The sequence below is a fragment of the Leguminivora glycinivorella genome, chromosome 23 (assembly GCF_023078275.1).
Source record: "Leguminivora glycinivorella isolate SPB_JAAS2020 chromosome 23, LegGlyc_1.1, whole genome shotgun sequence".
NCBI classification, from domain to species: domain Eukaryota; kingdom Metazoa; phylum Arthropoda; class Insecta; order Lepidoptera; family Tortricidae; genus Leguminivora; species Leguminivora glycinivorella.
In genome coordinates, this window is record NC_062993.1 from 10,930,328 (window position 1) to 11,074,506 (window position 144,179).

The 144,179-nt window shown below is 36.8% G+C and overlaps 2 protein-coding genes across 2 annotated transcripts; one reads left to right on the forward strand and one right to left on the reverse strand.

Annotated features, from left to right (window-relative positions):
* The first annotated feature begins 12,666 nt into the window (after window positions 1-12,666).
* LOC125238217 lies at window positions 12,667-68,171 on the forward strand. The gene is made up of 5 exons (XM_048145492.1): window positions 12,667-12,726; window positions 31,371-31,531; window positions 51,859-52,058; window positions 54,595-54,809; window positions 68,052-68,171. The coding sequence occupies exons 1-5, from the start codon at window positions 12,667-12,669 to the stop codon at window positions 68,169-68,171; spliced, it is 756 nt and encodes a 251-aa protein (XP_048001449.1).
* A 22,458-nt stretch (window positions 68,172-90,629) lies between these two features.
* LOC125238218 lies at window positions 90,630-141,733 on the reverse strand. Its single transcript, XM_048145493.1, has 4 exons — window positions 140,996-141,733; window positions 109,109-109,189; window positions 91,458-91,650; window positions 90,630-90,666 (listed from the first exon to the last, which is right to left on the reverse strand). The coding sequence occupies exons 1-4, from the start codon at window positions 141,339-141,341 to the stop codon at window positions 90,630-90,632; spliced, it is 657 nt and encodes a 218-aa protein (XP_048001450.1). The 5' UTR covers window positions 141,342-141,733.
* Window positions 141,734-144,179: the final 2,446 nt, after the last annotated feature.

Consider the following 144,179-nt stretch of genomic DNA (forward strand, 5'->3'; position numbering starts at 1 on the left):
AAATCGTGATTTTTTACTTAGCTCAGTATACTTAGGAGGTATCGAATACATGTATAATTACTTAGAGCCATTTTCTTCGCGTGACAATACGCGCGTGCTTACTTTCCAGCGTTACCAGAGTCGAGACGGTTTTGAAAGTATTTTTTTATAGTCATTTTCCCCTCTGTTATGTTGAGTTTAATTATGCATTCTGACCGATGTTTAAACCTCACTCGTTTTCATTAATAAAGATGTTTAGTGAAATGTGGCGGCAACGAACTTTGGAATACGATTTGAATCGTATGTACATAAATATATATAAAAACGTCGTACGATACACGTGCAAAAAGGAAATTCGTAACTCGTGTCAATTTAAAACACTCCCTTCGGTCGTGTTTTAATTTATCGCCACTCGTTTCGAACTTCCTTTTTTACGCACTTGTATCGTAATGTACTATTTCAATACAGATGGTGGTATTTTTACGCACTAGTGCGAGATATGGTTCATTTTCATTGGATGTTTTCTATGTATTTAAGTATGTATTTATCTATTTAAGCATGTATATCGTTGCTTAGTACCCATAGTACAAGCTTTGATTAGTTTGAGGCTAAGTAAGGTGTAAGGTGTCCCCCATATTTATTTATTTATTATTTTTTGTCAGGTTGAACCTTTGGAGGGCCATCTGTACTGAAAAACGTCGTACGATACACGTGCGAAAACTCGTGTCGATTTCAAACACTCCCTTCAGTCATGTTTTATTTTATTGCCACTCGTTTCTCACTTCCTCTTTTCCGCACTTGTATAGTAATGTATTATTTTTCTCATACCTACATAATTACGTACCTGTATTAATTAAGTGATTTATTTTTACATCCATTTTTTATTTATTTTTAAAACCGCTTTTCTTGTAGACTTTATACATACCTAATAAAAGGAATACATAAAAGAAATCACAAGATATATGTTAGATATCTACAATTGAACACACAGCAATAACTCTACTAAGTCCGTTTTGTTCAGTAACCATAGGTCCAAAATGAATCAGTAACCTTCGTTTTAACAATAATAATAATCTCAAATACATGGATCGTACAGTTGCTTATCCCAGTACATTATTAAACAAATATCACCTTACTGAATCGGGGGATTAATTTGTCCCGATCTTAATAAGAACCAACACCATCCCTTGTGGTTTTAGATGAATGGAGTCCGTTTTATTTCAGAGTAATTATTGAAAAAGAGCGTAAGTCCCATTTGGGATAATAATGACTTGGTATCTTTTCGAACTGAGTCAATTTATAGAATAATTGCCGAAAACCTCAAAATGCTTTTCATAGAAAGGGGAAATTTTGAGCAATTTACTAAATGTTTAACACCTGATAACAAAAGTGAAAAGGATAATCAGTATTTTCAGTTTAATAAATTATTTTATTAATTGGCTCAAATTATAATCGCGTTTTGGATATCTTCATTTTTTTGTGCAACAAAGAAAAAATAGGTACGATAAATAAAATATAAGTAACCGATACTACTAATATTTTATTTATTGTATTTTCTTTTTGTTGCTCCAATGTAATACTGCTACATAAAAAAGGAGACAAGGCTGAAATTGACAATTACCGCCCTATCAGCCTTGTATCTCACCTATATAAAACTTTTATTAAAATTATAGAAGACCGCATCTCAGGACAGCTTGATCGCCACCAACCGCCCGAGCAGGCTGGATTCCGGCCTGGCTTGTCAACCACGGACCATCTGCATGCACTAAATCAAGTGATCGAGAAATGCACAGAGCACAAACTCCCCCTTTACCTCGCCTTCGTCGATTACTCAAAGGCTTTCGATAGTATATCGCACCATTCCATTTTTGAAGCCCTAGGACACCAACAAATAGCCACAAATTATATAAATCTTCTAAAAACCATTTATTTAAATAGTACCGCCGCCATAAAACTCCAGTCTTCTGGCCTACCTTTCAATGTACAAAGAGGAGTTAAACAGGGAGATCCGCTGTCGCCGAAGCTTTTTACCAGCACTTTAGAGCACGTGTTCCAAACACTTACGCAGCGTTGGAAGGGGAAGGGCTTAGTTGTCGGTGAGAGGAGGCTGACCAACCTCCGGTTCGCCGACGATATAGTCTTGTTTTCCTCTACTTCATCCGAGCTACGTCACATGCTAGAAGACCTTAGCAACGCAAGCCTCGAAGTTGGACTGAAGATGAATATGTCAAAGACTAAGGTCATGACGAACAGCACAGAACGTAGGATTGAGATAAACGGAGAACACATCGCATATGTCCAGGAGTACCTTTACCTAGGCCAAATAGTCTCTTTCCAGGCGCGACAAGACAAAGAAGTCCAAAGACGCACTGAAAACGCCTGGAAGAGTTATTGGTCAATGAAACACCTAATGAAGGGAGACCTACCTATGTCACTCAAACGTAGGCTCATGGACATGTGCGTACTTCCAGTTCTCACCTACGGTGCTCAGACCTGGTCTTTGACGAAAGCTCAGAAGTCCAAACTCGGGGTTTGCCAGAGAGCTATGGAGCGCAGCATATTAGGTGTAAAATTAAGGGATCGGATCCGGAACATCACGCTGCGCTCTAAGACTCAAATAATGGACGTAGCTCGGAAAGCTGCTAAGTTGAAATGGGACTGGGCTGGTCATGTCTGCCGAATGCCGGACGACTTGTGGGCTAAGATAACCACGAAGTGGGAGCCCCACGAGTCAAACCGGGGATCCGGCAGACCACATCGGCGATGGCGAGATAACCTCGACTCATTTTTGAGTGGTTGGTCAGACATAGCACTCAAGAGAGACGAATGGAAAAAGAGGGGGGAGGCCTTTGCCCAGCAGTGGGACACAGCAGGCTCCTAATAATAATAATTTTGTTGCACAACAAAATAAGGTGCAATAGGCGGATTTAACGTCTACAATTTGTCATTTTAGCTAGGCCGGCTCAACGCCGATCTATTTTTGGTCGAAATTAATGTAATTTTCTGTGTCATTTACTTTTAAGGGTCTCCCCAAATCTATCAACGCAAAATTGGCTTTCGCTGACCAAAAATCGCTCGAAACGCCGTGGCTTGCGTGGGCGACGGTCGCGCGATGGTCGCGCGACGGCGATGCGACGCATACGAAATCAAACCTTATCGATATGGAAATATGAGACGCGACGGCGACGGTCGCGCGACCGTCGCCCACGCAAGACACGGCGTTAGTATGAACATGCGTTTAGTGACGACGATGCGGCGACTTTTATTCTAACGAGAGATTTTTGTTTTGATTGGCTAGAGGCGATTGCGTGTCAATAGGTTTGGGGAAACCTGAATGCAGAAGTGCGTTTTCACATTATCCAATGAAATGAAATGAAATGAAATATTTATTTCCGACAACAATACATCCATATTATGTTAGTAATAACTTAAAAACTAAGCTAAATATACGTTAGTATATAGAAAGTATAATTACAATTGGACTGTAGATGCAAGGACATCCAGTGCGTGAGGCTATCCTCAGGCCCTAATATGGCTGTCCACTCTCTCAGCAATCACCTTTAGGAGAGTGTTGGTACTGCCTCGCACGCGCTCGCACAGAGACGCCACCCGCTTCCGCATCACGGCGTGGAAACCGTCCGTCCTCTAAGCGCCGAACATTTCTGACGCACTGCAGCGCCAGGGCAGGCCCAACATCCCCCTTAAGGCGTTATTGTACTGAACGTGCAGAGCACTGTGGTCTTTTTTAGTGTAATCACTCCACAGGTTGCACGTGTATAAAGTTTGGCAGTATGTTTTAAACAAAGTTATTTTTACCTGTGTAAAACAACGTGCAAACCTGCGAGAGAGCATATTACACCATTTACACCTTACCGACAGTGCTCTGCGCTCCCTTTCTATGTCTGCGTCATCTCTTACAGTATCTGTGACCCAATGTCGCAGGTATTTAAATTTAGTTACTGTTTGAAGAGGAGAACTACTTAGCATTATTTAATATCGGATGAATGAAACCTAAATAACCTATACGACATTAAAGGCGCTAAAACATTGTAGACTAGGCTCATATTTCTAGTAAGACTACATGATGTAATGCAAAAAGCTTTTGCTTCGTTTTTTTTTTAATAGAAACGTACGAACATGTCATGCTATTGTAGGTAGTCAGTGTCAGTACAAAACGTATAGGTACAGTGGGGCAAATCTCGATTGGGGGCAAATGTAACTGGTCCATTTTTCATGTTTTACAATGTTTGCATTATTAAATAGAGTGTCCAGCGGTTATATATGGTAGGCGTGTTCAGTGGATAAATGTACAACTCAACATCATAGTGTAATAATAGATCGGTTACAATTGCCCCCCAGTCGAGATTTGCCCCGCTGTAACCTTACGCAAGCGTAAACGTATACAAATGTTTCCAAAATAATAGGAAGGAATACCTTTCGCACTACATTTTGTAAACCATACATTCTATTCTGTGTAATAATGTTTATGACTACCCACAGATAAAATTTTACGATGACATACACAGTTCCTCCATTTCAGTATTAGGCTCGTAATGGACTATTTCTATACATTCTATTGTGATTCATAAAAGGTGTGGTCTTTATGGGTAAATTTCATTTATCATCATAATTATCTAATACCGGTGTATTCCATCTAGATGCGAAGTTATTAATATTCCCTTATTGATTTTCTGTTTAAGTTATTTATAATAATTATGAATATAAAATTAAAATACGAAACCACTTACAAAACAGTATAAAAAAAAATATATTTTAAATAACTAAATTTACAAAAAAATAAAAATGCACGTGAGGAGTCAATTTCTGGTTGTCGGTTACACAGGGAACGTGTTAAGTATTAAGACATAAAAAAAACCTAACCTATGGTGCCGCCAGCAGCGAGGCAGGGCCCAAGCCGGGGTAATTAGGGCTACAGAGAGAGGAACCTTGATCTGATCCTTGATCCAACCACCTAGCGAGAGCTTCTCAACACGTTTATAAATATAATTATTATAATAGTAAACCCCAAAACCTTATTTGACGATAAAAATCGCACACCTTTACATTGAAGGAACTAACAGTAAATTTTTTTTTTCGTATAATCTGATGCCTACTAAAACGTCTATAATAGGGAAAGTGAATATAAACGAATAATTCCGCTCCCGAATACTGAATTCTGATTAACGAATATTGAGCTCCCTACACGTGATATATTATTTACCGAATGATGTTAGCCAATTCTGTTGTATTATTTGGATAATTTTGGATATGGTTATTTATCATCAGTTCTTGGAAAGGGTAAGTAATGTATTTCCCATAAGGAAAATAGCTCACGTTACTTTGTACGCGTAAGAATGTCCTATATTTGTTTAGTGTAGGTATACTGTATAGAAAGAAACTAAATAAAAACTCATGGTATTAGGATCTAGGTGTCTAGACAAGATGATAATTGTTAATTGAAAACGTATTCTGTAGAAATAATCACTGGGCAGGGTCGCCATATAAGGCGGGAAGTAGGACAAGTAAACTCGAGTTCGGCGTAAAGACTGACATTTATTCATAACTGATACCTATTTAATTATTTTTAAAATCAGGACTTAATCGCGTATGACTACATATTAAACTGACCTCCAACGTTTCAGGGACAGAGTTGTCCCCGTGGTCTCGGAGAAGGGTGTGTAATGATTGGTATAACTTTTTTTGGTATAGAAACATTTGATATAACAACATTTGGTATATATTTAAAGGATATAATCACTCATTTGACATAATTAACATTTGGTATAACCACAAAATATCTACTTTTATTTTGTATAATCATTATTTCGTATAACATTTATTTATAATAACCGTTATATGGTATAACTATCTATTGATATACGACTAGTATAATATAACTAACAAACAGTAAAATATTTCATGAATTAATTTTATTCTTTTTTGAAGGGATCACAGTTCTAAACTAACCTAACCTACTTTTTTGATAGCAGTACATATGTTTAAGGGTCACAGTTCAAACCTAACCTAACCTATTTTTCTGGTAGCAGCGCGTTGTGTGTAGGGGGTCACAGTTTTTACCCAATCTACTTTTCGTCTAAATGATGAATCTAATTCATTGTACATTTTTTTTATTCTAACTGTGCTTTAGAAAGAGTTTGTGTTATACCATTTATTTATTATAGAAAATAAGCATTATACTCAAAGTATGTTAGAATAAATGTTATTCGAAAAAGTGATTATTATATCAAATAAGAATTATACAATTTGTTAGTATATTATTTGTTGTTATATGATTCAACAATTATATCAAATGATCGTTATAACGACTAAAAATATATCAAAAAAAGTTATATCGATCGATACGCACCCCTCGGAGAAGACTGCCTTGAGACCACGAGGACAATGCTGTCCCTGAAACGTTGGAGGTCAGTTTAATATGTAGTCATACGCGATTAAGTCCAGATTTTAAGAATAATTATGTGTAATAATCGTGAAAGTTTAAATCAGTATGATACCTTTTTATACTTAATATACTATTTAGCAGCATGCACAAACTTAACTCCTTAAACAGTGATGTCTTTGTGACACAATCATATAAAAATATCATAGGAAACTATACCAAAATATATTTTTAGAATCGGGTTTGTATTTCGCTTAAATAAAAAGGTACCGAGAGCGAAACTTGTTGCTCATAAAATTCTCAGCTCAGATAATTATATCATATTAAAACTTATATTAAATATAAAAATAGAAATCTGGAAAAATCTGTACTTAACATAGTTTTATTTGCGTCCGTAAAAATTTCAAATTAGTTTTTCACAGTAACGATATATTTATAAGAATCATGTATGCAATGTGTATAAAAAATCGCCCATAAAAATAAAAGAAGCAGATTCACACCATGACAAAATGGAATAACTGAGGGCATAAACAGGATCCTAATAGTGAAAAATTAAAAAATCGGTCTAAAACATGTAGGTATAGCTAAGAATTTTCTAGATCTTTAAGCAGACTAATAGGTTACTAAAACATCCTTTATTGGCACTAAATAAAATAAGTAAGTAAGTAAACACACACACGCACAAGAAAAGAATACAGCACATAATATTATAACATATAAAAACACAGCATATAAAATTTTAACTTTAAACAATTACAAATAAAATAACACATCGTGATATTGATAATATTTAAACCACAAATTTCTGACAGTAAATATAAACAAATCTTCATCTTAGTTTGTCCTCAGCACGCCAGCCGATTAACGAAGTGTGACAGGCCCATTCCATTATGCAGTTGTATAAATGATTTATGTGCGAAAAAAGGAATTTTTCTTTTCGCCCGTGTACCGTACGACGAAAAAAACACCATCGGTACTGAAAAAAAATATCTTCCCCTCACTAGCTCGAAAACACGTGTTTTATCCTTTTGATGTATAATACGACATTTTTCACTAGTGACAGTAATTTGACCTTGAATATAGTAAAATTTTCTGACTCTAAAATTGATAAAAGTATTGAACCAAGATGATTTAACACTATGGAAAAACTAGAAGCATTATAAATGCTGTACTCGCTATAGAAATAAAAATGTTGTGTCACATGCAAATGTATTTTACTTCTCATGTCGATTTAAAAACTCGCCAAGTTCAAAATTCTATTCTCGAACCATCGCCAAGTCGTGGTTCAACTTTACTTTACGCAATCCTATCGTACGACGTTTTTCAGTTCAGATGAGCTCGAAGTTTCGACGGCATATAATGAACCACTTCTCGAACTAGTGCGTAATAAACGACCATCTGTAGTGAAAAAAATATTTTTCCCTCACTAGCTCTTTCTCTCTAAATATTTTTTTATAATTATTTTCAGTTTGAACACGTAACAATGCTAGATGACCACGCTAAAACCTAGTATATTATATCTTATTAGGGTTTAATAAACAGTGTGTGATATGCTTAGTTTTACAGAAAACAATGGAGAGGCATAATATTATAATTTCACGGTAAATTTGGTAGTACACAGTAAATAAATAAATAATAAATATCGGGGACACATTACACAGATCAACTTAGCCCCAAACTAAGCAAAGCTTGTACTATGGGTGCTAAGCGACGATATACATACTTAAATAGATAAATACATACTTATATACATAGAAAACATCCATGACTCAGGAAAAAATATCAGTGCTCATCACACAAATAAATGCCCTTACCGGGATTCGAACCCAGGACCGCGGCTTAGCAGGCAGGGTCACTACCGACTGAGCCAGACCGGTCGTCAAGGACACAGACATTTATAATGTTATGTCTATGTTTACAGTAACGACTAAGTAATATTACTGAAATTTTCAGATATCAAAATTATACCTATACAATACAATTATTCCGAACTGCCCTGTCATTTACAATCTCTAAAACATATTTCTTACGATATATTTTTAAAGATTCATTAAGTTTCACTTTCTCATATGATTTAGTTACAGATCTCGTGCGATATAGAAGTATTTAAAATGAGAAATTTATATCGCGTTATCTCGTATTTGCTTTAATAGGAGTTTTACTAGACTTTTTTCTGTCACTAGAGAACAAATGTTTAACCAAAAAGTTAGTCATACAAAGATACTACATTGTCCTTATCAGTCCTCGTGTACATTTTTTGTAGATATTCCAAAATCTATTTTGAACTTTTACTGAGTAAGGACTCAGGAGGCTTGAGTGAGTAACCTGTGAATGATGCGTATAAGTGCGTATTGGTATAGTTTTATAAATCACAAGTTTACATAGTTCACTTTGTCTCTAAAAAACTAATTGGTATTTTCCTCTCTTTGGGATACAAAAATAAAACGCCAGCACTACAGTCTACTGAAGACCTGAATATGACTTATTTTATTACTTAATCTATTTCAATCTTTTATGGTACTTTTAGTAGTTTTTAGTGTGAAGAATTTTATATGTCGTAAATAGTTTGTAGTAAATATTTTAGTTTTAATATGTTTCTTTAATATCATTCTGTTTTAGGTTTAGTTATAATGAAACGTCTGTCAGTTCATTTATTTTTCGACTGATGCACATTTCTTGCCGTATATCACTACATAGTATAAAACAAAGTCGCTCTGTCCCTATGTCCCTATGTATGCTTAAATTTTTAAAACTACGCAACGGATTTTGATGCGGTTTTTTTTAATAGATAGAGTGATTGTAGAGGAAGGTTTACATGTAGGTATAGTACCCGTGGCGGGTCGCTAGTACAGTAATAAATCAACTTATTGTAAAAAAACTTGATTAAGTTCAGAACAATGAAAATTGTAAAAATACTTGAGTAGGTTCACAAAACTCAATAACGTAGTAACATCTGTGACAACGAGTTATATTAGGAGATATTATTTTTGGAATTCCTTTGAAAATAAAGGCTTCGGTAAAAAATCCTAGAAATAATTTCAGTAGAATTTATTTCTAGTAGAACAGTTATTAAATAAGATAGTAACTCAAATATATTACCAGCTTTCGCTCAAATAATTTGAAACAAATTTTAATTTATTCTTGCTGTGAGGAGTGTGAGGACCTAATTCTTAGTAAGATTCATAAAATTCACTATTGGAAGTGAAATGTAAATGAAGTTTTCCAATAAGAAGAAACCACTGAGTTTATGTAAAACCATCAGCAATAAAAAAACATTAGATATATGGATGTGATACAAATAAATATAATTAAAATCGAATAAGCCTTTATTCATATCATTGCAGTGCTGTTGTGTGAATTTTTCCATTTTTATGCCATCTGTTTATCTAGACACCCTCCTATTTACTTAAGAATTATGAAAAAAAAATGTAAATAACGTAGTAATATATAATCCATGTAAGTATTTTACATATGATATCGTGATTTTTTGAAACAAATAAGGTTACAAACCCTTAAAAACAATAGAAAACTTTTTGCAGCAAAAAAAAAAACGAAAGTATAACGATTCTACCCCTCCCCCCACTGCTGACTGTTGCAAAATAATATTTATATTCTTCGTATAATATAGAATTTAAATTTAAAGCAAAAATAAACTTTACGACTGCGTTTAATAATCTATAAATAAAAAATATAAAATTAATATTTTTTTCGCTCAAAATAAATAATTAAAAAATCGTTTAGCAAGCGAACCCCACTGCACCGCGCCTTCGTTTATGTAGTTATAATTTCTTTATCTATTTTTATATGTTTTATTATTTTATTTGATGACGTGTCTTTTTAATATCGATACCTCTGGGTTCAATTGGCGTAAAGGACATTTTGGCGAAAATGAGTTATATATACAGTTTTGTTCAGAATTTCAAGCGCTATCGATCTGTGTAGTTAAAATTTCGATATCTCTTAAAAAGTTGCCTTTACGACCAAGATTTTCTACTATGGACTTGCAAAAATAGCTTTTCTGAAGGGGCGTAAATATCAAGTCATTAATTATAAATTATTATTTGTGTCGTAAAGGAAATCTACAAATAAAAATATAGTCGCAAGTCACCTTGTTATATATTGTTGACCTTTAAGCCCTTACTTTTTAAGGATCACTTTCTATAGTAGTGTGATAAAGTTGGGCGTAAAGGACAAGTTTTTTTGTTCTTCGTCCTTTACGACCAGCACTAAAAATATTTTATCCGCAACTGTAATCGATATCTTTGGGTTCAATTGTCGTAAAGGACATGTAATGCAGGTTTCAAGAGAAAGATAAACCCACTTTTTTGTTTTTTGACCTATATTTGTGACGTGTATAAGAAAAATATGCAGATTACGAGTATCTTTAACCTAGTGTAGCAACCGTAGTGATAAACTAAACGATTTAGAAGATAGATGGTTGTAAAGGACACGTCAAAATGTTATAACGTCCTTTACACCCATGATTTGATACGGTCGTAAATGACGGTCTTAGATGATTTTTATACAAAGTCGGGGCGTAATTGTAACCGAAATGGTACAAATGTTGTTCTAAGTTTACAATTAAAAACTGGAAAAATGTATCAAAACGTACTTAATATGGCATAGAATAGCTCTACATCAGTTTAATGCAGTGTATTATTTATCTAAGCTATCTTAGCAACAAAAAAGAACAAGACTAATATTTTATATCCAGTTTTGTCATAAAGAAACAATATTTGCTTAAAAACTATCTAATACTTTGGCAACAAATTCAAAGTTATTTTTTAGTATTCGCCGCTGTCTGAATAGTCAGTAGGTTACGCATTCAGTCTTTAATTCTAGCAGGGAAACGCTTTCGTAGTATTATTATACTGCGGCGAGATGTAGGTAATTAAAAAAAACATTATGGTAATCAGGGTACGTACCCAAATGCACAAACGCTCACGATAATATCTATTTCGTAGCTATATATCTTTATCGCTCTTGCGTATTGCACCAGACTGCATTTTTGTCGACGATTGCCATTCAGCTACGCCGGCAGTAAACTTTAACAGTAGACTATACTAACATTAAGTGCGACTGCGACAATAACAGGTGCGTTTCGCTAGCGAAAGAGCGTTAGCGTTTGGTGACTTGGCTATGTACCCAGGTACTTAAAGCATTGACTATAATATTTCTAGGATTGAACTCATAATTAAAATTATTCTTATTTAACAGGTTTAAGACTAAATAACAATCTTCTATTTTAAAATTATCAAAAATATGAATCAACATAGTAGGTAGTCTTGACTATATATACAGTTTGTATACGCGTCCTAACTTGCGTTTATAAATAAGTACTTAACTCTTAGTTATTCTTAAAACTTCTTTCTACTTTAGACTTAAAATTACTGTCGTATTAATATAGTCTACTATTCACAGTTGCTGATTAAAGTTTACGTGATTACAATTAGTGTTTTACTTAAACTACGAAATCGTTTCCCTGCTAGAATTAAATACTGAATGCGTAACTTATTGAGACAGCCGAGCGGCGAGTACTAAAATAATAACTTTCCAAAATATTAGATAGTTTTTAAGCAAATGTTGTTTCTTTATTGCAAAACTGGATATAAAATAGTCTTGTTCTTTGTCACTGTTAAATATTTAGATAAATATACACTGTAACACTAATGTGGCTATTCTATGCCATATTAACTACGTTTTGATACATTTTTCAAGTTTCTCAATTGTAAACTAAGCTAAAAACAGTTGCCATTTGTACCATTCCGGTTACATTTACGCCCCGAATTTGTATAAAAATCATCTAAGACCGTCATTTACGACCCTATCAACTCTAATTGTTCAAAAAAATCGTGGGTGTAAAGGACGTCCATAGCATTTTGACGTGTCCTTTACAACCATCTAACTTCTAAACCGTTTAGTTTATCACTACGGTTGCTACACTAGGTGAAGGATACTAAAAATCTACATATTTTTCTATATACGTCACAAATATAGGTCAAAAAACAAAAAAGATATAAACATTTTTCTAAAAAAAAAAGTTGTTTTTTGCTTCTCCTGAAAACCTGCATTTTGTCCTTTACGCCAATTGAACCCAAAGGTATCGATATGCGCTAATTAGCATAGATGAAAAAATATTAAAACTTTAATTTAACAACAAAATTAAAAAAGTCCAGCGAGCCAGCCCCACTGCACCGCACCTACATATATAAGTGCATACGCATGCACGCCTGCATTTGCGTCGCTCCGTGCCTAGCTACCGTGCGTGCGTGTTGTGTAGTGAAAATATGAAGGCGTTTCTGTTGACCATCCTCCTGGTTGGGGTCGTGAGGAGTGAGAAACATGAGGTGAGGATCTGTGCATTTTGGGTTTTCAGTGAACAGTGGGATGAAATTCTAGTGTAGGTCATCTCAGAGTGAGAAATTACGGTGAGACTTTTTAAGGGTTTTCAGTGAAAAGTGATGAAATTCTAGTGTAGGTCATCTCAGAGTGAGAAGGGCTCCCCAATGTGACTTTTTGAGGGTTTTCAGTGAACTGGGTGAAATTCTAGTGTAGGTTATCTCAGTGTGAGAAGTGGGATGAAATCTAGTGTAGGTCATCTCAGAGTGAGAAGGGCATCCCAATGTGACTTTTTGACAGTGAACTGGGTGAAATTCTAGTGTAGGTTATCTCAGTGTGAGAAGTGATAAGTGGGTCATCTCAGAATTGTGACTTTTGAGTTTTCAGTGAATCGGGTGAAATTTTAGTGTAGGTTATCTCAGTGTGAGAAGTGGGATAAAATTTTAGTGTCGAACATCTCAGTGTGACAACTGGGATGAATGGTGTAGGCCATTTTAGTGTGAAAAGTGGATGAGCTTCTAAAGGACACTTACACCACCGAAAATGAAAGATTAACCCGAGGTTAACCCACCATTTTATATGGAATTTGGCAGTTGACAGCCCACTAACCTTGAGTTAAGCGGGTGGTCCAAGCTAATGGCCCTAATGTCAACTTAGACATCTCAGTGTGAGAAGTGGGATGAAATTCTTGTGGGAAATGGGATCAAATTCTAGAGGTGTGTCAAATGGGATGAAAGCTCTAGTGTACGTGATTTGTGATAATTATTGTAACTTATAAACGGTAAAATGATCTCAATTTTTGTTTTTACAGGATACTATTTTTTTATCCTGTTTATTTAGCCTGTGTGGTGACGGGTTAAGAATTTCACCACCCCTTTCTTCCCGTGGGTGTCGTAGAAGGCGACTGTGGGATATGGGTTAAATTGTGGCGTAGGCTGGCAACCTGTCACTGCAATGTCACAGTTTCGTTTTCGTTCAACCCCTTATTTGCCAAGAGTGGCACTGAAGCTTTAGTAGTTTCATGTGCTCTGCTTACCCCTTTATGGGATACAGGCGTGATTGTATGTATGTGTATTTTTTTTATATACTTACGTTACAGTGTAAGTGTTAATGATAGTTGGAAACGAAATACCTTTTGTGTTGATTAAAATAAAAAATAATTGCTAAAAAGTGTTTGGTAAAAAAAATGATTGATGTTGCCTTTACTGTCAAGAATTGAGATCATCTGTGAAAATATGAACAGATAAACCTAAAACTTTGGTAGCATTTAAAAAAAATGTGCATTGTGCATTTACCGTTCTTTGTCAAGTGTTACTATTATTTGCTGCTATGGAAACCTACCTAGGAGTTGCCTTTTGCCTAGTTAAGTACTACGTTGTACAAGGTAATAATACCTAGGATGTCTATTTTTAAACTGATTTAATATTAAATACTCCTAACGTTTTTAATTACAATCTAATTTGATTCGTTTAGAATATACTCGTTTATTAAAATACGCATTATAAATTATTTCGTAAAACGTTGCGATTTTTTATTCATACTACAAAAAAAAAGCTCTTCGCACGAAAAATATAAATTAAAAGAAAATAAAAATATCTCACAACAAACAAATTTAATATTTCCTCATTTTTTAATATCACGTCAAAAAACAACGTGAAAAGAATGCAATCATTAGTATGCCATTTTGCAAACGAATAGGCTATTGTGATTTCGCTGTTCTATGAAAAATTACGTAAATATTTTTTTATTACAATTATTCTTTATATGTACGTATTTTTATATCCTGATTTCCCTATTTATTTTGTGTTATTGTCTTACTTATTTTTCTGTTACTTAGGTGCTAACATTTATTGCTTTTTATATTATTTTCTGTTCACCTAAAATAAATCGACTTCAGAAAATATATCGGGCTGAATGAATCGAAAATTTACTCTAAATACGATATTGGTCGGAAAGGGTAAAAGATGCCAATGATGTCAAAAATAACTTTTTTAATGAATCATTTTTGACATGACCGAATATATTTTTCAACATACATACAATCACGCCGGTATCCCATAAAGGGATAGGCAGAACACATGAAACTACTAAAGCTTCAGTGCCACTCTTGGCAAAATAAGGGGTTGAAAGAAAACGAAACTGTGACATTGCAATGACAGATTTCCAGCCTCTCGCCTACGCCACAATTTAACCCATATCCCATAGTCGCCTTCTACGACACCCACGGGAAGAAAGGGGGTGGTGAAATTCTTAACCCGTCACCACACAGGCAAATATATATATTCAAATGAGGCCATAAGGCTGGTTTTAGTGTCACGCGGACCGACCGCGCGGAGCGGATCCTTGCCGAACTAAATATGTATTCAAGTAAGTTCAGGGAGTGTTTAAGAGACAAACGAACGACAACATCAGTAATAATGTGGAATGATTTGCCAATCGATATAAGACGTGCTCAGTCACTGACGATTTTCAAAAAAAAACGTTTAAAGGAACACTTTTTATCTCTTCCTTAGTCTTTTTCCCATTTTTTGTTTGCGCTACCTGGTCGTTACTCTCTTTTGCTTGGATGTTCAATATGTATCTATGTAGTTTGTGTAGGTTTATGTAGTTTATTTTTATCGCTTCACGAATGTATGTAGTTTATTTTATTGAAAATCTTATATTTATTTTTTATTTTCTTGCTTATAGTTTATATTGAGTTAGGTATTTACATTTATTTTATTTTATTTGCACTGCCCTTAACCCTTTTCTATCCACTACATATCTCGCTGTCTGAAGGTTGTCTGGTAGAGATCGCTCTTTAGCGATAAGACCGCCTGTTGTTACCTACTATTTAAGTTCTTTATTTGTTTGTTTAGCTGTTGTCGTTGTAGTAGTGCAATAAAGTATTTTATTATTATTATTAACATCAACTTCATATAAATTAGTAGTTCAGATCGCTCCCCGCGGTCGATCTACGTGACACTAACGCCGTGTCTTGCGTGGGCGACGCGACGGTCGCGCGACCGTCGCCGTCGCGTCTCATCGCATCGTCTACTTCCAAATCGATAAGGTTTGATTTCGTATGCGTCGCATCGCCGTCGCGCGACCATCGCGCGACCGTCGCTCACGCAAGCCACGGCGTAAAACCAGCCTAACAAGTTAACCCGATCTAACAATGTCCGATTCATATCCCGCTAATTGGCACAATAACTAACACTCACAAGATTCATTTCAACAATTATAGCGAAAATTGCATTTCCACTAATTTTCTAAAAACACGATATCATGAATCCCGTCATTTCACGAAATCGTTTAAATCACGGTTAAAAAGTATCTTAATCAGATCATTAAAGAATACCGCAATGTAATACATTCTATGCATGGATTGAGATAACTGTAACGTCAAAAACATGTATGCAATTGCTCCTTATCAAGAATGCATTAAGGTAGAAAACTGATATCTTCAACATTGATTATACGGATACTACTTAGTAGGTGTTAGAAGTAAGAACAGATAAAGATTCTGTGAGAATTCGTGATCTTAGTACGTTTTGTTGTGAGCATCTGTGGTTTTCATCTTAGCTAGATTATATTGTAACCAGAGACAAGTTAAAAGTCTAGACTTATCATAAAATCCCATAATACTGTTTTGACATCAGATTTATAAAGCTATTTTTATAAAATGAAAACAGTACTGTATAGTGAAACTAAACAGTAAAAATCGTGTTAGTTTTTTTACCCACATAAAACGATGCAAATATCACATTATTTACTCGTATCAGATAAAAAAGAAACCGTCTATTAAATAGCGGAAAATCTTAAATCCAAATGTTAAATAATAACAACAATTGAAAGACATCAAATCACAAATGCCTAAGAGAGTCAAATACTAAGGCGAGGTAAAAAGGTCCACATGTAACAATCTAAAAAAAATGTTTCTGTGACATAATTATCAAGAAATTTAATATTATTAAGATAATCTCGTAGAACTAGTGATACAATATAAAGTTCCAACTAGCTGATACTAACATTATTATTATTTTATTTATCGTAATTCGTTCTTATAAGTAGGAAAATAACATCTATTGGGGAAACATTATTAAAGACTTCAAAATGTCACTTCTTCGATCTGCCTACGCTGCGAAGACTATCAAAATTTTAACTTTTTATGTTGCGTTCAGAAAAATCCCGGGTTTCGCCACCATTTTATGTTGATAGGTAGTTAAAAAAATATATTTTTGTCACATAAACTTCATATTATCATTAAAAAATATTGAATTAGTATGGAGTTAATTATATGTACCATCATTGTGAAAGATGTCGTGAAAAAACACTCAGTGGATCATTTAATGGACTCAGGAATAATATAAAATCATTTTGTCAAAATAGTTGCGTTCAGAAACAATGTTTTGAAAGTCCTTATTATTTATTAGTCTCCAATCTTAACGAAGGAATTATACGGAGCGAGCCATCGAGTTTTTTCAATAACTGACCGATCATTTTTCCTTCTACTAGGAGCGATTTTTCATGTTTAGAACGTGATTCGCATAAATTTAATGTACTTGTAAGTGATTGAGATATAATATATTAAGTAGATTTAGTCGTCTTTACTTCATATTAAATTTACAAATAAATATGTGTCATTTTAAGTTATCGTTATCGCGCTTTGTACACATATTTAAAGTCACATACAGGTCGAACGCAATTAATTAACATTATTTTACCTTTTTCCCAACGTTTCGGCCAGGTTGCACTGGCCGTGGTCGCGAAAGACTGACCACGACCACGCCAGTGTAACCTGGGCGAAACGTTGGGAAAAAAAGGTAAAATAATGTTACTTAATCGCGTTCGACCCGTATGTGACTTTAAATATGTCATTGTAACTAATTTTAGCAATTATTTCAATAAAAATACAATTTTTGTAAAATAAAAATACATTTTACAAGACAAATATAAACGGGAAGAAAGGGGGTGGTGAAATTCTTAACCCGTCACCACACAGGCAACCCCCCCCCACCAACCCCCAAACATCCCCTTTCTTCCCGTGGGTGTCGTAGAAGGCGACTATGGGATATGGGTTAAATTGTGGTGTAGGCGAGAGGCTGGCAACCTGTCACTGCAATACCACAGTTTCGTTTTCTTTTAACCCCTTATTTGCCAAGAGTGGCCCTGAAGCTTTAGTAGTTTCATGTGCTCTGCCTACCCTTTTATGGGATACAGGCGTGATTGTATGTATGGTGTATGTATGTATGTAAATATAAACGATTTTGTGTTAATTAATAATACAGGTTGTACCTAAGTGTAAGAATATATTAAATTTTAGACGGGGAATTTTTTGACCTATTTTATGGGGAAAGTGCTTAGCCGTTTCCTGACCTGACTGCTTAATATTTTTTTCTTAACATCTGTACTTCATCACAGTGTAAATATTAATATGAGATCTTTTGCGGCTTTGATCATAAAATTACCTGTCAGATTAATAAGATGGGAAATAATACATTATAACAATTTTCCTATTAATAGACTCTTTTATTAAGTGTAAAGGCATATCTGGGTGTAAAGGCAGCCAAGTTCAAGTGGGATTGGGCAGGACATATCTGTCGGATGCATCCAGACAGATGTGCCAAAAATAGCGACCGAATGGGCACCACAAATTACCCGAGGCCGAGGTAGGCCAAAAATGAGATGGCGGAAAGACCTGGACTCATTTTGTGGCGATTGGCGGGAGCATGCAAAGAGCCGTGACGAGTGGCGGAAAACAGGGGAGGCCTTTGCCCAGCAGTGGGAAACAATATAGGCTATAAAAAAAAAGATTCTTTTATTAATACGCGATCGATATTCAAGCGAGGTTTCTTGTTCCATATCGAACATTCTGGCACATATTTGATGTCAGAACAAAGAGGCTTGACTGACGGCAGAATTAACGTAGAACGTATTGTTACGTTTACGTTAATAAGAACTTTAGAATTTGCAGCTGGGACGATGTCGGTGGTTGTTTTAACATAAATATATATACCAGATGCAAAATCTACGAAATTTATTAACCCCTAACGCAAAAACAACGGAGTATTATAACTACATATTATAAGTTTGACGTGTCTGTTTGTGAATGTGTCTGTCTTTGGTATCGTAGCTCCCGAACGGATAAACCTATTTAGACTTTTTTTTTAATCTGAATTAGTCGGGAGTGTACTTAGCCATGTTTGATGGAAGTCGGTCTACTATGTCGGTTTTTTTTTTTTTCAAATTTTTAATTTTATATCGTGGTTATTTTAAAACAATCGGAGACTCGAATTCTCGTGGCACTTGGAACTGTCTCAGCCTCACTTGCACCACCGCAAATGGAGGGTTACCCCGAGGTTAACCCACTACCCACCTTTTTTTCGATCAGGATCGAAAGACCTCGCCATTATGAGTATGAATCGCGTAAAAATACCCATGTTACAAAAAAGTGGGGTGGGACAACTTTGAAAAAATTGCCCATTTATCTCTTTATTTTCCTGAGCAAAGTAAACAACCTAACGTTTAGTTAAAAATTACAAAATTAGAGAAAAAAACCGGCCAAGTGCGTGTCGGGCCACGCTCAGTGTAGGGTTCCGTAGTTTTCCGTATTTTTCTCAAATACTACTGAACCTATCAAGTTCAAAACAATTTTCCTAGAAAGTCTTTATAAAGTTCTACTTTCGTGATTTTTTTCACATTTTTTAAACATATGGTTCAAAAGTTAGAGGGGGGGGACGCACTTTTTTTCCTTTAGGAGCGATTATTTCCGAAAATATTAATATTATCAAAAAACGATCTTAGTAAACCCTTATTCATTTTTAAATACCTATCCAACAATATATCACATGTTGGGGTTGGAATGAAAAAAAATATCAGCCCCCACTTTACATGTAGGGGGGGTACCCTAATAAAACATTTTTTTCCATTTTTTATTTTTGCACTTTGTTGGTGTGATTGATATACATATTGGTACCAAATTTCAGCTTTCTAGTGCTAACGGTTACTGAGATTATCCGCGGACGGACGGACGGACGGACGGACAGACATGGCGAAACTATAAGGGTTCCTAGTTGACTACGGAACCCTAAAAAGAAGAAAACGCGAAACTAGACATCTGAAGAGAAAGAAAATTAAATTCTCGAGATATCAAGTGTGAAGTAACGTAGTGAAAAAATAAAAGTTGATCTTTGTTCAAAAATTACACAACCGTCAATTTTAATTGTATCTGAAAGTTTACTTGAAAATTATTGTATTGAAAACGGTAATTCTCAATCGTCTAGTCCATATTCTAATTGCTGCGACGCTTCTATTTTCAGCGGAATTTGAATTTTGAGAAATTAAAATTAGAACTGAAATTCCACTGAAAACGAATGATAATTAGAATCCCTTTTACGTCTTAAAAATTAAACATTAAAAATATAAAACTACGTTACTGAAAAGATTCATTCATCTTTTTTGAAAATTAATAGAAATAATTATACCTAAACGTTAGGAATAAAACAAAAAAATGTATTTTTAATTATAATAAATATAATGCCGTACAATTGATTTGCAGGAAAACTTTTACTCTGCTGATGTTAGTGACTTTTCTACATTATAATAAATACAAAAAAATTGTGAATAAAATGTGACTAAAAGAATGTGAATTAATAATTGTCTTGTCATTTTAATACTCTTCTGTCAATGTCAAAAATGACGTTTTTCAAACGAAAACGATCAGATTCATATCGTATCTACAGCACATTGGTGACGTAGTTGAAATTCTGAATCTGGCCATTCGTATATTTCATAATAATTATATTATATTTACGTAGTATTATTACATTTATAAACAGAAGAATAAATCATTTCGATACGTTTTGCCTTACTATTCTTTTTCACTACGACCATATTATATTTACAATATGGGAAAATTGAACCAATGTAGATCCAATATTACGTAATCTCGGTGGTGTAAATAGATACATAGATTTTATTAGTTTTTTGGAGGAGAAGCAAAAAAATGTAATAATTCGATACATTTAATATCTCAATACTTTTCTACTTATATACGGATAAATCCCTTCAGTCATGTCAATTTATCGTCATTCTTTTCCGACTTCCTTTTCGCCCGTGTATCGTACGAAGCTTGTCAGTACAGATGGCCCTCCAAAGTTTCGACTTGACAAGAAGTGAACCACTTTGACGAAGGAAGAACGCACTAGTGCAGACAAAACACATCATCTGTAGGTACTGAAAACAGTTTTATATACATACATACAATCACGCCTGTATCCCATGAAGGGGTAGGCAGAGCACATGAAACTACTCAAGTTTCAGTGCCACTCTTGGCAAATAAAGGGTTGAAAGAAAACGAAACTGTGACATTGCAGTGACAGGTTGCCTACGCCACAATTTACCCCTAATCCCACAGTCGCCTTCTACGTCACCCACGGGAAGAAAGGGGGTGGTGAAATTATTAACCCGTCACCACACGGTAAACGGCACACGTTTTATATACAGAATTTACATAAGTTTATTATGACTACTTCGATACCAACGTCCACTTTTCATCATCGTACCGCTCGCCATCGACAGGGCGCTCATCCACACACCTTGCAACCTAAATGGTCGCATACCGTGCGGTTTCACAGGAATTTCCTCCCGCGGACGCCCCGGCTGTGGAATGAGCTCCCTGCCGATGTATTCTCAATGAACTAACAGTATGGGGTTCTTCAAAAAAGTGAGTGTACAAATTTCTAATGGGTCGGCAACGCGCATGTTGAGTTGCAAGCGTCCATAGGTTACGGTGACCGGTTCCCATCAGGCGGACCGTATACCTGTTTACCACCGACGTGGTATTAAAAAAATACCTAGTACCGCTCTAGTTCGATAGTAAGCTAAGATTGAAGAAATGTTATGTGAGCCAATATTTCGAATAAGTACTAATTTCGAATAAGATTCGTCTTACATTAAGTTGAATTTAGTCAAGTTGCACTATTTATGTTGAAAATAATAAAGGGGTTTAAAGAACATTGTATGATACATGTGCGAACATTTTCCGCACTGGAATCTGAGCTTTTATTTCACTTTTACTTGGAAGTCGTTTTTGCTCGTCTATTATACATTCGATTTTACATAATTTCTCGTATGCATATTATGGGAATAGAAAAACGAAAGTGCTTTATTGTATCTTGTTTTGAATAGCTATTTTAGTTTAAAGGGTAAAAAATGCAGATTGTTAACGACAGTGTCAATTTTAAAGCCTTGCGTAGCCGAATGGCACAAACACTCACGAAACGAAACGCTCGAAGATTTCTATCTCTAATAGAGCCGAATGACATTTCTGCGGCACGAAACGAAAACGAAAAGCCGCGAAAAATAATCTGGCTCAGTCACGCTAATACGCACGAGCGATAGAGATAGATATCTACGAGCGTTTCGTTTCGTGAGCGTTTGTGCCATTCGGCTGCGCACCCTTAAAAAGCACTACTAGAATTTGTTTTAGCTCAAACAAAACAACACCTGTCGATCTAGAACATCCGGCCAAGCAGAAGTGACAATTGTTGCCACCTGCGTAGCCGAATGGAACAAACGCTCACGACACGAAACGCTCGTAGATATCTTTCTCCATCGCTCTTGCGTATTGGCGCGACAGGGCCAGACTACCTTTCGCGGCGTTTCGTTTTCGCTGCGCGTCGCAGAAATGCCATTTGGCTACGGCACCTGGCGACAGAAATGCAGTCTGGCTCTATCGCACCACTACAAAAGAGCGATAGATGAATAGAGACGCGATTGTGACGTTGGCTTAAGTACCAGTCGAGACCGTGTCTACGGATATAGTAAAAAATCCATTCATTGCTAATCTAATCTCTAAATTGTGATATCTCTGGACATAGAACTAAAACTTTTGACCGAACCTCAGTTTTGACAATTTGGTTTATAAGAATTAACCAAAGGTTTTGAGTCATCTGTGCGTACATTTTTCTTGATGGTTCCGAGGTGCTTACGTTTTTTCTTAGACTTTATCTGTCTTGAAGGAGTTATATTACACTGTTTTTTTTTTCGTTAAATTCGACAAGCACCCGGTGTACCTATCGTTTTTTGTTAAATTCGAAAAGTGTCAAGTATCTGATCTGACGGCACAAGTCAAAACAAATAACATTAAAAGGATGTCACACACGTGTTTAATTTTTTTTATTTTAATAATTGGATAATCGTAAGAGTCAAGACGATAGTTTCTTAGATAAATTAATTATAATTCACCTGAAGAACCTTCTAAAAGTTAGCGGAATCAATAAAAACATGGTGTATATGTCTTTTTCTCAGTAACCTTGTAACAATCGACTCACTCTCACATTTCTCCGACCTAATAAGTCTTGTAATTAGCGCTTTCGTGTAAGTGTCGGGTTAGAAGAAAGTCGGGTCACGCCTCACTGGGAGCGCTGGGAAAACGGTCAAGAGCTGGTTATTATTGTTACACTTGTACTCACATTATACATTTTGGATTTTTCAACTGAAAAATCCAAAATGTATGTAATAGTATATTGTGCAACAAGGGAGGTAAGGGGAATTTTGTCGACGAGTGGTAATAACTCGCGACAGCCGCAGGCTGGAGAGAGTTATACAGTGCGTAAACGTAATAAGGACGATAAATGAAATCAGGCATATAATTCAATATTGTTATCATTAATTAAGAGGTGTTTTTGAGTTACTCTTAATTTTCAGCCCATAATTAATTTTTGAAAAATTTCCCAGCAGCAATGTACCTACTGTAAACGTGGTTGCGATGACAATCAATGACAACTGTCAACGAGCGTTTAACGCGAGTGTGTTTGCATTACGTTGCGGGCCGAATTAATTTGTATGGATAAAAAAAATATTTCAATTTTAAGTAAAAGTTATCTAATTCCATTTTTTATGTCCATGGAGTGTGCCTCCTCATTGTACCGACAGTAACTTACTTATTTAAGTATTACCGAATGAAAAACCCGAGTTATTTATAACGCAGATCATTAATCAAGCATCTTTGTTTTAGAAAAGTGTAACATCACCAATTTCAACATGACCGGGCTTTTTATTGGGTCAAGCTGCGCCACAGTTCACAAATCATTATCCAAAATTAAATGGAAACATGTTCCTACATAAATACTGTACTTTATTTCATCGGTATATTATGTAGTTCCAGCCAGCCAGCGTATCATGGTTCCAATTTTATCACTTATCCACGTGGATAAGACATCTGTCACTCTCACACTGGCATACTTGCCAAAGCGTGACGGATAGTTTATCCACGTGGATAAGTGATAAAATTGGAAGCATAATACGCCGGCAGGTGGGGTAAATATAAGTAGCTTATTGAACTATATAGGTACTGACAGCTGCAAAAGTGCATGGCGAATTTATCAATGAATTCATTCATAATTTCTCCATTATTTTTGCAGCAGATAGTACAGTTTTTTTATATATTATAAATGGACTTACTCTTGACCACAGCCTAGCCAAAGGCAAAGACGTGGCCTACGATGGAGTGAGCTCGCCCAGAAAAGATGCCTGTTCACTCTTGATTTGAAGGTTGCCGGGACAGTGACATTGATACTAGAAGCTGACAATTCTGTGCCTATTTCTGGGTCGATAAATAACATTGTTACCTACTCGGCGTCAATATTTCCTTGTTGAGCAAGCAATGAACGGCGGTCAATGTCGTGCGACAATTTACTGTCAAACATCTCAGCAGCATTTACATTTCGATTTTATATGAAAACTTGACATTTAAAATTACACTTGGTATTTTCAACTTCGACTATAAATTGATAAAAAAGATGCATACATAGTAGAGGAAACTTCTCAAGTTTCAGAGCCAAACTTAACAATTAAGGAGTTGAAAAAAAAAAGTTAAAATATCAATCCCAATAAAATTCTCTAACCTGCGGTGTTTGCCCATCGCCCACACTACAATGGATTCCATATCGAAAGGGGGTGGTGAAATTCTTAACACCTTCCTCACTACACGGGCAACCGACCTGTAATAGTCTGACCAAAAAGAGTAGAAATTAAAAAGTGGCAACATCGTAGTGTCGTTCATCCCTTTCAAATCAATACGTGTGAGAAAACAAGACGACACTACAATGCCAACGAACCAACAATATGCAACATCTGGAATGTAATTAGTCTGTGATAATCTGACTCAGCGTTTTAACTAATGGCCACGCTAGCTCTATCGGGCATCCCTAAATCATAACGGGCCCTTTTTCATTATATTTACTAAATCGATGATAGAATTTTATTTAAGAGGAGGAAACCAGAAAGTCAGAAGGGAACAGATAATAAAACGCGTCGCATGAAATTCGAAAGGTAGTCGATTGAAATATTTAATTCTTCATATTTCATATATCCTTGATAATTTCAATAAGAAAAATCGAAAATTATACTGTGCCATGCAGCTAATCAATCACTAAATATAAATTTCTAGTGACGAGATGTCATGGCCATATCGTCACTACTTTTAAAAAATCTCGTATCTCACGCTGTTCCTCAAAGTAAAAACGCAGTAAGTCTATATGCATTCCATACATACTTACTACAATTTTCTTTTCATTAACAGACGAAGATACAAGTTTTTTAAAAGTAGTGACGATATTCTATCTAGCAATATTCCTTCAAACCAATTTAATACTTTTAAGGTTTTTTTTATTAGAATTCACTCTTGCAAATCTTGCTTTGTTTATTATGTAGGTATTTTATGTGTGAAGAATCAATATAATAATATATTTTGCATTAATCTCCGCTTAAGGCTTGACTCAATGATGTTACAACCTGATTTCTGAGTATTATATAGCCTGACAAGTTTTTATTTGACCCTGAAAGAGTGTCGCTATAAATCGTTTTCATATGGCAATAATGTGCGGACGTCATGTATAATGGGGACAGCGTGTACTAGTTTCGCGTTAATATTTGTAGAAAATTAAAACATGGTTTTAGGTAGGTTTAAGACTTGCTACTTCTTTCGCATAGCCTAAAATCCATGAATCTTGTACCTTTATCGAAGTCGTCGATGTTTGTTTTCTTTTTACGTGGGACCTTGTTTTGTACTGGTGGCAATGATGGACGGGCTCCTTATTTCTTTAAATATTTTTCACGGCACAGCTATAGACACTATCAATAAGAACAAAAAATATATTAAGCTAAATCGAAACCAACTAATCAATACAGGAGAACCGTACTAAATATAAACCGTCAGTACCGGACATGTCAACAACCGATCTCGGAACATTGTTATCGAAATGCTGTGAAATCCTTCATCATTTTTTGTTGTACGTAATTTATCACGTTCAGTATAATTATTTTCACTTTTTTATATTATTTTGGGCATATTTGCGATGAAACCGTTAGAAATTTTAAAATATTTACTTCTAGTTTACATCACTGACATTCGATGACTTTCGATGACGGGTATCGAAAAAAGCCAGTAAAAAAATCCTTGCCAGAAATTAGTTCAGCTGAAAATCCGCAACGCGGCGAGGTTCAAATAAGAACTTGTTAGTCTTTACCTACCTTAACGATTTAAGGTCTTGTTAGGTCTACGTCGTTAGGCTAAGTCTCTGTGACCATGCATATTTTTGTCTAGTAATGGCTAAAAAATCGTTATATGCCTAAAGCACTTTAGTGAACCCGAACAACCCTTCTTGCTTGCCTCGCAAAGGTTGACCCTTAAATACTGAGCCAGAGACCTTTTTTGTTGTGATGCACACAGGATTGTTTTATATACGTAGAAGATATCAAAGCCGACCAGAAATATATGCAGACTACACGCCATCTTGCGGAATTTCATAAGAACTATTTTTAACCACCGACGCAAAAACGACGGGGTGTTATAATTTTGACGTCTCTGTCTGTGGCATCGTAGCTCTCCGAACGGATGAACCGATTTCGATTTTTTTTTGTCTGAAAGCTGAGTTAGTGGGGTGTTCTTAGCCATGTTTCATGAAAATCGGTCTACTATGTCGCAGTCGGAGGTTTTTCAAAATTTTAATTTTGTAGTTGTCTTCATACTAAACTGAACTGCCACCCCATACCCCAGAATAGTCATATATTTCTGGCCAGGCTTTAGCTTACCCGACTTCTACGATGTGATTACAATATTAATTTAAAATCCTAAGAACGTAATCCTATTTTTTACTAAATAATAATCACCTACCTACTGCTGAAAGCCGCGGTTCGGGTTTCGAATCTTCGAAAGAACATTTTATAATATTTATTGATTTGGGTATTCACACTTTAAGTTCTCACGTTTTGTACACATTTTTTAAAGAAACACACGGGTCGAACCCGATATAATAATATTGTTACCTTTTATCCAACGTTTGCACTAGCCGTGGTCACGGAAGACTACGAACGTTGGGTAAAAGGTAATAATGTTGTTTTATCGCGTTTGACCCGTGTGTGTCTTTAAAAAATTTGGTATTCAATATTTATTTAATGTTAAACAAAATTATAAATCATCTTTAAAATCACTAACAGGCCGAACGCGATAAAATATCATTATTTTACCTTTTTTCCGACGTTTCGGCCAGGTTGCACTGGCCGTTGTCACAGAAGACGTCCCAGCAAAATGTCATCGAAGATGTATACAACACAAATTAAAACTATTTTTCCCCTCACTAGCTCGGAAACACGTGTTTTGTCCTTCAATATCAGCGCGTAAAAACACATTTTATCCACTAGTGGGTAAAGTAATTTGACCTTGAATAAAGTCAAATTAACTGCTTTAAAATTGATAAAAGTAGGTGAATCTAGTAATAAAGATGACTTACCACCTGTGGAACTACTGGAAGCAGTGATAAACGCATTTTTTGCGTTGTAGTTTCCTCGCTATAATGAGGGGAAAACTTTTGTGTTACACTCGGGTGCAAATGTATTTTACTTCTCGTGTGTTAAAAAACTCGCAAGTTCAGGATTCTATTTTCGAACCACTCGCTTCGCTCGTGGTTCAACTATAGAGTCCTTTCACTTGCTCGTTTTTCAACTCCACACTCGGCGTTAAAATACAACTTTGCCCCCTTGTATAACAAATAACGATTGTTTTTACTACCATCTACATTAAGCGAGAAAAAGAAATCCAATTTGATAGCGATTCAGACCGGGCTTTGATATAGCAGTAAAGCTCTACGCGTCAATGTCATGTGCTGATGACATTATTATTTTCTTTTGCGTTACATGCAACAAAGAGATTTCATAATATTGTTGGCATTATTGTTGATGTAACGTTGGCAATCACACTTAAAATGAAGAAAAAATTACCTTATTATTTGTTGAACACATCACTTATATGTAGAAGTAGCCGATACAAGTATGTAGGTAGGTACTGAGTACGAGTATATCTACCAGCTGACTTATTGTCAGTAACATAACAGTTATCATAAAATAATAGTATTTATTTAAAGTTCGACAAAAAAGATTATTATGTATTAGACAATTACTGCGATGCTGCCAAATCAATAAATTTACAAATACGGGACATCACTGCGATGTTGCCATTTTTTAATTTTTATTAGTTTTGCCAGACTGTACAATAGTAATGATTTGATTTTATTTATTTCATAATGTAAAATAACAATTTAAATTATTTTAAATTTTAAAAAGATCGTTAAGTTTATAGTTATAATTTGACCCATCTTGTGGGGACGAGTCACCGTCTGCCGGAAATAAAATTGGATACCGTTTTATTAGGCAGGCGTCCGGTTTTTTTATCTCATAGCCCTGTATTTAGTTTATCACTTTCATCCAATAGCCCAGTTCATTTTAGATTCAAATAGACCCTGGCGGAGATAGATATTGCGCTCTGTGAGTGTGTTTCGTGAGCGATTGTGCCATTCGGCTAGCCACCCAGTTCATTTTAGCAAATAGGGCGGGCAAGGGCAACATCCGCGCGGTGTACCCCTTACATTTCATTAAAGTGTCTAAAGGGCCTCTACGCGTTGGCTTCGGTCCCGCGCACGCCTTCCAAAGTTCCGGAACACCATTATTCCGTAATGGGAAAGATATTATTATAATGTCAATAATTACAATAATATAGGTATAATTTAAAGATCAGTAAAAAGTACTAAAGTTATTTATATCTAGTTTCTTGATTTGTTTAGTTTATTAATATAGAATAAAACACAGTAAAGCAAACCGAAATTATTTAACGGTGTACATAAGGAAGGGAAAATTAATAATTTTATGTCAATATCACAAAATTAGTTCACGGTTTCTCATGTTTAGAAATATTTCCAATTTGCATTTAAATTAACTAAATCCTTTATTTAAGACACAGGATAATATTAGCTTACAATGATTGAAAATTATTTAATCCGCCTTCTCTATTAATTAGATAGATAAATATTATATTAACCTTCACAATTCCTTTCGTTATTTACATAAAATGCCCAATAACGCCGTGTCTTGCGTGGGCGACGGTCGCGCGACCGTCGCGCGACCGTCGCCGTCGCGTCTCATCGCATCGTCTACTTCCATATCGATAAGGTTTGATTTCGTATGCGTCGCATCGCCGTCGCGCGACCATCGCGCGACCGTCGCCCGCGCAAGCTACAACGAACAAACGGGCCTCTCGCTCGTTTTTGTCCAGAACGTGCAAGTTGTGGGATGAGCCAATTTCTGAGTTGATTTTCTTGAGCTAGAGGTTTTTTTTTTATGGGATAGGAGGCAAACGAGCAGACAGGTCGCCTGATGGTAAGCGATCACCGCCGCCCATGGACACCCGAAACACCAGAGGTGTTGGAGGTGCGTTGCCGGCCTTTAAGATGGTGGTGATGGTTCTTCACAAAGCAGGTACATTTAGAGTTTTCAATGGTCGGCAACGCATAGGTGGCTCTCCTGATGTTGCCTATGTCCATGGCCGGCGACGACTGCTTCCCATCAGGCGTCTCGTCTGCTCGTTTGCCGCCTATACAAGGGCGATACTGAACATAGTGGCCCTACATAGTGGACCGATTTTCTGAAACATGGCTAAGAACACTCCCGACTAGTTCAGCTTTCAAACAAAAAAAAAACAAAATCGGTTCATCCAATTGGGAGCTACGATGCCACAGACAGACACACACACAGAGACAGACAGACAGACAAACAGATAAACAGAAAGACAGACAGACACGTCAAACTTATAGCACCCCTTCATTTTTCCGACGCAAAAATGAAGGGTCAGGTAACTTATTATAAAAATGAATGCATTAATAATTTTTAATTGCAAGAAAGAAAGAAAGAAGAAAGAAAATAATTTTATTCAGGACGTTAACAAAATTCCTTATGTCTATGATACATATTAATAGGTGGACAAAAATCTACAATAGTGGACAAAAATCTACAATGGAGTCCTCATATAAAGAAACTAGCAAGCAAATTAAGTTCAGCCGCATACGCCGTTAGGAGAATCAGGCAACTGACTAATGTTGAGACAGCTCGCCTAGTGTATCATAGTTATTTTCACAGTGTAATGTCATACGGTATTCTGGTTTGGGGCAAAGCAGCTGACATACAGACTATCTTTGTATTACAAAAGAGAGCCATTCGTTCTATTTACAACTTAGGAACACGTGAATCAGTAAGAGAACTCTTCAAAGAAATTAATATCTTAACTGTAGCTTCCCAATACATTTATGATAGTATAATTTATGTTGTTAAGAATTTAGACTGTTTCACTAAGAATTCTGATATCCATAATTATAACACTAGAAACAAAAATAAGCTTGCCATAAAGAAGTTTCGTGTCCGTAAAGTACAGAAGTCATTTGTTGGGCAATGCATTCATTTTTATAATAAGTTACCTGACACTGCTTTGAGATTACCCCTCCCAGCTCTTAAGAACTACTTAAAAAAATCATTGATGTTAAAGGCTTATTACAGAGTCGAGGACTATTTGACAGACAAACATGCATGGCCCGAACCAGAAACTACAAAAAACGAATAGCAATTAAAATAATTGTATTATGTATAGAGGACACAGTTCAGATAAGAAAGCACATCAAATATTTTATATTTTATGTTGTGTAGGTAAATTACATATTTAATGATATTGAGATTCATATTATCTTTTCTTCTATGACAATTTGATATGTTTTCTCTGAAGAAGAACGACGTATTATTAAGCAATAATATAATTTATTGAAATTGATTTCCATAGAGTACCTAGTCTGTTCATATTCTTTGATGAATACTTTTGCATGTTAAATTGTATGTTGTTATTTAATGCATGTTAATTATAAGATGTAATGTTTTGAAAAGAAGTTGCCCGCCGAGTTTCTTGCCGGTCCCATAGTGGATACCCCCCTCCCAACTGAGGGGGGACTGAAATCTTCTCGAGGCTGAGGCGTAGGGTTAGAGCCGGCGTAGCTTTATTTGACGTTCATATGCGCATTGTAATATGCCTACTTGAAAAATAAATATTTCATTTTCATTTCATTTTCATTTTCATTTATTGATATTAACGTCACTGAAAAGGTCTCCCCTCAGCATTTTGTCAAGTTACCTACCAGGTAACTTGACGCTGGCCCGAAGCTACGCTTGCGAGACGCTAGATGTGGGGGGACCCTTATTCTTTTGAGTTGGAAAGTAGGAGGTCAATTGTATGTATATTTAACCTCCTCGAATGTTTCGTTTCGTCTGTTAAAAGTAACCTTTTCTTTAATTCCAGGCAGAACCTACAGAAGAATCCTTGAAACGAGGGCTGAGCCACAAATGCGGCGCGCGGGAACCTTCCTCCTGCATCGCTATAGAGCTGGTTGGCTACGTCGACCGCATGCTTCGGACGGCCTCCGTCCAGCTTAGCGATGACGTCATGATTGTTGATGAGAGGTGAGGGCACTGTCTTTTAGCCTGTGATCATCTTGCCTCGCAAGTCATCCAGCAGTTGTCATAAATGTCCATGAGAGGCCAGAATTTTTGTCTTCTAGTCTGTGTTCCGTCCGTCAGCAAATCCGTCCAGCATTTGTCTATGACAGGCAGCATAGTCTCACTTCATCTAAGCCGCCGAACATTATAGATTAAGGATCAGGTGCCAAAAGTACATTGGAGATAAAAGCCCTGACCGGATGAGCCATGATCACGATGACTTCATGATTGTTGATGACAGGTGAGGACCTTGTCTTCTGGATGATGAAACTGATTATACATGGTGAAAACAAGCTCAAAAATAGACCTGAAAGAAATCTTGCAAATCTTGCAATTCAACTGGTTTCTTTTCATAAGTCTGTTATATAATGTTTAAGAGTAGGCTGAACTTCATCTGGCTAAAATAAAAACAGTCAAGCAAAATTTTACGGCCAATGTAACGTGGCTCTTTATTTCCTTTTGCATCGTTGCTACTTCGTGACCATCTTGGAATGCCAGTCATCCAGATTTGTCCGTGATGTCCAGCGAATTGGCAGTGAGACTATCCATTTTTGAGTAATTAATAATACTTTCAGACAAGGTCCCAAGCATGTTGATGTTGCAGGTGGAATATTTTATTATATGAGTAATGTAAAGACACTATAATGAGCATTCCAAATGAAAGTCTACTTGAGTTCCACTTGTCGCTTTTCGAGCAGTATTCATCTAGATTGTTAGGCCCAGTTTTTGAAGAGGCCCCTTCGGTCTTAATCATTATACCTTGTGTGTAAGTTCTAATATAATTATGTAAATTATGCCGTACTCGGCAATAGCGGCGCCTGGCTACTACTGCTTTTGTTATTTTATTTATAGTTATTACTTGACAACCAGTCTGGCCAAGTCAGTACCTAGTGACCCTGCATACTAAGCTGCGGTCCCGGGTTCGAATCACGGTAAGGGAATTTATTTATTTGTGCGATGAGCACAGATAAATGGCGCTTAGTCAATTTATGTACGGATTTCCTATAATTAATTTATTGTTTATGTATTAAAAAGTAAATAAATAGTTAAAAAAAAAATGAAATAAATAACACACTCAAATATTTCAACTAATTCCTCAATTTTACCTAAACGCTGAGTTCCACCCAGATTAGCCTCTTTTCTATGTTTGAGTTTTGCTTCAAAATATCTTATGTTATGTAAAACTGTACTCTTAACCCTATATTTTCATAAGTAATCATAATCATAATATCGTTTATTGCACCATGGTAAAAAGTTGACACAAAACATTATAAAGCACCTCATGGACACCAGTAGGGTGTTGCAAACAAGTTCCTAGACTTACGCTAAGGATAATCAAATTGACTTACTTGCTTTATTTGAAAAAATGGTGTAATAATAATACGCTTACTTACAGTTCTCTTCAAATAAACTCTAATAAATTAGTTTATTATTTCAACAAGTTCATTATAAATTACAAGTATTACAACACACATTGTTCATGAGAACAGCCTTTCAACAACATTCTGTTTGTTCCCTGTTAATGAACCCTTACGAGACCTTTGTGTGAGAGCAATCTTGTCAGGAAAACATCATTAATATATGTACACTTACCCACCTTATTAAAGGGGGATAAAGTTCAAGATTTGGTAGATATTATTGGGGGAGACTACACAATGGGTTATCGCCGATTGAGTGGGAGTCTTTTGAAAAGCATAGCATAAACACGGTATACCCTTCTGGAATTACGTATATTACGGGTAGCAATATTGTGCCAATTTTAGACTATGCTTATATGGTTTCACATGAAAAAAATCTGATAAAAAGCTTAAGGCTGTGACACATATTAAGACTGTTAACTTACTTTTTCACTGTGCCTTGCTTTCTTTATAGAAATTACTTTTTGGTAAACTAATAATTGAAATATTTACTATGAAACTGGCTATAATATCAGTTTCTCAAAGGTTAGCTGGAAGAGATTCCTTTATAGGATAAGTTCGCTTTTATACACTCTTTTTATATACCTACTCTGTACTTTTTGTAATTTGTTTTTTATATAGTAGTGTCATATGTCATATTTATGAAGAAATCAAATAATCATGAAAACCTCAAATAAAATACTTTGGACTACTTGCACCAGACCTCCCGCTTAACTCAAGGTTAGTCGGCTGTCACCTACCAAATTCCATATAAAATGGTGGGTGGGAGAGTACTCCATTTTCGATGCTGAAAGTGGCCCTTTGCCATATCTCGGGACCATGGGGTCCCGGACTTTTGGGAGGCGTGCGTGGGGCCGAAGCCAACAGCGCAGAGCCCTTTAAGACAGTTTAATCTAAAACGTAATGTGACACCAACCGACGATTATCCCTGTATGCACTATAGTAATGCACCCAAGGAATTCCCGGTAAGTGTAGAGCTATTGCAATGAAAAGAAACAAAATAAACTGGGCTATTGGGTTGAAATGTTAATTTTTTTTTATGTGATAGGAGGCAAACGAGCAGACAGGTCGCCTGATGGTAAGCGATCACCGCCGCCCATGGACACCCGAAACACCAGAGGTGTTGGAGGTGCGTTGCCGGCCTTTAAGATAGGTGTACGCTCTTTTCTTGAAGATTTGAAGGTCGTATCGGTCCGGAAATACCGCAGGCGACAATTCATTCCACAGTTTAGCTGTGCGGGGCAGGAATGTACTGGTGACTGGAAAGAAAGTGACCCCTATTGTTACTTTTTGTTGATTATTACATAACAATATGAGGTAATACAATCTACTCATAACACGTAACATTTTCAAATTAATGTCAAATAATATTCATTTTCACGTTGTTATTTCTGTAAAAGGATTAATTACGTGGAATTATACAAACAAACTTATATCCAATATATTAAACAAAATTTAATATTTAAATATTAATACCAGAAAGTCGCATGTTCTAGGAGTAAGTAATAACGTAATCTATCAGTCCTGCACTTTGTAGCCGCAAACGGCATCTGAATTTAAATTAAAAGATTTTCAATATTCACTTTCAATTGGAACGGTTTGTACTAATGATTTAAATTTGAAACGCATTTTCAATGGTGTAATGAGCATAATTACCTTTATTTTGTTTGTAGTTATAATTATAGGTAACATTACATGTTCTAAGCCAAATATTATTTTAGAACACAAAAGTTAAAAATTCTTAGAGTCACATAGTCATGTCACTATACACCGTGTTTTTTTTTTGTTTTCCGTTAAATTTGACACGTAGCTAGGTTCATTATCAGGAACCACCCTGTATATCACTTTTAGTTAAATTCGCAAAAAAAAAATTTTCATCATTTTCATACATAATAAATTAATTTATTAGTGTGAGAGACCCTTAAGAATAACATTCAAGTTAATGTCAAGTGCTTGACGGCACATGTAAAAACAAATAACATTAGGAATTGGTAAAGGCTGTCACACACGTGTTCAGTAAATATCTTTATTTTTTTAATAACTCGATAACCGTAAGAGTTAAGACACTAGTTTCTTAGAGAAATTAATTGTATTTGATCTAAAGAACCTTCCCTTAAAGTTAACGGAATTCAATAAAAACAGGGTGTAGATTTAAGTGCCATATACGTTGTCGGCACTTTAACCCTTTATGCCAATTTTCAAAAACATAACAAAGCAGAATCGACGAAGAATTGATAAATGACAGAATTTGGTTTCATAATTTGATGAGGATCGGTTGACAATAAAATTGCGACCTGTAGAAAACATCCGGACATACAAAAAACAAATCGAGTTAAACCTACGCTTTCGCTGCTGTCAGTAATAAAATATTGAATTTGTTTTTTATCACGCAGAAACGTCTGCGAGCGATATTACATTATTAATTTGAAGGAAAAATTGAAAAATTCACACCTCCGGCAGGGGGCCGATTTTAGAGTCTCACTTTCACTAAAATACCGGTTGAAAACGGTGAACGGTGAATATTTTCAGTGACAATATTCTGAATTCGAACGCCGTGAGACTAAAAATCGGCCCCCAGGACTCGAAACTGCGACCTCTGGCTTTACCGGGGCCAGCCTCGCTCCCAACTACGCAAAGCCAGAGGTCGCAGGTTCGAGTCCTGTCGGAGGTGTGATTTTTTTAAATTTTTCCTTTAAATTAAAAATATACAAAATGTTGATTTAAGAACATAGAAAACATTCACGACTATACCTCATTATTCTTAAGCAAAACGAGTCCCGTTTTCTAAATAAAAACCGGCCAAGAGCGTGTCGGGCCACGCTCAGTGTAGTTTCCGTAGTTTTCCGTATTTTTTACAAAACTACTGAACCTATCAAGATCAAAACAATTTTCCTAGAAAGTCCTTATAAAGTTCTACTTTTGTGATTTTTTTCATATTTTTTAAACATATGGTTCAAAAGTTAGAGGGGGGGGACGCACTTTTTTTCCTTTAGGAGCGATTATTTCCGAAAATATTAATATTATCAGAAAACGATTTTAGTAAACCCTTATTCATTTTTAAATACCTATCCAACAATATATCACAAGTTGGGGTTGGAATGAAAAAAAATATCAGCCCCCACTTTACATGTAGGGGGTACTCTAATAAAACATTTTTTTCCATTGTTTATTTTTGCACTTTGTTGGCGTGATTGATATACATATTGGTACCTAGTTGACTACGGAACCCTCTGTACCTTCCTATTTCTACATAGCTTCAGAAGTGTAGATTGTGTTCAACATTATCACCGAAATTTCCGGACATATTCAAGTATGTAAATGGCTCGAAACTTCTCAATTATTCGTAGGCAAGCCTACCTGGAAACCCTTGTTCACACAACCAGACGAATAATAACGATTATGAAGACCCCATTTCTAATGAATCCCTAACTCGCTTTGTTGATTTCTACATACTATGTGATATTATCTTTCGCTTTCATCTTCGAAATTCTAAATTCTTGCTGAATAATTAATCGCTTTCAAGAACAATTTTTTTTTTCAGCGATAGTCCTTTATTATTATTAATTTATTAAGTAGATGAGTTTTTTGTCAACATCTCAGCAGTTCTCGAAAAGTTTGTACAAAAATTAAGGAAAAAGTTAAATTTGTTTTTTTTAATTCCTATTTTGTTACCAAGATTTTGTTGATGAATTGAGATTTTATTAAGTTTTATTTCGTCATTAAGGTTCTCTAGTATCTATATTTTCTTAATTATAACAATTAACCTGTATACCAGTGGCGGCGCGTGAATATATTTGGAAGGCAACACAGAGCAAAAAATAAAAACCGGCCAAGAGCGTGTCGGGTCACGCTCAGTGTAGTTTTCCGTATTTTTCTCAAAAACTACTGAACCTATCAAGTTCAAAACAATCTTCCTAGAAAGTCTTTATAAAGTTCTACTTTTATGATTTTTTTCATATTTTTTAAACATATGGTTCAAAAGTTAGACGCCTCTAACTACCTTTTTTTTCCTTTAGGAGCGATTATTTCCGAAAATATTAATATTATCAAAAAACGATCTTAGTAAACCCTTATTCATTTTTAAATACCTATCCAACAATATATCACACGTTGGGGTTGGAATGAAAAAAAATATCAGCCCCCACTTTACATGTAGGGGGGGGGGGTACCCTAACAAAACATTTTTTTTTCCATTTTTTATTTTTGCACTTTGTTGGCGTGCTTGATATACATATTGGTATCAAATTTCAGCTTTCTAGTGCCTACGGTTACTGAGATTATCCGCGGACGGACGGACGGACGGACGGACGGACAGGCAGACATGGCGAAACTATAAGGGTTCCTAGTTGACTACGGAACCCTAAAAAACGCAACCTACCTATATTAGGTACCTTAGGCGCCTATCCAAGTGCATTTATCATACAGTCCGCTATGAAAGCGCTTAAAAAAGCCATCTCTCCGCTTATAACTTATATTTAACTCCGGACGATCACGGCCTCCAGACACAACAGTCAAATGAATTAACGCTGCCATTACTAAACAAACCAAAGAAAGTCCTAACTATCTCTTAAAAATAGGTAGTATCTAACCTTGAAACTCTGGCTTGCACTGTCACTAAAACACGACACCGAAACACTCCAAATCATTTAAATTTCACTGATATATTGCACGTAATGAGCAAGTTAATAAAAAAACTGAGAGAATAACACAAAACATTTGAAAGTACACGAAGCCTCGGTAACAAGCGGGACGCAAATGTTGCAGTGATATTATTCCATTTTCACCCAATAATTTAAAAACCTTTTTATACAAACAAAGTATATCTGATGAAGAAACGTTCATTACCACATTACTAAACTTATATTAAATAAGATTCTCGGTTTTTTAATAGAAACTATCAATACCTATTTAAAGGCTTTTATTTAAAACAAATATATGTGCGATAACAAAACACAATAAAATTTTACCCATTAATACATTTATAATTGGACAGTGTTATGGAATAAGCGATCAAGCGACAGTTAGTTGAAATCGAGAAAATGAGCTAGAAAGATTTGAAATTTGAATCAGTTGTTGTAAGTTCATTTATAAAGTAAAAAAGTTAATTTTGACATTGAACCTATAAAAGTGTTCATAATTTAAATAGATAAAAAAAATAACACCATACCTATTCAAGTTTCGAAGTTATTAACGTTTTTCCGCTTGATTCTTTATTGAACTAATACTGGGATGAGGTTAATTTATTTCGTCGTAGCGTACTATGAGACATATTTTGTCGCTTGATTCTTTAATTCAAATTGTTAGAGGTAAAGTGAATACTGGAATAAAATAAAATTTCATATATTTGAGTAAATAGTGCTATTGTAAATAAATCAACAGCAATGTTTTCCTCCACAATGATTAGGACTAATCCGTCTAACAATTTAGTTTTGTTCTCCAATCAACTTTTTTTAATAAATGTCAAAAAAATCAGCATATATGGCAAAATTGGCATTGTAACTAATAATAATTCATTAGTACTAGCCAGGATTACACACATAAGATATTATGATATAACAAAACCTCTTGATACTTAGTTCTCATTAAGCGAAATATCCTGCAATTTCAAATATGTAACAACGAATTAAACGACACTATTAGGGCGGTTAAATCGATATTGCGTTTATAAATCATCAAAACTTTAAACCAAAACGAATTAATAACATTTTTATGGCTCGATTTTGCGATTTAGAATATACGCTTATTATAATTTGTAAAAGTAAATTTTGCGTTCAATTCGTTTTTACGTAACGACTTAGTACACAGGACCATACAAATTTTAACGTGTCGCTTGATTCTACCCCTTAAAATAAGGCTGTAAGCATGATTTTTCAACAAAGAAATAGTCAATACTATAGATTATCACATTTATATCCGAACTGCATTCATAACTTGTTTTTCGGATTTTGGCGCTTAGTTCGCTATTCCATAACACCGTCCAATTTTAGTATGGCAATATTTAGCATGCAATTATTACACTGTAATATCAATCTTATTTGTTTCACTCGAAGCTTTAAATTCAAATGAACAAGTGCGAGCCATCGAATGTTGTGCGCTTGCCTGTCTATGTGTTCCCAAATGGCGGTCACCCTTCTCTGTCATCTCAATCCTGCTATGAGTAGAGTAAAAGAGATAGTTGCGCCCAAATTACGTACATAGGAGTTCGCGATAGGCAATCACTCACACGCGCGGACTTTGTGAATGTGTATGTGCGTGTTTTCAAATATAAACCTTATAACGCATTGTTTACGGTTTGTATTCAAATGAATAACTCGATAAGAAGCCGAGTTGCTTTGGAGTTTAGTTGAGCGGGCTGTTTTTATCAGCGTGTGCGTGATTTTTGTATCTGTGTGGAGTGACCATGAATGAATATGAAAGCTTAGGCATAAGTGGCTTCACTTCGCGTTCGCGCGCCCGATAATTTTAGGTACATATTTGAATTTAAGCAAATGGTGTTATTATTTGTGAGGCAATACGTAATGTTTTAATTATAACTATTATAAGTATGTCGGAGCCGGTGGCTCTACGAAAGCATCAGGGGCCTGGCACCAGCTCCATGGTGGGCGGAAACGGTGGGCATATCACGCACACAAGTCCAATAAATGTTTATGCAATAAATTATGTAACTGGTAACGAATATTACTAAATCACAACGACAGTTAATTAAGTTCCAAATCACAAAGAAATCACACCAAGTCAATCAAAGCTTTAACATCACCAAGTTATCAGAAACGGAAACGAATCCGTGGGTCAAGTGGTACAAGTCGGTACTTAAAGCGCACACGTAATCTCACGGCACGGTTCTGGGATAGCGCGCGGTCGCGCGTCTATATTCAACCATGTCCCAAATCTTAATGCCCTCTTGGCTCCTCAAGGAATGCTTATAATAAACAACTAATTTCATTACGTACCACATCGGACCCACGGCTACGTTCGGCGGTGTTTATAATATCCGCCCCGTCTCAAAGAACAAAGATATCACTGTGACAATTCCGCTAATGCTGTTAATGTAAACATTGGACCAGGAATGTGGCCCACCTTCACGGGCCTCAGCCACTATAGGGTTACAGGTGCCTTGCGCCGACACGGCGATCCTGACTGTCACACGTCCCAGTGTGCCCAATAAAATCGCAGGCTTTCAAAAGAAGTACAATTTTAATCACTCAATCTGCTCGGCTATCCTGCCATCAAGTCACACTATGACAGAAAGTTAAGTTCCCATGCAAAATCCATGCCACAACTTATAATCAAGTTGTCAATAGTATCAAAACCAATATTCACATAAAACACAGATCAGAAACAGCCCAAAATCGAATTTCACAAATTCGACCCAAATCAATTGTCTCAACATCAGTTCATCACGCATATGTGATACTAGCTTTTACCCGCGGCTTCGCCCGCGTAATAAAAGTATTCTTATTGAAACGTTTACAAAAAATAAGATTTTCATTTGGATCCGTAGGTTTCTTTGTAGGTACATCTGTCCGCGATTACTTCGATTAAGGTAAAGCGGGGCAATTTTCGACTGGGGGGCCATTGCAACTGATCTATTTGCTGTACGGTCAGCCAAGAAAGTGGTTTACCACTTTTCGACTCTATTGATCGAAAAGTAATAAAAAACCACTTTTTTGGCTGATTGTACCTTACACATATTACTATTGTTTTAAAAGAAATTCTTGCAATGATTGTAGAATTGTTACACAGCGACCACAGCGTAGGTAGTAGGTACGAATATGTTTGTATTTTACCTATATAAATATTTATACTGGGGAAACTTCATACAACCCACATAGCCAGTATCTCGACGCTATGGTCGGTAGGGTAAAAAGTACTTCCTTGCATTATCGCTTACAATTTTTTCCATTTCGCTTATACTTATTGCAAACGTAAACATATAAAAGGCAAGCAAACAACGATCTTCTTACAGCACATTGAATGTAATAGTTATTACGGATGCAGGATACTCGCCGATGCCTACTTACTAATCCCTTCGTCCTGAGCCACCTGCATTTTACACTGCCTAGATATCGATTGCTGACCGATTAGTCCGACCCCAATCCCTATTCATATCCCCGTCCCTATCCCTATCCTTATCTATACCTATCCCTATCCCTATTCTTATCCTTTCCCTATCCCTATCCCTATCCCTGTCCCTGTCCCTGTCCCTGTCCCTGTCCCTGTCCCTGTCCCTGTCCCTGTCCCTGTCCCTGTCCCTGTCCCTGTCCCTGTCCCTGTCCCTGTCCCTGTCCCTGTCCCTGTCCCTGTCCTGTCCCTGTCCCTGTCCCTGTCCCTGTCCCTGTCCCTGTCCCTGTCCCTGTCCCTGTCCCTGTCCCCCTGTCCCTGTCCCTGTCCCTGTCCCTGTCCCTGTCCCTGTCCCTGTCCCTGTCCCTGTCCCTGTCCCTGTCCCTGTCCCTGTCCCTGTCCCTGTCCCTGTCCCTGTCCCTGTCCCTGTCCCTGTCCCTGTCCCTGTCCCTGTCCCTGTCCCTGTCCCTGTCCCTGTCCCTGTCCCTGTCCCTGTCCCTGTCCCTGTCCCTGTCCCTGTCCCTGTCCCTGTCCCTGTCCCTGTCCCTGTCCCTGTCCCTGTCCCTGTCCCTGTCCCTGTCCCTGTCCCTGTCCCTGTCCCTGTCCCTGTCCCTGTCCCTGTCCCTGTCCCTGTCCCTGTCCCTGTCCCTGTCCCTGTCCTGTCCCTGTCCCTGTCCCTGTCCCTGTCCCTGTCCCTGTCCCTGTCCCTGTCCCCCTGTCCCTGTCCCTGTCCCTGTCCCTGTCCCTGTCCCTGTCCCTGTCCCTGTCCCTGTCCCTGTCCCTGTCCCTGTCCCTGTCCCTGTCCCTGTCCCTGTCCCTGTCCCTGTCCCTGTCCCTGTCCCTGTCCCTATCCCTATCCCTATCCCTAACCCTAACCCTAACCCTATCCCGTTCCTGTCCCTGTACCTGTCCCTGTCCCTGTCAAATTATCATGCTAGGAGGTGAACTTTGAAAAATCCTTTCTTAGTGGTCCTCTAAGGAACTTCCGTGTCAATTTGAAATCTCTTGAACCTTCTCTTGAATTTAATTCTGTAAAGATAAAAACTAAACCTTTAATAATTTATTATTAGAAATAAATACATACTACAAATTATACTATTAAAATTATACTAAAACTAAAACTAAACCTATCTAAAAAATATAAACACCTAAAAGTCTAAACCCTGGCTTCTCGGCAAAGTGCTCTTCACGCAGGCAGCATTCCCGCGCTGTATTGCAATTGCAATTCTTTGCGCGAGAAAGCTGCCGGCGCGAGGGTCACCTGTTGCTTCCCTTAACCGCTTCCCCAACTCCCTGAGAAGCCCACGCGCTCCTTTACCCCACGGTCCTAGTGTCTCGACGCCAAATGCTACGAACTCATAGTTGGCGCCGAGGCAGCTATATTTGTTGGCCTTAAACCGCTCCCGTGCGTCAGCCGCCGCTCCGTCCTTTTTGCTGGTCAGTTGGATGTAGGACGCTGCCAACGTGTCGGCGCAGGTAGCATCCCATACCAGCGCGCGGCCCTTTCTCCAAGGGATTAACGACATCCCGTCCGGGCGCTTGCCATCGTCCCGTGCGATCTGGGGCTCCAGAGCTGCAGGGACGTTAGCGCGGCATGGCGAGAAAGGCGGCCTGCGCCCGAGGAGCAGGAAAGGCCGTGGTGGCCCAGCCGGTCTACTGGGGCCCCACAAGAAGACTAAACCTATATTTATGGCTATTTTGGATATTTTAACCCCATTGCACAACAACAGGGGAGAAAATTTCTTTTCCACCTCATTAGATTTTAAAATCGTTGTATTTATCGTGTTCAGCGACCCGATAAACCATAAAAACGATACCCATATTGTGTTTTTGACTTTACCCCCTTTTGCACCCCTTTAGGGGTCAAATTTTCAAAAAACCTGAAACACGTGTTTAGTCATATGTCTTTAGGAATCCTCCTATGAAGTTTCGAATAAAATAGTCAAACTAATCTTGTTTCCCCATACAAACTTTGAACTCGCATTTCACCCTTTTAAGAGGAGAATTTTGAAAAATTCTTTCTTAGTGCTCCTCTACGCCATATAAGGAACCTATGTGCCAAATTTGAAATCTCTAGGACCAGCGGTTTCGGCTGTGTGTTGATATATTATGTCAGTTAGTCAGTCAGCCAGTTTCTTCTTTTATATATTTGTTGACATTTAAACCCCATTGCACTACAACAGGGGAGAAGGTATTTCACTTCCGCTTCGTTAGATTTTAAAAACGTTATATTTATCGTGATCAGCGACCCAATAAACCGTAAAAATGATACCCATATTAGTTTTTTGACTTTATCACCCCCTTTTCACCCTTTTAGGGGTTAAATTTTCAAAAAACCTGAAACACGTATTCAGTCATATGTCTTAAGGAATCTTCCTGTGAAGTTTCGAATAAAATAGTCAAACTTATCTTGTTTCCCCATACAAACTTTGAACCCCCATTTGACCCCCTTAGGAGGTGAATTTTGGAAAATCCTTTCTTAGTGCTCCTCTACACTATATAAGGAACCAACGTGCCAAATTTGAAATCTCTAGGACCAGCGGTTTAGGCTGTGCGTTGATATGTCAGTCAGTCAGCTTCTTCTTTTATATATTTAGATTAATGGCCACACGCCAAAACAAACCATAAAGCAACCGTAATCCTCCTGCTTGTCACTACCACCGCGCAGTCTCCGTACCAGCTACACTGGGTTAGGAATATGACCTACGGCTACGGCCAGCAACCAAGGCAGTAGATAACGTTGCAAAACACAATGCCAACCATGTGACATCAAAACTCAGAAACTCGGCATCCATGTGTATCGTCACACCTCGCCGACACGGGCTGATCCTGACTGTTCACTAATTTCATCAACAGATGATCATTAACCATATTTCATGAGAACGTAACAATCTGACATCGTAGCGCCACATCGCACGCACCTATTAGTGCATATTTTGTTGTTATCAATGCACAAAAATCAATTTGTGTCGAAGAATCGAAGAAATCAACAAGTAGTATCAATTTGTATCGAAGGAAATTAATAAGGTATCTTAAATTGACTTTAAAACTTCAAATAGACTTAAGTTGATTTCCTTTGTGATTTCGTAAATGCATTCAATATCAATTCACAGCGTAGATTTCCTCACAATAATTGTGTACCTCACAATAACAATTATTGTTATACTCACAAATAACTATCTACGCTTCTTCATAATTTTTTTTACACTGCTACTTAAATAGCCTTCATACTGCTGTTCAAGTGCTATTCATCCACACATTTTTTTTTTTTTTTTAACTTTTAGCATGACTAGGTTATCATAATCACCAAATGTATGCCACGATGATCAGTAGTATTTTTCAATATGCTATAGTGTTTAATGTAGAAACTAACTAACATAGCTCTTAAATTTTTATTTTTATTTTTTGTACTAACATCTTATGGATCAATGATGGATCTGAAATAAACGAATTTTATTTTTATTATTATAAACAATTCACTGGGATTATTATTTTACAAAAATAACCTTAATTACTGTATTAAAAGAGCTCAACACCATACCCCATTTCTCTTCATTGCTTCCTTGCTCTTCATTGCTATCTTGAATAGAATTCTTAATTTTGAGCATTATGCGCTCAAGCATACTATGCCAGTGCTATATTATACCATATATACGGGGAAAATTTGTCTTCGTGACTCAATTTAAGTTTATTTGCTAGCCATCGGCCATAAACTAATATTGTGATAGTAAAGCTTCTAGTCTCACATGACCAATATTCAAGTAATACCTAAGTAGTAGGTAATAACATTCTTTTTTTTTGTCATCGAACACACACGATGTCACAACGAAGCTTATCCGGACTAAATTTTCTTCTTCAAGTTCAATTTAAATATATCTTCCAATTAATAATACATTATCATTGTTTATTTAGGAAACGGCAAAAACTTATTATGTCCAAGAATCATGTTTAGGTAGTACTTTATTGCTTCAGCCAAAATGTGAAGTAATCGAATGTGCTTTATCAAAAAAAATAACTAAATGAACTGAAATGAAATAGTCAACACTGTCAACAGTGTATCTAATTCATTTTTGATAAGAAACATAAGATTTCGAAGTATATTTTAGAAGATATGTACTGTACAAGTACAGTACTGTAACTTATTTTTTTATTTATTTTTTAGATTATGAATGTTCAGTTCAGGGTCTCCTAATTAATTGTTAAAAATCTCTGGCTCTTGTATTTTGCTTCAACAGAAATACTAACAGGACCCATTCGTGTACCGTTTCTATAAACAATAACATAAGTGCTCGATTATACTTTACTTGTACAGAAGCCTCATCAGCTACGAACTCTTACAACAACAACAACATTTGTAACTCGTGATAGTCGTGATGTAAAATGTCGGCATTGTAAGAAAAGCTGTAAATAACTGGCTTTTCTTATTTCATCATATTTTCTTCCTGTGGTTGTGGTCTAAAACGACGTATTTTGTTGCTTTTACAAAAACAACCATCACACTATAAAGTTACTGATCCAACCAGTACAGTAGCAATATTCTCCAGCAACATAAATGTCTAAAGGACAAGGGCTTGCTAAACCCAACAGACGTTATTTGATGACGCCATTAGAATAAATAGCTCTTTGTTCGTTAACAGATAGGTACATTATAATTTTGTCATTTTTTTTTAACTCTCCAGAAACGCATCACTGTACCTTAATATTGTTGTTTCAAGTTTATTGTCTTCTTTAACAGAACTGACAGTGAAATCAAAAGCTATAACTTTTAGGTAAACCAGGACATGTTATTAGTTTCGTAAACCTTGTTTAAAGTTTCTAAACTTTAAATTATTTATTTAGCAATTAAATAGGCCACAAGGGGCACTTTACAACGTCATACGTCAAAACTGACCACGTCTATAGATAATTCATCAAACATCAACCAGTTCATTCAAATTAGGTCTCATTTCACCAAAAATTGTTTCACTTTTCCCAACATATAATTTGTTCAGCCAACTCTGGCCTACCAGTTATTAAGGCAATAAACCAATCCAACGGATATCTTAAAAACGACGCATTAACCCAACAAAATGATTAAAGATGCATTGACAAACTATTCATTCTCAAAATTATATTCAGTTTTAATCAAAATTCAAATGCGTATACCTACTACGCTAACGCTCTGCATTCTCTGCTCAATGGTTGTACCTATTTACTCGCAATCTACCCAAGATTGCCACTTTTTTTTTAATGTTACTTGAGATTATCACGCTTGCCATCACACTACAGGCTGGCCGACTCGGTCGCCATCTCATACAGACTGGACAACTCTGTCGCCACCTGAGCCGAGACTAGCCAAGCGACTCTCTCACATATACGACTCACCAACCGGAGTCAAACACAATTAACACAACCAAATCTGGCAACAACGACACCACAAATGCCAATGCCAACACATATCATAAAGAATGCAAGCCTTCTATTTTATGTGGACTATATAATGTCCCTTTCTCTAAAAATTATCGAAACAAAGTTTGTCATTGTCTCCTTAATAAATGAATTAGTTCTTAAATCAAACCTCAGTTGATCCTGTTTCATGGTTTTAATAATTGCCACATCTTTATAAATCAAAAGATAAGAACCCATTTCTTTTCTTTGAGCATTTAGCAAATTGCATGAAACTAACCATAACCAAAATGATCTATCGATGATTCATGAATATCTTGATACTACTTAATTTTTTTTTTTTTAATGAAAATGTTATCAAAGAAGTTCAACTAAATATGTCACGTCACTTGATGACCCGATAATCAAATCAAACAAATTCTCATCACGACAGCACAGTGGGTGCTTCACTGAACATCAGGTACTATCATGTGGTAATGTCTTTTCCACCGAGATGTAGATAACACATTAGACTGCATCATTTTCGCTGTTAATTTATAACCATACAAAAGCTTGATACCTTTAATCAAGTATTCAACGAAAGCAATTATGATTTGGCTCAAGATTTCGCTATCCAGATTACTTGACAAAAAAAAAACACATTTTCTTAATAGTGGTTTCTCACCGGCTAGGCTCTTCTAATTACAACACTAAACAATGTTTAGTTCAAATACAGTAAACTTTAATTACCTCTTATAGTAATTAATACTCAGCATCTCTCTCAGAAATCTTAAAAAAAAAACTTCTCAAAATCAGGTCAACAAAATATCGTTGAAACCATTTAAATGACATGGTCAAGGTTCTGATAAAACATACATTAATCTCTATGGTATCTAAAACAAAAACAAATGAATAATCCGTTCATGTAATAAAATCTCAGTCATAAAACATTATTCCGTAGGTTCGTCGCATAATGTAATCGACATCAAATAATTACGTTCGATGCTATATCGACTTTCTGTTAACATAAGAGTTAACACTTCATATCATATTATCAAAAACATTGAAACTCAACAAAACAACACACAAAAGTGTATAAAGGCTTAATGTCTATTACTTATCTTGTCATCCCAATAGATAAACGATTGCTGTGCAGTCTGGATAAATTCGTACTGCACCACAGTGTCCGCAGTCAAAGTTGCTGCACTCTGCAACCATCGCGCGACTAAATATCGCAGCACTTATTCCGCTTCCGGGAAGTAATCAAACCAATTGCAGGTGTAATATTTCCAACATTTCAACAGGTATTTTTCTTATTTTAGAGAATTCCCATCTTAATAGGTTGCATCTTCCATACGGTAGATCCTCAAATGACGAACAAAACAACCTCCAATCGATTTTCAATCAAATTCCAATACATTGTTGATTTCGGAATTTCCACAACTTTCCAGAATTTTCCTCTTTTACGATCCCACTTCTGATGTCGGAGCCGGTGGCTCTACGAAAGCATCAGGGGCCTGGCACCAGCTCCATGGTGGGCGGAAACGGTGGGCATATCACGCACACAAGTCCAATAAATGTTTATGCAATAAATTATGTAACTGGTAACGAATATTACTAAATCACAACGACAGTTAATTAAGTTCCAAATCACAAAGAAATCACACCAAGTCAATCAAAGCTTTAACATCACCAAGTTATCAGAAACGGAAACGAATCCGTGGGTCAAGTGGTACAAGTCGGTACTTAAAGCGCACACGTAATCTCACGGCACGGTTCTGGGATAGCGCGCGGTCGCGCGTCTATATTCAACCATGTCCCAAATCTTAATGCCCTCTTGGCTCCTCAAGGAATGCTTATAATACCTCTAGTATATTGTATGAGCATCTTACATCTTACGAAAGTCGACTTATATTACTAAATGTTGGTAACAAAATAGGATCAATTAAAATTTGCTGAAGTGGCTATGTACAAAGTTGCCGGGAACTGCTCATCTAGGAAACTGATCCGTTTTAATGGAAGATGAAAACCAGATATTTAACATTGTTTTTTTTTTCAAGTGATGTAACCTATATATTCAAGTATACGTTCCTGATTTTGAAGCAAATTGAGAATTTAACTTCTAGCTGACGTAGCATTGAATGTTGCTTTGTAGTTTATTCATGCATTCGAAACAGAGTATCTCTAATTAAACTTGATGAAAGACGAGATGCATTTTGAATAATTATAAGACTCAAATTTTAATCTTGCATCGAAATACTGTCATTACAATGAATACACGTAGGAATTACTCAGAAGTTTAAATATAGATAAATAAAAATATTAAAGATAGACTTTTTGGAGTAGTCAAATGGGGTGAATAGGGATGCGGGGGTGAATAGAGACGACATTTAAAATGTGATTTATCAGACATTTACTAAATACTGATTTAAACTTTCACGATTATTACACATAATTATTTTTAAAATCGGTACTTAATCGCGTATAACTACATATTAAACTGACCTCCAACGTTTCAAGGACGGCGTTGTCCCCGTGGTCTCGGAGAACACTGGTTTGAAATGACATCAACACTTGAACTGTTTGCGCACTAGGGATGTTACATCCCTAACACTGTGTAACATCCCTAGTGCGCAAACAGTTCAAGTTGATAATCAAAACCAAGTGCGGGTAGTTCGAAAAACTCGCGCGGCTGTCAGAAGGTGTTGATGTCATTTCAAGCCCGTCTTCTCCGAGACCACGGGGACAACGCCGTCCTTGAAACGTTGGAGGTCAGTTTAATATGTAGTTATACGCGATTAAGTCCCGATTTTAAAAATAATTACATTTACTAAATGTCTAGTTACACAAAGTGTATCAAAACAATTGAATGATACAAATTCTGTATTATGTTTTTTTAAGAAATGAGAGGGCAAATCACATGTTAACCCTCGTCCCTATTCACCCCATTTGACTACTACTTACCAATATGCTCATTTGTTACTTAGGTAAGACAAGATTATACTCAAACTCAAAATTGGCTAACATTTTCATAATACTAATTTTGTACTCGTTCTAACCAAGACCGTATTTTTCACTTATTTTGAATGAAGATGAGTATGTTTGAAACTTTCTGTTATTCTATAGGTGCAAAAAATGTGCTAGTCATTTTTCACATATTTTCTCTTAACATCTTACTGTACTTATTCAGTCAACCAGCAACCAACCGTATTGTTAACTGTTAAAGTATAAAGTTATTTATTTTTGAAATAAGTTTTTAGGACTTTTCGTTGAGAAATACGATAGCAATTCATTTTCAACTTCGTTAAAAGTTTAGCGTTTTTTCACCAAATTATAACTGTTGGCTTGTTGATTAATGGGTTTCGTGCGAAAAATACATTACTTGCAAGAACGTCAAGGGTTTAGTTTAATAAGAATTTAGGCAACAATTAATATAACTTCGTAGTAGTTTACTACTTAGTCGTAATTACATTTTTGACAGTTGATAATGATAAGACAAGACGAGTGAGATGATTTCGCCGTTTTTATGAGGATTTAAGTATTAAAATTGTTACCATCAGGAGATGGTAACCTGTTTGTGCTTTGATCACGTTTTTTTGATAAAAATTGGTAGTCGATGCTGAGCAAGATCCACTAGATCAATATCTCTAGACTTGTATGAAACCTTCCTTTTTTGTTACCAGATTTCTGTACATTTTCGGTAACAAAAAAAGAAAGTTTCATACAATCCTTGTACATTTTGGGAAACCTAGTGCGCAAAATGTCAAATCCAATTTTTATCAACATGGGTTGTTCAAATGTAAAACAACTTGTAGATACAACCTGTCTTGAGTTTTAAGTGTCGCGCGATCAATATCTCTAGACTTGATGCCACCTGGTTTAATCAACGGTCAGGGTTCTGTTTAGGAGTCATATTATTTCTAGTACTAGCAGATCTGTAAAAAATAAGAAAACATGGAAAAACCTAACCACAAAATTAAAATTTTGAAAAAACCCCCGACCGCACATAGGATTTTCTTGGAAAGAACCTCCCGACTTTCTCAGCTTTCAGACAAAAAAAAAACTAAATCTAAATCAGAAATCAGGTAAAAAAAAACTGAATCTAAATCAGAAATCAGGTAAAAAAAAACTAAATCTAAATCAGAATAAGGTACTCACTTACATTTTTCAGTACTATCAACAGTTTTACATTTTTCGGGCATACAATGTTTTGACTTAAATAAATTTTAACTGATATCGTATATTTTTAAAGGTTTACAAATGTATTTCTTTAGATTATAAAAATTTTATTGTCATGATTTTTAAAAATATTTCCTTCGAGACTTTTTAGTATCATCATGTTTTTATATTTAATCTGTGTAAGTTCGGGAGCTACGATGCCACAGACAGACATACACAGACAGACAGACAAACAGACAGACACGCAGACAGACACGTAAACTTATTCGTTTTTGCGTTTACCAGTACCTTTAACCATACCACCAGCAGGACTTGTATTTCTTTGTGAGAAATAATAGGCTGTCTCACTACAAATATATAATTACTGTTCTAATCGCTCTGACCAACTAATCCATGTACAATACAAATACTCTTTATTGCACACCTCAATACACGAAACAACATAGCAAGTATAAACAACAACTTAAGAGGTAAAACAAGAGGCGGAGGTGTATTGTGCTTCCTAATTTTATCACATATCTACGTGGATCAAACATCTCTCACTCTCACACTGACATAGTTGCTAAGCGTGACGGATACTTTATCCACATAGGTAAGTGATAAAATTGGAAGCATAATAAATAGGTACGCCGGCAGAGCGATAGAACCGGTGTTCTAATATATTCGTGCAAAAGGAGCCCTTATAGTGTGCTTGTGCCCGTCTGTCTGTCACATTACTAAATATCTCGTTTTCATTGTTCCTCTATTAACAATAAATCTAAGTATACCTAAATAAAATTTATTAGGGTCAAATAAGAATACATGTACAAACATTACACTTCCAACCTTAAAATAAAACAGTACTTAAAGAATTTTCGCATGGGAGTAGTGACTCCCATGCGAAAATTCATCCGCAACGCAGGCTTCGTCAGGTGGCCACAAATCAACAACATGCTTCGTCAAACAAACCAATGATGATATCCGCAACAGGCTTCGTCATATATAAAGTAATAACTTTAAGCTAAATTAAACCGTCCCGAATCGTACCTGGTTCAAATGTCCCCATCACACCGGCAGCGTTACCACGCTGAACAGCCAATGAGATCTGTTGGACCAGGTACGATCCGGACCGAGGGTCACATCTCTTGTCCCTTAGCCGCCGGCCCAAATCCCATATAAACTCCTTCGTCTCCAGCGCCCAAAGTCCTGCAGTTTCGACTGCGACTCTAAATATTGCTTGCAGACGTTTCTACTTCATAAAAAAATCAAACTTATAAAATTCTTTTCCAGCAACGGAGCAGCAGCTGAAGCACCAGTAAAGTCTGAGAGTCTCGCTCGCGCCGGCACCTCACTGGAAGACCAGGCTCAGCAGCTCATCATGGACAAACTGTGGAACTTCGCCACCACGCGGTCCCTCCGGTACAGGCTGCTGGAGAATGCTGACCTCGTCGTGTCTGGGGCTCAAGAGAAGGACGGCAGCTTTGGAGTCGGTAAGCACATTAGACACTAACCTTGAAGAGACAATGCTTTTAGCAGCAATGAAGGTTCTTCTATATAAAACCGCTCTAAAGGGCTCACATTTGGTTATTCTTTGGGAGTTCCCTGGAAGGTCAGGCTTAGCAACTCATCATGGACCAACTGTGGAACTTTGCCAACACGCGGTCCCTATGGTACAGGCTGCTGGAGAATGCTGACCTTGTCGCGTCTGGGGCTCAAGAGAAAGACGGCCTTTGGAGTCGCTAAGCTCATTCCACAATAATCCTGAATGATGCAAACTTTACAGAAGACCACACCCTTATGGCTGAAATTACTCTCAACAGATGGCTTGGTAAGTTAGGTGAAGCGCCTTTAGTATAAGCAATTTAGCAGAGCTACAAAATATAGAACCTGACATGGTAAACAAGCAGATCATTCCTCACCTCCTCTCACCAGAGGCGGAAGGACCGGCATCAACCGAGCGCTCCTATATTGTCCCTCGAAGTAGGATAGGATTAGTCTGCGTGGATCGTGTTCGGAACTTCCCTGGAAGACCAGTTGAATTAGTTCATCACGGACAAACTGTGGATTTTTGCCACCACGAGGGACCTCCGGTACAGGTTGCTGGAGAATGCTGACCTCGTGGTGTATGGGGCTCAGGAGACGGTTTTGGAGTCGGTAAGCTCATTCAAAACTAACCTTGAAAAGACAATGTAAAAAACAGGAATGAAAGTTTTTCAAAATATACTGGCCTTAGCTTCTATTTCAGACGAATTGTGGTGCAATGTCTGAGAGACATCGCTTTTAGTGGCTAAACAGATCTATGCGAGAGTAACATACCTACTTTGCCACATAGCTGACAAGGGAAACTTGCAACCGATTGCGACGTTTCGCTATGGTGTATTCTTTCCCTTTTGTCAGCAAACCACTCTAAAAGGCCCTTTTGTTCCTTATCCCTAATGGAGTATCTTCAATAGTTTTAATGAAGTTAAACAATTAACAGAGGAAACAAAATTCTTGATTGAAGTTCCTCCACGATTTCCCTTTCAAAATCGTAAGAAGCTAACGGCCAAGCTACAGTCTTTAGCCCATCGGCGGAAAGTCGCTAGTCTGTCAGTGTTTTACAGGTTGCACTTCGGGGAGTGTGCTCAAGAGCTACACGAGCTTATTCCACCGTCCCCATTCTACCATCGGACTCTTAGACGCACGGCCGGTCTCCATCCTTACTTGGTGGATATTCCACGAATCCGCACGAAGCGCTTTGCTTCTTCTTTTCTTATGCGCACTGCCAAGGAGCTCATATAACCCGGCAACCTTCAAATCAAGAGTGAACAGGCATCTTCTGGGCGAGCTCACTCCATCGTAGGCCACGTCTTTGCCTTTGGCTAGTCTGTGGTCAAGAGTAAGCCCATTTATAATAAAAAAAAAAAAGATCCTTCCAAGTTTTCTAATTACATTTATATGAAATAGATTTAGAATCCGTACAATATTTTCTCATTCAAATATTCCCATCTAATTAGTTTCCAATGAATTTAAAATTTGCAAAGTGAAATTACTGAAGCCAATATTTGCTGGTAACCAATTTCGATGGGTGAAACGTGATCCGCATATTTCGGTCTTCACTATCATTAAACTTGGAAATATTTGTACCGTCGAGTTCACAAATATCTTTACAAACCAGCATTCCAAATATATGTAAACACGATCTTATTGTTATGGCTATAGAGACGGGTATTTATATTCTTGGCATGTTGAAAAATATCCGCGAATTTTGTTAGTTTGCGACTGAGTTTTACTTTAACTTATTTAATTTTGTTTCTTGTTTATTGTATTTGTTTCTTCATTATCCATTTCTCACGTCTTTTTTGGTAATTGTGGAGTAAAATGATCGAAGGTTCTTTAATTAAACTAGCATTACAAATATTATTGTACAGTAGACATCAAATATAATTATCGGAGTGCCACCTTGAGACACCCTCGCTGGTACTTAGATCAAGATTCAGATGCAGAACTGAAGGCGGTGATTTTGGACACAGCGCGAATAACCCGACGGGTCATCTCCCTGTCTGCAGTCCTAAGCACCGCCAGCATGATCCTCAACCTTTAAAATAATAAAATTGTGCTAAAATATTGATATTTTATATAATAATATGTTTACGTTGTTGACAATTTCTATTGACAGCGATTTTAACTTACTCTCGTTAACAATATTCCCCCCCAAATTGCACAATTTACTGTTTTGTGGGTGTATTTATATTTTACTTTTGTATTGTAAAACACCGATGCTAAGAAGATAGGAGAATAAAATATATATAAAACTCCCGTGAGACTCAAACATATTTAAAAATATTTTAAGCGGGTTACTCACGTGTTAAGTCGATATAACGTTCGACATGTTTCGATCTATTTCCTAGGATCTTTCTCAATAGTAGCGACCCCGCCTTTACATGTCGAGAGCGCTACGCATTACACGTGACTTAACCCGTGAGCAACCCACTTAAAATATTTTTAAATAAAAAAATATTAAAAAATTACATCTTTTAATTTCAGGAGTAGCCCTCAAAACCCCCAAGGTCTTCGAGAGCGGCCGCAGTCGCAACAAGAACATGGGTCCCTTCCTCGCGGCCGCCGCCATGAAGTTTGGTCTCCTGGGTGCACTGACCTTCAAGGGTCTGACCTTGATGGTCGGGAAGGCCCTCCTGATTTCCAAGATCGCGCTGCTGCTGGCGACCATTATTGGGCTTAAGAAACTGTTCTCTCCTCAGGTGATAAAAAATAACTATATTTGTTCTCGTTAGTGCGTAACATTACCGGGTCCGATATCGGGTTCGATAGATTTTAGACGCCATCTTTGACTATTGCTTTTGATTTCCTTCCATCCTACATCCGATGTCGGATCGGATAGTGTGAAAACGCACTTAGCTTGGTGTATGGAGTATATTTGGCCCAGTGGCAAGCCTGTTACTGTCTTATTTGCATGTAATTATTTTTTTCACCAAACCTTCTACTTCTTAAAGAATGAATTAGAAAGTCGGAATTTATCCACAAGAGTGCAAATTAATTTCGTACAAATTTTATCTTGATATCCTAACGCCGTGGCTTGCGTGGGCGACGGTCGCGCGATGGACGCGCGACGGCGATGCGACGCATACGAAATCAAACCTTATCGATATGGAAGTATGAGACGCGACGGCGACGGTCGCGCGACGGTCGCGCGACCGTCGCCCACGCAAGACACGGCGTAAGCCGGCTGGTGAAATTAAATTTTAAATTATGATTTGAAATGTTGAATCTTCAATGTTGAATGAAGTGTTAGATTTGATATAATTTTATGTGCAATAGTTAGTATATTCCATGTGTTGGTGTGGTAAAAAAATGTCTTTCACTCGATGACAAGTTTGTTTAACCTTAGTGACATACAACCCTCACAACGTTGAATATTCCACTTTTCTAACCATTGCTACGCTTTGATTTCTTATAAGATAAATAACTATGAACTGCCCATAGTGTCCAGCTTAGGGTCACTTGCACCAACAAAAATGGAGGGTTAACCCGATGGCTACCATTTTAATATGGAATTTGACAGTTGACAGCCCATTAACCCTGAGTTAGGTGGTTGGTGCAAGTGGGCTTTACAGTGATATTATACGAACCATTATCATGAGCTACACAGCAATAATATTATGCACATGTATGCCATTTTTCTCTATTCTTGACGGTAGTTTTACTTGCATGATTGTAATTTATTTAATCGTATGGCTATAAACTGGTCGTTTACTAACAAACTATTATCAACTTAAGGACTACAATTTTATATCTAGCTTCTTCACCCAACGGGCTGCGTTCACATCAGGTCTGAGCAAGTCTAGGGAGTGGCCAGTGTATTTCCTCTTTGGGCAGTCATGAATTATGTGTTGTATTGTCTGGGTAGAGGCTCCGCAGTCACATGTCGGAGAGTTTCTCCAGCCACACTTAAACATGTAGTCTCCGCAAGGCCCATGTTCCGTTCTAAGCCTGTTCAACTGGCACCAACCTAGCACCATTGTAATTAAAGTTTGATATACATAACTATTTTTTCAGTACAGATGGTGTTTTTTATACGCACTAGTGCGAAAAGTGGTTCATTATATGACAGGTCGAAACTTCGGAGGGTCATCTGTACTGAAAAACGTCGTACGAGTACTATACACGTGCAAAAAGGAAATTCGTAACTCGTATCGATTTAAAACACTCCCTTCGGTCGTGTTTTAATTTATCGCCACTCGTTTCGAACTTCCTTTTTTACGCACTTGTATCGTAATGTACTATTTTTAACCCCCGACGCAAAAACGACGGGGTGTTATAAGTTTGACGTGTCTGTCTGTCTGTCTGTTTGTCTGTGTGTGTGTCTGTCTGTGGCATCGTAGCTCCCGAACGGATGAACCGATTTCGATTTAGTTTTTTTTTTATTTGAAAGCTGTGTTAGTCGGGAGTGTTCTTAGCCATGTTTCATGAAAATCGGTCCACTAGGTCGCGGTGGGGGTTTTTTTTCAAAATTTTAATGCACTACGACTTTCCTATATTTTTTTTGGATGTAGGGTCGAGGTGTATACTGTATTATCATTTACTGAAAGTTCCTTGTTTGATACGTTATTATGACATTTATTTTTGATGAAAAGCTTTCCATTCAAATATTATAAATGGGAAAGTGTGTGTAGACAAACAAACAGACGTTTGTTTGTCCGTCTTTCACGGCAAAACGGAGCGACGAATTGACGTGATTTTTTAAGTGGAGATAGTTGAAGGAATAGAGAGTGTCATAGGCTACTTTTTGTCTCTTTCTAACGTTAGCGAAGCCGGGGGCAAAAGCTAGTATAATATAAAAGCACCATGTAAATAAAGCACAACATAGTAGTATAAGTTAAATACAACTATACAAAAAAACACATAAAACAGGAAAAAATATCACACACATGACACAGTACATAATTTGTACAAAGGCGAACTTATCCCTTTCACGGATTTCTTTTAGTTAACCTTAGAGCAATTAAGGGAGAATTTTATTGGGGACGGTAGACTTTCCTATGATAAACCTTTACCTATTATTATAATCTACAAAATATTTCAGTTAATACTTTCTTTTTACACCAATTTTTGGTAACCGATCTTGTTATTCCACATATCCTCAACTAGCGTTGAATTGTTTTCTTCTCCTCATGATCTCAATTCAAGAGAAATCATATATTTCACGCATCAATAGACCGCATCAACTTAATAATACTTATTCACGGCATTTATACACGCTGTAACATGACGAAACTGAAAGCTTTTAACTACTTATTTCTGAGGACAAAACGAAGATAAAATGTTAAATATGATGAAGCTCGCCAAAAAAAAAAAATGTTTTTGTGTACCTATTTTTTTTTAGTTTTACTTTTTAAATCGGGGACCCAATTATTTTTTTCGTAATACTTTTTTGCAATGCGTCAATTGTTACTTTTTTTTATCAAACAACGAGGATAGTTAGATAATGTCCACATCATTGTCATCTAAACAGCTTTTTGTTCTGATAAATAAGTAATTGTTATTTTTTAAATGCTTATAACTTTGAAAGAAGGTGAAATCCAGAAAAGTTTACATGATTTTACTCTTCTAAAATGATCAGGAGGGCCATTTTTTTTTTTTTAAGTTGTCCAACTAACTTTTTTTTTGGATTTGGAACTTTTTATGTGATTTCTACTCAGAATCGCGAGTTCTTTCAATCCTAATAGGAGAAAAAAAGTGTCCCAAGGTTTTTTTCCCAATTCATACATTTTTTATGGCGGTAACTTAATGGAAGGTCTGAAAAATGTATGGAAATCTTGGGACATTTTTTTCTCCTATCTGGATCGAAAGACCTCGCGATTCTGAGTATGAATCGCGTAAAAAATACCCATGTTACAAAACAAGTGGGGTGGACAACTTTAAAAACGTCCCAGGAATACGCTGTTAAAATTATTCGCTTTCCTTATTTACACCGTGTATATTATGTAGGTACATGAGTGTGGGTAAATTGTAACTCGAGAAAATCTCTCCACGTACATTGGACGTGCTTGAATATTGGATATCGAAGTAAGTGATATAATCACGTAATTATATTCAATATTGAATATCATTCGTGGGTAGCAGATGTTATATCCGAGATAAGTATTTAATTAGAGTGTCTACCTAAAGGCTTGTACACTCCCTTTTGTTGTGTTAAGTACACAGCAAAAAAGAGTGTACAAGTTCCAAGGAGGGTTCGGGTTGCCGACGACTCAAAGGATACAAATTAGTTCCGTAGATCTGATTCTTGCCACCACCACACACCGCACCCTCGTTGAGCTCTGGCAGCCTTACTCACCGACAGGAACACAACACTAGTGTAGTTCTATTTGGCTGCGGTCTTCTGTAAGGCGGAGGTACTTCCCCGGTTGGGCTCTGCTCTAGATTCGAGTGAGATGATATTCGCTGTGCTGTGCCCTACCACACAAAGCGGAATATCATTCGCTATGCCCTACCTCCTACTAAAGCTACTCAAAAAGGCTCGTATGTATTCTAAATTTATAAAGAAGATACTGACTGACTGACATAACGCACAGCCGAAACCGCTGGTCCCAGAAACTCCAAATTTTGGCACATAGGTTCCTTATAAGGTGTAGAAGAGCATTTTAAGAAAGGATTTTTTGTAAAAACTAGTGCCTACGCCAAATCTTGGGATTAGTTGTCAAAGCGGACCCCAGGCTCCCATGAGCCGTGGCAAATGCCGGGATAACGCATGGAGGATGATGATGACACCCGAAAGGGTGTGAAATCGGGGTCCAAAATTAAACGTTTTAATAAGATTACCTTTTGGTACGCGGGGGAAGCCGCGGGAAGAAGCTAGTATATCTATAAAATTCGTATCATTAAAATGTAATTTTTCATACAATAATACAATACAATACAATACAAATGCACTTTATTGCACAACCTCAGAGATGTACGTAGGAACACACACATTACAATAATTTTTATTACAGAGGTAAACAACAGGCGGCCTTATCGCTAAAGAGCGATCTCTTCCAGGCAACCTTTGGGTAGTGGAAAAATGGTATTCATAACTTTAACTAATTAGGAGGTGCAAAAAAACTAAATTAAAAGTAATTAATAGTAGCTAAAAAGCATATACCTACATAATACATATAATACCTACACATATGTACGTGTAGGTATTACACATACTGCTTACATATTATATACCTACATATACATATACATATAATAATAATTCATTGGTAATACAAGCTTACTTTATGTACGGTCAGCTCCAGGCTAGTACATAAATATATAAGTTTAGTGTATCACTTTTAACTTATTTCAATGTTAACCTTTCGTCTTCTTGGCTCTTCAGGAAGCTGGTATTTTTAGGGTTTTCAAAGGTTGCTTATATCCATGGGCGGCGATTACTGCTTCCCGTTAGACAGTGCGTTTGCTCGTTTTATGCCTATATCATGTCATTAAAAAAATTCTTTCTTATATAAAATAATCTAGTTCTCAAATTCCGTAGGTACGCCGCAGGTCCCTAAAACATAATTTACTTTTACAAGACCGTACCCTGGGGATACCCTGACTCCTTGTTCGACTTCAATGTTATTTGTTCTATTTCAATGAGCAAATAACAGAACCAATTTATTTTATTTACAAAAAAGGTCTTCTATTCAATGATTGGCTTAAAACAACCCCTAATTTATTAATATTTGTTTGAAGTGTAGTTCAGGGTTTAGTCGCAAAATGTATTTCTTTCGGCCCTTTGTTATTTTATTTATAACGCTTATTTTATAAATGAAGTGTACTTTCTTCGACAAAAGTGGCTTTGTACTGCCCAAAGCTGTAATAGACCTTTTTATGCCCACAATATTTTCGATTTATTTTGTTTGATATCGGCACAGTATAATAAAGAGTACTATCGTACAGTATGGCCACTCCCGCTCCCTGCTGAAAGTGCCGCCCACCCCCTCTCGGTAATCTCATAGTTACCGCCTGTCAAAAACGCGAAATTCACTCATACAAGCATAGTACGCGTTCACCTACACGAGCTTAGACTGTGTGCTAGGAACGCGCCTCTTTCATATATTTGATCGCCAGTGTCCGAGGTATGATATCGGCATCATTTAATCTTTGTCAATGTCTCTCTCTCTCTCTCTCTCTCTCTTCTTTGCATCCTGTTACCCTCTGCTGGGGTGTAGGGTTCGAATCATATTTCTCCATTTACTCCGGTCTTGGGCAGTTTGGGTAACCTCCTCCCACCCCATGCCTAGCACCATGATCTCCTACTGAACCGAGCGACGCCAGGTCGATTTAGGGCGGCATGGTTTCCGCTTGCCGGGTATATTCCAGGTGAGAGCCATTTTGGATAGGTGGATATCAGGTTTTCTGAGGATGTGTCCAATCCAATGCCATTTGCGCGTCTGGATTTCTTCGTGTACCGGTGCTTTGTCAATGTATTAGTACCTCACTTGAATTCTCTTCTATTTACTCGTACAATTTTTTTTATTTTTAGTTTTACAGTAAAAAATGGTGTTTCTTTTCCCACTAGTTCGCAAAGTGAATCATTACTTGTTATATCGAGACTTCAAAGGCCATAATTATTTACTGTAAAACGTCTTACGATACACGTGCCAAGGGCAATTCCTGACTCGTGTCTATTTAAAGCACTCCATTCGATGGTATTTTAATTAAATAAAAAGCCACTTGTTTCAAATTTCCTCTTTTCCGCACTTATATCTAATGTTAAATTGGACATTAAAAATATACGTAGGTACAATTTTAGAATCTAGAAGAGTAAATAGTTTGCATAATTTTTAGACCGCTGTTAAGTTTCTGATCCTTGTATTAGGTCTTTCAAACTCTAATAATGATGTTGCCGGATTAAAAGAGGTGCTGTTTCCCCCCACCACTCCCTTTATCATCTACAAAATGTTTTAATTCATCCATCGTATCTCTCCGGCTGTGGAATGAGCTCCCTGTCGATATTCTTGATGAACACCTTAAAATTTATACATTTGGCATGGGTCGGAGAGACACCCCTTGAAACGTGACCGATCAGCTACGTTTGCCACCGACGTGGTATAAAAAAAATCTAGAGCACATTCTTGATGCACCTTAAAATTTTAATTTGGCCGAGAGACTAAACGTCAACGCTCGGACGACGTTATTGTAAGGCCTCGCTTATTGATGGCTTTTAGATGCATTCAACGAAGTGTTGTATCTACAATTTGATTACTTAAGCGCTAACGCTCAAAGGATTCTAATATTTTGAACGTCGGCGCTTAGTCCAATTTTAGCCCCAAAGTAACGTCGATGTAGCCACAAAATTGGCTAAAGGTTGACGGCCAACATTGACCGGGATATAGTACTACTAATATTATATGGGCTCTGCCTGAAATAAACAATTTTTTTTATTTTTTTTTTATAGACCGTGATTACCTTTTTGATTTTTCTCGAGCTCCCGATATTTCGACGCAGCGCGCGTAGATCGCACGCTGTCTATATTCCTAATTTTGACATCCACTCGCCATCTTCAGTTTTCCGTGATCACGTTGCATGTAACTATGTCGAAATATCGGGAGCTTGACAAAAATCAAACAGGTAATCACGGTCTATATCCCGGTCAATATATAAGTCTGATGAAACTAACAGTGAAGCATATAAAACTTTAAATGGTTGACGTTCAAAATAACGTTAAAGTTGGGTCTCTTTCTATGAGTAAAATTTAATAGTTTTAATAGGAAATAAAAGTTCGAACACTTTCCAGGCTATCATCAAAAAGGACTAAATCACGGTGGTGCATAAGACCTGATGGAGACGGAGAACGGAACTTACCTCATCCCTGTTAAAATACCAAAAATAATGAATACACATCGAACAGTAACAGCCGCTATGAAAACAGAAAAAAAAACAACAGAAATATAAGAGACATTTGAAAATTACGCCAGTTGACGCGCGAAGCTTCTGGCCGATATTTATCATGTTTATGATAACGTACCGCATAAGATGGGCGAAGCGTTCAAAAGGTTAAATATTTTAAAAGTAGTTTAACTTTTATATATCAGAATCGAGTAATACGTATTAAAAAAGTTAGTACAGTTAAAAACGAAAACCAAGATGTTATGTTCGATATGTATTTTAAACTCGATATTATATTTAAGTACACAATTATATAAATGTAAATAAATAACACTAATTTGTTAAACTGTACTAACTTGTACAAGAGCTTATTTCGCATTTATGAAACAAACTAGGTATTTGTTCTTATATTAATAATTTATTAATAATGTACTAACAATTATTTATTATATATTGAATTAAATGAATCGATTACTAATTTATGCTTCATTTACACCCAAAACCCGCTAATCCCTAACATACCTACCTGCAGCTTAAATAATTATGCCATAAAACCATAGATTACAAAAATGTTTTTAAACAGATACGCCACTTCAAAATGTGTGTTATCCATTTCTTGCCATCTTTGCTCATGCGACTTAATAAAATGCCTCACTTTGATCACGACATAAACCATATAAGTAAGATACGAGTATAAGAGTTACATGCCACCTAACGCCTATTACAATTAAATATGCATTGTTTCTATTGTCTACTATTTTTTTTAGCTAATCAATGTAATTAAATCAACTAGATTGATACATTGTGAAGTATAATTTTGTACGGTTGGATGCATCGGCATTATTAATCAATTCCATTGCCATCAATGCCAAAATAACGACGCCCGTCCTTGTGTTGACAGGCGTTCGTTGCGCAGCGAGGATTTAATGGTGGCATTGGTGGCAATGGTGGCATCCTTGGCAATGGTGGCATCGGTGGCAACGGTGGCATACTTGGCAATGGTGGCATTGGTGGCAACGGTGGCATACTCGGCAATGGTGGCAATGGGGGTATTGGCAGTGGTCCAGTTGGCACCTTCATAAGAAGAGTGCAATTTGTTATGGGAATTTTCCGTGTAGGCGTCAATGTTGTTCAATGGATAGGTTAACAATACAATATTCACGATTTGTAATATTTGTTGTTGAAATAAAATGTTTTTACAAAATAAACGAAGGCAAGTGAAGTATTTTTTGAAGTGACGTATCTGATCATTATAGGTAGTCTGTGACAGAAGTTTGTACAAATTTTTTGCTGCCACTAATTAATATTGAAATAAGAAATAATATTTCTTACTGACATCTAGGCATGGTTCAGCCGCATTACTAAAATCTCTCGCCGATATTAGAATGTAGGAAGATACAACGTAGGTAGTGATGTGCAAAATGCGGAAACTTTCCAAAAAAACCTTAAATTTCTTGAAAAATTCACGAAACTTTCACGAAAAATAAAGGGAATTTAAATTTATGAAATGGAAAGTTTCCATCCATACAATTGTCCATACAAAGTATGGAAAGTTTCCGAAGTTTTCCTTTGTGAAAATTTCAGAATTTTGGAAACTTTCCGTCGGCACATCAGTAAACGTAGGTATTATGAGGTTTGTTAGACATTTTTGTGTTTAAATACTTTAAATGAAGAAAATACATACATACATACATACAATCACGCCTGTATCCCATAAAGGGGTAGGCAGAACACATGAAACTACTAAAGCTTCAGTGCCACTCTTGGCAAATAAGGGGTTGAAAGAAAACGAAACTGTGACATTGCAGTGACAGGTTGCCAGCCTCTCGCCTACGCCACAATTTAACCCATATCCCATAGTCGCCTTCTACGACACCCACGGGAAGAAAGGGGGTGGTGAAATTCTTAACCCGTCACCACACAGGTAATGAAGAAAATGGTGTTCCGAATTAGACATTCCAAGGAATTATAATAGAAATCGAGTAGGAATTCTACTACTACTGGCCTTAGCGTTTATTTCAGACGATTTATGGTACAATGTAAATAAAATGAAATAAATAAAATATTTATTTTTTCCAAGTAGGCATATTACAATGCGCTTATGAACGTCAAATAAAGCTACGCCGGCTCTAACCCTACGCCTCAGCCTCGAGAAGATTTCAGTCCCCCCTCAGTTGGAGGGGGGTATCCACTATGGGACCGGCAAGAAACTCGAATGTCCAAGAATCATCGCTTTTGGTGGCTAAATAGACGTATGCAATAGCGACATGCTTTTCCACATAGCTGACAAAAGAAGCTTGCAACTGATTCTACTTAAGTCGAAATTCTACTTCAAGCAATTTTTAGCCCCCGACGCAAAAACGACGGGGTGTTATAAATTTGACGTGTCTGTCTGTGTGTATGTCTGTCTGTCTGTCTGTCTGTCTGTTTGTCTGTCTGTCTGTCTGTGTGTGTGTCTGTCTGTGACATCGTAGCTCTCGAACGGGTGAACCGATTTTGATTTAAATTTTTTTGTCTAAAAGCTGAGTTAGTCGGGAGTGTTCTTAGCCATGTTTCATGAAAATCGGTCTACTATGTCGCGGTTGGGGATTTTTTCAAAATTTTAATTTTGTGGTTAGGTTATATGCAAAATGTTGCCAGGACGCGAATGATTACTTGGATGATTATTTTTTCCGCTACGAGTTTGACGTTGTTTGTCAGTTTAATCTTAATGTTTATCATAAGTCATAACAAATTGAACTCGTACCTAATCACAACCTTGTCATTTTGAATATTGGGTTTAAATTTGCCTACTGCGATTACCCGTCCAATTTGAAGTTTACTGTGACAAAGCTTTAAAGTGTTTTACAGTGACATCTTAGCTGTCTATTGGTAAACCTTATGTCGTTGCAGTAACGTACACAAATGAATAGTTTTATAGTTTGTGATGGTAGTTAGCAATTATTTTATTGAGTGTAGAGCTAAAAGTCAAGTAGAGCTGTACAGAAACTTAAAAAATCAATTTAAAAACAAAATAACCATCAGATTAAAATATGAATACTCTAGATGAGTTTAAAAAAATAAAAATCTGTTGGGGTGTCTGAGGTTTTGAGTGATACCGGAAACACGTTGTATATAGACCGGCAGCATGCAATTGCGTCGAAATATCGGGAGCTCGACAAAAATCAAAAAGGTAATCACGGTATATATCCCGGTCAATATAAGTCTTACGATGTTGTTATTTAATACTATGAACTGTAAGTATTAGTATAATAATACCACATTATATCAGTCAGAAAAGACAAAAAACATCATTATGAATATTATTCTTATCCACATTTATCCAAATCCGCTTGCATGTGTACGACGCGCTTGTGCGCACCCCGCGTGGCGTACGTTTGTTAGAAGAGTTATTACTGGTTTACGGTTCAGCCACGACATTGCTCTAAGCGCGACAGCGGTGAGCGGCTGCCATACATTGGAGCGAGACACAGCGATGGGACTTTTCATTCGCACGTATGGCTGCCGCTCACCGCTGCCGCGCTTAGACCAATGTCGTGGCTGGGCCGTTATACTGTGTTGTAGTGACGCAACAGTCCGCAATAGAGCCAGAGCAGCTATGCGGAGAGCGAGCTACAATACGCATACGAAACGGAAGCGATTGTGACGTTGGCTTCTCGCCCGACTATAAGTGTAATGGTCGCTGTACAAATGGGGCCAACGGTTGGGCCAACCCTTGATGGAACCCCTTGGCCAAGCGTGTAGAGGGCTACTTGGCCGTATGTTGGCAGTGGGCGCTAGCGCTGACCGGTGTCGGTTTTTTGTCCACACATCAAGGGATCTTGGCGCCAATGGCCAACTGCGTTCACACGTTGGCGCCTCATTCAGTTTGTCGTCAGCCGTCAAGTAGTCAAATATTTACGAAAATAATAAATTTATCTATAACAATAATTAATAGTGTTGATTTTTTAGGAAATATTGGGTTGGTAAGAAAGTAATGAGCGATCGATTGAATTCCACATAAAATTTTTGAGAGAGTTCTAGAATCTTCTATGGTCGAAAGTATATAAAGGGCGAGTCGCACAGTTTCTCGTCAGTCATTCACTAGCTGTCGCCGAGCTAATATAAGGAAGAAAATGGACGAATTAAAAGTGCATGTAAGGCATTGCTTAATATATGAATTTCAGTCTGGCCATTCAGCCGCCGAAGCAGTGCGTAATATATGTCAGCGTGTTGCTCCTGAAGTTGTGTCGAAGGCCACGGCGAAACGATGGTTCCAGCGGTTTCGTAGTGGCGACTTTTCATTATCAGATCAACCTAAGTCTGGTCGACCGGTGAAGATTGATGTAGCCAAATTAAAAACCTTAATTGAAGGAGAACCGAGGCTAACGAGTCGTACTCTTGCTACCGAGTTAGGCTGCTCTCATGTCACCATAGAAACACATTTACACGAGTTGGGAAAAAACTACAAATACAGTGTTTGGATACCGCACGAACTTGATAGAGATCAACTAAACCGCCGTGCCGATATCTGCATACAACTTCTGTCTTTTCGCCGCACATTCAACTGGTTGGACCATCTTATCACTGGAGATGAAAAATGGGTCTTATATATAAATCACACACGCAAACGTCAGTGGCTAGCTCCAAACGAAAAAGGAATAGAGGCACCAAAAACAGAGCCTCACCCGAAAAAAGTTATGCTGTCCGTTTGGTGGGATATTCATGGTATTATTCACTGGGAACTCCTACCAAGTGGAATGACTGTTACCGCATCAGTATACTGTAATCAGCTTGAAAATTTAAACCAAAAAATCTGTCAGAATCGTCCACAGCATGCTAAAGTTTTTTCTTACACGACAATGCTCGCCCACACATTGCAAAAGTGACTCGGCTAAAGCTATTGGAGCTAGGTTGGAAAGTGATACCTCATCCACCGTACTCTCCAGACTTGGCACCTACGGATTACGCATTGTTCAGATCGCTAAGCAATGCCTTGAATGAAAAAAAGTTCGATGATCAAGCCCATCTACGACAGTACATAGCTGAGTTTTTTGAATCTAAACCTAAGAACTTCTTCGCCGATGCTATTCATTCTTTACCAGAACGATGAAGACAAGTAGTAGATAACGAAGGCCGTTATATTTTTGATAAATGATTAAAATAATAAATTAAATAAAAATTACAATATTGGTTATGATTCGCTCATTACTTTCTTACCAACCCAATACAATACCCTTGCAAATATTTAATGTAGGTACTGCCTAAAAAAGATAAATGTGCTTATCAGAATTTTCAAAAAAAATTTAAAATTTCAGATAATTTAATTTTACTACGAGGTTATTATTTATTAATTAAATTTTGCTGACAACGTTAATGACCTAGAATTATCTAGTCTTTTCCATTCTACGTCCATCTTTTATGAAAGGCCAATGCCAATGCCAAGTGATTGGTTCACCAATATGTGTAAACAGCGACTCTTATCTTGGCCAAGGGGGTGCTCCATTCTATGCGTCCACTCATGCGCGGATCCAGGGGGGGGGGGTGGTCATGGGGGTCATGACCTCCCCTGGAATGCGAGTGATTTGCATAGGCATAGTTATAGTGACATCTAGCGACAATCACGCGTCAACTAGCGTACATTATCAGTGTGCGTAGCCGAATGGCACAAACGCTCACGAATCGCTCACGAAACGAAACGCTCGTGCGTATTAGCGCGACAGAGCCAGACTAACCTTTCGCGGCGTTTCGTTTTCAATGCCATTCGGCTACGGGGCCTGTAGGTACTGCTACTTGTCAATAGATGTCGCGACGAACGAAGAGTCTAATTTATTATTCTGTTTTCAATTCAATTATCAGTATTCTGTTTTCAATTCCTTCTGCTTGTAATATAAGTTGTAAACTGTTCTAATATTAAATTTTTGGCATATAAGACACTATTGACACCTAGTATCGAGTAGTGGTACTGATAGTTTACGCTATTTGACGCGTGATTGTCGCTAGATGTCACTATAACTATGCCTAAACAAATAACTCGCATTTACTGATGTGTGGAGTTACGACTCTTCCAGTCTTCCCTTACTTATTTCTCTATGCTATACGTTTACGTATTTTGTATTTTGTGTGCACTATTTTTGTTGCAGACGAGAAGCGTTACTTACGAAATCTTCACCGATTCACACCACCACTGGAGGAGCTGGAAGCGCAGTTTAGACGATATAGTACAAACTTACGAGAATAGCCATAATATTACTAGGTTCTAATAAATTAATAATTATACTTTGATTTTTCATTTTAAATATTAAACACACGCCAGTATTCAGGCCATTTTTTTTCAAAGTTGTCCTCCCCACTTTTTTTATAACATGGGTATTTTTACGCGATTCATACTAAGAATCGCGAGGTCTTTCGACCCTGATAGGAGAAAAATTGTCCCAAGATTTTCATACATTTTTCAAACCTTCCATTCCGTTACCGCCATACAAAATTTGACGACCGGTCTGGCGCAGTCGGTAGTGACCCTGCCTGCTGCGCCGCGGTCCCGGGTTCGAATCCCGGTAAGGGCATTTATTAGTGTGATGAGCACAGATATTTGTTCCTGAGTCATGGATGTTTTCTATGTATATAAGTATTTATATATTATATATATCGTTGTCTGAGTACCCACAGCACAAGCCTTCTTGAGCTTACCGTGGGCCTCAGTCAATCTGTGTAAGAATGTCCTATAATATTTATTTATTTTATTATTTATTTAAAATGTATGAAAAAAGCGGTAACGGAATTGGAAAAAAACCTTGGGACACTTTTTTTCTTGTGATTGGATTTTGGATTTGGATTGAAAAAGCTCGCGTTTCTGAGTGGAAACCACATAAAAGATTCCAAATCCGAAAAAAGTGGGGTGGACAACTTTGAAAAAACTGGCCCATTCCTTAAAGGGGTAGACGGTCACTATTTAGGCCCACTCTTACCCCTTATTCATAAACGTTCACTAAAGTTATCAAGCCGATAAAGTTCGTTTGTTCCTTTCTATTACACCAATACGTCGGAAAGGGACAAATAAATTTATCGGCTTGATAACTTCAGTGTACGTTTATGAACGAGAGGGTTAGCATTTAAAGGGTTGAATGAAAACGAAATGAGTTATTTTATAGCAAATAATCGCACTTTGACGCTTGCTGTGAGGAACCGTTTACTCGTATAAAGATACTAGAAAATATCGTTCTTATGGTAACTGACAAAGTATGTTTACTATATAATGTATTTTGAAGTAACTTTTTTTTTTATTATTATAAATGGGCTTACTCTTGACCACAGACTAGCCAAAGGCAAAGACGTGGCCTACGATGGAGTGAGCTCGCCCAGAAGACACCTACCCTTTTTAACCCCGACGCAAAAACGACGAGGTGTGTGTAAGTTTGACGTGTCTGTCTGTCTGTTTGTCTGTCTGCCTGTGTGTGTGTCTGTCTGTGGCATCGTAGCTCCCGAACGGATGAACAGATTTCGATTTAGTTTTTTTTGTTTGAAAGCTGAGTTAGTCGGGAGTTCTTAGCCATGTTTCATGAAAATCGGTCCACTATGTCGCGGTCGGGGGTTTTCAAAATTTTAATGTGTGGTTAGGTTAGTTACCTCGTGTAGAATGTTTGCTTGCTGTGTAGTAACGGGATAAGAATTTCACCACCTGTTTTCCTCCTGTGGATGATGTTGGAGTCGCCTGTGGGTTGTGGATTCAGTTGTGGCGTGGACAATGGACTAGAGTAACCTCAAGTACAACAGTTCTCAAAAAGTTTGTACAAAAATTAAGGAAGAAATTAAATCATTTGTTTTAATTCATATTTTGTTACCAAGATTTATTTGATGAATTGAAGCTTTATTTCATCATTAACCCTTAATTTGGCAGAGACTCTGGTGACATAAATTTTCTGATTTTACTTAATATATTGAATAACAGGTGTTTTTAAAGCGTCCGAAAAATATTTAAAAAAATATAGATTTATTAGTTTTGGAAAAAAAATATGTCCGCCACAGCGGACTCTGCCAAATATTGGGATAAATTAATATGTCCGCTGAGGCGGACACTGCCAAACATACGGTAATTTAAAATAAACAAGTATTTCTTAACATATATTTATTTTAAAAATTAACAAATATAATAATTTTGTATGAAAATCAAACTGACACATATTTATAGTCAAATATCATTATTTCAACTTTTTTCCGACTTTTTGGCCAGGTTGCACAGGCCGTGATCACGACAGACTGATGTGACAGTGATGTCCCAGCAAAATGTCGTCGAAGATGTAAACAACACAAAACTACCCGAAATTAATTATATCAATGTTCGGGGCAGACAAAGAAATTATAAATTTTGATCTACCCGGTTTTCTTTAATGTTTATTGCCCCTCGCGCGATATGTAACATTCACAATATCCGCGCACTACGTATACCTAAAAGCGCCAAAATTTTAACTGCTTGGTCCAGCACCACACGCTGTTGGATTAAATAAAAAATCTAAGCATAAAAGCAGGCCACCAAAACAAGAAAATCAAAATAATAAACAAAACAATATAATAATTTGTTACAACACGTGTCACCGCAACATTGGCATAGTCCGCCACGGCGGACAAATCGTATTTAGTATATATTTGGCACTGTCCGGTGCGGCGGACAACTTGTTTAGATGATGATTATGAGTATTAGAAATTGAGAAATAAATTGAAAACATAACCACTTGCAACTATTATGTAATATATTTTATTATTTATGCAACAGAAATACCCTGTTCTTACAAAAACCAAAAGAAAAACGCATAAATATTTTGCTAAAAAAAGTTAACTTCTGATGCGGTGCCATCTTGACGAGTAACTGTCAAACGAGTGTTGACAGTGGTCAAATAGTATTTTTATACAAAGCATGTATCATAAAAGAGTCTCTTTCCATATGTTAAATTAAATAAAATTCTACCTAAAAAGCGAAATATTTTTTTTTATCACCTGTCCGTCCCACCGGACTTTGCCAAATTAAGGGTTAAGGTTCTCTAGTATCTATATTTTATTAATTATAACAATTATTCTATATATACATACATAAATTCTTATGAAAGTCGACTTATATTACTAAATGTTGGTAGAATAACCTAACCACAAAATTAAAATTTTGAAAAACCCCCGAACGCCACATAGTGGACCGATTTTCATGAAACATGGCTAAAAACACTCCTGACTAACTCAGCTTTCAAACAAAAAAAAACTTAATCTAAATCGGTTCATCCGTTTGGGAGCTACGATGCCACAGACAGACAGACATACACACAGACAGACAGACGGACAGGCAGACAGACAGGCAGACAGACAAAGATAAAGACACGTCAAACTTATAAGATCCCGACGTTTTTGCGTCGGGGGTTAAAAATAGGATAAATTAAAATTTGCTGACGTGGCTATGTACAAAGTTTTTGGGAACTGCTCAGCAAATCCAGATTTGTGTAGCAACTCAAGTTTGGCGAAACATACTTTGTCAGTTACCATAAGAACGATATTTTCTAGTATCTTTATACGAGTAAACGGTTCCTCACAGCAAGCGTCAAAGTGCGATTATTTGCTATAAAATAACTCATTTCGTTTTCATTCAACCCTTTAAATGCTAACCCTCTCGTTCATAAACGTACACTGAAGTTATCAAGCCGATAAATTTATTTGTCCCTTTCCGACGTATTGGTGTAATAGAAAGGAACAAACGAACTTTATCGGCTTGATAACTTCAGTGTACGTTTATGAACGAGAGGGTTAGCATTTAAAGGGTTGAATGAAAACGAAATGAGTTATTTTATAGCAAATAATCGCACTTTGACGCTTGCTGTGAGGAACCGTTTACTCGTATAAAGATACTAGAAAATATCGTTCTTATGGTAACTGACAAAGTGTGTTTCGCTAAACTTGAGTTGCTACACAAATCTTGATTTGCTGAGCAGTTCCCAAAAACTTTGCACATAGCCACGTCAGCAAATTTTAGTTTATCCTATTTTTAACCCCCGACGCAAAAACGTCGGGATCTTATAAGTTTGACGTGTCTGTATCTTTGTCTGTCTGCCTGTCTGTCTGCCTGTCCGTCTGTCTGTCTGTGTGTATGTCTGTCTGTGGCATTGTAGCTCCCAAGCGGATGAACCTATTTAGATTAAGTTTTTTTTTGTTTGAAAGCTGAGTTAGTCAGGAGTGTTCTTAGCCATGTTTCATGAAAATCGGTCCACTATGTGGCGTTCGGGGGTTTTTCAAAATTTTAATTTTGTGGTTAGGTTATTCTACCAACATTTAGTAATATAAGTCGACTTTCATAAGAATTTATGTATGTATATATATAATAATTGTTATAATTAATAAAATATAGATACTAGAGAACCTTAATGATGAAATAAAGCTTCAATTCATCAAATAAATCTTGGTAACAAAATATGAATTAAAACAAATGATTTAATTTCTTCCTTAATTTTTGTACAAACTTTTTGAGAACTGCTGTACTTGAGGTTACTCTAGTCCATTGTCCATGCCACAACTAAATCCACAACCCACAGGCGACTCCAACATCATCCACAGGAGGAAAACAGGTGGTGAAATTCTTATCCCGTTACTACACAGCAAGCAAACATTCTACACGAGGTAACTAACCTAACCACACATTAAAATTTTGAAAACCCCCGACCGCGACATAGTAGACCGATTTTCATGAAACATGGCTAAGAACACTCCCGACTAACTCAGCTTTCAAACAAAAAAAACTAAATCGAAATCTGTTCATCCGTTCGGGAGCTACGATGCCACAGATAGACACACACACAGGCAGACAGACAAACAGACAGACAGACACGTCAAACTTACGAGTACACACACCTCGTCGTTTTTGGGTAGGTGTTAAAGTTACTTCAAAATACATTATAGTAGTCATCCTCCTTGCGTTATCCCGGCATTTGCCACGGTTCATGAGAGCCTGGGGTCCGCTGTGTCAACTAATCCCAAGATTTGGCGTAGGCACCAGTTTTACGAAAGCTACTGCCATCTGACCTGCCAACCAAAAGGGTAACTAAATAGGCCTTATTGGAATTAGTCCAGTTTCCTCACGATGTTTTCCTTCACCTAAAAGCGACTTGCAAATATCAAATGACATAAATTCCGAAAAACTCATTGGTACGAGCCTGGGTTCGAACCCGCGACCTCCGGATTGGAAGTCGCACGCTCTTACCGCTAGGCCACCAGCGCTTACAAAGACATTATAGTAGTAATCGTTAAAAAGTTTAACCTTTTTGTCATGCATAAGTTCATATCACCCTAGAAATCCCATTTCATCAAAAAGTCATAACTGAAATGTTTCTCTTATATTTAGGCATGGTTTTTAAAACGTTTATTTCAGCTGAGCAACAGATGGCGCTCCCTAATGATAAAAGCATTCGGTACACTTGCCAGACTTTGTATTCATGGAGGTAATTTTGAGAGACACGTTGATGTTAAATTTTCTTTATGTCTTTTGGTGAAACGAATATTTATTTCTTTTGGAATCATAAGAAATATAATTATACCTAATCTACGACTGGTCGCTACCGTAACTGCGTAAAATTGAAATTTTGGTGTGTTTATTTTTCACTTATTTTCAATCGATTTCATGATTACCTGTATAAAAACTTCTTATTTGAGAAAAAAAAAATAAACGCCTACAAAAAGTTTAAAGGCAATCTTTCAATTTGAGCATATACTTACATCAATCATCAGGCACATACACATTGAAGCGATATCATTTTCACCCTGAACCTTATGATGTATGAAACAAACACACAACATACAAAAGATACAAAATGTGCTTTTTGGGTTTATAAGCTATTCAAGAACGGAGAGGTCAGGCTCAGTAACTTGTTTGCATTTAGTGGTCTTTCGCATGTACACAAATAGAATAAAAAAAATTCTCCTCTTATTTTTTTCTCTTTCATCATCATCATCAATTGCCTCTAACATCAATAATATGATGGGTTAAGCAGCGTCCATTAGATTGCGGCACTTCCGCAAATGGCTAGTGAGCCCAATGCGAGAGCGGCAGCCGCGACCACAAAGCTGGCAGGAGAATGTGGCCGTGTCCAGTGACAAAGGTTGGTTAGCGCGCTGGTGTCTTAATTCTCGCCTAGAGTGAAGAAGGTCACACCATGCTTGGTCGTGTGCAACTACTCCTTCACCCAGGGTCTTCCTTCTTCCTTTTTAGGGTTCCGTAGTCAACTAGGAACCCTTATAGTTTCGCCATGTCTGTCTGTCCGTCCGTCCGTCCGTCCGTCCGTCCGCGGATAATCTCAGAAACCGTTAGCACTAGAAAGCTGAAATTTGGTACCAATATGTATATCAATCACGCCGACAAAGTACAAAAATAAAAAATGGAAAAAAATGTTTTATTAGGGTACCTCCCCTACATGTAAAGTGGGGGCTGATATTTTTTTTCATTCCAACCCCAACGTGTGATATATTTTTGGATAGGTATTTAAAAATGAATATGGGTTTTCTAAGATCGTTTTTTGATAATATTAATATTTTCGGAAATAATCGCTCCTAAAGGAAAAAAAAAGTGCGTTCCCCCCCCCTCTAACTTTTGAACCATATGTTTAAAAAATATGAAAAAAATCACAAAAGTAGAACTTTATAAATACTTTCTAGGAAAATTGTTTTGAACTTGATAGGTTCAGCAGTTTTTGAGAAAAATACTGAAAACTACGGAACCCTACACTGAGCGTGGCCCGACACGCTCTTGGCCGGTTTTTATTTTTATTGTAGTAGGCATTGTATTACTAGTGGTAGCCTTAAAAGTAACCGGAGTTTACATTAATTAAAAGTTAAAAATATGAAACGAGTACCTACAATGTATAATACCTTTAATAGTGGAGTTGAATTTTTTTTAATAATGTGGGTAATTTTAAGTATTTCGTTCCAAAGCTGTGAGAAGGATTGAAAAAGACATAATTAACTCTACAGCTCTTTCTACACATTTAACACGGACAAAACAGTCTAAATTACTAATTGAGTTTAACAAAGCGTAATTTTCCACAGAAGAGAGTAATTGCTGAAGAGATTTTAATGATCCTAGTTAATAAAACTCTTTCATTTTAATGTGCGTCAAATATAATTAATGAGTATAAAAATTGCTCTCTTTTACAATTAATTTGTAATTACAAAATAATTTACATTACAGAAAGCTTTTATTAAAACCAATGTTATAGTTATTTTTTAACCCCCGACGCAAAAACGACGGGGTGTTATACGTGTCTGTCTATCTGTCTGTCCGTCCGTCCGTCCGTCTGTCTGTCTGTCTGTTTGTCTGTCTGTGTGTGTGTCTGTCTGTGGCATCGCAGCTCTCGAACGGATGAACCGATTTAGATTTCGTTTTTTTTTTGTCTGAAAGCTGAGTTAGTCGGGAGTGTTCTTAGCCATGTTTCATGAAAATCGGTCTACTATGTCGCAGTCGGGGTTTTTTTTTTTTGAATTTTAATTTTGTGGCTAGGTTATTTGTGCCTACGTTATAACTAACTTCATAATGGTGGTATATGGAGATACATTAAATATTGCAAGATTCATAGGAGAATAGTCTTAATTCACCTAATTTACTTCGTCAGATACAAACCAGCGTACGGCCCAACTGGTGGTGAGCAGTAACCGTAACTAATGGACACTCCGCGCTCCCGTTGTGCTCTGGCAATCTAAAATACTCATTTTCCCTTTAACTGAGTTGTAAAAAGACCTTACCATTATGAAAAGTTTTTTTTCGAGGGTAGTCCACGGATATCCACGAAACTCCACCAATTGCGGTCCAGCCAGTCTAGCAAAGTATTCGAGGAAAGACGCCTCAATACTTTAGATGCCAAACGCCAGCAACGCAAAGACAGACCGAAGCCCTCCTACGTATATACATACAATACCTCTGGCCAACTCTATTGTAGCACTTGCCAAAGAGTCTTTAAGACGAAGTTCGGCCTGGCCAGCCATATTAGAGCCCATAACAGGCGTAATCCATAGTTGCTGAGGTCGCCATCGCCGAAATCGGTGAGGAGGACTATATATATGTAAGAGTTATAGGGAGCTATCTACAATACGCTTACGAAGACAATTGTGACGTTGGCTATGCACCCAGGCAAGAATTTTGGAGAAACTTGAATTTCGGTACCCAAAAGTCCGACCACCAGTCCGCTACTGGAAGAGATCGTTGCTTAGCGATAACGTTGCCTGTTGTTACTTACCAAAATTAAGGCCCATATTGTTATTAGTACAAATGTAATTAAATTCATGCATTCAATTTTACTTTGTTTTTCTTTCATGGTCCATCCATTTTTCTACATTTAATAGAATATTTTGTCTCACTTGTGAAACAGATTTGTTAATTATCTACCTTTTATCTAATACTTCTGTTTTATCTACTTATATTTTGTTTGTGTGTCCACATGATTTCCACTGCTGTAGATAAGTCTACCCTGAACAATAAATAAAATAGATTAGACCTTTTAAAATATCTATGTGAAAAGATTTTATCTCTCAGTTTTAAATTATAAAGACTTGAATTAAATTATACGAAACACTGTTCTTGCAACAATACCCAAGATAAATAAAACAACAAATAACTTTCTCTTATTTATTTTAACGTGCCGCATAAATAAGCCTTACAACAACTCTTACAATTAAAATAAATTACCTAAAATTCGAATATTAAGTCGACGGGCTCGCACTTAGAAAAAAAAATCAGTCTTTTAGAAAAACAACGGGCAGAAAGCGCAATGCTTGAAATTCAACAAGAGAAAAAAAACAATGAATTTAAAACATTGCACTGAGAGAATCGCTAAATGTCAGACCGCCACGTTTATCACAAAAAGGTAACGGATCAAGCGGGCGTGACGGTCTGACATTTAGCTCGTTATCAAAATTCGTCACTTGATCGCTTTAGCCTCTAACGTCCAGATGTCCAATTAGACCATTGCCATCTGCATCTGATGCATGTCTGGCATCACCATTGGCTGCCCCATCTGCCCGTACATCTCCATTGGCGTTGGCATGACATACATGGGCATTGGCATGGATGGCTGGCTCAGCGCTATGTCGGGGAACCCGAATAAGCTCTTGATGTAGCGCGCGATGTTCCATAGGACATTGGACGTCTCCGGAATCCTGCGCACAATTGGAAAACATATAGTATTTAATTATTTTTAAATCGGGGCTTAGGGCCACTTGCACCAACGAAAATGGAGGGTTAATCCACCATTTTATATGGAATTTGACCGATGATAAGTGGTTGGTGCAAGTGGGCCTTAATTCCGTATCACTACAGACACTACTCCGAGACCACGGGGACAACGTCGTCCCTGAAACGTTGGTTATTTTATAATGTAGTGATATGCGATTAAGTCCCGATTTAGAAGTATAATATATAATTTATCGTGAAAGATTAAACCTTATAGTATTTTTACAAATATCAATTCAAATGTTGGTACAGCCATGGCCAAATTAAGATATACTCGTATTTATACTAATAGAGAGCGTAATATCAAGTGGAAAAAAAGTTGACACCTCATCAATATTTCAATTGACTCGCAATATTTTGTGACTAGTCCACTTGGCAAATTTTGTAAAATCATTTTTTTGTTCACTTGATATTAAATGACAAAAGATTTGATCTTCTTACAATAATCGTAATAATTATTGTAAGTATTATCCTTATGAAGACTATTATGGCCATGGTTGTATATTTTATATTGACAGTCTAATCAGATTTGTTACGAAATAGACACAGAAAATAATATTTACTCTATTCACCAAAAACGCAATAAAAATCAGTAAATAACATTAACTGTTACCTAATTCCTAAAACATGGTTATTCCCAAATTAGATTTATGGGACACACGTTGGAAGTAATGGCAAACACAGCATTTGGTCTGAAAGCTGGATGTGATAAGGGAATTTGTGAATAGTAAAAAGATTTATGAATACAGTAAGCAGGTTTAAATATGGCGATGTTAAAGAAATTGTACTACACTAAACTAAAGAAACTATAGAAAAATAGCAAACTATAGAAAATGTAGCTATAGAAACTATAGAACTACAATTATAACTATAGAAAATTTTATGTTTTGTAAGTTTAGATACATTAAAATTTTTAACTTTTAGAAAATGAAAATAAATGCAAATGTCTATTTAGTTTACAAATCTGATTAAATAATTATAAATATCATATTAGATAATATAAATCGTAGTAATAATGACAAGATATATAAAACAATCTTTACGTTAGAGAAAACATATAAAATGTCATCATGTAGTTATCAAAGTGGCATAATTATATACATTTTCATTGATATTTACAAACCTTTAGTACCCGTGAACCTATGTAACAAAAAATAAATGCAACATTAAATGCGTTAAACCACCACCGATTTAAAGTAACATGATAAAATTCTGTAGAGTTTAATGCTTAGTGAAAATGTTTCTTGTGTCTTCGGCTGGTCTGATTATCTTGTGTGACTGCTTGTTTTTCTACCATCTTTTTCCTATACTTCTTTTTTGTTTTTTTCTTTGGTGCCATGTAATATTTGGTGAGCTCATCAGATACGCCCATTATGCCATCTACAACTTCAAGAGTTAACATAAGGGCATCATACGCCATCGAGTAATATTGTGGCTGACCTTTAGATTCTGTTTTTAAAAACTGTGTTACCGGTTCGACGAATAAGATACTGCTTATATAATCTAAAAAACCTTTGCCTGTGTTATATTTCCTACCTTCAACAGCAATGCTTGAATTTCGAAAAGAGTTTGTGTAAGTATCAGTAACATCCCTTTTTACTCGATTCCTTTTTCTTTTTAAAGGAACTAACGGTGTTATTTCAGTAATAGGATTAATGTCATTGGGAATGGTTGTGTCTAAATTAGCAACAACAATAGGTTTCCATTCACTAGATTCATTGAAAGTAGACAATACATCATTATTGACGATGTTAGTATCTTTCTTGTAAGGGACTAATCTTGTATTATTGGTTTTAGTATAAAATGAGTGAGGATTAACAAAATATTTAACTCTCGGATAATAATACGTGTTAGGATAGTTATATTTATACTTTTTTGTTTTAACATAATTGTGGAAGTCTTTATTATGTTTCATTTTGTCTAAGTCGAGTTTCAATTCGTTATATTTCTTAGGCCTTTGGTTCATTGACTTTCGATAAGTCATCTTTCGTTGAGCGATGTTCCTCGGTTGCGGCACTAGTATTTCTCGAGGTTTTTTGACCTTTTCTTTCACGTCTTCTGTGCTCTTTGCTGTCGAGACATCGGATGTAAGACCACGGAAGGTGGCTGGCATGGCATCGTAGAATACGCTAGCGATCGGATCAATGAGACTCTTGAAGCCATCGACGATTGGTTCGATGAATTGTAGCAGTTTAGACTTACCATCCCATCTTTCTGACGCCCTGGTGGAGTTGACGAGCAATGTGGGCTGTTGCTGGGACTGCTGAGCACTTGCATCATTCTGCTGAAGCAGCTCATGAGAATGAGGTGCTAAAGCTGGATTGTACATCTCCGGGCTGAATTGGGCATTCATCCCTGGTACGGAGTATGTGTGCTGCGATGAAGCGCTCGGGAAATCGATTGGATATTGTGAGTAAAGGTATGGGTGGTTTTGTAAACCGACGCTGGAATGTGAAAGAATTAAATTTCGTTAAAGTAACCGTAAGCTGGATACAGACGCGTTAAATCGTTAAATTAACTGATACTTAACTATTATTGTCATCGTCAGGAGTCTAGTCACGTCAGTGTTGTTAAGGCACGTCGTTAAGTCCGGTCGTCAACTAAAAGGTCCATCTTGTCCATCGTAAAATAAACATTGAACGCAAGACGCGTAACATCGATATTACCCGATTTTGCAAGTCTATCACTGAAGTGGAATAAGTTACCGTCTTCTGTTACAAAAACGTTAAGTTATGGACTGGAATTAGATGTTCACTTTCTTCTTTTCTCGGACGACAATGGTCACGGTGTGCACACAGGAATTTGTTCGTAATACACATTATGGATACAGTTGAAAGTAGTTTTCTTTTTAATTCCAGCAAACTGATTGTCACGTTATCATTAAGTGAAATCGTTGGATGTATGTGTAGCGTCAGTGAGTGTCAGTCTTAGTATTTCTACATTAAATTTGCTTTACAATTCGAGAAATTGATAAGAATAGTATGTAAAGATAGTATTTTTATTGAAGTCAGTCATGCTTGAAAGTCAGTCAGTACTACAGTCGTCTAGGCTCACAAAGATTTGTCTAATATTTATGTTTTTCATTAAAGAATAATTATTGTCCTTTTGTTTCCATAGACAAATCTTTGTAAGGTCCAAGTAAAGTCCAAATTAAACTAAATTAGGATATTAAAATCTCTAGAATGTCAACAAGGTAAAAATTAATCAGAAACCAACAAGCTTATAAATCATAACACCAAACAGTAATACACACACATGCATATTACAACACAAATACCTAAATATATTATAGTACTTTTATGACATTCGTATGATTTTAATATTCTGCTAATTCAAAGAAATTACATTAACAGTCAAATAGTTATATCACTTTTTTTTATTTAACTATTTAGCAATTTGTATCTTTATCTGGTGAAAATGAGTGAGATTCATGCAAATTGCTAACTAGTTCGGAAACAAAATTAATGTACACTATTTATGAGCACCTACTATATTCTGTCAAACAAGTCTGTCAGTAAATAAGAACTAAGAAAACTATAGGTATCCTTTTCTCTAGCACCCTAAAGAAAAGGATGCATATAGTTTTCTTTGTTCTTATTTACTGACAGACTTGGTTGACAGAGTATTAGTTATTATTTTAAAGAAATCCAGGATGTCAACATAGTGGTATACTATTAGTGGCACACAACAAGTGGAATACTATTTGACCATGTTTTGACCATTCAAAACTTTTATAGATCTAAGTTTAAAGGATAGCAACTAATATTTTGTACTTTTGTATTTAATATCTGGGCAACCGAGCTTCGCTCGGTTCTGTTTCGTATCCTTGACATGTGTCGCCATCTAGTTCAAAAATAAATAGTACCTACATCGAGCGAAAGAATTCTCAGTCTTAACAACACAACTACTCTACACGAGATGGCGCGCGTTTTGCCACAAAAGCTCAAATAGTGTATTTTTCTATTCGTGTTAGCCTTGACCTGTGTCGCCATCTAGTCTTTGCAATAAATAGTACTTACATCGACCGAAAGAATTCTGTCTTAACAGTACAACTACTGCACACGAGATGGCGCGCGAAGAAAAACGCATGAAAACTCGAAAATTCGCGTTTTCCAGGACCTAAGGATAAGTTAGATCGATTTTTCACCCCCGAAAACCCCCACATAATAAATTTCAGCGAAATCGTTAGAGCGGTTTCCGAGATCGTCGGTATATATAAATAAATAAATAAATAAATATACAAGAATTGCTCGTTTAAAAGTATAAGATTAACAGTTTTTTACTCAAAAATTGTTTATTTTTCACGATTTTATATGCTTTTCAGCACTGCCAAGGAAAACAATAGTGTCGAGGAGAACAGTTTTCATTGTTTAAGAAAATAATAGTGGCTGCTACTATTTTAGTACTACGTTTATTTACCGACACCGCTCTCATAAATATGAAATACGTTTAAAATTTTAAGTAACATTTCAATAGTAAAACAGAATAATAGAGGTAATGAAGATAACATAATTATCAGCAAAACTATAAGAGTATTTCTAAATAGTATTATAATTTAATTAAGTACCTAGTTAAAATCAAGAGAAGCCTTAAGTAAAGTCTAGTAACTTTATTTTAGGATGCCAAATATATTCATATTCTTACTAAAATTAACTTGAGGCCCAAGGCTGAAAACCAGCGCTGAAACCACGCCGGCAAGTTGGGATTCCAGCACATAGCTAAAACTGTCCACTTTTCACGTAGATTGAAAATTAAACCTTGTATTGCATAGGTTATATAATTTTAAGAAATGAAGTACAGGTTAAGATTCGGTGAACCACTGCCACCAGCCAGTCGACCCAAGAACGCCCTCTTGACAGCTCGATCGTTTCCCATTCCAAGTAAGCCCTAAAGTAAGAATTTCTACAGACGCATTTATTTCAAATGATCCAACTTTTGGGGTAAACAAGTACTTAACTTATTGAGAGCCGCAAAGTTGAGTAATTTAGGATTACGAGATTATCAACTTTTTATTCCTAGGTCGCTTTTTGAATTTTATTGTATCCGAAAACATTTATGTACCACTTATGTACTTAAATATAATTTTGTAGTAAATTTTACGCTACGGAAATCAGTGGATTTACCACAAGTCTGATACAAACATATATTTTTGACCGACCGGTCTGGCGCAGTTGGTAGTGACCCTGCCTGCTATGCCGCGGTCCCGGGTTAGAATCCCGGTAAGGGCATTTATTTGTGTTATGAGCACAGATATTTGTTCCTGAGTCATGGATGTTTTCTATGTATATAAGTTTATATATTTTATATATCGTTGTCTGAGTACTCACAACACAAGCCCTCTTGAGCTTACTGTGGGCCTCAGTCAATCTGTGTAAGAATGTCCTATAATTAATATTTATTTATGTATGATAATGAATTATGATCACGACTTTTTTTGAACATTTTTAGAAGTCTACATTGTTTCCCACTGCTAGGCTGTTTTCTTTCATTCTTATTCATTACCTATTTAATTAGTACCTCAAAAAATTTATTAATTTCCAAGCTAATGAAATAAAAATTTAATAGAATTCACCTGAGCACATGTGAGAGGAATTTTGTTCCCATTGTAATGTGAATTTAGCTCCATCATTCCGATAGACTCATGTATCTTGCGATTATTTATGATATACTCTGAGCTACATTTACAAATAGCATTACTTTTAGGTACATTTTAGCAACCCTGTTCCTAATTAATTACGTGTGACATCTGGTTCCCCTTGTTTTGGCATAATTGATATTGGCATAATTCACCTTTCCCATAATCTGTTTTGACATAGTATACTTACGCATAAATTGTTCAGGCATATTTTTGTTTGTTCGAATATATTTCACGCATAAAGTTTAATCGTCGAATGTTTATGCATAAAATATTTGTGCATAACATTGCTTAAGTCAAAATTTACTATGCAGAATTTTTATCATAATACTACTATTATATTGATGTTGCAGTTCGAACCTAACCTAACCGATATCGTTAACAAAATTTTGTATTTGTTGAGGTCGCAGTTCTAACCTAACCTAACCGACTCTCCTGACAGCATTTAGTATGGGCGGTTATCCTGATTTCAAAACATATGCCAAATACAATTATGCGAATCAATTTTATTCATAAATACAATCGGCCTGAACATAATTATGCAAACTTATTTTCGGACAAAGTCGTTTTATTTTAGATTATGACAAGTAAGTATTCTGCCACAATGACATTAGTCGAAAACGGATTATACGAAGTCTGTTATGCGAAAAACGTTTCGGATAATTAAAGGTATGCCAAATAGAGGGAACCCGTGACATCTAGGATTATTTGGTAAAACAGGTCTCATTGGGGCAGATACTGACATTATTGAGACAGCCACGACTACATTATAGTGATTTTGATACAGAACTATATTTTGATAGAAGAAATAAGTTTATCTATTTGTATTTTCGGGGCCGGGCGTGTCAAATTTTGCACTGAAGTTGTTACTTGCCTGTGATTGGAAATATGTCTGATGCCCTTCAGTGTTTATAATTTTTGTGTTTTTAAAATAAAATATCACGTAACGAGGCATTTGTTTTTGTCGACTTCATCTTACAAAAATTGACGCCCGAAAGATACAAGCTGTGAGTAAAGACGGACGACTCAGTGGATTTGTCTGAGTTCATTAGACGCGCTAAGTAGATACGTTTACTTCATCGTGTGTGATAGGTATAATAGGTATATGAAATCTGTGGTGGATTTTGCTCTAATAAAATAGAATAAAATAAATCAAAAAGGTGTTTAATTCCGAACACCAGCCTTTAGAAAGTATTTATCTTAATTTGAATAAAGCTGTTTACTTTTCTAAAAAAAAACATACACTTAGGTACGATAACAAAGTAAATGTAATTATCTATAATAATAAAACTAACTTAAAAACTAAAATAAACTAATAATAATAATAACTATAAGTAAAAAATAGGCTCCAAATCCGCACCTTGTGGCAAGGTGTATAAAGCTTCAATGTATAATAGAGACAAAACAAAAGACCCCGTTCCGAGTCATGACTAGTCCAACAGGTCTCCATCGCCATACAGCGGGGTAACGCTGCTAGCGTGATGGGGACCTTTGGACCCGGCATGGCACGGAACGGTTTCCTTTAGGTTGGTATACTACCTTTTTTTATAGTATAATTTGTAAAAAAAAATAATTAGTGTTATTTGTTCAATATTTATGATTCATTAATTATTGATTATCTCCTAAATAAAATAGATAAGACAACAACGGAAAAAAAATATATATAATTAATACTGCTGCAAAAACTAATGAAGTGACAGGAATAATTGGAATAAAAATAACTATTAATATAATCACGTTCACTTCCTATGTACTTCCCTAATTATTTGTTGGATATCATCAATCTCAAAGGCTTGGGTATCATTTGTTTGGATATCGTAATATTAGTTTTCATTTCATTTTTAAATATAAGCCAACAGCATACTACGTTTACTTTTTTTTTTTCATACTACGTCGGTGGCAAACAAGCATACGGTCCGCCTGATGGAAAGCGGTCACCGTAACCTATGAACGCATGCAACGCAAACAGTGTCACATGCGCGTTGCCACCCCATTAGCAACTTGTACATTCCCTTTTGCCGTGTTAAGTACACAGCAAAAAGGAGTGTACAAGTTCCAAGGAGGGTTCGGGTTGCTGACGACGGGTTACTTTTTTAACACGCTTTTATTAGGTCGTCGTGTATGTAACTAACTATGTAATGGAATCTGCGGAGGCTAATTTAACCATCTTCCAAGGATCGTAGCGTAATGAAAATTGGCAGCTATATGTAGTTCCGATGACAATACAATAATATGGTACTGTTGAGCTGATCTGATGATGGAGTCGGAAGATATGAACTGGAACTACATGATGGAACATCGTATCATAGCCGTTTTTGGGTTTCTTAGAAAAGTCTTGTAATGAACTTTGACTACAATTAGGTTTCAAGGTCTGATGATGAAGCCGAAAGATATGAACTGGAACTACATGATGGAACATCGTATCATAGCTGTTTTTGGGTTTCTTAGAAAAGTCTTGTAATGAACTTTGACTACGATTAGGTTTCAAGGTCTGATGATGGAGCCAGAAGATATGAACTGGAACTACATGATGGAACATCGTATCATAGCTGTTTTTGGGCTTCATAGAAAAGTCTTGTAATGAACTTTGACTACAATTAGGTTTCAAGGTCTGATGATGGAGCCGGAAGATATGAGCTGGAACTACATGATGGAACATCGTGTCATAGCTGTTTTTGGGCTTCTTAGAAAAGTCTTGTAATGAACTTTGACTACGATTAGGTTTCAAGGTCTGATGATGGAGCCGGAAGATATGAACTGGAACTACATGATGGAACATCGTAACATAGCTGTTTTTGGGCTTCTTAGAAAAGTCTTATAATGAACTATGACTACGATTAGGTTTCAAGGCCTGATGATGGTGCCGGAAGATAAGAACAGAAATATGGGGGGGGGGGGGGGCTCGAGGGGGGAAGCATGAAAGAAAGATCAACGTAGTATTTAAAAAAAGTTGGGTTAGCGTTTTCTTGTGACCTTTCCGAGCAAACAAAGGGGGGCTCGGGGGGCGAAGCCCCCGCAAGAAAGAAAGATCAACGTAGTATTAAGAATAAGTAGGGATAGCGTTTTCTTGTGACCTTTCAGAGCAAACAAAGGGGGGCTCGGGGGGCGAAGCCCCCCGCATAAAAGAAAGATTAACGTAGTATTTAAAATAAGTTGGGATAGCGTTTTCTTGTGACCTTTCAGAGCAAACAAAGGGGGGCTCGGGGGGCGAAGCTCCCCGCAAGAAAGAAAGATCAACGTAGTATTTAAAATAAGTTGGGTTAGCGTTTTCTTGTGACCTTTAAGAGCAAACAAAGGGGGCTCGGGGGCGAAGCCCCCGCATAAAAGAAAGATTAACGTAGTATTTAAAATAAGTTGGGATAGCGTTTTCTTGTGACCTTTCAGAGCAAACAAAGGGGGGCTCGGGGGGCGAAGCCCACCGCATGAAAGAAAGATCAACGTAGTATTTAAGATAAGTTGGGTTAGCGTTTTCTTGTGACCTTTAAGAGCAAACAAACGGGGGCTCGGGGGGCGAAGCCCCCCGCATGAAAGAAAGATCAACGTAGTATTTAAGATAAGTTGGGATAGCGTTTTCTTATGACCTTTAAGAGCAAACAAAGGGGGCTCGGGGGGCGAAGCCCCCCGCATAAAAGAAAGATTAACGTAGTATTTAAAATAAGTTGGGATAGCGTTTTCTTGTGACTCTTCAGAGCAAACAAAGGGGGGCTAGGGGGGCGAAGCCCCCCGCATGAAAGAAAGATCAATGTAGTATTTTAGATCAGTTGGGTTAGCGTTTTCTTGTGACCTTTAAGAGCAAACAAAGGGGGGCTCGGAGAAAAGGGCTTGGGGGGCTAAAAGAAAGATTAACGTAGTATTTAAAATAAGTTGGGTTAGCGTTTTCTTGTGACCTTTAAGAGCAAACAAAGGGGGGCTCGGGGGGCGAAGCCCCCCGCATAAAATAAAGATTAACGTAGTATTGAAAATAAGTTGGGTTAGCGTTTTCTTGTGACCTTTAAGAGCAAACAAAGGGGGGCTCGGAGGGCGAAGCCCCCCGCATGAAAGAAAGATCAACGTAGTATTTAGAATAAGTTGGGTTAGCGTTTTCTTGTGACCTTTAAGAGCAAACAAAGGGGGGCTCGGGGGGCGAAGCCCCCGCATGAAAGAAAGATCAACGTAGTATTTAAGATCAGTTGGGTTAGCGTTTTCTTGTGAGCTTTAAGAGCAAACAAAGGGGGGCTCGGGGGCGAAGCCCCCGCATGAAAGAAAGATCAACGTAGTATTTAAGATAAGTTGGGTTAGCGTTTTCTTGTGACCTTTAAGAGCAAACAAAGGGGGGCTCGGGGGGCGAAGCCCCCCGCATAAAAGAAAGATTAACGTAGTATTTAAAATAAGTTGGGATAGCGTTTTCTTGTGACCTTTCAGAGCAAACAAAGGGGGCTCGGGGGCGAAGCCCCCGCATGAAAGAAAGATCAATGTAGTATTTTAGATCAGTTGGGTTAGCGTTTTCTTGTGACCTTTAAGAGCAAACAAAGGGGGCTCGGGGGGCGAAGCCCCCCGCATAAAAGAAAGATTAACGTAGTATTTAAAATAAGTTGGGATAGCGTTTTCTTGTGACCTTTCAGAGCAAACAAAGGGGGGCTCGGGGGGCGAAGCCCCCCGCATGAAAGAAAGATCAATGTAGTATTTTAGATCAGTTGGGTTAGCGTTTTCTTGTGACCTTTAAGAGCAAACAAAGGGGGCTCGGGGGGCGAAGCCTCCCGCATAAAAGAAAGATTAACGTAGTATTTAAAATAAGTTGGGTTAGCGTTTTCTTGTAACATTTCAGAGCAAACAAAGGGGGGCTTGGGGGGCGAAGCGCTCCGCATAAAATAAAGATCAACGTTGTATTTAAAATAAGTTGGGTAATGGTTTTCCTGTGACCCTTAACCCTTCAGGTGGCGAAATCCGGGAGCCGACCGCACGTAAAGTGGCAGGTAACCGGGAGCCGGACTTGAAATAAAAAGCTGTTGAGTGGCAAGGATACCGATAAAATGACAGAAAAAGTTTACCCTTGAGTGGCGGGGCCCTCACGGGTGGTCATCGCGAATGTTACTTAATGTTACAAAAATTATAATTACTCAAAAAATTTAGGGATGTTGTGCATAAACCATATATCACTGGATTCATTATGAAACGGCTAAAATCATTCCGTAGAAAAAAAAGACATTCCATTTATGTGAATTTTGCTAGACTCGATCAAATATCAGATGGCTATATTTTCCACTTCCATTTATTAAAGTAACTTTATTTAGGCAAAAAAAGCAATAAATTGGAGAAAAAAGTCATTTAGGGACTTAAGTATACATTTATTTACACTTATATCTCTTTTTTTAACATATTACAGTACATATTTTGCAAAAAAGACGGTTTTTAAACACGTGTCTCAAGCATGGCAGGCGGATGGTCCAATCAAATTGGGTCATATTTCAAGTTGTTTTGAAGTTCAAGTTGTTTTGAAGGTGTTGAATCTTTACTGAATGCCGTCCTTGTTTAGTGACGAATGGTTCGTGCAAATATGAGGAAGCTAGATATAGTTTTAGACGGTTTTATTTATATATTTAGGCATATCGTCGCACGGGGTCCGGGACCCGGTCCCTGCCACTTAACAGCTTGTTTTTCCCAGAGTCCGGCTCCCGGTGCCTGCCACTTAACGGAATGTTTTATAAAATGACCGCACCACTTCTCCCCTATGCAACTTGTAGCTCTTCCACCTGAGGGGTTAAGAGCTTTTTATGATAATACCGTAATAAGAAGGTAGCCGCTGGTTATTATTAAGTAGCGATTAGCAATAAGTACACGTTAAGCCACAAATGGCATGTAAAATCCGCCTATTTGAAATAAATTTATGTATAAATGTTAAAAGTATTTCATTATTAATGACTAAAAAGTATAAAATAAATTAATAGTTTAAAAAACACTATAAAACACGCTTTTATAAATGCACGTAAAAGCCAAAAATAAATTATGGATCGTTCAAGTTGTCTCTATTTGTGAGCTGAAGTTTAAAAACTATGTGCTTTTAATTATAATATTTGATTGTAAAAGCGTGGGGCGCTGGAACAGGAAAGACTTTCTTGTAAACAAATACTAATCCGAACTTCCTGGCGAATGAAGTTGCATAAGAACATAACGTTTACATATGCCGCCTAAGGGTTACCAAAAAGAACCAAAGATATCTCGTCCACGAACAAGAACTCTGCATCCTGTCACTGTAGACACTTTCCCCTTTTGTACTTTGATTACCGGAAAAAAGCGGCGTTCTAAGTGTCGGTGACTGTCGACTCTCCTCGCTACTAGCGCATATTTTGTCTGAGTTCGACAAACTAGTACCTACTTTGAACACTGACTTTTAATTGATTTGACTGTTTAATGTAGAACCTACTAGTCATGCTACAACTCCAGTTAGCGCGTCAATCTGTGTAACCTCCTTCCCGTAGCATAGCATAATTTGATTTATCAGCAAGTTATACAAAAAGTCTTTCCTGTTCCAGCGCCCCACGCTTTTACAATCAAATATTATAATTAAAAGCACATAGTTTTTAAACTTCAGCTCACAAATAGAGACAACTTGAACGATCCATAATTTATTTTTGGCTTTTACGTGCATTTATAAAAGCGTGTTTTATAGTGTTTTTTAAACTATTAATTTATTATTTCTAATTTGTGGAAACTATTTGGACTGTTTATTTGGAATCGAAAATAAGTTATTGTTAGTTCAAATCATAGGTAACCAGTTTTCTATAATAATTAGTTGCTATCCTTCAAAATCTAGAAAATAAAATTATCGTCTATTTTTTATCGTAATAGTCAGTCTGATAAATAAAGAAATAATTAAATTAAATAAGTAAGCTAAAAGTGCTCATTTTATACTTTAAAAGTCCTTTAGAACAAGTTTTACGCAGTTTTCCCGTAAACTTATTATTATACCTTAGTAAGTAAATGTTAAGTTTTACTCTAAGTCGAACATATAGGTATTCAGTTCAATATTACGTGAGGAAATTGGTACATCAAGCACTCTTAGCATACCTACTTACTTCTCTGTGAGGTATTTGCTGTTAATGAAATTATTTGTCACATTCATTGCTAATAAATTACAACTGCCCATTTTGAATTGGAAATGGTGTACTAGACACTGAAACTAGTAGGTAGACTACCTAAAGAGACTAATGCTATTTAGACCTGGAACCAGAGTCAGATTTTCCGGCGCTACATTTTCTATGGCAAATATGCCACCTGTGTTAGCCACCATCACAATACTTTATAGTAGCGAAACAGAACTAGACTGCGTTTTGATTATCACGTAGCGTCAATGATTGTGACTTTTCAGTTAGACCGGCTGTCATAGAAAATAGCGCCAGAAACTCCGGCTCAGATCCTATAAAACGTGACATATATCAATTCATGTGTCTTTTTAGGAGATTTTACGTAATACTCCGCACAGAGTTTGCCTTTATTTATTTATTTATTTATTTAAACTTTATTGCACGACATAAAATTGTACAAATGGCGGACTTAATGCCTTAAGGCATTCTCTACCAGTCAACCATTGGATCAAACAGAAACTTTAGTTAGTGCAGGATTGTCAATATAGAGATGTGACAAGAAACACAAATCAAATTACCTATGTATCCAATAAAAGAAAATGTATATATGAGTGAATAATATATAAATATATAGCTAATAATATAAACTTACATACAAACTATAAATATATAATATATAATGTACCCAAGTATAAGCAATATGCAGATCATTTATCCTTGAGCTTGTTGGAGAGGTGTGTACGTAACATGCGTTTAAAAGAAAATTTGGTCTGTGCTTGCCTTAAGGGAAGAGGGAGATCATTCCAAAGACGAGCTGCCTGGAGGGTGAAGGAGTTGGAAATAAAGCCAGTGCGGTGATAAGGAATAGCCAGCTTAAGAGTTCGGGACGTACGCAGTTCACAACCGGGACGCGGTTCTATGAAATTGAAATTTGATTTAAGATAGTCGGGGGTAACTGGATCAAATAATATAGAATAAAGAGTGCATAGAATGAAGAGTGCATAGCTTTATCACAACATTGAGAGCCTGCCTCGAAACATGATTGACGAGTTGCCCCTTAATTGCATTTGTAACTATGGACGTATGGGAAACAGCCAACGTGTCAACTTGGTTAGGTAGGCCCTCTATAAACAAAACCGCTTTGCGACATCAACGTCATAGTGAACTTTCTCAAAACACTATTTAAGGGTGCCCTATTGATTTTCCGAGAAAAGTTAAGCCGATTATCGATACGACAAACGATTCGCTAAGGAATTCTTTGGCCAAATCAAGATTGTCGAATAGTTCGGAAAATTTGACACAAAAGCGAACTGAATTGTAAGCGAACTAAGATTCTACGTAACTTTATTTGACCAAAAGTGACATCGATAGTTCGATTATTCTGCGAAATATCATTCGGCGAATCGTTGTTGGCGAACAATCGGCTAAAAATTCTTGGACAATTATTAGGTAGCTCTGTTTACGGTATAGTATTAATAAATTATCTGCTATAATTATAGTTCAGTATGAATATGTGTGATAATGCTGCGCTCTGGCAGAATATTGCCGTAATATCCCCACTATAAAGGTGCGAGATTCAGGTTTACATTCATATTTTTTTTAAACTCACCCTTGACCGTAAGTCTCATACAGCTTCTTGATCGCCATGCCAACGGTGACCATCAGAGCCAGTTTGCTAGCCACGTACGCCTTCAGAGTGAGCGCCGTGACCAGCGCCATCGCGAAAATGACCGCGCCGGCTGACTTCATGCCGAACATGAGTGGGATGACTGCCTGCAGTACCTTCTTCTTTTGTCGTCTTCCTGTAACATCAATGTAGGGAGTATAAGTAATATAAACATAAAGAAACAACTGAGCGTCGGAGAAAAAAAAATTGTTCAGGAGCCCGATTTTTTGAATTTCGAACGCACGAATTCGCCGTTCGAAAGTATGTGGAACAACGACGTAATGCTATTTTTGAAAAAGGACGGTCAGTTTTTTTTTTCAGGATTTTAAATGTAGTTTTCGATTCTGTGAGTAGAATCTAAATCGCTAGTAATGGAGATATTATTGAACGAAAGTCACGAAATCGAAATAAATCCAAAACAAAATCAAAAACTATCAAGGAACGGTAAATAAACTTGTCTGTTTTGAGATTCCCGGGACATTAGACTTATATTAACCGGGATTACTGTGATTACCTTGTTGATTTTTGTCAAACTCCCGATATTTCGACGCACTTTTATGCATCATGATCACGGAAAAAACGGGAACGGGAGCTGCTCGACATAAATCAACAGTCTATTGAAAATATCAGTCTATTGAAAATAACCGTGAATCATTCAAAACTCTCTCGGGACATTCAATCGTAAATTATTGACAGAGAAAAAAAAATTCAAACTGTATAATGTCGGTGTAATTTTAGGGCAAACTGTATTTGAATGTCGCAGTTTCGTCGCGAATCCATTGCAACAGTATTTGAATCTTCCGACGGTGCCATTATTGTTGGTTGGTTTCGGACTTAAACTAAAGTGGATGAAATTAATTTTGCTAATGAATACAGCATGACTCTAAAACTCGCACTGCACTCAAATTCATTTAATAAACAGAAATTGTACTCAAAGTGTTGGTCGCTGCACTCACATTCATTTAATAAACAGAAATTGTACTCAAACACGCTCATCTCACGTGAAATGCGTACAATTTTTATCTCATTAATAAATATTTCCGCTGCAAATATTTCTAGTGATTAGTGACGGTCGAACGGCCAATATTCCCGTTAAAGAAAGTGGGGTAAAAGCGGTTAAATGAAGTATGAATATTGAGAAAAGTGGGCATGTTATTACTTATTATGTCCGTTATGGGTGGAGAATGGGATTGAGAGAATGATCAGTTGAGTGTAACAGATTTGTACAACTTGCGTGAAATAACATGGTAGCTTTTGTATAGTTTTTTAATAAAAGAACTTGGTTTTAACCGTAATTAATTGTGATATTTGAGCACAGATATTTGTTCCTGAGTCATGGATGTTTTCTATGTATATAAGTATTTATATATTATATATATCGTTGTCTGAGTACCCACAACACAAGCCTCCTTGAGCTTACCGTGGGCCTCAGTCAATCTGTGTAAGAATGTCCTATAATATTTATTTTATTTATTTATATAAATAAATAAAAAAAAATACTACAAACGTTACTTGAATCTAGCAACATCTTATATGATTCACTTCTGTCCAATTAACCGAAGAACAAAATTACCATATTTTATTATGATTTAAAAACCTACCTTTACTTTTACGTAATCAGGCGAAAACAACATCAGCCCTTATCAACATGTAGGGCCCATTTAGACGGTACGAAAACTCGCATACGAGTTTTATTACATTTTTTTTATACCACGTCGGTTGCAAACAGATATACGGCCCGCCTGATGGAAAGTGGTCACAGTAACCTATGGACGCCTGCAACTCAAGACCCATTAGAAACTTGTACACTCCTTTTTTGAAGAACCCCATACTGTAGTTCATCGGGAATACCTCGACTAGCGGTATTATTTTTTAATATAAACTAAATAAACGGTAAAAATAATTGATTGAGATAATATTTTACATTTGCGCTTCAACTTTTTTTTAACGTATAGAAATATTCGTTTCCGATTTCAAAACTGATGAACTCGTGAGCGATTTTTGTAAACATCCAGAGGGGAAACATTAATTCGATTTGAGTGGAATTCTTTCATAATTGTATTATAGATTATTGCTCTTGGCTTTCTCAAATTACTTTTCAATATAAGATTACATTTCCGTCTTTAAAATAAATAAACAGAGCCACTACTGACGTGAGACTTTGACATTTTAAAATACTAAATGCTTACTATATCGGTAGATGGTCTTTAGTCGTTCCCTCAATGCTGAGGATCGTGACATCATGTCATTCTGTTGAAGACTAGGTCCCTCCATAGGCATCTGTTCCTCGCCAAGCGCATGGCCTCGTGCAGTTTTAATCGCATGGGTGCAGTAATTTGAGCACACCATCTAGTAGGGGGAGGTGCCTGAAGTCTCGTGCCTTCAACTTTGCCCGTCATAATTATTCTCTCCAGGCTATCTGGCGGGCGACGTGAAATGTGACCGAAATAACTAAGAGTATGAAAGAAAAAGATGAAGAAATAAGAAGAAGATGTATGTAAAGAAGAAGATGGTCTTATAATTTTGGTTTGTTTTTAATACATAGTTATAATATACAGCGCGTAAACCTAATAAGGGCGATAAATGAAACCAGGCATATAATTCAATATTGTTATCATTAATTAAGAGTTGTTTTTGAGTTACTCTTAATTTTCACCCCATAATGAATTTTTGATAAAATTCCCAGCAGCAATGTACTGTAAACGTTTTGAGGTCGCTATGACAATCAATGACAATTGTCAACGAGCGTTAAACGCGAGTGTGTTTAATTACGTTTTTTCGGGCTAAATTAATTTGTATGGATAAAAAAAGCTATTTCAATTTTAAGTAAAATTATCTAATTCCATTTTTAATATGTCCTATACTCACCACCGTTAAGGTTCGCCCGTATTAGGTTTACACCCTGTATGTATGTAGTCACTTAATTTAAAATCAGACCGATTATGTAATTTATCTTGTCATTAAAACAAAATTTTATATCTTTATTTACTTAAATAAAAAAATGTTATAGGACATTCTTACACAGATTGACTGAGTCCCACGGTAAGCTCAAGAACGCTTGTGTTGTGGGTACTCAGACAACGATATTATAATATAAAAATACTTATATACATAGAAAACATCCATGACTCAGGAACAAAATATCTGTGCTCATCACACAAATAAATGCCCTTACCGGGATTCGAACCCGCGACTGCGGCTTAGCAGGCAGTCTTACTACCCGCTAGGCCAGACCGGTCGTCACACTTAACTTAGTTGTAAGTTTTAACTATTCGGCTAGCATTTCTGATACAAAGGCTGTCTATCGCAATTCGCCGTGGGAACGCATCGAGTGTGATGGGCACCTTTGCATCTGAGAGGGCCCGGAACAAGTTTTGTGAATAGAATTTAATTTTATAGTAATGTTAGTTTTAATAGAGTAGTATTATATTAATTAGTAGCTTTAAGTTAGTTATAAACATTAAATAAATGTCATATACAAAGAAAAAGTGACCAAGGCCTCAGGCCTGAGGTGGTTGAGGCATTCGCCCGGTAAGCGGAGTACGCTGGTTCGATTCCAGCTCGGAGCACTGGTAGGAGGCCTTGGTCACTTTTTCTTTGTATATGACATTTATTTAATGTTTATAACATAATAGTAGTGTTACTACTTAAAAAATACAAGTTAAAATATTTTCTATGAAAATAATTTAATTTGTTCTTAGAGTTTAAGTTACTTTTACATGTACCGAGGTCTTATTCCTACATAATAAATACGTTTCATTTTGGTTTACTAGGCTAGTTAACGAATTATTATTTAGAATAATTAGTACTGTTAATGAATTATTATTTCCGACCCATTCAAGGTATCTGTACCTAATCAGAGTGATTATCAGTGACGAAAAATGTAAGTTGGTTACATTAATAAATAAATAAACATTAAAGTTAAGTTAAGTGAGACGACCGGGTCTAGCCTAGCGGGTAGTGAATGAAAATATTTTTTTTAGAACAAAATACTTATTCAGTTTGTTTTTAAATACGTTTAATACATTTTTAATTATACTCCTCGTATTTTCATGTCATCTCTTACGTCAACAATAACTCAAGAAAATTGGAAACACAATGATATAGGTAATATTTCGTCGTCACTCTTGCCGTCTTTGGCCCATCGGCGGAAAGTCGCTAGTTTCACAGGTTGCACTTCGGGGAATGTGCTCAAGAGCTACACGAGCTTATTCCACCGTCCCCATTCTACCATCGGACTCTTAGACGCACGGCCGGTCTCCATCCTTACTTGGTAGATATTCCGCGAATTCGCACGTAGCGCTTTGATTCTTCTTTTCTTATGCGCACTGCCAAGGAATGGAATTCCAATAAGGCGTTGTTACCCTTGGGGTTGGAAGGTCAGATAGCAGTCGCTTTCGTAAAAACTAGTGCCTACGCCAAATCTTGGGATTAGTTGTCAAAGCGGACCCCAGGCTCCCATGAACCGTGGAAAATGCTGGGATAACGCAAGGAGGATAAGATGATTTATAACGGGAGACATTTTTATTTTTTTCGACTTGAGGTCGTAACTTGAATGATTCTGAACCCGAATCTGCCAAAATCTCAAGCCTCATAAACGGCCACTTCTCAAAATTTTTGAAAATTGAGATGTAGCCGTTTAACAGGCAAAGGAAGACAAGTAAGCACACAATTTATTTTTCAGAGTGTGTAAGTAAAAGAGGCGATAATGCAAATACAAGTAAATTTTGGCCATTTTGTGATTTGGTGACTTTTCGCTCTACGGCGACGAAATACATTTCGTGTTTCCCTCTTTTGTGTGGAGAAGAAACCAAAATCCTTTCTATTTTCGTGTTATGATACACGCATTTCAAGTTCCATTATATATAATGTACTTTATCTATCTGTTTCGTGCTTCACAAGGAAAAACTGAACATTAATAGGATCACTTTGTTTCCCACCCGTCTGTCTGTCTGTCAAGGCCTTTTTTCCGGTAAATACCGGAAATGCGTACCTAAATAATTGCTGACGGAGGTGTTGTTTCTCATTTTGTGGGCTTTTCCATAATAAATTGTATGGTGTCATACACGGTCAAATAAAAAGGGCCATTCAAACTTAGCACAGTGTGTTTTAGGGGTTATAAAAAAAAACATTTATTGCAGACCAATGATCCATAGGACATAAGTAGCAATTTAAACTTACGAACTATGTTAGTAGATACATAATATATATAACACTCATATGAAAACAAACACACATTACACACACAGTCCTACTTGGCCTTGCCGATGGCAACTTCGACCCAGTATTAATAGTTATTTGTTATACAAGGGGGCAAAGTTGTATTTTAACGTCGAGTGTGGAATTGAAAAACGAGCAAGTGAAAGGATTCTATAGTTGAACCACGAGTGAAGCGAGTGGTTCGAGAATAGAATCCTGAACTTGCGAGTTTTTTAACATACGAGAAGTAAAATACATTTGCACCCGAGTGTAACACAAAACTTTTCCCCTCACTATAGCGAGGAAACTACAACGCAAAAAATGCGTTTATCACTGCTTCCAGTAGTTCCATAGGTGGTAAATCATCATTATTACTAGATTCACCTACCTTTATCATTTTTAAAGCAGTTAATTTGACTTTATTCAAGGTCAAATTACTTTACCCACTAGTGGATAAAATGCGTTTTTACCCGCTGGTATTAAAGGACAAAACACGTGTTTCCGAGCTAGTGAGGGGAAAATTAAATTATAATGAACAACTTTTATTACGCTGATTTCTAAAAAGAATTGGCTGATTTGTACATTTCGACTGTCATGATGCCGCTCATTTGTATGGAATAGCCAAATTATTTTTCGCGATTTTAGCATTGGTCCCGTAAAAGTTGTTAATTATGACCTCAAAAGTCACTATGAAAAGTTCAACCCTTAAATGCATGGTGATGTATATATGCATCATACATTTGATGGCCCGTGGCTCGATATGTAGCTATCCAAAATCACATTTATTGCTAAATTATTATTCATTATTTATTATTATTTAATATACAATAAAATAAATTAAATAATATAATGATTTACTATTTATTATTTATGGAAAACCATTGTCTATCACATATATTAATATCTCATTAAAAGAAGTATGTATCACATATATTAATATCTCATTAAAAGAAGTATGGAAATCCCCTTGATAGGGCGGAGTTTGTGTTATTAAGATCCAGGGAGCATAAGATGGCTACTGAGTGTTATAAAAAATTTATATCACTGGCCGAGGATAAAATACATAGTAATCCATCATATTTTTGGTCTTTTATGAAATCAAAATTTCCAAGTAATAATGTGCCTGATCAAATGTCATACCTTCATGATACTTCCACGGATGGTCCTACTATAAGTAACTATTTTAATGATTTTTTCAACTCTGTCTTTGAGCCCGATCGTTCAGTTTGTCCTGACCGCCAGTCTGTACCGGAGGGCTCACCTATAGATCTTAGTAACGTTGATGTCACAGAGGATTGTGTCCTTGGGTTTTTAAAGAGAGTAAATACGAGGAAGGGTGGTGGTACCGACATGATACATCCTTTCTTTATTGTTATGTGTGCCCAGGAGTTAGCTGTACCTCTTACTCAAATTTATAAAAAATCGTTGTCAAATGGTCATTTCCCTTTGGTATGGAAAAAAGCTCTGATTACGCCCATTTATAAAAGTGGGGACGCGCACCTGGTGACAAACTATAGGCCAATCAGCAAATTGAATATTTTTGCGAAGGTTTTTGAAAAAATTGTTTATAACAAAATTACAGCTGCTTTTTACCAGTTTATCGCGCCCAATCAACATGGTTTTTGCCGCGGTAGAAGCGTTGACACTAACCTACTGACCTTTTCTGATTTTATTATTAACAATTTAGCCTCTGGTTGCCAGGTGGACGCCGTGTATACCGATTTTTCGAAATGTTTTGATAAAATTAATCATAATCACTTGATTATGAAACTTTTCGAACTCGGTATACACGGTGACCTCCTGAGGTGGATAAAATCCTACCTTTCCAACCGAAGTCAAGCTGTGGCCTTGAAAGGGTATACATCTCGGTTTCTCCCTATTCCTTCTGGAGTACCCCAGGGTTCACACCTTGGTCCTTTATTTTTCATTCTGTATATCAATGATATGGTAACTTGTTTTCGGAGCTCTGAACACCTTATTTACGCCGATGACACAAAAATATTTAGAGCTGTGTCTTCGGAAGCGGATTGCCTTTTATTGCAAAAAGATTTAGACAATTTCGTTTTGTACTGTCATCGTAATCATTTGTTTTTGAATACAAATAAATGCTTTGTTATTAGTTTTAATCGAAAGCACAATCCTATCTTTTACAATTATAATTTATCTGGCACTCACATTGCGCGAGTATCTTCCGTTAAAGACTTAGGTATCACTATGGATTCGCAACTTAATTATAATGAACATATTGATAATCTGTGTAAACGTGCATATAAGAGGTTAGGAATGATCCTTCGCGTTGGTCAACCCTTCAAACGGCCAAAATATACTTATAAATTATTATTTTATTCTTTTGTTAGGAGTATCCTTGAATTCGGAAGTGTTATCTGGACCCCGCAGTACCAAGTACATATTGACCGTTTAGAGAGGATACAAAAAATTTTCCTAAAATCTTTGAGTTACAGAACCGGAAACTATTTTGCTAATTCCACCTTCTCAGCGAAACATTTTGGTGTACCTTCCCTTTCTGACCGTAGAATTTATTTAGATGTCATGTTTTTGTTCAAACTTCTTAAAGGTAGTATTAATTGCCCTAATCTGCTAAATCGAGTTACTTTTAGTTGTCCGCGTCAGCCCTTGCGCCCTCGATCGCTGTTTCACATCAGTTTTTGTGTCAAGAACTATTCTAGACATACCTTTTTCAGACGAGCTCCTAGCTACTATAATAAACACCTTTTTGATGTTGATTGTTTCCAAAATTCGTTGGCTATTCTAAAAACTATTGTTAAACGTAAGTTGTTTTAATAACATAATTACTTTAGGTTTATGTTTATGTTGTATGCAGTTTAATTTAAAATTTTTCTTGTATTACGCTACGTTATGTTGTTTTCTTATATTCATTTAGTGAACATTATTTGGTTTACAATTATGAACCTCCAGGTCTTTTGTTATTGTTTTTCTCTTTTTGCAGTACATTTTTGTATTGCCAATATGTAATGTGTTTATGTGACTGTTTGGTTTCTGAATAAACTAAAAAAAAAAAAAAAAAAAATCATGCATTTAAGGGTTAAACGGTCCTTTTTATTTCACCCTGTATTAGTTGCCAGCGGCCGCCGCTGGCATTAATGTTGGACATGCCCATAAAATGACGTGTATTTTGTGACAATCAACGCCAATATGTTACACGCGTTGCCAATTTTCTAGCTGAAATTAAAATGATTCACCCATGTCTACAGTTCCTTGCAACACTAACATAAAACAAATTAACTCGAATGAAACAGCGCCGTTTAAGCCACAAAAACCGTAAATATCTATACTATCAAGGAAAGTATAATTAGTACATTAAGAGGAATTCGACACGAGTGGTGGTAAGTTAAAACACGACCAATGGGAGTTACCAGTTACGAATTCACTCCTCGCAAGTGTATAATTTTTTTAAATATTATAAATGGGCTTACTCTTGGCCACAGACTAGCCAAAGGCAAAGACGTGGCCTACGACGGAGTGAGCTCACCCAGAAGATGCCTGGGTACGTAGCCGAATGGCACAAACGCTCACAAAACGCAACGATCGTAGATATCTGTCTATATCGCTCTTGTGTATTGGCGCGACAAGGCCGGGCTACCTTTCGCGGCGTTTCGTTTTCGTTTCGCGTCGCAGAAATGCCATTCGGCTACGGGGCCTGTTCACCCTAGATTTGAAAGTTGCCGGGTTATTCATATAACCCGATCTCATGATCGTAATAATTAAATTCAATTCAAAAAACGTACTATGTCAGCCAAATTGATACAAAGACCACATTTTACGTAATGTCGTATGTAAGTATTTGTATATCGTCACTACTTTTAAAATATCTCGTATCTCACGCTGTTCCTCAAAGTTAAAACGCAGTAAGTCTATATGCATTCCTTACATACTTACTACAATTTTCTTTTCATTGACAGACGAAGATACAAGTTTTTTAAAAGTAGTGACAATATTATTTATATCGTTGTCTGAGTACCCACAAGACAAGATTTCTTCAGCTTACCATGGGACTCAGTCAATCTGCTTAAGAAGTCATATTATAATATTTATTTATTTGTTTAACTTGAATGTAAATAGTCAGTTCCAGCTTACGGTTCACAGTTAATAAATCAGATAATCTAAAAAATGCCGCCGGCCATTTTCATTTGCGAAGGTAATTTTTACTGTTTGTATACGATTTCCAGGGAATAAAATGAGGTTTTGCAATAAGGACGGAATTGTGTAACTCAATCATGTTGTCCAATGTTGGAAAATTCATTTTGTTTTCAATAATTTATTATACAATTTTATAAACACGATTACTTCTAGTATAGCACACTCAACAAATCCTACCTCAGGGGAAAAAACTCCTGTATAAGCGAATTTTGGCATAGTTGTAGGTAATGGTGTTCTAATCCACATACTCAAAGTACTGGGGGGTGGGGGTGAAGCCAACGGGTATAAAGGTACAGTCAGCTGCAGAGAAAAGGAGCCCCCCTGCCATACAAATTTGTATGCAAGAGGGTCTACTTTTATCTGCAGCTGACAGTACCTTTTTTAGTTTTTAGCGAATAGCTCTAAAACTGTGGTACATAGCAAAAATGTTCTGAGACAAGCAATCTTCATAAAATTTTCTCCAAGGAAGGTGTGCACACTTTTTATCTGGGATCAATAAGTTACTGAAATATGGAGGGGAAAATATGGACACTAAAGAAATAAACACATTCGTTTATGTACGGCATGTTCATTCCTATTAATGAAATTCCTAATTATTTTCTATCCCTAAAATACTCTCATCTTCATTATCGTCGATTCTATTCTATTCTATTCAGCAAAATATGGTTTACAGAATAATAATACACCATTCCCTACAACTAACGCCCAAATTCGTTTCGACACGAGTTATTTCCCCTGATAGGCAGTTAAAAGTGCTCGTTATGCGTGTTAATAAAATTCTTAATGAATGTGTTACGCCGTGTCATGCGTGGGCGACGGTCGTGCGACCGTCGCGCGTTCGTCGCTGTCGCGTCTCATACTTCCATATCGATAAGGTTTGATTTCGTATGCGTCGCGCGACCGTCGCCCACGCAAGCCACAGCGTTACATACAGCAATGAAGTTCAGCTATTTCACTATTTAGTGAAGCTGAACTTCAGCTTCACTAAATAGTTAAATTACAGCAGCAAAATATCATAAAGTAATAATAATATATTTTGATAACCTTTGAATTTTATCAAAATTATATTTGTGTACTCAAAAAGTTTACTAATATTATAAAACGAATTCAATTTATAATAAACATTTATATACGACAACTTATTTCCCAAAACTGTAAAAAGACAGTTATACCGTAACTTGGATCCCGTAAAAAATGATGAAAATATCGTAAAGTACCAGGAAATTACATTAAACCGTATTAAGTGAATAATGTTGGCAGTACAGTCAGCATGAGCATTGAAACACAGTGTGTAAGCCTTTTTTATGGGATAGGAGGCAAACGAGCAGACAGGTCGCCTGATGGTAAGCGATCACCGCCGCCCATGGACACCCGAAACACCAGTGTTGGAGGTGCGTTGCCGGCCTTTAAGTTGTGTACGCTCTTTTCTTGAAGGTTTCAAGGTCGTATCGGTCCGGAAATACCGCTGGCGATAATTAATTCTACAGTTTAGCTGTGCGACGCAGGAAGTTTCTGGAGAAACGCACAGTTGAGGACTACCAGCCATCTAAATGATGGACATGGAAATGTGCCTTAGTGCGTTTTCACATTATCCCACACATTTAAGCCGCCATCTTTGATTTTTGCCTTTGAAATCCTTCCGACATACGATATCGGATCGGATAATGTGAAAACGGACTTATACGGGCTATAAATTTAATCAGACATATAAGTCATTAAGTACCCATCATTAATTAAACCTTTCGCTGACAGTGGTCCGCCTGTCGACGTACTGTCACTGAAAATACATAAACGGGTATGTTTTTTCTCCGGCAGTGGTTCGGCTGTCAAGGTATTAGCGAACGGGTTAACCCCTGAACGCCGATGTTAAAACATTACTACTTTATTAATAACTTTGATTTGTTAAAGTCTAAATTGTCTGTGCCGGATACGGGACATGGCATTCGAGGGGTCAGGATAGTTTTTTTTTTTTAAGTTACTTTAGTTATTTTTCAGCAGTGATTCTACTACGAACGTGGTTGCGATGACAGTTAATGACATTACAATGTAATAAACATATCCGATATGAGCTTTTAAACTTAACTGTCTTGGAACCGAATTTTTCTTTTTCATAAAATTTAAATTTAAATTTTAAGTTATCTAATTAAATAAAAAAAAATACAACTAGGGAACAAATCAAATCGGGCGTGTGGTCTAGTGGTAAAGACGTTAGCCGCGTAAGCTGAAGACCCGGGTTCGATTCCCGGCTCGGCCACCAGTGGGCCTTGCCGTTTTTTCTTTCGTGTATGATATCTATTTTCAATTTATAAAAAAAAAATAGTTTATTCTCAAAATAACCCCATTTTTGACAACTTTAAATTTCTGCCAAACTGCAGGACAGTTTGTTGGCAGAGGGGACTCCCTTACATAATCTAAGTGGGTAGAACTATCTAAGCAAAGTTTACGCTAGGTACAGTTTTGATGTATTGCTTACAGAAAGTTTTAACTTCAATTTATCTATGAAAAATAACTAGGTATCTAGGTATCTAAGTGGATACATTCTAGGTACAGCTTTCATGCAATGTTTACACTGTATAGTAATTTCATCTTTAATTTTTCTAAGAGAAAAATTTATCATTTTTAGGTTTATATTATTAGGTAACTCATTTTATAATTTGGGGATTAAGTACTTCCTACTTCTTTTTCCATAATAATTGTAACCACACGACGGGATCACTAATATGTTTTTAGTACATTTTATGCCCTATACTAACCACCATCAAAATTATTTATTTATTTATTTATTTATTTGTTCCTGAGTCATGGATGTTTTCTATGTATATGTCGTAGGGAAATGGCCAAAACAGAGATTTGATCAAATCTCTAAGGGATTTGATCAAATCTCGCAGGATGTCAAAATGGCGAATCCATTTCATCATTTCTCTAGAAAATTTCAGTCATTTGACTAAATCCCTGACTCTGTTTAGTGAGATCACAAAATCGGCCAATAGACACGCCACGTTTTATCATTTCACTAGATTTGTTTAGGGATTTGATAAAATCCCTTCGAACCACGACAGTGAGTTGACGAAACGAGCTTATAAAGAACGCACTCAAAAAGTCTATTTGTTTTAACATTTCGCTAAATGAATTTAGGGAAATGATAAAGTCTTAACTGAAATATGATATAATAAATATGGTGATTTGATCAAATTTCTGGACAGGTTTCGTCGCGAAATGATAAAACAAGTTGACTTTATAACCTCGTTTCGTCAACTTATTGTTGTGGTTCAGGGATTTTATTAAATCGCTAAACAAATCTAGTGAAATGACAAAACGTGCCATGTCTATTGGCCGATTTTGTGATTTCACTAAACAGAGTCAGGCATTTAGTCAAATGACTGAAATTTTCTAGAGAAATGATGAAATGGATTCGCCATTTTGACATCCTGCGTGATTTGATCATATCCCTTAGAGATTTCATCAAATCTCTGTTTTGGCCATTTCCCTGCGACATATATAAGTATGTATTTATCTATTTAAGTATGTATATCGTACAAGCTTTGCTTAGTGCACATAGTACAAGCTTTGCTTAGTTTGGGGCTAAGTTGATATGTGTAAGGTGTCCCCAATATTTATTTATTTCTTTATTTATATTAAAGTTTAGAGTTATACAATAACTAAATCACATCATGTTCTTAATTATTATGATAAGACCAAATACCTTGTTTCAGTATGCTGATGTACGGTCAGCACGAGCATTTAAAATTCGTAAAACGAATATTGTAGGTAATTGATTATTTCGTTAACAAAATGGGCATAATCTTCTTTTCGAAATATTTATTATTAATAACCTCAAAATTAAAATTTTGAATAAAAAAACCCGATCGCGACATAGTAGAGCGATTTTCATGTAACATGGCTAAGAACACTCCCGACTAACTCAGTTTTCAGATAAAAAAAAACTAAATCTAAATCGGTTCATCCGTTCGGGAGCTACGATGCCACAGACAGACACACACACAGACAGACAGACAAACTTATAACACCCCTTCGTTTTTGCGTCCGGGGTTAAAAAGGATGCTTGTAGTTACATAATAAGTGTATTCATTAATTTATTAACAACGTAACCTCCAATATACAACTATCTATCTATCTATCTATCTATATCTATCTAACCTCCAATATACAACCGAATATGAATGCGATTAAATTTCGAATATGAAAACGCCTACGCAAATTTAGAAGCAATGTCCTCTGCGTCATCTGCGTGGAAAGATAATAAAATTCAGATAGGCGCTAGATTAATACTTTAATTAACATAATATTATGTATAATATTGTCTTCGGTTACCGCGATAGTTACTCATGAAATAAAACTATGGAAACGGATTAAATCGCGTATAATGAATTTACAATTCATCCCGACGTTTCTTGGCGGATGACTGAAGTCACCCGTTGACCACTAATGTTGTAAAGTGTTCGAAACGTCGGGATGAATTGTAAATTCATTATGCGCGATTTAATCCGTTTACATAGTTTTATTTATATAATATTATGTATATTTTTGGCGTAGTGACCCTAAAGGAGTCTTGGCGTCCGATATAAATTTACGGTACTTTTGTATGGACGAGTCGAACTTGCGCCAGTTGGCGGCTTGGAGATAGCACAAATCCGCTTTAACATAAAAAAACAATAATTAGAAAAAAATGATTTAATATATTATTTATAACTGACACTGTTGACATATTCTCATTACAAACACAGAACGCCTTATTTCGAAAGTCTTGACACGATATAACCTAACCAATCTAACCATCATCCGCCTTGCGTTATCCCGGCATTTGCCACGGCTCATGGGAGCCTGGGGTTCGCTTTGACAACTAATCCCAAGAATTGGCGTAGGCACTAGTTTTACGAAAGCGACTGCCATCTGACCTTCCAACCCGAAGGGTAACTAGACCTTATTGGAATTAGTCTCATATAAACTAACCACAAAATTAAAATTTTGAAAAAAACCCCCGACAGAGTGGACCGATTTCCATGAAACATGGCTAAGAAAACTCCCAACAAATTCAGTTTAAAAAAAAAAAAACTATATCTAAATCGGTTCATCCGTTCGGGAGCTACGATGACACAGAAAGACACACACGCAGACAGACAAACAGACAGACAGACACGTCAAACTCATGTATAACTCCCCGTCGTTTTTGCGTCGGGGGTTAAAAATTAGAAAGTAGGAAGATAAAATCCAGTCCCTCTTCGTACTGTACTGTACTTCGTACGTAAAGATAAAGACACAGTCCCTCTTCGTACTAATTTATCAATACCAACCTTCAAAATTAACTTTAAAAGAACTCTTTTAATGACACAAAAATGTGAACGATGATTAATTGCATAGTGCATAATACTGTTACATTGAATAATATTGTTATATTGTTACATTGAAAATTAATTAACTATAGGGTCCGATTGCTAGACGGAGATACGTGAATTTCATGAATAATATTAATATAATTTTATTAAATATGTATTACTTGGCCCTTAAATGTATAGTGATGTTATGCATCATATAAGTACATTCTAACTGTAGTAAAATTTTTCCTAGTGTTAAAAAAACATTGTCTATCACATACATTAATTTCTCATTAAAAGAAGAATCATGCATTTAAGGGTTAATACTAATACTAGTACTATTCACACAATGTAAAACTTTATGGGCAAAAATTTAAAATTTAAATTGCTATTAGTACTTATTATAAATTGTTATTTAACTCCTGTGAGCAGCTATTCAAATGTTAACGCGGGTTAGAAGTCATTATACCCCTGATAGCTAGCAATTCTTTTTTTTCATACACTCAAAGAAATAGGTACGGGCTGAAAAACAGCGCTGTGCAGTCACTAGACTCGCGGCACAAGCTGAGTCTCGAGCCTATTGTCGCACCTAGTATTTAACTATTGGTAGTTACTTAGTTATTTTAGTCCTCAAAGTTGTGATCATAGCTAATATAGAACAAGACATGATTGTACTGTATCATAGCGTAGCTTACTCTGTTGCATGATAGAAATAAATACTTAAGTAATTGTACCTTAAAATTATTTGCGACAATAAATGACTTTTTATTTATTTTTTATTTAAAATTGGTTGGAATTTCTCGCAAAAAGGTCGACAAAACTTTACAAAATGACAATTGTAGATTCTAAGAACCCGGAAGGGTATGATGGACCCTTCCTGGTCCTTATCAGCATTAACGAGGTTCCTGTTGCAAAAAAGATAATTACATCACTTACATACTTCATAATTACATCTTCATACTTCAGACAATTACATACTTCATAATTACATCTTTTAAGGTTTAATTCGCTTTTTAAATGGATTTTAAATAACAATGCCCAAAAAAGAGGTGAATGATTTTGAATTGTTCGTTACTTTAAACAAAGATGATAGAGACCTAGGGTTGCAAAAAGACGGTTTGTTTTCTGGGGGCCGATTTTTGAGTCTCACGGTGTTCGAATTCAGAAAACTATCACTGAAAATAATAGGCAATTCACCGTTTTCAACCGGTATTTTAGTGACAGTGAGACTCAAAAATCGGCTTAAAAAACACATGGAAAAAAAAACAGTTTTTATTCTGGAGTATGTTTTTTTCTAATGTACGAAATCTCAGAATTTGCAAAGCAGTTAATACTTTTATACGGTTTTTTAGACTTAATGTTAAATATTAAACGAATTTAATCAAATAACTTTAATGTCTGGTCTTATAAAAGTATAACATTTGCGAAATCATCTTTATTACTAAGATTCACCCACTTTTATCATTTTTAAAGTAGTTAATTTGGCTTTATTCAAGGTCAAATTACTTTACCCACTAGTGGATAAAATGCGTTTTTACCCGCTGGTATTAAATGACAAAACACGTGTTTCCGAGCTAGTGAGGGGAAAAATAATTTGATAAAGGAAAACAAAGGAAACTTTTTCAAAGTTATCTTCATAAGGTGGTTACAAAAACTCGTCTTTTTGAGACAAAAGAAACTTTTCTTTTAACACTGATGAAATTCTGAATGGAAATTTGTGGATAATAACTGACTTTTATAACATCAATGGCATATACAATTTTATTATAGGCTTTGGGTTTTTTGAAATATTTTGGCAGAAGTAGGTATGGTATGACAGTGATTATTAAAACATACACAATTTTAGCAGTGTATTCCTGACCACATTTAGAGATTATAGTTTTATATAAACTTTTCTGGATAACGCCTAGTTGTTTTGTGGAGAAATAGTCTCACTATCTTCATTGATAGATGTCAAAAAAGTGAAAAGTAAAACCTTTCAAAAATGAGGTTTTTAGAAAAATAAAACATTAAAACTTATTTTAAGTGGCATTTTTATGAATAACATTTACTTTTTATGTGAATATACATTCAAAAATAGTAAAAAAATGCCGATAAATTACAAAAGTCGTATAATATCTTTTGTTCGTTTTTACATCAAAAATGCTTTGTTAAAAATTTTGTACTTAAAAACGTGAGTCAGCCGTCTATTTAAATAATTCTTCCCATGAAGGTTCAACATCTATGATAGAGATTTTTTATCAAATTTAATGTCTTCTGACACTGTTTATTATGGAATAATGTACGATTGAGTCTATATTGATCTGTGTCCAAAGTAAAGTTCAATTCATCTGATTAAGGACTTGCTGACTGACTGAAAAAAGTCGCGGAAAGCATTTAGTAACCATTGACTTACATATTCATTCATAAGGAAGGGCACTAAAATTGTGCAATGTTGCACGAATGCGAGTCAATCGAGTCTATAGTACGACCAATCGCGCGAGTGACTCAAACGTATCTACCAATCACGTTTCAACGCACCAAATGATAATGTTTAATGATAACTTTAACATACTTTAACCTTTTATTTTTTAATCATGCATAACTTTTTTTATATGATTTTAATGTTAAAAAGAATCCTTTTTTCATGGGCTACAAAATGAAATAAAAATTACCATCCCTAATGCACTTACTTTTTTTACAATTTGCATTCATAGGCCGAGAGGTAGAATTTTTCGGAAAAAAACTAAGAACTCGCATAACAAAAACTACCTATAGAATAACCCCTTTTAAGGAATAGATCGAATTACCACTCACCCTTTATGAATTCTCGTATCCTTACTTTTGAAATCTTTACTAGTAAATAAATTAAAAGGTATTTAGTATATTATATTAATAACTTACTTAGGCCGGTTCTTTTTGGTGTTTTATCCTCTTCTTCTTCGACCTTGCTGTTGGATTTCTTCGGCACTTGCTCCGAAACATCTGAAATTATAACAAAAACCTTATTTTAACTCCGTCATAATAATAATAATCAATTTTACTAGGATTGATTAAATTTCGTCGAAATTACATGAATAGTTTTATGCTTCGTTCAGTTATTATAAATATTTATTATAATATTGATTTTACATCTTTGAATTTAAATTTGCTCTCTTCTTGGGATGAATTAAAATTATTTTAGTTCTTTGTCATTTAATTACATTATAATAATTAATATGTACTTTCAGGGGTGTGAGCCTCTAAGAATTTAAATGAACTCAGTGACGATGTGACAGTGTGTATAAATATTTATATTTAATGTGACATCATACTGTTGGACTTTGACTTTGACTTTGAAAATTTTTCATATGGCGACTCCACGGATTTTAGAACCACGGTATGCCATAAAAAGTCCTAAGCCTGTTTATAACCGCGCACTGAGAGAAATTTGCAATGTGAATTTAACAAGTTCGACTTGTTGCGGTTTATCCGTTTGAATCAGCCAAACGTATGTTTAAAACAATATGTGTCAGGTTGTTTTTATAAAATCGACTTGTTGATTCAAATATATTGCCGATTCAAATGACAAGTAGCTTGTTGTTTGAACCAAAGAGCACGTAGGCGCTATTTTAACCAAAAAACTTGTTGAACGAACATGAAAACTGGTTGTATTTTCTCTCAGTGCTGTTATAAATAGGACTTTTTATGGCATACCATATTGTATGCGCCCGGCGGGTACTCCGGCATCTGAGCAGAGTTCAAGAGTGCCCACCAGGCGGGTTATTGGTTGCGAAAGTGTTAAAGCTGACGGTTCACACTATTGCGACTGCTCTATTAAAGTGAAACTTCTCATGCGACTTCCAACTGACAGCGCGTAACAGTGTTACGTTCCGTGAAATGCCGACTCACTCAGCGCGTAACATTCTGTTAGTATCATTCCGCTGAATGCGACTCACTCATTCCATTCATTCACTTATTCCCTCAGTCAGTGACAGAACAGAAATGAATTGCAATGTTTGCGTTTTATATTTAGATCGAGTGCAAAATGAGTTTATGTTTGTTTTCTCAAACATGCAATGAAATATTGTCTTTACGTTCCTTAAAATGGGCTGGGAAGTATCGCTTTTTGGGCGCAACAACTCGAGAGGACTGTAAAGGGATTTCATATTATTATTTTTTAGGCCTAGGCCTGCAAAGTAACTTTTTTTATAAAATATTGTCCTTTAGAGCATTTTTTTTTTATTTCATTGTATGTTTGAGAAACGCACTATACATGCCTCGGCGTGAAAACGGATTCCCGGCCTCGTATCTCTATCCGGCCTCGCTCGCACGCTCGCTCGGCCGTATATACCCACTTGGCCGGAATTCCTCACTTTCCCGGCCTCTGATGTAATGTACTATTTCTCAATAATTGGAGCAAATAGTGATGTAAAATATTTTTCAGTACAGATGGTGTTTTTTTTACGCACTAGTGCGAGAAGTGGTTCATTATATGCCAGGTCGAAACTTCGGAGGCTTATCTGTACTGAAAAACGTCGTACGATACACGTGCGAAAAGGAAATTCAAAACTCGTGTCGATTTAAAACACTCCCTTCGGTCGTGTTTTAATTTATCGCCACTCGTTTCGAACTTCCTTTTTTACGCACTTGTATCGTAATGTACTATATAATAGCCACCTTTTAGTGATCGTTATAACGTATTCTATCATTACGATACAAGGGCGTAAAAAAGGAAGTTCGAAACGAATGGCGATAAATTAAAAGTGGACGGAAGGGAGTGTTTTAAATAGAAACGAGTTACGAATTTCCTTTTCGTGTATCGTACAACGTTTTTCAGTACAGACGGCCCTCCGAAGTTTTGACCTGGCATTTAAACACCTTCTCGCACTAGTGAGAAAAATATATTATTTGCCTATCTTCAAAAAACTATACATAACCCAACACAGGCGTATTTAGATATTTGTGAGCACCCCGGGCGCTCCTTATATATTATGGCGATTATTAAATAATATTCATTTAAATAAATAATCTTACGAAGCAACATGTAGGTCGAAGCTTATGAAAGTTCTGACAAATTGCACGCGTATATTGCGGAAAGTACAACGCAGTAAATTTATTTACACAGTAGGGAAAGAATGAGGAAGCCAGGCGGCGCCTGTGCAAGTGCCTAGGCATGTCACCACATGTCACTGTCATTCATATGTGTGTAAGAGAAAAAATATATCATCTTCTCGCTCTCACGTATGAAATTCTTTATCTGTGCAATTGACTAATAAGGTGGCGCCATCTGTCATAACCTTCGAGTGTGCCCCATTAATTTCTTTGAAACTGAGTTTATCGTACGAGTTTTTGACTTTGAATATTAAAAAGGACTTCAAAGGCTAATATTAAAGATGGTGCCCTTAATGTTGGAGCGACACAGCGATTTTTCATTCGCACGTATGGCCCACTTGTCGCGCTTAGACCAATGTCCACCAACCACTTAATTCGAAGTAAGTGAGCTGTCATCTGTCAAATTCCATCTAAAATGGTGTAAAAGAGTGGAAGGGTCAGTTGGAAGTGGAAGACCTAGGCGAATTTTCTTGTTCAAATCGGAGAAATATTGCAAAAAGGCTAGGTCAGAAGTACTCGAAACCTATGAGCGTATATGAGAAACGTTATGAAAGTATGTGAAGCGAAAGTGATTTGTCAGGATCCTCTGGGAAACAGGCGTGATTGTATGTATGTATGTATGTATTAACGCGCCTCTTTCATAAATAAATGCCCGAGGTGTGGCCGTGTCATGACTTATGTGTACATCTTTATCTTCACTCATTTTCTGTGACGTTGTCGCTTTCGAGTTATAGCCTGTGTAGTTATAATGAGTTTAGAATAATTTGCTCAATAGCGAATACTTCACGGAAAATAAATGGATGAGTAAACAGTGCCAACAAACGGTTATGAACAAGAACCAGACATCACCTGCGTTCTCTGTAACAATCTCGCTATCTAGTAACACATTTTGAGCCCATGGTAGGACACTGGTGTCTGGTGTGGCCATTTATTCAGCTACTGCCAGGCCTACGTCACTCGCTCTCGGTCGCGCGTCAAGTGAACAAGTGGCTGAGGGGCGCCACGCACCCGTCTGCATGTGTAGTCGCGTGGCACGTACCTACTATCCTTCTGAGTTTTGCGTAGTAACTTATTAGTATTAGTTACATAAAGCGTAGGTACTTGTTTTTACGGGCAAGTGAAGGATATGTTACGTCAGTAACTTATTAAGAGGATACGGTAGCATAAATGCTAAAATGGAAAGGAGCCCCCCTTTCAACTTGGGAATTTTAAAATATACAAGTGTTATTAACAAGATTTATCGAAAAAAAATTGTCCATTAAGAACAACTCAGTCAAAAGATATTTCAAAAAAATCTTTAAAATCGAGGTTCCGCTCTCGACTCTTTCCTCCTTCAAATCTTAATAAATCGGAACGAAATTTGAGAATCTGAATAACAATGAAATAATCTATGTCGGACCGTTTAGCTTTTTTGGTGAATTGTTACCAATCTTGAGTATCACACCTTTTTTTGCGCCACAATGAAAAAGGCCGTTTGTGGAAATTTTTGATTGGCTCTAGAATCTTTAAAAAGCAGAATATCAAAAAAATCAAAACGGTCCGACACAGATAAAAATAATAACAATCTGTGTTGAAAAAATCATTGCTCTATCTTCAAAAACCAGGGAGGAAATAGTCGAGAGCGTTTTTATGGAGAATTGACCCCTACCGTATCGTCTTAACAACTAGCTTTTGCCCGCGGCTTCGCTCGCGTTAGAAAGAGGCAAAAAGTAGCCTATGTCACTCTTCATCCCTTCAACTATATGCACTCAAAAAATCACGACAATTCGTCGCTCCGTTTTGCCGTGAAAGACGGACAAACAAACAGACACACACTTTCCCATTTATAATATTAGTATGGATCTGTGCTGCTGCATGTTAAACATACACTTTGCGCAAGATATAAGGAAATCCTACATTCGCATTATTATTATGTTATACAATATATCCTGGCGACACATTGGACCGGATAAACAGTGAACATTTTTTATGAGATTACCCTTCTATTTTTGGGAAAAACGAAAAGGCCCGGTAACTAGGTCAAATACATTTCATAAATACAGTGTGTTATCACCATATGCGGGCATTTATTAAAAAATAATACAATAAATTAGCAATGTTTTGCGTATATCAGCAAGTAATAGTTCTAAAAATTAACTGCAAAGTAAATTTTCCAAAATCCGCAGCCATTAGTGTCATTACTTACAATACTCACATTGCTAATACTTTTTTGTCATTGCCCTTAAAACTGACAAGTGTGCTGTGCATTGCTGGTTATTTTTTTTTGTTTTAAAGTATTTTTTTATTCCTTAATTCAATTAAGGGCATAGTTATGTTCAATAACGAAGTTTCTGGTAAATAATACACTGTATGATTATTGGACGTTTTTGAATAAATTTAAATGACAGGGAAATTGACATTCTCAATCCCGCCCGGCGGCTCCTGTGCATGTGCATGGATGTCACTGTCATTGATATGTGAGAGAGCAAAAAATCATCGTCTCGCTCTCACGTATGAAATTCTTTATCTGTGCAATGGACTAATCTGTCATAACCTGTGAGTGTGCCTCCTCATTTTATAGAGAAAGTGAAGTGCCTCAAAACCGCAGAACTATATTTAGATAGAAGAAATAAGTTCATTCATTTGTAAAGAAGTCGAGCGGTTCACATTTTGTACTGATATTGTTACCTACTTACAGTCACCGGCATAAATATGTGATGATTTCTACACCTTATCACATTAACGTCTTGTTTGAAATGTCATACGAAATTGTCAAACGATTTAAAGCGACAAGGTACAGAAATCATCACTTATTTATGCCGGTGACTTGTACCTGTGATAGGAAATTTGTAATAGGGTATTAATTTGTTCATAATTTTTGTGTTGGTGTGTTCGCCTTTTTTTTTTTCAATTATCTCTAACATTACATTAGTACATTTTAAATACTTTTTCAGTACCTACAGATGGTGTTTTTTTTTACGCACTGGTGCGAGAAGTGGTTCATTATATGCTAGGTCGAAACTTTGGAGACTCATCTGTACTGAAAAACGTCGTACGATACACGTGCGAAAAGGAAATTCGAAACTCGTATCGATTTAAAACACTCCCTTCGGTCGTGTTTTAATTTATCACCACTCGTTTCGAACATCCTTTTTTACGCACTTGTGTCGTAATGTACAATATTATGTCCAATAATCTAACCACAAAATTAAAAATTTGAAAAAAACACCCGACCGCGACATAGTAGACCGATTTTCATGAAACATGGCTAATAACACTCCCGACTAACTCAGCTTTCAGACAAAAAAAAAACTAACTCTAAATCGGTTCTTCCGTTTGAGCGTTACGATTCCACAGACAGACACAAACACAGACAGACAGACAGACAAACAGACAGACAGAGAGACAGACACGTCAAACTTATAACACCCCGTCGTTTTTGCGTCTGGGGCCCGTGGAGCGTCCTATAGACACACGGTGTCTATAAATCGTATGTAATTTAGGGGGGGCGGGCGCTCCAGGGGTTAAAAATACGCTTTTCCCGAACATTTTCAGTCTAAAAACATTTATACTTACTCACCTTTACAAACTTTTAATGATATATCAGATTTCTAAAACAAGCACGTACGAAAATTCAAACACAGCGGTACGACATACTAAATTATTATACTAATATATTTGAAGGCCCTTGATTGTACAAAGGGAAAATGCTGAGGGGCATTATTACCCTCGAATATCGGCATTCTGATTTTAAAATTGATGAAGGTTTTATATTGATATAAATTATACCTTTACCTGTCTTCTATTCTATTTTTGGTAATATAGTTTTCATTTTAATTTCGATCATTTTAGCCACCTTTAATGTAGGTTTAATGTATGATTGAGATAAACGGAGAATCGGTTGCATATGTCCAGGGAGTACATCTACTTGGGCCAACTAGTTTCTTTCCAGGCGCGACAAGTCTAAAGACGGACTGAAAACGCCTGGAGAAGATATTGGTCCATGAAACATCTCATGAAAGGCGATTTGCCACTCACTTCACTTAAGCGAAAACTCATGGACATGTGCATACCTACTTCCATTTCTCACCTACGGTGCACAAACTTGGTCTTTGACGGCGAGTCAGACGTCCAAACTCGGGGTTTGTCAGCGAGCTATGGAGCGCAGCATATTACTTACTTAGGTGTAAAGTTAATGGATCGTATCCGGAACACCACGCTGCGCTCCAAAACAAAAATAGTCGACCTAGTTCGGAAAGCGCCAAAGCTGAAGTGCCGAATGCCGAACGAGCTATGGGCCAAGATTGAAAATGAAAATGAATGAAAATGAAATATTTATTTTTCAAGTAGGCATATTACAATGCGCATATGAACGTCAAATAAAGCTACCTTCTTTTAGCTAATAAATTACCACAGAGTGGCAGCCCAGGCCAAAACGGGGTCCCGGTAGACCGTATGCGATGGCGGAACGAGTTGGACTCCTTTTTGAAAGAATGGCCGAGGACTGCACAAAACTGGAGGAATGGAAAAAGCGGGGGTAGGCCTTTGACCAGCAGTGGGACACCGCAGGCTGTTAATAATAATAATGTATTAGGTAAATCTCGCGAGGAACAAAGTTTGTATTTTGTGTTTAAATAAACAAATTCTCTTAGACTTTTTAAGTTCGTCATTATTGGCATAGTATAAGGATATATTGTGGTAATAGTTTTATACTGTGTTATTGGTACCTATATGTTGTATTAAATATAATGGTGAAAGTAAACAGCGCCACCGAAAGTTACTTACAAGTACTAGAATCAAAAACTACACGAGCAAAAGTACACGGCATGGCGTAATAGGTGGCACTAAGGCCCACTTGTACCAACCACTTAACTCAGGGTTAGTGACCTGTCAGCTGTCATATTCCATATAAAATGGTGGGTTAACCCTCCATTTTCGTTGGTACAAGTGGCCCTAAGAAGTAAGTAATATAACTTCACATGTCACATATTTATATTGGCCGGTAGAATTGACTTAAATGACGATTGTGTATCATTTGCAATTTCATTCGGTTGATTTTTTTTTGTTTCGGAGTTAGTCTTTTCCTCTGCTAAAAAATATATTTCACTCGGTGCTAAAACTTGTACTTTCAATCTTCGTGTCTTAAAACACTCGTAAGAATCAAGGTTTATCTTTTCGATCCAAGCAAAGCGCATCAATATTGAAATCTTTTGCCCAGTAGCGTATCAATATTAACACTTTCGCTACCAAGAACCCGACTGTCGGGTACACCGCTCGTAGAAGCGTAGCCGATTACATGGGTTTCCCCGTATGTAGCGAAAATGTCGTAGCGCCGCGTAGAGCCCGGTTTCGAAAGTGTTAACAAGAGTGCAGGTTAAATATAACCATTAACCACCTTGCAAAATAAATACTGTTCGCGAGCACAGCGCCATCTAGCGGGCCTCCCGAGAAGAGGACGAGTTCCACGCAGCCGCGCGCGGGCGCGGCGACAGTAGAGATGTGCCAAACCGAAAATATCGCAAACCGGGCTGAACGGTTTGATTTTCTACGTAAACCGGTTTCAACCCGGTTTGACCAAACCGAGTTGCTACGACGGTCCTTAGCGTATTAATGTAGCGGTTAGGTTTGGCCCGTGTGAAGCGATTCGTCAAAATTGAACACGAATCAAGTCGGTCGGGTTGAGTCGAGTCAAGTTATGCCCGAAACACATGATATAAACGTGTGTTTTTTTATTTATTTAAAATTAAAGTTGTGTTTGAACGAGCTAAACTGAAACTAAATTAATGCAAATAAATATATTTCATTTCATCAAAATATTCGTAACGGAGACAGAATTCACAGAATATCGGTAAGGGCGGCAACGGCAGAATAGCGGGAGCATTTAATTACAGTTGTAAACTGTTATATTTCCCCATTTATTATTAGGAAAAAGAGCACCATCTGTTATAATTGATTTCAAACCAAAGCGACCACGGTCGGGCGGACCGGGAGTGTGTTTCAGATTCTGGCCGTGGCGCCACTTCCGCGCGAAAGTACAGCTATCCTGCTTGCACTCGCTGGCTTGCAGTTCCGATACCGATTGCCGGTTTCGTTATCAACATTTTCGAGTTGAGTCATGTGGGAGGGGGACCGATCAGTACGTTCGTTCGGCTGCGTTCCGTCTGCTCGTTGGAACCGGTTTGGTGAACTGTCAAACCGAGTCGGGCCGAGTTGAGCCTAACTCGGTTTGAACCGGGTTGGCAAACCGGGTTGACACATCTCTAGGCGACAGCCTCTCCCACTTTACCATCCTCTACGACACGGCACACAAGCCGCTCTCGCGATTTTTGCGAATTTATATAGAATCACTTTCTATCTCAAATAATTGTAAAATTTCATTTAATTAAGCAAAATTAAATTAATTTGTAAAATCAAAAATATAGAAGAAATCATTGAAGGGTACCTGCCTGCTATTCCTGCAATACCATTATTATGTCACCATATTATGGTTATTACTCACCAATACCCCAACAAATACCTACCTACATAATATACATATACGTACATACAATCACCCCTGAATCCCCTAAAGGGGTAGGCATAGCACATGATTGAAACTACTCAAGTTTCAGTACAACTCTTAGCAAATAAGGGGTTACAAAAAAACGAAATCGTGACATTGCAGTGACCAGCCTCTCGTCTTTCACAATTTAACTCATAAGATCCCACTCAACTCCTACGGAATACAGCTTTTATTGGTCAAATAAAAGTACATTTTACAAGTGAAAGATAATAAACAAATTTTACAATAATAATTATGGGTATGGGTTAAATTGTAGCGTAGGCGAGAGGCTGGCAACCTGTCACTTCAATGTCACAGTTTCGTTTTATTTCAACCCCTTATTTGCCAAGAGTGGCACTGAAACTTGAGTAGTTTCATGTGCTCTGCCTACCCCTTCATGGGATACAGGCGTGATTGATTTAAGACGATACAGGAGGGGTCAATTTCTTCCGCGCGTGCGAGCGAGACGGGTGCGCTGGCCACCGCGAGTGTCATGCGAGCCGCAGAGTGTGTTTCCATTTCATTTTATCATAATAATGAACATGTTTATGTTATATCTATATACAGACCTCCTCGCTATAATAAACAGGATAGAATATTAGAGTTTTTAACTGAGTTTCGTAATCTTTTAAACAGCTTACCTATAAGTTCACAGGTTATAATTTGTGGGGATATAAATATTAACTTGTTAAATAATCAGGACAGTAAAGTTACAGCATATGAAAATATTTTATCAGAATACGGATTTATAAAATGTATTAAGGATGTAACACGACGAGAAATAGTTATGGGAAAAATTGTAGAATCACGTATAGACCATACGAGTATTTACGTTAGAACACCATCATCCATTATAGACTCTGCAATAATCACGCATAAGATCTCCGATCACTATTTCACGTCAGTCGCGATACAATGGGAACCGAGCCTAGTGACGGGCGGCGGCGGCGCGCGCGGATCGGGCCGATCGCGGCGGCGAGCGCCTTAAATTTTTTGACCAAAGCATGAAACTTGGCACAGCCGCCCGCGCCTGTTACAAAGTTCCGCTTCACCCGGCGCGTAAAAAAATATAACTTTTATCCACCTTTACTAACGTAAAGTTCCACAAAAAAATTACTTTAAGACGCGCGGCGTCGGTACGCCGCGAGCGTAATTTTAAAATGCCTTTATTTTAGAAACTCTATTAGACCCCGTTTAGCTATTAGGTCATGTTTGATATCGTTTTCGAGTAAATCAATAACGTAGAATTCATTTTTGGTACTAAAATTATAATTTAATGGTAAGTAAAATTAAAAAAATTAAAAAATTTGAAATTTTCATCCATGATTTACAAATTCAAGTCATCATAAATGACAAACTGTTTGCTTTTTCTATAAATAAAAAATATGATAAGAAAGCCTATTTAATATAGATTATAAAAAATATAACTTTTATTCACCTTCACAAACGTTAAGTTCCACTAAAAAATTACTTTAAGACGCGCGGCGTCGGGACGCCGCGAGCGTAATTTTCAAATACCTCTATTTTAAAAACTCTATTAGACCCGGTTTAGCTATTAGGTCATGTTTGATATAGTTTTCGAGTAAATTAATAACAAAGAATTTATTTTTGGTACTACAATTATAATTTAATTGTAAATAAATTAAAAAAAAAATCATCTATAATTTGCAAATTCAAGTCAACAAAAATGTCAACCGTTTGCTTTTTCTCTTATGTCACCAAACACCCAGACAAGTTTGGTGGAAACTTCCTTCACGAACTGCTTGGTGTCTGATGACCATGGTCCAAATGTTTCAAATGCAATTGCCGCAAATATGTAGTTGTTTTTAAAAAATGCATATTTGCCCGTTTAAACTGGGCGTTTTGCAGCAGCAGTCTCTGGTTTCTGGGCCGAGCGTTAGACGTTGGGCGGAGCCAAGGTATCCACACAGGTCACGCCCCACGCCAAGGGTCGTTCCAGAAACCAAGGCAAAAGCAAGCAACCATCAGGCCGCTTTCCGTCTGCTGCTGACAAGCCGACAGGTTCGAGGGTTGTCGGCATGTTCGCTGTGCCGAGAGCCTTGCGGATTAAATCGTTAAGTGCAGTGTGTCACAAAATTCGGCCAGCAATAGACTGGCAGTGGAGTCCGTGGTGTCCTAATGCGTCGGCAGCAAGGGTGTGGTTGGCATGTCTTTAGCCCCAGTCTTAGACAAATGGCAGTATATGATGAAGTAAGGCAGCCTCGGAAGGAGGTATGTTCTCCAAGTGTCGATCTTTTCTAGTAAAGAGGTTCTTCCGGCACTCATTCACTGTTGCGTAAGGACCCTTGATCTGAAACAATATGTGCATTGTCATTTTATTTAAACAGATTCTGCAACTATCAAATTACAACATTTTGGTGGATCACCTTCACTATTACACACTTACCTATCATACAAGATAATTACAAACTTTAGTAGAATCTGATTAGCCTATCTATGATATTGCTCCATCTCGTAATAGTTTGAAGCCTTGGGTGGCCATGTTTCTCCCTTGTTGATCGTTTCAAGCTGCGTTTATCGTACCTGTCCCATACTATGTCTAATCTAGAAACGTTTTATTTTGGCTTTGAAGCTTAGCCAGGCCACTCAAGGTGTCAAACTATTACAAGATGGAGCAATATCAGAGGCAAATCAGATTCTACTAAAGTTTGTAATAATTTTCTATGATACGTAACGTAAGTGGGTAATACTGAAGGTTACGTGATCCACCAAAAAGTTGTAATTTGATAGTTGTAGACTCTAAATTGATAATGCACATATTGTTTCAGACCAAGTCGTTGCGCAACGGTGAATGAGTGGTCGAAGTACCTACCTCTTTAGGTACCAGAAAAGATCGACAATTGGAGAACATACCTCCTTCAGAGGCTGCCTTGGATCAGCATATACTGCGCAGTGTACCAGGGGCCCATTTCTCGAAGCTACAAGTTACAATTTACAAGTGGTTGTTAATGTCTAATATGACAAGTTGGAAAGAGACTTCCGCTTGTAACTTGTAACTTTCAGTTTTGAGAAATGGGACTCAGGGCGTTCTTGTTTGGAGTCAGGCGTTGGTGCCACACCAAAATTTGCCAAGTCCGTCTTCTTGGGGATGGAAGGAAGAAGGAGACGAATGGGTACCACACTGGTCAGACAACACTGAAGTGGCCAGTATATGCTTAGAAGTTACAAGATGTAAATGTAAATCAGGTTGCAAAAACCGATGCAACTGCATAAAGAGGGTAGAGCCTTTTTTATGCAGTTCCATATGTACCCAGCTATGTTTTTGTGAAGGGAATGTATAGTATGAGTATGAGTAATCTGTCAATTAGGACACCACTGACTAAACTATAAGTGCTAACTTTTCAGTGTTGGATACTCTATGGCAGTTCCGACTCAATTATAATAAGCTCATTATAATGGACTTTAGTTAACTATAATAATTTCAAAAATAGAACTTGATACAATTTCTATACTAATTTGCGATACCTGGCAAATTTTCCTGCATCTGAAACACATTTTTTTTTCTGTCGCGTTATCGGCCAATCAGAGACGGTTATTACAAACAATTGGTTGCTAGGTAATTCGATGTTGAGACAACGGTGAACAACTCTATTGACATTAATTTTAACTTGCATGAATGGTGATATTTCCGTCCATTGATGATGAAGATGATGACTCGTAGAAAAAGTATTGTATACAATAGTGATATAATTAAGCTTTTCACTCTCGTACCGTACTACACATGGTACTCGACTGAAAAGTTTTGTATTATATCACGATTGTATAAAATACTGTTATATAAATTTCTTTCAGGATTCACTACAATGAATAAATAACAGGTACAGTCGGTCTTTAGATCGTGTGGTCCGACCCGAGTGTTGCCGTTGTCGACACGTCAATAATAATGAATCTTTTTCTATTTATGCATTAACACACCTCTGACACTGGCGATCAAATATATGAAAGAGGCGCGTTCCCCGCAGACAGTCTAAGCTCGCGTAGGTGAACGCGTACTATCCTTTGTGAATAGGCTTTAATATCATATTTTTATATTTTTAGAAAAAGCAAACCGTTTGACATTTATCGTGACTTGAATTTGCAACTCACAGAAAATTTTTATTTTTTATTTTTATTTCATTTAACATTAAATGGTCATTTTAGTACCAAAACTAAATTCTACGTTATTAATTTACTCGAAAACGATACTAAATATGACCTAATAGCTAAACGGGTTCTAATAGAGTTTTTTAAAATAAAGGTATGTTAAAATTACGCTCGCGGCGTCCCGACGCCGCGCGGCTTAAAGTTTTTTTTATGAAACTTTACGTTAGTAAAGGTGGGTAAAAGTTACATTATTCATAATCTATATTAAATAGGCTTTCATATCATATTTTTTATTTGTAGAAAAAGCAAACAGTTTGACATTTATGATGACTTGAATTTGTAAATCGTAGATGAAAATTTCAAACTTTTAATTTTTTTTTATTTTATTTACCATTAAATCATAATTTTAGTACGAAAAATGAATTCTACGTTATTGATTTACTCGAAAACGATACCAAACATGACCTATGAACTAAACGGGCTATGTTAGAATTTTTCAAAGCAAGCCGGGTGAAGCGGTACTTTGACCCCCCCTCCCGAGCCCCAGGGGGGAGGCTCCCGAAGGCTCCCGATCTTAATCGGCTTATTTTGATATAAGGAACAACTGTGCCAAGTTTCATGCTTTGGTCAAGAAAAAGAAGGTTTGGCCTCTTTTTGTCGATAAACGTCCCCACTAGTACTCGATAATCGGCTGGTAAGAGAAAAGTTGTTAGAAACTAACTTTGAGGAATTGTTAAACTTAAAATGCCCACTTAAGTTGAACGAGGCATTTACTCTTATTTTCAAAAATATTTATGATGCATGTTATAGAACACAAATAATTAGAGAAAACTGTGACATTAGGAATAATAAGACTTGGGTAAGTGATAATTTGAAAAAGATGATCTCAGAACGTGATAGATTGTTTGTCTTATGGTGTAATGACCCAAAGAATATGTTAAAAAGACTCAACTATACTAAATATAGAAATAGGTGTAATAAGGCAACTTTGAAATGTAGAAATGAATATGATAAGCAAAGTATATTAAAGTGCAATAATAATATTAAAAAAATATGGGATAAAATAAATAGTCTATAAAATAAAAAACTTTATTAAGGGTTTTATTAAGTATTGTGTTTGCCTTTTTTTTTTTGTGTGCTTGATTTTGAATGCGTGTTGCGGAAAATGTTATGGTAATGTTTTATTTTGACGAAACCTTAGGTGGATGGACACTCTGTTATATGACGAAGCCTGCGCTGTGGATCTAAACGTATGTATTTTTTAATGATTTCTTTTGTTCAATAAATAAAATAATAAAACTTCATTAGATAATGCCATACTTAATAATATGAAAATACAAGGTAGTATAAAAGATGTCTGTGATAAATTTGCATTTACTTTTTCAAATGAGATAGAACAAATAAAACATACATGTAACGATAGATGGTTAGACAAAGTAGTTATGTAAATAGAGCTGACGTATCTATGAGATGGAAACCCGTGCGTAGTATTGATGTAAAACGTGTAATTAATCAAATAGATAAAAACAAAGCACCGGGGAGTGATCTCGCACGTATGTCCGACCTAAAGCTAGTTGTAGATAAAGTCAGTCCAGTCATAGCCAAATTTATAAATTTATCTGTAGAAGAACAAAAATATCCTGACAGACTTAAAGAATCATTTAGTCCGTCCGATACATAAAAAGGGTAACCGTAAAATACATTCTAATTATAGACCAATATCCATACTGTCCAGCATAGATAAAATAGTCGAAAAATGTATTATAAATCAAACCAGCTCATTTCTACAAAAAAATTGTATATTAAATAATAGTCAACATGGATTCCAAAAAAACAAAAGCACTGCCACTCTCTTGTCCGCTTTTACTGATGAAATAAACACACACCTTGATAATAAAAAAATTGTTGTAGCAATCTTTTACGATTTTAAAAAAGCATTTGATACTTTAGACACCAACACCCTTTTAAATGGTATGGAAGAATGTGGTGTGGGGCAGCCACTGAATTATTGGTTCCGTGATTACCTCACATCACGATCATATCGCGTCAAAATAGGTGACAACGTAAGTGACCATACACCGGTGCAGTGCGGAGTGCCACAAGGCTCGGTGTGTGGACCTGTGTGTTACCTAATGCATGTAAATAGTTTGTGTGGAGTTATAAGAAATTGTTCTGCCTATATGTTTGCTGACGATCTTTGCACCTTACGTGCAGGGAGCAATATTACAGAAATTTGTCATATGGTTCAACAGGATATAAATTCAGTAGTTAAATGGTCTCATGATAATGGTATAATACTGAACTCGGATAAAACAAAACTTCTTATCATACAGTCACCCTATCTATGTACCCCAGAGACACCGTTGCCAATGTATACTCATAGCTTTAATTGTTATCACAATAAATTAACTAATTGTCAATGCAAACCAATAGAAAAAGTAGATTGCGTCACATATTTAGGAGTCGAAGTAGATACCACATTTTCTTGGCAGCAACACATAAATCATATCTGTAATAAACTAAGAATTTTACTAGGAAGATTTTACCACCTAAGTTTTAAAGTCCCTAATAATATACAACTAAAATGCCTATACTTTTCAATAGTGGAGTCTGTATTGAGCTATGCACTCGATTGCTATGGTCTTACATTTAAATCGTACTTAGATAAATTAGAAGCATTACAACTCAGATTTTTAAAATTACTCGTAAATAAAAAAACAAGACAGAATTGTAAAGGTGACTATTCTAAACTCTTTAAAATTTGCAAAATACTACCTGTTAGCTTAAAACATAAATTCCTCCTAGCACTTAACAACCATGGCAATGGAGAACATATCTCAATACTATTGGATCATAAGCATAATACAAGAACAGTAACAGCGAGGAAATTTGAAGTCCCTCGGGTTAGTAACTATTTTGGTGATAGAACTTTAAAGAAAAGAATTCCGTACTTTTTAAATAGTCTGCCCGAGAATATTAGGCATGAGCCAAATAAGAAAAAATTTAAAAACGCATTAAAACTGTACCTCTTGCAAACACTTAAATGACAGTTACAAACGTGTAAATGTCATTTAAGTGTTTAAATATGTAATTAATATTGTTTAAATTATAAGTACATACATAAGTAGTTTAATCTACATAATATCTGCTAAATAGAGACTCATACCTGCAGACAAACTGTAGATGCAGTTTTGCAGGGATATGTTTTAATTATAAGTCCTATACTGTAACTAATAATAACAATAAATAAAATAAATAGTTAATAACACTAGTATATTAAACTAGAATTCCCAAATTGAAAGGGGGGCCTCCTTTCCATTTTAGCGTTTTCGGTCCTGTAGCGTCTTAATTAAATAACTATTTTAATGTTTCTTTTTAATGACATTAAGAAATTGGGTCGATTCAACTAGATTTAATTACAGACAAGAAGACAGGTGAAACTAAATAAAAAGTGAACAGAATACATTTTTCTCCAGTTTTCTGTCCTACTAACCACTCGCGTGACTGGCCGCACTAAGCGGCGAGTAAACGATTCAAAGCCAGCCCACTAATTACTGTAAACTAGATGAGACAGGATGTGCTGAAGTATTTAGCTTACAGCGCACGCGATGAAAATATTGGAAAGTTTATATTCTAACCTCCGACGCAAAAACGACGGGGTGTTATAAGTTTGACGCGTCTGTCTGTTCGTCTTTCTGTGTGTCTGTCTGTGGCATCGTAGCTCTCGAACGGATGAACCGAATTCGATTTCGTTTTTTTTTTTTTGTTTGAAAGCTGAGTTAGTCGGGAGTGGAAGTAGAATCAAATTACTCTCAATTTCAAAAACAGGATAACGTAACGATTAGAAGGAAAAATATAGGCAAAATAATAAAACGGTAAACATCTGTAAAGAAACATCTTTACACAAAATAACAAAAACAAGGAATAAGGAAGAAATAACGATCAAATAACGTCCCGTACAAAAACATTTAATTATGTAGCTACGTCACGTAGCTAATAAGGTTTCTTTGGGAAGTTGTTGACAAAAGAAATCCATACTTCCATACTAATATTATAATTGCGAAAGAGTGTGTGTATGTTTGTTTGTCCGTCTTGCAAAACGGAGCGAACTATCGTGATTTTTGAAGTGGAGATAGTTGAAGGGACGGAGAGTGACATAGGCTACTTTTAGTCTCTTTCTAACCCGAGCGAAGCCGCTTGCTAAAGCTAGTAATATTATAAATGGGAAAGTGTGTGTGTCTGTTTGTTTATCTGTCTTTCACGGCAAAAAGGAGCGACGAATTGACTTGACTTTTTAAGTGGAGTTAGTTGAAGGGACGCGTATACAAACTGAGTCAAGACTACCTACTATGTTGATTCATATTTTTGATAATGTAGTTACAGGTTGTTCTTGTAAGAATTTTCACATACTAGGCTACCTTTCATTTATGTCTTTAAAGATACAATTTTTCTTATCACGTCACAAATATAGGTCACTATCTTTCTCTTGGAAACATAAAACGGGGGATAAAATATTTTTAGTGCTGGACGAAGTTTCCTTTACGTATAGAAAGTGATCCTTAGAAAGTAAGGGCTTAAAGGGCATTCCGCAATTTGTTTTCCTTTACGACGAATTTAACGCGAGTAAAGCCGGGAGCAAAAACTAGTATATGTACGTATAATGAGATATATGAGCCGGTTGCTAGGCAGAGTGATGGCAGGTGGACTAAAATGTTAACAGAATGGTGGCCGCTAACAAATGTAAGTGGTACCTGGCATCCGTTGGGTCGAAGACATTTTATTTTATTTTTATTTTATTTATTTATTTCGGGAAACAAACAGCATGCAATAATATGAATAAAACATGAGCCAAAACAGTTTCCACTAGTAACTAATACAGAAATGCTCAAAGGGGAAATTTATTAAATGCAGAAATAAAGAATTGGCATCATCCAAAGCAATTCAGCAATCAGAAAGTAACTACTATATCTTTAAACTAATACATATGTCTGTACGTACATAATGCGTCACATAGACGTATGAGAAGGACGCTACAACACAGATCGTTCATGTTTCAATGCAGTAACAAACTGACTAAACTTCATGTTGAAAATATCGAACTTAGAATATTTTGTGTTATACACTGAGCATGCTCTACGACATCTGGAAAATTGCGGATCACAACTGGATGAGACAAGCCCCGGAGCGGGAGAAGGGGCCTATCCCCAGCAATGGGCGATACAGGGCTGATATACTGGTTAAACTTATTCATTTACCTATAATAAATATGGAGAAGCGGTGGCCTACCGGTAAGAGCGTGCGACTTTCAATCGCGTCGCAGATTCGAACCCCAGCTCGTACCAATGAGTTTTCGGAACTTATATGCGCAATGTCTTTTGATATTTGCCGGTCACTTCGGTGAAGGAAAAAACCGGCACGGCAATAAAAAGATATAAAGCTTTTATAAGCTTGTGACAAAAATCAGCTTTTAGTCTTTCACAATCCTTTCCAACCTTTTTTTTTGACGACCGGTCTGGCCTAGCGCGTACTGACCCTGCCTGCTACGACGCGGTCCCAGGTTCGAATCCCGGTAAGGGCATTTATTTGTGTAATGAGCACAGATATTTGTTCCTGAGCCATGGATGTTTTCTATGTATATAAGTATTTGTATATTATATATATCGTTGTCTGAGTACCCACAACACAAGCCTTCTTGAGCTTAACGTGGGACTCGGTCAATCTGTCTAAGAATGTCCTGTAATATTTTTTATTTTTTATTTTATTTTATTTACAATCACCATGTCGTTAGGATGCATCGTTTCCGAAATATTTGGCGAAATACTGATACATGATACCTTCAAACCCCCCTTTCCCCGCACGGCTCAAGGACTTTACTAAATACTACTTAATTAAAAAAATGCGATCCGCGTTCCGGGTCGTATCTGGTGCAGGGGATTTCATTGGCTATACAGCGTGGAAATGCTGCTAGTGTGATGGGAACCTTTGGGCCCGGTACGACTCGGGCGGGTCCTAGTTAGTTTGCGCGTATGTTGTTGTTGCAATAACCCACATATGGGTAAATGACGAAGCCTGTTGCGCATAGCTTTATTGTTTGTGTGTAAGGACGACGCCTGTTGCTGATTTATGGCTGTAACCTCATGACGAAGCCTTCGTTGCGGATAATTGGTTGTAAAATATTTAGTGTTATTTTTGTCCAATAAATGTTGATTTCATACTGGTAAAAAAATTAAAAAAAAAGTTTTGTCCACCAAATCGCACACGCAGCGACAGCATAGTATAGCTAGTAACGATACCGACAATTATTATCTTGAGCGTTCGTGAATTTGTCTATGTACTCAGGGTACGTAGCGGAATGGCACAAACGCTGACGAAACGAAACGCTCGTAGATATCTATCTCTATCGCTCTTGCGTATTGGCGGGACGATCCAGCCGGCGTATCATGCTTCTAATTTTATCACTTATCCACGTGGATAAGACGTCTGTCACGCTTTAGCAGTGTGAGAGTGACAGATGTCTACCTTTAAAATTGGAAGCGCGGCGTTTCGTTTTTGTTTCGCGTCGCAGAAATGCCATTCGGCTACGAGGCACTGGCAATGAAAACGCGTCCCCAAAACACTTTATTCGTCTTCTTCAGCATTCTAAAGTCAATATTTGTAGAGGGTTGTTTACGTACGACATTTCAATTTTCGCCGTCCAGTCTTGTTGCTTGCTCTTGATTAGACAGAGGGCGAGTAAGACAGTTTAGGTCAATACCAATCACAAACCACCCAGACTCCGCATTATGAGCCGTTTAACAAATTTTACTTGTTAAGACGATACAGGAGGGGTCAATTCTCCATACAAACGCTCTCGACTATTTCCTCCCTGGTTTTTGAAGATAGATCGCTGAGTTTTTCAACACAGATTATTATTATTTTTATCTATGTTTGATCGTTTTGTTTTCTTTTGATATTCTTATTTTTAAAGACGCTAGAGCCCATCATTTTTTTCCAAAAACTAAGCCTCCGCCACACGGGCGCGTTTCGAGAGCGTCGGCGTCGCGTCAGCGGAGCGACACGCCGGCGTGACGCCCGCAGGCGGCCGGCGTGACGCCGGCAGGCGGCCGGCGTGTCGCCCGCCGGACGCTGGCGGGAAGCGCGCGATGCGCGCGCAATCCGCTCATGATCTGAGCGATAGGGATAGCGATAGGGATAGCGATAGCGATAGCGATAGCGACAGCGACAGCGACAGCGACAGCGACAGCGACAGCGACAGCGATAGCGACAGCGATAGCGACAGCGATAGCGATAGCGATTGCGATTGCGATTCGAATTATATGTAGAGTCGAATTATATGTAGAGTCGAATTATATGTAGAGTCGAATTATATGTAGAGTCGAATTATATGTAGAGCCGAATTATATGTAGAGCCGAATTTATGTAGAGCCGAATTTATGTAGAGCCGAATTTATGTAGAGCCGAATTTATGTAGAGCCGAATTTTATGTAGAGCCGAATTTTATGTAGAGTCGAATTTTATGTGGAGTTACTCGTGAGTAGAGAGATATGCCCTTGTTCAAGTGCTAGAGACACTATTCTAAGACAGTCTGTCATAAGTTTCAGATGGAAGACGACCCAGAGGTGCCGCTATCGCTATCGCTATCGCTATCGCTATCCCTATCGCTATCCCTATCTCTCTTTTTCAACCCCTTCATCCCTTTTTTTTCGAAATAAAAATTAGCCTATGTTCTGTCTCAGGGTCTAAAGATTGTCTGTTCCAAATTTCATCAAAATCGGTTGCGTGGTTTAAGCGGGAAAGTGTAACAGACAGACAGACAGACAGACAGACAGACAGACAGACAGAGTTACTTTCGCATTTATCTTTCTACGTTCGAATTCATGATGCCGCAAATCCGTCCGATCGCAACACGCGCTGTGTTATCTGTGACTGCACAAGCGTTCCGAGGGCGGACCGCTCGCGATGCGCCGGCGCGACGCCGGCGGAGCGCTCTGCCAACGCGCAGAAACAGCGCGCGTTCAGCTCGCGTGCCGCTAAGCTGACGCAACGCTCTCGAAACGCGCCCGTGTGGCGGAGGCTTAAATTGATTATGGCGCAAAGAAAGGTGTGGTATTCAAAATTGGTAACAATTAGCCAAAAAAACTAAACCTTCCGACACAGACAATTTCCTTGTTACGCAGGATTTCAAATTTTGTTCCGATTGATCAAGTTTTGAAGGAGGAAACAGTCGAGAGCGAAACCTCGATTTTAAAGATTTTTTCGCAATATATTTCAACTGAATTGTTCTGAATGTACATTTTTTTTTTTCGATAAATGTAGTTAATAACACTAGTACATTTTACTAAATTCCCAAATTGAAAGGGGGGCTCCTTTCCATTTTAGCATTTTCGCTCCTGTAGCGTCTTGAATACTCGTACTACAAAATGAGCAACGCAATTAGGGCCCATTTAGACGGCACGAGAACTCGCATACGAGTTTTATTACATTGCAGTATTTGATGGCTGTGCAAAACTGTATGTAACCTCAACAGCCCGCAATGTAATTAAAATCGTATGCGAGTTCGCACGCCGTCTAAATCAGGCCTAACGTAGCATCTTACATCATTACATAGAATAACAGCCTAGGTTCAACCCTAAAACTATTTTTTCAGTACAGATGGTGTTTTTTTTATGCACTAGTGCGAGAAGTGGTTCATTATATGCCAGGTCGAAACTTCGGAGGCTCATCTGTACTGAAAAACGTCGTACGATACACGTGCGAAAAGGAAATTCGTAACACGTGTCGATTTAAAACACTCCCTTCCGTCGTGTTTTAATTTATCGCCACTCGTTTCGAACTTCCTTTTTTACGCACTTGTATCGTAATGTACTATTTTAATACAATTGCTCAAAAAGTGCCAGTTTTTTGGCTGTTTAGCGTGCGAGAAGTTGGTTTTTACGCACTCGTGCAAAATGTCTCGGGACTCGTGAAGTAATGACATACTTCTCGCACTTATAACGAAATGTACTATTTCAGTACAGATGGTGCTTTTTTACGCACTAGTACGAGAAGTGGTTCAATTCTTGTCAGTTTGAAACTTCAGAGGGCCACATGTAGTGAAAAACGTCGTACGATACACGTGCGAAAAGGAAATTCGTAACTCGTGTCGATTTAAAACACTACCTTCGGTCGTGTTTTACTATAGCCACTCGTTTCAAACTTCCTTTTTTACGCACTTGTATCGTAATGTACTCTTTGATTCCTAAATTACCCGAGTATTGGTTGTGAACGTTGACACAACTGGGTCGATCTATTGCGGTTCCATACTAAATATATGACTGCACGTAAAGATTTAGTTTAAACATTTTTGTTTACAAATAATAGTAAATAATTTAAAATTTAAAGCTTGCCAGGATATGTCCGTCCAAGGATATGTCTGGGAGGACATCATCAGATCACTACGCGACATATTTGGTAACTTTGAGATGGCTTGAATTCTTTGTCTAGAAGACGAGGTGGTCTGTGATGCCAATATATAAATATTATCTGAGGTTTGTTTGCTAAGTTTATTAAGGTGACCAAAGACTTCAATAGGATACGTGATGATTGAACGAAAAATAAATTTAGAGTTGTGATTAGCCAATAAAAAGCTGCATGTACATAGTTACATACTAGGCAAAGATATACTGTAACTCCGTAGAGACAGCTACAGTTTAAAAAAAAACGAACCTCAGAACCATATAGAAATAGGTACGGTGGCCTAGATGGCGTTACACCTTTGGGGAACGCTCGGCTAGATGGCGCTAATATTAATATTTGACATTTTAACACATATTACATTTTTGACGACCGCTGGAATAAAGGCTCGGTTGACAAAACTGAGGTTCAAAAGTTTAAGCTTTATTTGTGTCGAGAGATGTTCCTGCAGTCTATGCACTGTGATTACATTTTACTTTATATATCGACAGTAACTCTCTATAATACTCGATCCTCTTTCTGATACTAGGTTAGGTCTTTATTTAGTTTTTATTAATCTTCTCGAGGCTGAGGCGTAAAGGCCAAATTAAAACTGAGGTTCAAAAGTTTTTGTTCGAGAGATGACGTTCATAAGCGCATTGTAATATGCCTACTTGGAAAATAAATATTTCATTTCATTTCATTTCATTTCATTAAGAAACGTAGCCTCTACAATAATTAGGCCTTTGACTACGTTACACGATAAAGTATCCAAACATCACATAATTACTTATAGGGCATGGAAAAAAAAAGAACTAAAAATAATAATTACTTCAAAAGTTGTGGTGTGGTGTACTAAAAAATTAAATACATTTATTATGACTTGAGAATGTTTGAATTCCCCAACAAAAATATCTGAAATTAGTTAATGATTTTGTCCAAACTCAATCCGATTTGAAGTTAAGTTTATATCGACGTTTTTATTTTGAGATCAGTATAATATCGCAATAACATCTTGCTCACATCTTAGAAGGTATTACCCGAAATCAAATGCGATAGACCTACATTTATACAGACACACACTCTGTCCACTTAAATCTGTACATACATATTCGTATCAGGTTTGATTTCAATCTTCTGCCATTTTTCTTTCTAATTCATAAAGGAGTCACATACAAAGCGGTAGTTCCGGCACCCGACATTACTTATACCGGGCAGTGGAGCGAACCAAAGTGAACGTTAATTTGTACTTCCATCAGGAAATCAGTTATTTATTATCTTCGTATCCATGCATAATTAATTAATTGCTTATCGATAATTTATTCAGCCCATATTCCGTGAAAGGTCCAACCGCATTTATTGATAGATTTTGTGGTGAAGTGTTTGAGTTTTCTATTGTGCCTTTTGGCTTAACAAAAGCTTCGTGGACGGATTGTGTACGGAAGTTTTGGACATAGGTTGTTTGGGTTGAAGAATGGAATATTAAAATTCTAGCTTTTGACAGCGGCTTCGCTCGCGTTAGAAAGAGACAAAAAATAACCTATGTCACTCTCCATCCCTTCAACTATCTCGACTAAAAAAATCACGTCAATTCGTCGCTCCGTTTAGCCGTGAAAGACGGACAAAGAACAGACACATACACACTTTCTCATTTAATACACTTAATACCTATGGATATTATTGTATGCTGGGCTACTCCTTACACTGTTCAACCTCAACAGATCGTCGAGGTTTCACACTAAGCATAATTATGTGAACTATGGGTTCTAGGTAGCAATATAACTGATTAACATATACGTGTCTATAAAATCATACTTAGGGCCAGTTGCATCAACCACATTTGAACACATCATCGTCACGCAGCAGATGTCTATGGAACTTCCCATACAATAAAATTTAAGGAACGCTTTAAGGGTGACAGACAGTTTGATGCAACCGGCCCCTAAAAGTATAAAAAAAAAATATGATTCAGGAAGAAACGTTTGCGCTCAATCACACAAATAAATGTCCTTGCCGGTATCACCCGATACTAAAATATAGCATAGGTATTTCATTCTTGAACTTTATGATAAAAAAAATCATTCATGGAAACTTTATTTATTGTTCTGATGTAATTTATAACCTAATCAATGGGTACTTTAACTATTTTATACGTCAAATGCAATAACGTTCCAATATTTTATCAATTTATATCTGAAATGTATTAGTTTATAAAATGAAAGTGACATTTCACAATTCAAAGAAAATCAGTTGTCACTGCCAATTACAGTCAATCAATTGTAATAAGTATATTTATTTTCTAGAAAAGGTTTTCCATCTCAGTACTAGACAGTCTTTTCATATTTTAAAGATTCTTGATAAATTGGCTTCTGCTAGAAATTTTTGAATAACATTTCTTATTTCTATTTGAATTTCCTTGTCTTCTGATTATAATGTACTTATGTGGTCGAAAAATTGGTACAGTTGATTATTATATTTATTAAATTAATATTACTAATATTTATTTGAAATAAAAATAGCTTATATTCCATAATTTTGCTCTATATTCTTAATTTTTTTTCATAAGGAGATCGAAGTTGTTTGAAAAAATATGTGTCGATACGGCGGCCATCCAAAGTTCAGACCCGCTTCTTTCTCCTTGCTCCATTGTTAGGTGCATGTCTCTGTTTGGCCCGACGGTTGACTTGTACATGCCATTAGGCATTAAGGCCACCATTTCTACATTATTATATTTTTTAAATTTTTGCAATATTATTTAAAGAAATAATAATAATAGCGCTGCTAGCCTAGCCGTAAGAGTGTGCGACTTTCGATCTTGAGGTCGCGACTTCGAACCCCGGCTCGCATCAATGAGGTTTTCGGTCATTTTTCAGTGAAGTTAAACATCGTGAGGAAACCGGACTAATTCCAATAAGGCCTGGAAGGTCAGATTATATGGTAGTTGCTTTCGTAAAACTAGTGCCTACGCCAAGGGATTAGTTGTCAAAGGCTCCCATGAGCTGTGGCGAATTCCGGGATAACGCAAGGAGGATGATGATTATTTAAATAAATGAATAAATTAAATAATTAAATGTTCTTAAGTTCGTATTTACTTTAGTGGATTACATTTGGAGCAAACCTACTGACAGTAAGTTTCCTATATTGTTACGCTTGTATTCCTCTAAACCACTGAATTGATGTCTGATTATACCATTACGGTTCCATCAACATACGCAACTAACTGGCACGAGTAACCATTGTGAACGTAAAGACAAACAAAGACAAACATCTATACAAATAAACATTCCAAAAATATGTATACAAGGCCTTATTTTCATTGTCTCAGAGACTTGTTAATATATATGTTTTGGCATGTTTACCTGTGAGGGTGCTTGTGAAATTGTTTGTAAGTCGAGTCGACCGTACATTGCTTACAGTGATAGGGTTTTTTCAGTAGAATAGGTGATTTTATGTGTGGGTTTGGCTCTTTTACGAATGTATTTTTTGTTTTATCGATTGATATTCTATTTCAATAATATCGAGTCCGGGAACAAATCAAATAAGGGAATAGGCATATTATGCAAAATTTAATTCGTTTAGAGGGCGCATGCAGTTTAAGGTCATTTTACACGAATAAAAATAAAATATCGACGCGACGTTGGAGGTTCCACATTTTTTCGTTAGCATGCAGAGTAAGTTTAGTCCGACTTTAAGAGACTACTGCATACAGAGAAACATAAACTTACGCTTGTATTCCCAAAAAGGGTAGACAGAGCAAATGCAACTGCTGAAATGACATTCTTAGCAAATAACGGGTAAAAAAAAAGCAAAATAATTAATATTAGCGGCAACCCACACTCATGCGACGCACGTCGTAAGACGCGGAACGGACGAAGGAAGACGTAAGATGCGCCCCAAGCGACGCGGCGCGCGCCTGAAACGGGTGTGGCGCGTCTTATTTTTTCCTATACAAAATGTACTGAGGAGACGTTTTTTAAATTACACGCAGGCGGTGCGGCGCTGGCGTCCGTCCGTCCGCCACGTGCGTCACCTGTGTGTAGCTAGTCCCTTAAAAAATATGAGAGGTTTAAACCCATCGCCTACAACGCAAATGAACCTTAGACTATGACATCCACGGGAGGTAAGGAGTGGTAAAATTCTTTACCCATTACTACACGGATAATATTTTGTATGTGTGACTAAAATTCATTGAAGTTAATAATACGAGTAATTAATAATTATCGTCATTACTCAATACTGATTATTTATACAATAGCAATACACGCGTGTATTGTATGTACCTAACAGATGTGATTATTATTGCTGCTAATGGAATAATTATAAATTAATCAAGTTGATCTATAATTAACATTATGAATGATATTGGTGCATATTAACTTGTATACATCCTCATTTATTATTTAGCTTTGTTCTCACACATCCCATATTTATTTTGCTATATTATTTTGTTTGTTGTAAATTGATGTGTGATCGCTTGAGGGTAAAAGCCTCTTCCATCTTCTTCCATTTGATTTTGTTTTCCGCAATATGCTCCCAATTATTTCCTGCGGTTTCTATGATGTCATCATTCCACCTTTTTCTTCGTTTCCCTCTGTTTATTTTTCCAAGAGGACTTTTCCAATTGGTTGCCAGAACAGTCCACCTATTATCTTTGTACCTTGCCAAATGTACCCTCCATCGAATGGAGATACATCCTCATAGAGTCTGGCTAGCCAAATATTGTTGACAGATATTTCCTTGTGGTATCACCAATTGTCTATGGTTTAAAAAAAAGGCTAAAAGTCTGCTGTCAATTTATGTCACTTATTCAAATTGTTCGCGGGTTATTAAGGGTAAATCTTAAATATTATAACAATGACGATACCAAGCGAGGTCCGCAATTTGCTGTTTAAGCTAATAAATAATTACAACTAAGAGCGAAGTCGACGTGAAGCGGCATATAATGAAAAACTGCAATGTTTACAAGTCGTAAACAATATAGTAGGTTGGTGCTCTATTAATATTTTGATACTTTAAGTACTACTTCTAACATTTGCCTATAACTTTGATTAAGTATGTGAATATAATAAAACTTAAATCTCATAAACAGGAAAAGAGTGTAAAGACAAGGAGAAACTCGAAGCTCTGGAAAGCATTAATAAAATAAAAATATTGGAACGTAACGACTTACTTACGAAAAACCAATATTTAGAAGAAATCAGTGAAGTGACTGGTCAGTAGTAATTTGATATAAAAATATAAAAAATAAAATAAATAATATAATTTAGCCTATATACGTTCCACTGCTGGGCACAGGCCTCCTCTCATGTCTGAGAGGGCTCGGGCTATATAGTCTCCACGCTAGCCCAATGCGGGTTGGAGACTTCACATCTTTCGGCCTCTGTCTTGCCTGTGAGCAAACAAGCAAATGCAAATGTTGTAAGTTGGAGTTGAAATTTGGCATAGTAGTCTAATTTAAACTGTGGTGAGACATACTAACAGGCACTTTTAATTTTTTCATCCATACTTGTAATACACGTTAATTATTAATATTTAAATGCCAATAACCATCGTCAAACTTTTAGGTTAATACGTCAAATGCTAACAGATTTTGTCAAATTTCTGTACATATATTAGCAATTTCTATTGATTTTCAATATAAGTGTGCACAGAAAACAAAAATATTTTCTAGTATCAAAACTATATCTCCTACTATACCAAATGTGACCAGCCCTAGATTTTTTGAATTTCCCGCCAAAAGTTGGGGCAATATTTCATTAGCCACACTCTAGCAGTATAATAAATAATGACTTCTAAAATTTACGTAATCAACAATTAAATTCAAAATACCCGTGAAGTATTTGACTTGTTAAGGACACAATTTACTAAGATGTTCTCTATCCTCTTTTCTGTTTGACATATATATATTTTACGGAATTGTATAAAGATGAATAAAACCACGTTTAATAAATTTACATTTATCACGTACCTGTATATTTAACATTGACCACAAAAGCTGTAAAGGTTCGAAACGTTGGATGTGTTAATAGTTAAATCCCTAATAAGCGATTCCGTTCCGGTAGCCTTGATGCATAACCTGTAATCTAGTACTGAGTACATACATCAATCGCGACTTCAAATATGGACTCATGCGCGACAAGGCAAGTTGTGCTAGAGGGTCTCGATGTCATTAAATATTACTAAAAATAATACCACCCCCATTCCTCCTGCGTCTTTAATATTGACCACAATCATCATCCTCCTTGCGTTATCCCGGCATTTGCCACGGCTCATGGGAGCCTGGGGTCCGCTTTGTCAACTAATCCCAATATTTGGCGTAGGCACTAGTTTTTACGAAAGCGACTGCCATCTGACCTTCCAACCCGAAGGGTAAACTAGACCTTATTGGAATTAGTGCGGTTCCATCGCGATGTTTTCCTTCACCGAAAAGCGACTGGCAAATATCAAATGAGTAATGACATTTCGCACATAAATTCTGAAAAATTCATTGGTGCGAACCGGGGTTCGAACCCGCGACCTCCGGAACAAACCACAATATTTACGCTTAAATAATTTTTATGAGTATTTATCGAGCTAACCGAAGATAACATTAAATAATTATTTTCTAATTACACACTGAGAATCTGTAGCGGCAAAATGAAAGGACGACGTCAAATTCAAACGGAAAAAGAAAATCCGCAATAACGGAAATTCCTCAAGAGGAAAGCCGGAGACTAATTTCACAGCAAAGTGAGCTAATTACTGGTTGGCATGTCATCGGTATGGAATTGGTTAAGCGGCGTACACACACGAGGAAATTTTGCTTGGCCACGACTTCGAGAAAAACAGCTATGACCAGTGATTGGACATTGTCCCTATAGATTCCTGCTTCGGTCGGCGCATATTTATACGTAACAATTATTAGGGTTGCTACAGTTTGACACAATAGCTTGACCATAAATTCCCGGTAGCTTCAAGTAAGGGACATAGGTGCGACAGAGCCAGTTGCGTTTCGTTCTTACAAGGAACATTCTTCTTCTTCTTCAGGTGCCATATCCTCTTCGGATGTCGGCTACCACAGTCCGGAACTCCTCTCTATTTGCAGTTTTTCTGTCCAGCACGGTAGCGTCTATTCCCGTCCAGCTCCTAAGGTTATCCATCCAGGTTATTTTTTTTTCCTCTGTCCCTTTTACCTTCGATTTTTCCTTCTATTATGCCTTTAACAATTTTGTAGTTGTCATGTCTATATACATGTCCAAAATAAGCTGTTTTCTTTTTCATTACCGTAAGTACTAATTCTTGTTTCTTTTTCATTATTTTTAGTACTTCTTGATTTGTAACTTTATCTTGCCAAGTTATCTTAAGCATGCGTCTATATATCCATATTTCGAAGGCATCAAGTTTTTATAACATTTGTTTGGACAGAGTCCAACTCTCCGATCCATAAAGAAGTACTGACATTACATAGCATTTAACCATTCGCCATCTTAATTTTAAATTTATATCATAAATATATATTTATTACAAGGAACATTAACTATTGTGATTTTTGCTAGGCGGTCTAGTCATTATGACAAATAAAAAACTTAGGAAATGATTGTACCTACTCGTATAACACGGAATTTGATAAATATTCATTCATGTTGAAAATTCAACGATTGAAACTATCAAACGGAAATTTATACAATACTATCTGATGTGTGTTATGTGCGGTTTTATAATATCTTAATTTATTAACCCCCGACGCAAAAACGACGGGGTGTTATAAATTTGACGTGTCTGTCTGTCTGTTTGTCTGTCTGTGTGTCTGTCTGTGGCATCGTATAGCTCCCGAACGGATGAACCGATTTAGATTTAGTTTTTGTGTCTGAAAGCTGAGTTAGTCGGGAGTGTTCTTAGCCATGTTTCATGAAAATCGGTCTGCTATGTCGCGGTCGGGGTTTTTTTCTAAATTTTAATTTTGTGGTTAGGTTATTCATTATCTATATGCACAATAACCAGGCATGCAATGGTCGCGTGACAAACGATATAACGTCCGGCCGTCCTTTTCGCACTATTTGTAAGTGCGATAGGGACGCACCGATGTGATAAAGTTTATCCAAACTAGTGTGCTACGTCCGCAGGATTTACAAATTCAAATTATGAACTATCAAAATCTTATAGAAAGCGTGTCGGAACAAATTGAGTAACAATCAATATATTGTCGTAGATGTCTCGAGTTTGCAATCTTTGTAATTGTGAAGCATAAGCAAAGTTTTACTTTAAATTAATGTAAGATTTCTCATGTAACTTAGTGAGTTAAAGAGAATCCATTCCTATCTAGGGGAGTGCAGTAACTCTACCGTACCCCTAAGTCGAGCAAAAAAGCAGCACGGCCGTATCCTTTTCTCGATATCTTTTAGCATAACACTTGAATTCAAATATACAATATTGCTGCTTTTTTCGCCTTGATATTTAATTATTTTGTAAACAGCATTATGTTTGAACCTTAATAATGAAACCTCTCTCAATTCCTCATTCAAATCCGAGCAAGTAATCTATTCAAACTATCTGCTAATGTACACCCACCTTTACAAAATGCATTAACTCGTTAACAAATTAAGTGACCAACAAATTCACTCTAAATACAATCTTATTACAAACCATTTCAGCGAAAATTGCTATAAGTGGCGAAATTTACTTATTACTTTCTTAAGCTTAGAACAAGGCATGTGTGACGATATGAGTACCGAACCATGATTTTTCAATCAAAGCTGAATTAATATGTTCATGGTATTTTCCTTTGCAAATTTTTTGTTTGATCCGGCTCTTACCTGGTCAAGTCACCGGCATAAATTAGTGATAATTTCTGTACCTTGTCACTTTAACAGCGTTTTTGAAATGTCATACGAAATTTTCAAACGATTAAAAGCGACAAGGTACATAAATCATCACTTATTTATGCCGGTGACTGTCCAACAAATTTCGCTGGCTGTGCAACGCGGCAATGCTGCTAGCATTTTTGGCACTTTTTGGTCAGGTTCTCCGGAATGTAACTTAATTATCTGCTTATTTCTAGATAGTCTTAATTTTAGTTTACTTTATCTTTAACGATTAGTTTAGAATGGTTTTACTTTATTACTACTAAAAATGTTTCCTTTAATTAACTTTAAAATAGGTAAAATTACTTATCTTTGTATTGTTAATGAAGTTTCATTTTCTTCGAATTCATTACATCGAAATTTGGAAACTATCTAGACACCTCGAATTAATTAAGATTTTCACGCTTTGTGAGTTTTGTAACTTCGGAAAGTCATTGGAAAACTGATTCGGATAAAATTAATTATTTCATCTTATCTCGTATTTAATATACCTTGTTATGTTTTTCTTTTAAATCAAGTATCTGGTGTTCATTGTACATATTACATTCTAGCATATTTATTGTACTTACTAACTGTTAGTTAAATTTACTGTTGTCACATTTTGATGAGTGATCTTTACGACCAATCTTAAATATTTTGCAATTAATAAGTTTACAATTTCCCAATCAATTTGCACCTAAAAGCGTTAGTTTATTTGAATATGTAAAGATACAAGTTAATCTCGTCTTAATGGTAACTGACAAAGTGGGACGTTTTGCTAAACACACTCACATTTGAATATGTTATGTCTACAGCACTAACCTTTAGCAGTTCTGCTCTCGTAAACCTCCAAGTCCACGACACCGCTCCTCTCCTCCGGCTTGGTCAACCGAAACGACCAGTCGTTCCAGTCGAAGCTGAACGCGTGACTCTCCAGGAACTTCGACAGGAACCCCTGCCTCGATCGCGCTTGTCGCATCCCTGACGTCATCACCGGCTCGATCGTCAGCACGTCGAACACCCTCACTGCCCTCTGCTGCCGCATGCTCCGCACAAACTCCCTCGCCATATTCTCTATACACGTCGCATTATCACTGCAGCTCAACTCAACTATACCCGCCCTCGCCTGCGCCACCACCATACATGCGATCAACAATATGGCAGTCATTTTGAACCAATGTCACTACACTTCAGCACTAAAGTCACCAATCCATTTGTGGGTCACCACTCCTCGATCCGCACCACCTTCATCGGTGGTTAGTTCGTCAATGGACCCTCGAATGCACTGCTGATCATTTTTATCCACGGTCACGGTGCTTGCTTCTTCAAGTCCGTGTGTGCATTTTTTTTGCCGGTGCCTTCACGTGTGTTGGTATTCTACTTGATTTACATTAGAACTCTGGTTCTTTCCACTGGGCGCGTTCGCGATCAATTATTTTCCGTCGTGCGCGTGCGTAAGGTGCAATCTCGACGATCGAAGCGAAATGTATGCGAAAAAATTGTTATAAGCGCACGGATTCGTTAATAGGCCTGCAGGAATGATATTTTACTTTCGAATGTACTGTTAGCAAATATGGACTATTTTACTTTTATCGTTTTAACACTACATAATACAAGTAATACATTTTCGGTCGGACATTTATTTTCGTGTACTAACATATAAATCGATACACATCAACATGCGACGAATGTAAATGAGTCGAGACTGAACTAAATAAACATGATGCTAATGTTTTGCAAACAGATCCAAATGTTATACTAAATAGACTCAAATTAAACGGCTTTAATTACCATACTGTTACACTTGTTTATGAATTAACAGTCCATGAAACTGTTGGTAGTAACTTTTCTACTGATGCTACACATGCAAAATACCGTGACAAATGTGCGTGAGCACAACGGAAGGCAGTTCACAATGTTCCTGAGACAAACCTATCTATTGTTGCATCGGAACATAGTGAATTTGTTCTGCACCGAATAACATTTCTTTGGACGTATCTTGAAATTTTTGACTAATTGTTTAATAAAAAAAACTGCTTAATAGCTAAAGGGGTGAAAACGAAAAATCTCATTTTACGAAAGTGAAAATTCAACGCTTGCTTTGCCAAAATATGGCAACCAAAAGGAGTGGACATACTCCAAGAACCTGACCTCACACTTACAATATCGCAATCTCGACACATAATAGTATTGTGTTCCTGTTTGTAAATAAATTTGCGCCAACGTAAGGGGGGGTGTTGGAGTTGGCAATACGCTTGGAACACCTCTAGAGCTACAGGCGTCCAAAGGTAGACTTTTTGCCATCAAGGTGCTGTATGTGCTTGCTTGCCAATGAGGTAGTAAAAAATCACTTCAGTTACCAATCTATTTCCCGAACAATGTGGTTTAAATTGTGCTGTTGGTTAGACTGTGTGCTAGGAACGCGCCTCTTTGATATATATTTGATCGCCAGTGTCCGAGGTGTGCCATAAGTTACAATTATGTGTATGGGTGTAATACACTAACGAACAAGTATGTAGTAATACAATAAATTTTTATGCTGTTGTCTATACAAGGCCTTGTCGTAAGTCGTTCAAGAAAATAACAATTGTTTTATAACAGGAATTTTATTAACTTTGATAGTTCTTTGTTCAAAGTAAGGCATAAAAAGGTTCCTGATAAATTAACTCTGACAGGTACGAAGGTATGAAGCATCCAACATTTTTGCTAGTAATTGGTGAGGAACAAAGAGACTCTAACATATTTAAAAACCGGCCAAGAGCGTGTCGGGCCACGCTCAGTGTAGGGTTCCGTAGTTTTCCTTATTTTTCTCAAAGACTACTTAACCTATCAAGTTCAAAACAATTTTCCTAGAAAGTCTTTATAAAGTTCTACTTTTGTCATTTATTTTTTATTTTTTAAACATATGGTTCAAAAGTTAGAGGTGGGGGGGGACACTTTTTTTTCCTTTAGGAGCGATTATTTCCGAAAATATTAATATTATCAGAAAACGATTTTTGAAAACCCTTATTCATTTTTAAACACATATCCAACAATATATCACACGTTGGGGTTAGAATGAAAAAAAAATCAGTCCCCACTTTACATGTAGGGGGGTACCCTTACAAAACGTTTTTTCCACTTTTTATTTTGTCATACATGTGAGTGATATACTTACATATTGGTACCAAATTTCAGCTTTCTAGTTCTAACAGTTACTGAGATTATCCGCGGACGGACGGACGGACAGACAGACATGGCGAAACTATAAGGGTTCCCAGTTGACTACGGAACCCTAAAAATGATAACGACTATGTAGCGTCATATCGACTTTAATACGTGAGTAACGCGCTTAAAATATAATTTAGAATTGAATTAGTTTATAATTTGATTAAATGCTTAAGCATATGGATCATAACTGGCTGTGCAAAGTAACATGTTTCGTAAAATGCAACTTTAGGTAATTTAATTTTAATTCCATCTTCTTCTTTAGTTGTTCCCTCAATGCTGAGGATCGTGACATCATGTCATTCTGTTGAAGACCAGGTCCCTCCATAGGCGTCTGTTCCTCGCCAAGCGCATGGCGTCGTGCAGTTTTAATCGCATGGGTGCAGTAATTTGAGCACACCATCTAGTAGGGGGAGGTGCCTGAGGTCTCAAGCCTTCAACTTTGCACGTCATAATTATTCTCTCCAGGCTATCTGGCGGGCGACGTGAAATTTGACCGAAATAACTAAGAGTATGGTCCTGGCATATTGTTGACAGTCGGCGCTTTATGCGTAGCTCCTCAAGAATGGACTGGTAATTCCATACCTCGAACATAATCATCATCATGCCTAAAACTTACTTACACCACAATATCATAAAGGGTACTATCGTACAGTATGGCTACTCCCGCTTCCCACTGAAAGTGCCGCCCACCCGCTCTCGGTTACCACACAGTTACCGCCTGTCAACCACGCGACCAGTCGACCTGTCATATCTCACTCATACATGCATGGTACGCGTTCATCTACACGAGCTTAGA

Bases quoted from the DNA above. Each gene is read 5' to 3' on its own strand.
- LOC125238217 (XM_048145492.1), top strand. From the start codon at position 12,667: ATGAAGGCGTTTCTGTTGACCATCCTCCTGGTTGGGGTCGTGAGGAGT. The intron at 31,532-51,858 runs GTGAGGGCACTG...ATTCTTTTCCAG, and splicing joins GTCATGATTGTTGATGAGAG to CAACGGAGCAGCAGCTGAAG. The intron at 54,810-68,051 runs GTGATAAAAAAT...TTTTTGTTGCAG, and splicing joins AGAAACTGTTCTCTCCTCAG to ACGAGAAGCGTTACTTACGA.
- LOC125238218 (XM_048145493.1), bottom strand. From the start codon at position 141,341: ATGACTGCCATATTGTTGATCGCATGTATGGTGGTGGCGCAGGCGAGG. The intron at 91,651-109,108 runs GTAAGTTATTAA...TTGATGTTACAG, and splicing joins ACCAAAAAGAACCGGCCTAA to GAAGACGACAAAAGAAGAAG. The intron at 90,667-91,457 runs GTGAGTTTAAAA...TTCACCCTCCAG, and splicing joins TATGAGACTTACGGTCAAGG to GCAGCTCGTCTTTGGAATGA.